The 141111-nt window shown below is 38.0% G+C and overlaps 3 protein-coding genes and 1 pseudogene across 5 annotated transcripts; 1 reads left to right on the plus strand and 3 right to left on the minus strand.

Moving 5' to 3' along the window:
- Positions 1-11079: 11079 nt before the first annotated feature.
- MAPK1IP1L (mitogen-activated protein kinase 1 interacting protein 1 like) lies at positions 11080-24494 on the minus strand (the record flags this gene model as incomplete). Its single annotated transcript, XM_082849890.1, has 4 exons — positions 11080-12780; positions 21700-21843; positions 21944-22225; positions 24489-24494. 4 exons carry the CDS (start codon positions 24492-24494, stop codon positions 12061-12063), a joined length of 1152 nt encoding a protein of 383 aa, XP_082706016.1. The 3' UTR covers positions 11080-12060.
- On the minus strand, positions 23631-42636 carry SOCS4 (suppressor of cytokine signaling 4). Of its 2 annotated transcripts, none has more exons than XM_082832757.1 (2): positions 42404-42636; positions 23631-29966 (listed from the first exon to the last, which is right to left on the minus strand). In XM_082832757.1, the coding sequence occupies exon 2, from the start codon at positions 29872-29874 to the stop codon at positions 28552-28554; it is 1323 nt and encodes a 440-aa protein (XP_082688883.1). In that variant the 5' UTR covers positions 29875-29966; positions 42404-42636; the 3' UTR covers positions 23631-28551. The 2 variants fall into 2 exon arrangements, with proteins under 2 accessions (XP_082688883.1, XP_082688884.1); XM_082832758.1 differs by having other exon boundaries at positions 23631-30259.
- Positions 42637-42829: 193 nt separating this feature from the next.
- On the plus strand, positions 42830-99051 carry WDHD1 (WD repeat and HMG-box DNA binding protein 1). The gene is made up of 26 exons (XM_082836221.1): positions 42830-42865; positions 43098-43190; positions 48665-48776; positions 53207-53358; positions 54032-54143; positions 54319-54369; positions 55349-55444; positions 59116-59208; positions 60037-60143; positions 60362-60503; positions 64459-64669; positions 67000-67187; positions 69046-69230; positions 72299-72540; positions 74670-74807; positions 76432-76588; positions 85672-85786; positions 86624-86755; positions 88811-89034; positions 89119-89237; positions 89428-89484; positions 91955-91998; positions 92425-92595; positions 93219-93349; positions 95069-95207; positions 98092-99051. Exons 2-26 carry the CDS (start codon positions 43114-43116, stop codon positions 98290-98292), a joined length of 3396 nt encoding a protein of 1131 aa, XP_082692347.1. The 5' UTR covers positions 42830-42865; positions 43098-43113; the 3' UTR covers positions 98293-99051.
- Positions 46924-48016, minus strand: LOC309962751 (Krueppel-like factor 17; annotated as a pseudogene). The gene has a single exon. The product of its transcript is annotated as a Krueppel-like factor 17 (transcript).
- Positions 99052-141111: the final 42060 nt, after the last annotated feature.

The raw sequence follows: 141111 nt of genomic DNA on the forward strand, positions 1-141111 counted from the left end.
AAGAAGGAATGGTGTAGCTGTGGGCAGCCATGAAACAAGCTGTGTTCGCAGGTATGCTGCTGACGTCACTGGGAAATAATGCTGGGAAAGCCGTTCCAGGGTGGGGCTAGCTGTTCTCTGGAATGTTGGGAACACATAGTTACACTCAAGCAGCTTCAATCAGCTCCTCCCCAGAGTAGCTGCTTGCCTCGCATCTCTCCGGAAACTTACTCACATAACCATTCCTTAGCCTACCCCAAAGTCAGCTGCTTTCAAACAGAGTATGGATGTGATTAGGAAAATGTGGCCAGGGGCAAACAGGCTGGAGGTGAGGACAGTCTCCCTCTTGTATTAATTTCTCTGAGACAGGACTTTTTCTGAAGTGCCAGATGCCTTGAATCACTAATGGAGATCTGCATCGCAAAGGGGAAAGAATGCGGCTCTGCATTCACAGAGCTGAATTTTACCCCCTGACTCAACGGGATAATGTGATTCAAGCCCTTAGGAGGCTGTAGTGCTCAAAATATGGTAGCCGCTTAACTCTCAGGTGCTGCTTGGGTCTTCTGAGTCATCTGCACCTCCGGCATTTGGAACATCACACCGAATGAAAACGACCTGTTCACTTTTCTCTTTCTTCTGTTAGACTGTTAAAAGTGCCTTCCACGTCCCGTGGTACATTCACATTTGTTGAGTGGTTATGACATCAAGCACTGTGTGCTTTACCTGGATTACTTCATTTAATTCTCAAAACCCTATGGAGTTAGGAATTATTGTTATCCGCCTTTTATAGCTGAGGAAATGGAGGCAGCAAGAGGTTAAGTAACTCACCCAATGTGACATATCTAGTAAGCGGTATATATGGCTGGTCAGGTTCCAGAACCTGTGCTCTTTACACGCTCCTGCACCACTTCATCCTCAGTCTGTGTTTTCCTCATTTTTCTCCACGTATCCTAATATCACCATGGAGCATACCATCCCTATCACCTCCTCCTGTGTGGGAGGGGCTATATTTATTCTGTGATTCTCTTTGTACTAGCCTAACACAATGCCTTATAAAATCGAATGCTTTTAATCGCCTCTCCACTTGTCTCGTGCTGGGTTTAGGTACCAGTTATGCTCTTTCACAGAACATTTCTTGTTGTCATTGTCAGCCTGGATGCTAGACTGAATGGACCACTATGCAGACCCTTTATGTTTTGTGTTCTTAATGACAACCATCTGTCTCCTAAAGCAATTGAGATCTTCAGTTATGAGGACAAAGGAAAAACTGACGCTAGGCACCGCCCTATGATACTGTTACATGTCTCAGGAATCAGTCACACTGAAGCCTGGCCTTTCTACCTTTCTCAAAGGGAGTCTGGGTGAAACTGGGGTTTCCTTTCACTATTAGGTGCTCAGGCCCCATATGCTTTAACAAGTAAATTGTACATACAAAAGAGTATTACATATCTTTGGAGTTAAATAAATAGAACGAATACTCACGTATAGCCCTCACCCCACTCAATAGAACATTATCAGACTCTAACAGGTCCTCCATGTACCCATCCCAGTTGCATCTCCTTCCAACCCTCCCCCTGGTAATGCTAATATGCTTTTCATTATACAGAGTATGGGCTGTTTGAGAGCAATAATTTTCTGATGAGTAAGTCAGATGTGATTCCCAAGTACTTTGTTATGAAAGGTACTAGCAGCAAATGGATATTCAAACTTATTTTGAGGTTTCACTTTCTATTCAATCGGATGTTTTCAGTGAGCTGTTTCCGATTCTAACTTCACAACCACTGCAGCATAATAGTGTACTGAGAACAGATGTGTCACTAAATTGTGGTCAACATGCAAAACTGATTTTTACCACTGTGGGGGACATGTACTTTTATGGCAGTGCTGTCGGAATGCTAAGCTAAGAAGCCGCTGCCTGTGGTAAAGGGCAGGACTCAAACTGCAGGAGGGACGAGGGAGTGTGCTAGCACACCAGCACCGAGGAAACATGGTTTCCAGCAACTCCAAGTACTTCGCCATGCAGCCATGTGAGAGAACTTGATCGTTCTGAGAACTTGGTCGTGGCAGCAGACATTCTACCAATAGCTTGATGAAGACTAGCGTGGCAACCCCTGAAGCACTGAATCCTTACAGGAGATCCCAAGTTCTAGTATTAAAAAATGTGCTTAAATAGCAAAAACTGGAAAACTATTACTACAGCCAACAGATATTTCTGAAATGGTTTAAGTTTTCATCATTTATTTCCTGCCACTAATGGACCCTATGAAATAATAATTTCACTGTCCCCTCCCCTCCACCATTACTGTGAATTAGAAACACTCATGTCAGCCCAGGACTGGAGGAAATGAAATGCAGTTCTACCAGAGATTTAGTGATGTTTGTATGTAGCAGCTAAAGACCCCCAAAATTGGACATGATTTTCAGTGCTACTGAGTTTGTGAGAAGATTAAGTTAGGAAAGAACTTGGAGCTTTAAGGGAAATTGCTTTCAGAATGGGGGGAAAAAACACATTTGAGGCTATGAGGCAAGAACCTTTGGACAGATGCCCAGAAAAGTAGGAAGCCTTATTCCCATCTCCCCTTCTCTATCTAGCTTCTCTGTTTAAAAAAGGCATGGCTTCTTGTTCTAGGACTAGAATGTGCTTTCTTCTCTGGGGATTTTCTGAAGACAATTGTGGCTGCAATTAAGTGACTGGGATATTTTTCTTCACCTTTATAAGATGCAGTATAAGTTGCACCCTAGATAATATATGTGAAGGAAAGGTTAATTCTATGCTAAAACATGTTTAGAATGTTTTTTATCTCAGGAAACAAACATGGAAAATCTTCACTTGCATTCTATTTTGTTATAGTTAAGATAACCCTATAATTTATCCTTAAATCCGGGACACTTTTGAGAATGCAAGGAGGGTACTGTTAATAATTACGCCTGGACAACATAAACCAGAGTTGTCCCAGGCAAACTGGCATGTATGGCCACTTATAAGGCAATCTTTGTGTTTAATAAATATATCATCACATTGTGTAAATTTTAGCCTTCAAGCTTGACAATCTGATTTTTTTAAAAAGCATTAACAGTGATACTATATATTAGATGTGTAATCTTTTAGTTAATGCTAATACACTAAATAGAATCCCTCCAAGAAAGAATGTTCCATTTTTCCCTCCTGGTGCTTTGAGTATTTTGAGCGTTATTATCTGTTTTATAGATAAGGTAAATCAGCACAGGAAGCTAGTCAATTGTACCAAATCACACTGCCAGGCTGAGCTCAAAACTAAAAACTCTGCCCTTGAATCCCTAGCAATTGTGCTGCTCACTGAACCATGAAAAACTGCATTCTAGAATTCGATCAGATTTCTATTACGGACTCGCCAGAGGTGGAGACTTGTTACCACCTTTCAGATAAGACGTCTTGTGAAGTTTGTCAACAGGCTTCTCCTAGTTTACATTAATCTTCTTCATCCCCCTTCTATAAAGAGCCCAAGTACTGAGTCCTGATCGTTCGTCATGTAGTTTGGGCTTTTTTAGTAAAGATTTCTTTGCGCAGTCAAGAAGGGATCCAGGTATTCATTAAGTTTAGTACTTGGGATTTTTCTGTGTTGCAGTAACTAAGCAACAGTTTAGATGTTTTAACTTAGCATGTCCTGCATCGGCAAGTTTAAAAAAAGAACTGTCGAGCCATACTCGGTAGAACCTCCCTTGGACTCTCCCACCCTCTGTACAGTTCCTGTACATCTTGGCTGCTCATCTACTACTAACAGAAACCTCTTTTGTCTCAGCCGCTCTGACAGCCTTGTCCAAGCCTTTCCCACTTTGGGGCAGCTGGATAAGCAGTGTCTTCAATAATCGGTAGGGCTGAAACCAGTGATTTGATCATCCAGGACCTTTTGTAACAATTCTCACATCCATATTTTAACCTACTCTTAATGCTACACCTCTGAATATTATTTGTCTTTGTTTGTGAAAATACAACTCTCCAAGTTAGCAGTTTAAGAACTGTGCTTATTCACCAGACACTAAGGATATATACATTTCAAACAAACACTAGATTTTTAAAGTGAGTATCTAATGAAACTTATTCAGTGACATAAACTGTGTGAAAGGTCGGCTACATAACATTCAATACATGTTAGATGGATTTGACTTTCCAGGTATACAATTTTGGAAGCAGAACTACAGCACTAAGGCAACCATGGTAGGCACGTGTAAGATGGAGAACCTGTTCTTAGGAAAGCAGCATTCTGCAGCAAACTGGAACAGAACAAAGCTTTGTGATCGGTCACACCTAGGATTCTCAGTTCCATAACATACCAGCTATGTGATCTCTACCTCTTAGCTGTAGTTTCATTATCTGTAAAATGAGGATTAAGAACTGTCCTTGTCTTAGAGGTTTGTTGTCTTAATTGGGACAGTGCATTTCAACAGTCAACTAGACTCGTCTTCTCCTAGATTGTGTATATCTCAAATGCAGGGTGTTAAGAGTTCCATGAGCTAAAGTATGTAAAGTGTACAGAAGAGCTATAGTTACTAGCTCCCAGGAAATGAAGCTGGGTAAGAAGTAGGACAATACATGAAGCTCAGTTTAACTTGGCCTCTTTATCTAAAAAGTTAACCAGTTGAGTGTTTTCCTAGTTTTCCCATAGCTTTGGAATCTACTCAGTGGTTAAGGGGACAAGAACAAGTCAGGATGTCTTGTGGAAGAGAAAAGGCAAGGGTCTAGATTGGTAATCAAGGAACTGCATATAAAGGGTACTGGATATCTGAGCAAAATATAATCTAGTGGACAAACCCTGTTTTGATGCCATTGTCATGTAAGGAGACCTTGGGATTTACTTAACCTTTTTTTTTTTTTTTTTTTTTGCGGTACGTGGGCCTCTCACTGTTGTGGTCTCTCCCGCTGCGGAGCACAGGCTCCGGACGCACAGGCTCAGTGGCCATGGCTCACGGGCCCAGCCGCTCCGCGGCATGTGGGATCTTCCCGGACCGGGTCATGAACCCGTGTCCCCTGCGTCGGCAGGTGGACTCTCAACCACTGCACCACCAGGGAAGCCCTACTTAACCTCTTTTAAAGATTTCCTTATCCCTAAAAAAAAAAAAGGCTGTCTTTTAAATCTACCTACCTATCTTTAAGGAATGCTCATCCAATGACCATCTTAAAAAATAAGGCCTAATATAAAACAAGGCAGAGCAAAAACTTATGTTAAATAATCCTCTTTTCTTGTGTGATACTAACACTTTAAGCATAGCTTAGAATTCTAGATGGATGGAGATTCGATTGATTTTAGCTAACCTCAACTAGGAGATGTGGTCATCTACAATAGTTTTTAAGAATTTAAAAGCAGCAAAACTGTGTCCCCTCAAACACCTTATCTGTAAGTGCTATGAACCAAATTGTGCCGCTGCCACCCTAATCCATGTTTAAGTCCTAACCTGCAACATGATGGTATTTGGAGATGGAGCCTTTATGATGGGATTAGTGTCTGTATAAAAGGGGACAACTGAGAGCTTGCTTCTCTCTCCACATGGGAGGAAGCAGTGAGGAGCCGTCTGCAAGCCAGGAAGAGCTCTCATCGAAACTGAGAACTGAACTAGCTAGCACCTTGATGGTGGACTTCCTAGCTTCCAGAACCATAAAAATTTATACTGTTTAAGCCACCCAGTCTATGATATTTTGTTATGGCAGCCCAAACTGCCATACAGTAGAACTGCTCTAGAGAAAGCAGAGAGGAACTAAGCTGAACCTGCTTTGTCTCCTCCTCATTCTGGGAATCCCAGAGAACTGCAAGATACAGTATGAAAAGAAATTGTTTAATGCATCAACATAAAACCTGCCCTCATTGAGAATACTGTTCAAATGCGATAGGAACAAACTCTATGAGAAGGCCCAAATTCTCTTCTGGTATTAGAATTCTATTGCCTTGTCTTATCTAAAATAAATGAGCTTATAGTTAGAATTCTATTTTGCAAAAGGACTGTTGCAAAAGGACTAGTGCTAAGTTTTAAAATGGTGGTAAAAAAAGAACTTGCTTGTGTCAGGTACCCAGGCAAGAATGTGTTGGTCATAGGAATGTCATTTCACGATGGGAAACCCCCAGCCCTGCTCCAGAGTGATCTTATATTTCACTACCTATTTCACAGCTCCACTTTAGGTGGGTACTTTTAGGAGATATATTAAGACATCAAATGCAACTTTAAAAATTTATGTTTTTTTTGTCCAAAGGCAAAAAGCAGAAATCCTTTCCAAAAACAGAATATACCACAAATTATTCACTTGTTTATAGCCCCACTCACAATGGGTTTCAAGAAAGGCTAGCAAACCCCCTGCGGAAAGAAAACAGCAACTATACACCAAGTTTAATAATGTGACCCTTACTACAGGCATAGCAGTATCTTTCATAAAAGAAAGCGGGGTGGTGGCAGCAGGGGCAGATAGGGAAAGTTCCCTGACTTCATGTGTAGATAACTTGGTTACAAAGCAAGACTAGCCTTGAAGGGAGAAAAGGAAATCCTCACAGTGGACAATGTGTTGCTGAAAGATGCTTTGTGGAGGAGGGGTTGTTCCCAGGCAGCCTATTTAAATGCCTTAGTGAATGGCAGATCACATACAGAGGGATGTCTCGGGCTGTTTTTCTTTCTCTCTTTATGACAACAAATTTGCAGTTAATCAAGCTTTGGACTTGCTCTGTGAAGCCCAGAATTGGGCTTAAAGATTAAAATAAATGGAAAAACTGTGAAACCATGAAAATACATTTTAAAAAAAAACTTTTCAGGTGTAATACACAAAAGCAAACAAGTTTATCTTAAAAAATATCAAGTATCACATCCATAGACTATTCCTAATTATAATTACGTCTTAAAGCAACATTTGTCTTTGTTTACAAATACAGCAGCAGGTGATAAAACCTAACATCTCAAACAGATTGCTTACAGTTCATAATACAAACAAATGTGTATGTGTCAAATCACATTTTAGGCAGTTTAACTTAAAATGCATAGACAATTACATACATTAAATTTGTCATTATTAAGTCAATGAAAAAAATCACAATATCAAGAAAAAATACAAAAATATCAAGAAAAAAATGCTTTATAGAACACGCATAAGAAGTCAAGTTTACTTAATGGCAATAAATCAGGATCTACTAATCAGTGACAGGCAGTGAAAGTGCCTTTATCCAGGGGAAAATTACAGGAAAAACATCCCATTACTTTGCACTCTTGATAGTTGCACTGACAAACACTACAGTCTTGAAAGCATTTTCTTACTTTAAAAAAAGGTATGCCCTACTTTGTTCTTTAAATGCTCAAAGGCTAGTCTATAAATTCCACCAGCGGCAATACTAAAATATGTTTGTCCAGGTAAACTAATACTGGATGTACTCATCAATTCTGTAATGCCTCCCCCTAGGCTGTAAGCCTCTGAAAGACAGGCATTCTCTTCGTCTCTGTATCTCTGGCATCTGGCAAAGCACCTGGATCATTGACATCTGAGTGTCTGCTGAATGAATGCAGTTTTCAGATGCTGTCTGTTGCCAGAAGCTTGCATGGCCATTTCTTTAATACTGATTATTTTATTGGCAATTTTTGTTTTACTTGGCAGAATTCTGAAAATAAAACAGTGTCTGTCTTCAATACTAAATATTGCTTTATTAAGATAAAATTAGTCTTCCCTGAAAGCCACCCACCACTTTCTATGCACAGTACAGTGGATCAGTGTGATTCATCTGAAGCAAGCCTTACGCTTTTCAAAAACTTGAACACTTGAAGGTCTGTGCTTAGGTTGAATTTCCAAGGTTTATAAACCAGGCATTTTATAAATCTAGCACTAGATTATTCAGGGTGAGGAAGGAAGACATTGGCACGAATCTTTTGGAAGTGTAGGCAACTGATTGATATGCAAACTAGGCACAGTATTTTAACTGAAACTCTGAGTAGAGCTATGTTGATACGCACAGATAGTTTCAAAAGCTGTACATCTGACCACAACAGGTAGCACTAATAACTGTGAGGTAAAAAAAGCAGGGGAAAAACTGACTTCTTTCCTAGAAAATATTCTAATATCCCATTGTAGTGGTATGACAGACCAAGGCCCAAAATTCACCCCCTTTCTTCTCTGCCCTTTTATTATTCTCTACTGAAAACAATAAATAGTAAAACTGACAAAGAATGAAGGAGGCCCTTGGGTAATTAAAAAAATGTATTGTCTATTCCCAAATAATCAATATATTACTTTACAGAAAACAGGGCTATGGAGTCACAGCTGTAAACAGCCATCTTCAAAAGCATGAAAAACTGTCAGGCCGGGTCCAGTTCAGACAACACAAGGCATTGTAAGCACTCCTTTAAGGAGCCTTCATTCTCAAGGACTGAGTGTGTGAATGAGGACCTAAGGTCTATACTTTAATTTTTCATTGTCATTTTTAGGCTCAAAATTTCAAAATCTAAGATTCTAACTTCAGAGACACTATTTCTCAACACATCTCAACTATCTCCATCAAATTTATCTTAAAATTCCTGCTCTGAAAGTCCAAATGGCAGCATATTCCGTACTTCATATCCCTTTAAGACCAAACATACTTTCTAACAAGCAGTCTCTTCCACAAACCAATCTCAGCCTAGCATAACTTGTTTTAAAAGCAACATTATTCCCTTGTAAAGACAAAAACCTTCTTAGATGCTTTCCTCCATTCCTCCCTTGAAACAACTTCTGCTTTTCTTAACTCCACCCTGAACCTAAAAATACCTTTTGCCCCCAAGTACCCACAAGAATTGAGATGCCCCTCCCTCAAGTTGAGAAATGATGCTTGAAAATTAAAAAGAATGTAAAAGTAAATTCTATTCCCTTTGATTTCAATTCTTATATTTAAAAAAAATTTCCCAAAAATCAGTTGGAAAATCCTCAAAAAGCCAAGTTTAAAACGGCAGTATCATCTAGGACACACTGGGCAGTATGGGTCACCAGCAGTTGATATACTTATAAGGGGTAATAATTCCAAATCTTGTATTCACGGCCCTTTAAATCCTTTAGCATAAGATTTTCTCTGATAGTAACTGGTCTCCACAATAAGAGATTCCCAAACTTGCTACCTATTCTTCTTGTAGTCAAACGTTATCCTCTCTAGTGTTAAATATTTTATCTAAAGCCAGAGTTGTCAACTTATTCCAAGGTAGGACAACCAAAATAACCAAAAGGAGAGATATCTTTGCTGCCATCTCACTTTGCCTTTCATCCCTCCAGAGTTAGCTGACATTATGATATTGATTGATAAGTTAAGCTATGACACCTTCTAAGGCTACTGCCTTATAAACTGAAGGCTACAACAGATTCCAAGAGTGTTGCAGATAGCTGCCACTTGTCCCTGCAAAGAAGTGAAAGAAAGACTGTGCCACTATGAAAGGGCTGTCTAACATTCCCCAGTCTGAAAATATCTAAACAAATTAGTTTCAATTCTGAAAGCCTGAATCTATCATCTACTTAAGGGAGGCCTAAAGACTGAATGTTCCTCTCAAAGGTGACAATCTCGCTTTCTTAAAAGGAGGTAGCTATCAAACCATTAAATTGGCAGCATTTGGCATTCTTGACATTTTAACTGTAAGAGAAATAAACTACTAAATATTTTATTTCTAAGCAAAGGTAAGAGCTCCAGCATAAATCTCTCATATACTGGTCAAGAAAGTCACAATACATTTTAGGAACCTAATGAATACATTCAAAATTTGACAAATAACATGGTCAGTTCTATCCCAAATCTAAAAATCAGATTTAAAGATAAGGTGCCAAAAAGCTATTCTGGAGGTTACAAACACCACTTATTTTTAAGTAACACAGTCACACTGCTTTAAACTCAATTGCAGAGATCTACACTTTATGATTATCCTCAGTGTCACAGCTAGAGAATAATTTTTGAGGATGGCACTCATTCTTCTACCTATTTACCTGTCTTACCTGTCAACAAATACAGAACTGAACTGTCAGCCATAAGCACGTTACAAACAGATCCAGGATAACTATGCAAGAGACGATGACATAGCTTAACCAGACTCTGAAAGACGTAACGTGTTTCGATCACGCTTGTACAAAGAGAACAGTCATGTCTGTATGACTAAGGTTCTCTAAACATAACTTCTGTGTTTGTGATAGACCCCTAGAGTGTGCCAGTTTTCTGCATCAGGATGGAATGAAGGGAAGTGCTCCTTCTAAAGAACCGAGGGGGAGGGGACTACAGGAAGTCTCCTGTAGAAGAGTGTTTTGTAGGACTGCAAATTACTTGTTACTATGAAGCAGTTCCTAGGGTCTCTTCTAGTTTGAGGTTCAAGACAAAGGAGAGAAATATTTCCGTCCTTGAGCTCTTTCCGAAGTAATATGGACACATCATAATCTATTCTACAAGTACAAAGAGATCACCAATTCTCTAAGAATATAATTTACATATACATGTTAGCCTGCATTAAAAAGAAAACAGTTTCCATAAAGGGCAGATTTTAGAGCTGTATGACCCATATGGCTAAAAATAAATCAGGTGGAACTCAAAATGAAGTTTTTACTAAAAGCTCAAGGATAAAAATGAACTCAACATCTGACAATAATTACCAAGTTTTAAAATGTATATCCAAAAGATAACCTCAGAAGGACCAGGTTTATTTATCCTATAGATAGAGCAGCTCAAGATGTTGAGAGGCATCATTTGTTTAAATTATGACAATGTGATTGTTTTCAAAGTGTGTTTATTTAGGGGAAAAAGTGATAAGTATTTAGTTTCATAATTTAAACAAATCGAAAATTTGTTTTAAACAAATTGTATCAAAGAGCTATTCAATATACTTAATTACTTTAACTTTCCATAAAAACCGAATAAAAATCACATTTGAATGATTTACTTTTACATTTTTATCTGATTGTTTCCATCAGATGTACTATACATCCAAGCACAAGAGGCAGATATCTTCTGAGAGATGCAAGAGTTGTTCTTTCATGAATGCCCTCTAAGAATAGTGAAACAGCAATTTGTATATATGCATTCAAGTGCATATATATATATGTACTTCAAAAAGCAAAGCGTCATCTCTTCATCCATTGTTAACTTAATGGTAAGACTGCAATAGAAAAAAGAAAAAGTAAACTTCTAGATTTTGTAAATGGAGTTGATTAACTCCTTGCTGTGGCTTAAAATAAACTTATTGCTTAATAAAGCCAAACAGCTAATCATCTCACTTATTCTGGCATACAATTTACAAAAATAATTTTTTAAGACAATATATAGAAAGCAAAAAGTTACACTAATGAAAAGAAGTTTTAGGGGCACTTTATTAAGGTATTTCTCCTTTACAATTGAGGTGGATGTTTGATTAATCTGGTTGGAGATCTGATTAGTACTTTGTTAAGAATAAATAGATTTTTTCGCCCCTATGGAGCATCTGACTTGGCTCAGTTCATAGGGAAACAGGGTGCTTTTCTATTTGGTCATACGCCCAAGAAAGGGTCCTCAACTGAGATGTCAACCCTACTCCAGCCTGGCTGACAGTGAAGCACACAGCATTACATATAATTGGCAATGCAGAGATTGGTATAATCTTGAGATCAGTACTGTTAAGAATCTAACAAAACCTTGGCTGAGAAACACTATGGACAGTTGCATGAAAGATGGGCAACGTTACACATTCACTGCCCTGGATTCTCTAAAAATCTACCTCTATATCTAGCCAGACTGGCAGAGATTACTTTTAGTGAACTTGTGCTTTGGTGTGATGCTATAAAACAGTACTGAGAAATGTTAAAAAAAAAAAAAAATCCAATGAAACACATCTTTGAGTTTACCTCAAGGATGCTGTTGAGGACACTGCTTACTACATTACAAAGTCTTTGGGGATATTTGGGGAATTTTTCTATTTTTAGTACCAGGAATATTGTTTTCATCCTTTTAAATGCTTTACCTAAGTTTACCTGAAGTTTGAAAGTTATCCTTTTTTAATATACACACACCTTTTTAAAAAAGGTTTAAAAGCTTTCTAATCTTCTATCCGAAACTGGAGACAATCTTTCAGTTGTGCTTATGGGACTATTACTGCATGTTAAATAACAAATTAAACACTCACATGGGGGCCACCGGGCATCGGTGGAGCACCGGAAGGTCCTGAAGGCACTTGAAAAGGATTGTTGGGACTGGGATAGAGTCCTGGTGTGGGATATGATCCTGCAGGGGCAGGATATGGCGCTGGTGGTCCCCAGGCTCCTGGTGGAACAGTGCCCCATGGAACAGGTGGTGCAGCCCCTGGTGCTTGGGGAGGAGGAGGGGCGGGATACGGCCCTGGAGATGGATATGGCATATTAGGGGTAGGATACTGCCCTCCCATTCCTGGTGCCCAAGGTCCAGAAGACATGGATCCCCATGGACCTAAAGGACCAGCTGCAGCTGGATCTGTGGGCGCACCATAGGGTCTTGGAAGCTCTGGAAAGGGCATATTTGGTGTCGGATATGGCCCTGTGGGGCCAGGGCCTGGCACAGTTGGGGCTGGATAAGGACCACCAGGTGGGGGGCATGATGGTCCAGAAGGAGGAAAGGGTGCAGGGGGTCCTGGAGGTGGTCCGGTGGGAGGCACAGAGGGATACATTCCTGTTGGTGCTGGTCCAAAAGGCACAGTGGAGGGTGTTGCACTTGGTGGGAGTCCAGATGGCACAGAAGGTGAAGCACTTGGGTTATTCCAAGGGTTGGAACCTGGCCAGCCTTGAGGAGGTTGGCCGGGTTTTGTATTGCTCACAGCAGAGGTTTTGGCAGGGGAGTGTTCAGGTAGCGCATCTGCCAACTGGAATACAAAACAGGCGTGTCTTACTGACCTTATTCAGGGACAAGCAATGCCAAACATAATTACAAACCCATAAAGGATAGTAAGCTATAGGGTCAGGGATTCTTCAAAAGCCAAGCTGTTCAGTTTTTTAAAAAACAACTCATTTAATACAAAATTTAGGAGTTACCTCAAATAGCAGCTTTACAATGCAAATTCCTCAGAGAAGCTCAAGTTTTCTAAATACAACTGATTAACATAGTGTGATCTCGATCCTGGCTTTACCTCAAACAAGTTATATACCCTCTCTGAGCTTCAGTTTCCTCATTTTCAAAACAACAGTTTAGGGTTAACCTGAGGCCTAAATGAGATAACTCATTTAATGCACTTAACACAGTGCCTGGTATGTAATTTTCAATAAATGTTGGCTATTATTAACACTATCAGGTTAAAAGAGAACAGAAGTAACCCTTTAAAAAATTTTTTACTTAAGGATTCATAAAGAAATAAATACGACAGAATGCATTTTCAAACATAGCTAAGTAAATTAGGGCAAATCATCTATCAAAATCACATGCTAAAAAAACAAAAATAAAAACAAAAACCAAGAATCACAAAATGCATCTCTTTTACATTGGAAGACTTAGGGCCCACAGTTAGGACCATGTCTTTTTTCTAAGAGCCAAAAAACTTATGAAGAGTAAATGCATCAACTTACCGAAAATTCATCAGACATTTTCCTAAAAACAAGACCAAACAAACAAAAAAAAAAAAAAAAAGAAAAAAAAAGAAAGAAGGAATATTTCAAAACCAGTGTTTAATTTCTTATATATTCTTTAAGGAACTATGCATACACTATTTTTACTTAAATGGAATCTTAATCATTTATATAATGATTTTCTTTATATAGGAAAAATTTCCATAATAGTTCATACACCTCTGTAAACTTCATCCCTTTTTACTGGCTGCACGTCATATAAAAGTGATCCATAATTTAGTTTACAGTCTCAAGTTGGTGGCAGTTTAGGTTGTTCACAGTTTGAATTGTTTGAATTGTTTTAAACAATGACACAGTGAACATCTTTAAACACCTATCTTTTCGAGTCTATCACCAGGAAAAAGTACAGAAGTGAAATACATAGTCAACAGGTAAAGTCATCTAAGATCCATCTCAAAAAGCCCATGCCAATTTACACTCTACCTTTTTAAAACTCCTCTTCACCACTGGATGTTATTAAATTTATAAATCATTTTCCATTATAATAGGTTAAAAATTGGCATCTTGTTTTAACTTACATTTCTTTGAATGGAAAGTAGAGCATCATTTAAATTTAATACCACATTTAGACTTCTTTTTCTGTGAATATGCTCATGCCCTTGGACCACTTTTATCAATTTTTATAACTGAAGTATAATTAACTTTCAATAAAATGCATGGATCAGTGTTCAGGTAAACAAGCTCTGACAGTTGCATATGCCCCTGTAACCATCCAAGACAGAACATTTCCTTCACTCCATAGGTTTACTCATGCCACATTCCAATCAATTCCCCTTTACCACTCAGCAATCACTTTCTTAGTTTTCGCTTGTTCCTTGATTTCACATAAATAGAATAACACAGTATGAACTCTATTTTGACTTTGATCATTTTACTACTTAGTAGTACATCTTTTTTTTTAATGCTTTGTAAGACATTAAGGAAATTAGATGTCTGTCATATGAGACAAAAAAAATTCACCTATGCCTTCTAATAGTACTTCTATGGTTTAACTTGTTTAAAATCTTTCTGTTCTTTCAAACAACAATTACTGAATAATCTATCTTATTTCAACAGACTTCACAAGCTACTTTTTAAAAAAAATTTATTTATTATTTATTTATTTTTATTTTTGGCTGCGTTGGGTCTTTGTTGCTGCGCATGGGCTTTTCTCTAGTTGCGGTGAGGGAGAGCTTCTCTTGTTGCAGAGCACAGGCTCCAGAGCGCAGGCTCAGTAGTTGTGGCACACAGGCTTAGTTGCTCCACAGCATGTGGGATCTTCCCGGACCAGGGCTTGAACCCATTTGACAAGCTACCTTTAACACATTATACAGTTGCTATTGACAACAAACACTGTATATACATACATACACACATATATGTAAATATATCATGGAACAGGCACCATGCTAAGTGCTTTAGGTGTATAATCTCGTTTAATAGATGCAGATTCTATTACCACTCCCAGTGTACAGCTGGAGAAAAGGAAGCTTAGCAAGTTACCCTGTTTAAGGTCAGAGCTAGTGACAAGCAGAGAAGAGATTCAAATCCAGGTATCGTCTGACTGCAGAGCCAAGGCTCTTTTTTTTGTTTTTTTAAATAAATTTATTTATTTTACTTATTTATTTTTGGCTGTGTTGGGTCTTCATTGCTGTGCATGGGCTTTCTCTAGCTGTGGTGAGCAGGGGCTACTCTTCTTGGCAGTGTGTGGGCTTCTCTCGTTGCGGAGCACAGGCTCTAGGCACGCAGGCTCAGTAGTTGTGGTGCATAGGCTTGGTTGCTCCGCAGCATGTGGGATCTTCCCGGACCAGGGCTCGAACCTGTGTCCCCTGCATTGGCAGGCAGATTCTTCTTTTTTTTTTTTAAATAAATTTATTTATTTATTTTTGGCTGCATTGGGTCTTCGTTGCTGTGCGCGGGCTTTTCTCTAGTTGCGGCAAGCGGGGGCTACTCTTCATTGCAGTGCACTGGCTTCTCATTGTAGTGGCTTCTCTTGTTGTGGAGCACGGGCTCTATGTGCGTGGGCTTCAGTAGTTGTGGCGCTTGGGCTTAGTTGCTCTGTGGTACGTGGGATCTTCCTGGACCAGGGCTCAAACCCCTGTCCCCTGCATTGGCAGGTGGATTCTTAACCACTGCACCACCAGGGAAGCCCCCAGAGCCAAGGTTCTTAACCACCAAGTCATAGAGCCTCCATCATTTCCCAAAGGTATTGTGAACTCTATTCTTTCCTACTGATCCACACTATAACATCTCATCTTATCAGGGCAGCTTTAAATTTTAAACAAATTTTATGAGCTACTATTACTGTTTATTTCAGATTTTCCTGAATATTTTCATGCTTATTTTTTTCTAGATCATTTTGTAAATAAACAAAACACAACAACACAACAAAAAAACACATTAAATTTACAGATTAATTTAGGGGACATTTCATACATTTAAAGTATAAAATATTCTCATTCAAGAACAAGGTATGTCTTTCTAGTTCCCATCACTGTCATTTATTATCACTCAGTAGTTATTTTTTTTTAAATAAATTTATTTATTTTACTTTTGGCTGCGTTGGGTCTTCATTGCTGCGTGCGGGCTTTCTCTAGTTGCTGGTAGCGGGGGCTACTCTTTGTTGCGGTGCATGGGCTTCTTACTGCGGTGGCTTCTCTTGTTGCAGAGCACGGGCTCTAGGCACGCGGGCTTCAGTAGTTGTGGCACATGGGCTCAGTAGTTGTGGCTCATGGGCTCTAGAGCGCAGGCTCAGTAGTTGTGGCACACAGGCTTTGTTGCTCCGCGGCATGTGGGATTTTCCCGGACCGGGGCTCGAACCCATGTCCCCTGCATTGGCAGGCGGATTCCCAACCACTGCGCCACCAGGGAAGTCCCCACTCAGTAGTTTTTAAAAATCAAGACTCCTACACATTTTTTGAGTTAGATTTCTAAATGGTAAACGTTTTCTTGTGGTTGTAAATTGGTTCTTCCATTATATTTTCTAATTGTTTGTTCATATATGGGAAAGCCTTTCAAATTTTAGTGTTACTTTTGTAAGCAGTGACATTATTGAATTATTTTATCCTGAAAGTCTCTCAGTTGACTCTCTGGAATCTGCAGATAAAGGATTATGCCATTAGCAAAAAATAATTTTACCTTCTCTTTGCAGTATTTACACCTCTTTTCTCTTTGGCCTAAGCTAGGACTTAAACAACAATGAAATATTAAATAAGATAGTGTGAGCACAGTAGTCTTCTTCTCAACTCTCCTGGCAATGCTTCTAATGTTTATATATGACTCATTTTTAGTTTTGAGATTTAAAAAAAATTACAGTAAGGAAGTTTCTATCTATGCCTATTTTGCTAGACTTATTTATTCCTATTTTGCTAGTTAAAAATAAAAAATCCAACACTGAATTTCTTCAGATGATTTTTTTTGGCATCTAATGAGTTGATCTTGCAGTTCTTCTCCTTTGTCCCATCAATCACAATATAGTTACATATATATTGCTTAATATTGAGCCATCCTTGCATTTACAATTTTATTATTTATGATTTGGTTATCATGAGGAATGATAAAGAAAATGAACAGGAAGCCTACTGCTGCAACTGCTATAACCCTGCTCTTAATTCATAATATTAAAAAACACATCATGAATGTATAGCAAATACAATTACCTAGTCATTCCCATGTTAAGGTTTGTTTTATACTAAAATGTCACATCACACAATAGTAAATTCTTAGGTCTAAAGTTTATCCATGCACAAGTTTAAAGTCTACCTAAGACTAACATTCTTTTCAAACAGGGTGAGCCTTTTCGAAACAGAAAATAGTTTTGTATCAAAGTTCACACTAATTCTGGAGCAGAAAACCTAACCAACTAAGCAACTCAATGAATTTCACGTGGTCTTACAGTTTGGGTTTTCAGAATTACTCATCTCCCTCTTAGTTTTTGAAAAACTATCGTTAATTAATCATAGCATTACATTAAAATATATTCCATTAGTTAATAACATCAAACTGATTCACAACTCTGGCTTTCAAAAGTTTAAATTCAAAATCAAATCCTGGAAGACAGAGGAAATAATAACGCCCTGACCAAAGGGATTAGAAATAAGTCACTTCCTGTTCTACAGAACTGCATAGTAAAGTGACCTGCTCTCCATGCCTAGAATAAAGTGTTCATATTAATTGGAAACATTCCAATTTATTACTTGGGGAATACTTTCATCATAAAAAGGTTAAAAAATAGAGTTGGGGGCTTCCCTGTTGGCGCAGTGGTTGGGAGTCCGCCTGCCGATGCAGGGGACGCGGGTTCGTGCCCCCGTCTGGGAGGATCCCACATGCCGCGGAGTGGCTGGGCCCGTGAGCCGTGGCCGCTGGGCCTGCGCGTCCGGAGCCCGTGCTCCGCAGCGGGAGAGGCCATAACAGTGAGAGGCCCGCATACCGCAAAAAAATAAAAAATAGAGTTGGACATCACTATTCCAATATGAGAAGAGTTGCAGAATGTAAAAAAAAAACACCACAAAAACCCCTAGGTTTTCTTATTTCTTTTTTTTTGGCCGTGCCGCGTGGCTTGTGGAATCTTAGCTTCCCCACCAGGGACTGAACCTGGGACCCCAGCCATGAAAGTGTCAAGTCCTAACCAATGGACAGCCAGGGGATTCTCCAAACCCTAGATTTTCTAAAAAACGATTCTCAAACATATGGATTATGCTAATTAAGATGAGGCCAATGCAACCTTGAACTAGGAAAAAAAGTGTAAACTCAAGGAAGATTTTAATTTTCTTTTCAGAATAATCTAAAGCTATCACTTCCAAAACTTTCTGTTAATACTTTATGGCAGTACATGTGTGAAGAATAATCACTGTATTTTTATTTTTTTAAATTTTTGGCTGTGTTGGGTCTTTGTTGCTGCGTGTGGGCTTTCTCTAGTTGTGGCAAGCAGTGGCTACTCTTCATTGCGGTGCACGGGCTTCTCACTGCGGTGGCTTCTCTTGCTACGGACCATGGGTTCTAGGCACGTGGGCTTTAGTAGTTGTGGCACGAGGGCTCAGTAGTTGTGGCTCCCGAGCTCTAGAGTGCAGGCTCAGTAGTTGTGGCGCACGGGTTTAGTTGCTCCGCGGCATGTGGGATCTTCCCAGACCAGGGCTTGAACCCATGTCCCCTGCGTTGGCAGGTGGATTCTAAACCACTGCGCCACCAGGGAAGCCCAATCATTGTATTTTCTGAGGAGCAATTTTAAAACAAGAGTACAAAATTTCTTTCAACATGCACTAGAAAAGTAAAACATTTCTGTAAGCGTATGGCCTTTAGAGTAAAAATGGTAATTCCATCATGGGGAGGTTTAAAAAAAGTTGAACTCCATAAATTACTAGTGACTATTGGAAAAGGAATATTTCAATAGGCCATCAAATTGTAGTGGAGTCATAAACAGTATGGGACTACACAGTTATGAAACATGGACACCAATCCTTTTATCTGAATCTTTTGACAAAGGCAAACTTTTTAACCAGAGACCATCTTCCCATCAGCAAAACAGTTATAATTTCCGACTACTTCACAGATAAGTAAAATATTTAATAATCTACAGTTATAAACAAGTAACACATTTATTAAGAGTCACTAAGGGAAATCAGGATTTTTGCATGGCTTTGTTTAGTATGGAGAGAGGATACAGTAGTGGTAATATATTGTACTGAAAATATAAATTTTGAATGAGCATATAGGGTAAATTTTAGTATTGGCGTTTATCAGATACACTCTAATTTACATTTGGGCAACTCAAGAAATTGGGGATCTGCAAGTTTTTGAACATTTTAAATTACTTAAAAACATGTAATTAAAAAATTTTTTTCCCACAACCTCATGTCAGCCGTATTTTCTACACTCAGATACTTATTGGAACATAAGTGCCAGGTACTGCGTTGGGCCTTGGGGAAATGAATAGTATTGCGTGGAATAAACGCTTAAAGGCGTTCACAGTTTGGCGGAGAACTACCATTTAAACAGCAGGTTACCTGGGGTGAGCGCAGGGCTCTATGGGAGCACCTCAAAAAGCTCCTAAAGGAATCAAGGAAAGGAGTATCAGACAAGGAGTCCCGAGGAGTGGTGCCTTTGCAGTCTGGGAGAACAATGAGGTGAAGAGCTAGATAGGCCCTAGGGAAAGGAGAAGTTTGTGCAAAAGCTGAGAGGGGGACAAGAGATCTGTGGGAAGTGTAAGCCAGCAGTGCCCAACCTTTTCAGCACCAGGGGCCGGTTTCACGGAAAACAAATTTTCCACGGAAGCGGGGGTGGGGGGAGGGGATGGCTCAGGAGCGATGGGGAGCAGCAGATGAAGCTTTGCTCCCTCACCGCAGCTCACCTCCTAACGTGCGGCCTGGTTCCTAACTGGCCACGGACGCGCGGGTCTGTACGGGTCCGCGGCCTCGCGGTTGGGGACCCCTGGTGTAAGCAGTTCCAATTGGTTAGAATGTAGAAAATGGAGGAATATGAAAGCCTTAGCAGAGAGTCTCTAGACCAAGGTTTGAATGTCTCTGAGTCAGCTCACCTGAGTGAACCTGTTACTTCAACTATAAAGAACGGGCCAGTAACAGGAGAGACTAAATGGGACTGGTAAATCAAGTGCCTATAATAAAAGTGCCCGGAAAACAGACACATTATCTTGTCCTCCTCTGTGTATGGGCATATTGCTTATGGTTAAAAAGAGTGAACGCCAATAGTATGACAGACTACGTAACACTGCACTTCACTGGCTGGCTCTGAACAAGCTGAGCTGTGCAAACCCCAGAGGTGAAAGTAGACAGGAGTAGCGTCCACTTCATAGATCTGCTGTGAGACTTACATAATAAACAACTCTCTTGGTCACTGTCTGGCACACAGCGAAAACTCAACAAATGTTAGCTTTTACAAATTGCTACGATAGGTCCACAAACCTTTATCTACAGTTCTCAGTTCAGAAACCTCTAAAAATGAAAGAAATGCTCCCAGGTCTGGCATAAAACTTACTTGGTGGCAAAACCTGACCTGAGGCTATTTTACAGTTTCCATTAATTCTCCCCTATTCGCTGAACAAATATTACTGTTGGATTAGGGGATGCTGCCCCGACTCTGCTGGTGTGATCTCTCATCTTTGCACCTTATTGTCTTTCTAAAATCTAAAGATAAAATCCAAAGATTTCTGAATTCCAAAACACACTGGTCCCAAGGATTTCGGTTAAGGGGTTGTCTCTGGGTCTCCGTTCCTCCTGGAGATAGGAAAAGGACATTCTAGTACACACAGCTCAAGTTTCTGAAACAAACTAATTTTGAATAGGAAGTTCAAGACACCAGTAGCAAGAAAAATGTCTGTTCTCCCTGCCCAAAGAACACTCCTAAACAAAGAACTTCTGAAAGATTTCTGAAGGCTACCTTCCCCTGTAATGAGGCCCATACAACCACCACGTGTACGAGTATTTCTTTAGTAGCAATGCTATAAAAATTTTTTTTTCAGTCAGGTGAGTACGATTCGATGCTCCAACATTAGAATCCTCATTTATTAAAAGCACTACGCTTGGTTTTCAAAAGAAAACGGTCCAAAGCCACCAAGTGCTCCTAAATCCTACAAAAAGGGAGTATTACAGAACTCAACACTTCTCATCGTTTCTGTCATGGGTATTCATCTAAGGTATCTGCTAGCAACTCCTCTAGAAAATAATGACCAAAACGTCACAATGCGAAAAATCTTAAACTAGCGTCACAGACTCCACCAAGAATCTGTTTAGGCCTCCCTCTCCCTTTCATTGGAAATTACTGAGTGGGGGAGGGGGTCAGGGCCAAGGGGCGGGAGGCCGGCAGCCCTAAAGGGCCAAACGAACAAAAGGAGTCCGGGATCAACCGGAGCGAACCGGCCTCCAAGCGGGTCGCGCCTGCCCGGGAAGGGGTGGGGGAGGGGCCAGGCCGCTCCCCGCCCCGCCCCCAGCCAGGCCTGACGTCAAGCGCGGAGAAACCCATCGGGCGCGACGTCACCCGCCTCCGACGCCTTCTCCTTGGGGGGCGAAAGGGCCGACATCCCGCAGCCGGGAGGAAGACGACAGGAAGAAACCCTTAGCCCCCGGCCCCCAAAGAAGCGACTCAGGCATCTCCGTTACTGCGCCCGCGTCCCGCTTGGGCGTGCTCCTTTGCTCCCCTCCACGACCCCGCCAGCGCCGAGGCAGCCTCACCCGGCAAGATCCGAACCCGCAGCAAGGTCTAGAAGCGGCGATGGGTCCGAGGGAACTGATCGCTGAAGAACTGAGCGCAGCCCGACCGACAGCAGCGGCGACGGAGATGGGGGCGGCAGCAGCACCAGCAGCGCGCGGCTCCTCCTGGCGCCGGAACAGGAAGCGCAGAGCTTCGAGCGCGCTGCCCCCGCCCGCGCTCCGCCTCTCCTCTGGTCGGCCGGGCCCGGCCGCGCGCGCCTCCTACAGGGCCCGGGTGGCACTGCGGCCCGCCCGGCCCCGGCGGCGCGGCTGTTCCTTGCGCTCGCTCCCGGGCGGCTGTTTTCTCTCGGTGGGCGGGAGGAAAGAGCCCCGATGTTCCGGAGTTCTGAGCAGTCTGGAGGAAACGCCAGTGGCCGGTGGCGTTCTGGGCACCCTGGCGGAAATTGTTAACTTGTCTCCTGAAGAGAAGGTTGAAGGCAGGTTCTGGATTCCCTACGCTTGCGGTCTTTAGGGCCAGGCCTCGAAGCTGGCTAGGTGTGAATGCAGCCTAACCCCGGGACACGGATCCGTTGGCCAAAATTGGAGAGAGCTAAAAGCAATACAGGAAGGGGAAGACGTTTGCAAATGGCTTGACAAATCGATATTAACTAAAGGAACGGATGTCTTTGCAGATTTTTTTCTGATCAGTATTTCTTCTCCCACAGTTCAGTTTTGAATAAACTACCTACCTACTCTATGTCAGGCCCAAAAGATGATGGATTGACACGTGGCCCCAGCCGTCAGGGAACGTGTGCTAGCTACTAATGAAGATGTCATAATTATGTGGTGTACAAAAAATACACACATAACATACATATATTTTAATGTAAAACTTAAAAATATGCAATATTCTTACAACATTTTACTTCTTTGTTTTCATTTGATGTTAGTGGATCGGTGGGTGGACATTTTATATAAACTTCTTAAACGACTTGTTTGGGCTTACTCCACAGCACACATAATTCTCATTCTGAAAAATGAGCAACAGAGAAACTTCAAATACCTAAGCCTGGGGAAGACATGTTTTTGGTTAGGGGCAGTGGTCTATGGAAAATAATACCACTAGTGTGAACTACCTACCCTGCCCTAATGGGAGGCAGTGAGTCAGCAGTGCCTTGTGGCACGGGAAGCAGTGCCATAGGAAGCCTGAAGCAACAGTAAGTCAGCAAAATAGTGCTATATTTAAGTTTTTGATATTTTGCTCATCATAGGGCCTTTTGTTTTGCATTAATTCTGATTTTTAAATGTTGCACACAAAATTTTCATTACTGAGTTTATGGTCAAAAAAAAAATTTGTGCCCACGTTGTGTCTCATTCTACTCCTGGTCACGTGTATTAGAGTGACCAACAACCTCCAGCTTTTCCCATGTTGCCAGTCAATAACCGAGCATGGCGGGAGTTCTAGAGGTAGGCCATTCCTGTCCCATGTGGGCTCCTACAGGTAACCTGTTGGGAACTACATCCTCGCCTAGCATTTTTAGAACTACATTGCCCACCCTACCCAATGCTTCCTTCAGTTTCTTTCACAGATGTCAGACATGCAGTTTGGTATGATTTCCCCACCTTCTCCTGCTCTCTTCCCCTTTATTCTTTTTGTGTGTGTGTTTATGTGTGTGTAAGCCCAGAGTCTTAACCACTGGACCGCCAGGGAAGTCCCATTCTCATTTATTCTTCACAGGTGTCCATCCCCCTCCAATAAATCTCTTGCACATTTAATCACATCTTGACATGTTTCTGGAAGACCCAAAATGACACAAAAAACTGAAAGGAAAATGTGTAATACAGATTTTTAAATTTCTCATATATAAAGTTGAATGTGCCAGGTAACATACAGTACAATGTTTTTAAAACTACAAAGCTTTTGGATTTTATATATGAAGTTTTAATTAATAAGAAACGAAAATTTATTCAGATCAATTTATTTGAACTCACATCCAAGAAGAAACATTCAACTTCAGGATTAGAAATAAAAATGGGAACACTCTACTTCTTTTTGGGTAAGGGGTGGATACAAGCCTGATAAGAGTACTAATAGCTTTGTGAAGTTACTACTTAAACTCTGTATATTCAAGTATATATCGAGTGCGTACTTGGTTTATACAGAATTTATCCAATTCTAGCAAAGTCAGAATACTTTAAGTAAATCTCCTTGAGTTTTACACCCTCAAGTCTGAAAGCTTAGATTTGATTATAACCATGGCAAAAGTGATTATCTTTACTTCCTGCAAATGTAATCAACTTTTAAAATAACTTAGGCAAACATCAATTTCACACAAACCTTATTAAGGGTAGGAGGAAATTGCAACTGTTCATCTAATTGCAGAGTCTAAACCATAAATTCAAATTGTACCATTATCTTTATTGTCAAATCAAGTCAAGAAAGCCTATTACAGGCTAAAAGAAGTGAATGTGAATCTGCAGGGTCCACTAAGGGAATACGTTGAAAACCTATCATCACGTTAGTACTTAACAGCTGTACAGAAATTATTTTCAAGTATGCTCCAAGGGTCACCTCTTAACTGAAGAATTAACCTTCAGGAAGTCAAGAGACAAGTATTATTATCTATATTTTATGTGCTAGGAAATGAAAGTAAACAAAGATTTAGGATTGAGTAATCTATTCAAAATTAAAAAGTAAATAAAAAAGACCGGCTTTATTTGAAACAGGAGTCATGTGCCTTAAATTCCTTTCCATTGGGTTATATCCATTAGTCTACTATTCTATTTAGTCTACGTTTCTATTTAGAAGCCAAACCATTTCCAAAAGTTACCTCCATTTTGTCTCCAATATCTAATGTGTTAAGAATAGTATAGACAGACTCTTGTAGTGTTGCTCATTTCTAGTAGACCATTAAAAAAGAAAAACCTCTTGTGCTTTCTGTTCTTTAGAAATAAAAATGGATGTAAAACTGATTATGTAAAACTAAGATTGTAAAGATTTTCTTCCAAAGTAGAAACAATAACCTGCTTGACTTAAAATCTTTTATTCATTTGGGCATTAAATTACCTAACACACAATCTATTTTACATTTAAACACTGTTTCCCTTGTGTTATCTCCAGGAATGTTATATAATTAAGTCCACTTCCTGTTAAAGTTGCTCTACCAAAATCAATATATAACCTATTTGACTCTGATTATAGCTAAAAGTGACAAAAAAGACTTTTAATGCAAACTAAGAGTATATTTGTAAGAGTTAGGTCTCAAGGTTTTTGTTTCATAGGAAGGAAGCTCTCTATTACATGGATCTATAAAATGATCCAAACTTCAGACAGACAGGAAGCTGATAACTTGATTTATCTTCCTAATGGCTTTGGCTCATGAATAAATGATAATGGTTTGTGTTTTTCTTATAAAAAGAAATGTAATTTGTGTAATGATATGAGTCCTATTTGCCACATTTGCTCTACTTTTCTAAAAAGGATTTCTAATGACTTAGACATTCTTTATATTATTTACAATAAGAAGTCAAAACTTTTAACTGAAAGCCATTTTTTTGACCACAGTTTGCCATTAGCTGACATTCAGGAAGGAACACAGGTCTGATCACCAAATCAATAAATCTAGCCACAGACTGACTAAAAGCTTCCTTTAATCTTCTTCCTATTAGGTCTTCCTTTAAATTAAACCCTTCCCTCTGTGAATTATTTAAGTGAATGGCATGGTTATAGAAAGATCAGATATGATTCTTCATACAAAAATGCTCAAGGAACCTAAAAAATCCATTCAGCATGTTTCAGGAATTATAGTATGAATCAAGATGCTGTAGCTTAAAAAAGGAGAGGGGGGCTTGGGGGTATTCCTGAAAGCTTCAGAGAGAAATAGAAAAGTCAAGTTTATTTCCTGGTTAGGGCAGGATGATTCCCAAAGCACATTTAAGTGTCTGGTCCAGACTAGCTATTAGTGATCAAGTAGTCCCCTTTCACTATCAAGGCTTTCCCCTGAGGTAATGCCTAAAGTCTTAATTTTAATATTTTATCTTGTTTCTTTTAGCCCCATCCTCTCTCACCAATAAGTGCCACACATTCCCACCATGCTGAATGCTTTCTCAACCCTGCAATTTACACTTTTCAAACGCTCACCATGTCCAACTTAGTTACAAAATTTATTGGGTTGGCCAAAAAGTTCGTTCAGGTTTTTCATATACGGAAAACTCCGAACGAGCTTTTTGGCCAACCTGATACATTTGTATCTCCCCACATTGTTCCTTTCAAAACTTATACTCATTTACTTATACATAATTTCAGTAATTACATTTTTAATGAGTTAAGTTTCTGAATACCGAATGCTCTTCCAAATGTGTCCACAAGTCACTGAGAAAGGGTTAAACCTTTCTAAATTCCAATTCCTTCACGCTTTAAAAAATTTATTATTACTCTTCTTTTTCCTTCATGGTAAACAATTCCTTTCTCAAATCTTACATTTCTACTTTCCCGATTTCTTTTCTGTAGCAAATACCAAAGGAAAAAATACAAACCGTTTCAGCGTAAATGAGTCTCCTTCCTGCTCTCATTTATTAGATCACCTACTTCAAGGCTATATAAATGGCAGTATTTTGAAAATGTTAACAGCTATCAATACCTTGAAGGTGAAAAAATAAGAAAGCCAGAGAAAATATATCACAAGCAACCAGTTTGAATATACGAAAGGCTACTTAGATCTTGATTTTCATATAAATACTAATTTTTACCACTATAAAAGACAATGTAATATTTTTCTTTATAAAATTACCTTTTAACAGAATATTCACTAGCTAGTCATTCCTTAGGTTCTTCTGTATTGATAAAAAGTTATTTTTAAAAGAAAAATATTTAAAACAATATTGTTTCATAGAAACAGAAAGTCTCAATATCAAATTCTGATAAAAAACTATAATTATGGGTAGAGTCTTACCATACTATTAATTTTCTTTCACCAAAGATGGACATTTAGGAAGTGCTATATTGGTAAATAAGATAAGCTTCTCAGTGATCTACAAAAGCGCCACAATAAAGATGAGGTAGTATGAGACTGTCCCACTTTTGTAAAAGGGAAATATCATCTTTAGAAGAGATATTTATCCTGACACTGGTGTTGATATCCCGAGCCTCATCACTGCTAAGAGAGGTGCCATTTTAGTAGCTAACCCTCACTGGAACCAAGACAATCTTGAGATCACTGAGAAAAAAATATGTTAGAAGACAATGGTAACAGATTTTAATTTTGTGATAATTGCTAAAAAGTTATTTTTAAGCAATTATTTTTAAATGCCATCTTTATGTTATCAGCAGAACTGCAGGAAAGGGAAATGCTACTTCAACATAAAAGCAATGATAAACTTAAGAAACATCTATTCTAACGTGGAAATCTGAGTCAAATTTCTTTCAATACAGGTAGAAGCAGCTTCCTACTAGAGCTAAACTAGCATCAAGAAATCAGTTACTATGATATTAAAAATGCCAACTTGTACAAAGGGGTAGACAACTCACCAGAAGGAATAACTGTCTAGGATATTTATTATTCACTGATTCTTTAAAAAAGAAGAGTAGGCTATCTTATCCATCTATCTTATTATATAACATTTCTAAAAATACTTCCCTGTTCTGGGGATGTTAAATTCAAAATATTACGCCTGGTGCCCAGTATTGTTCAGTATGGCATAAGCCACGTAGCTCTCAAAATGTTTCCTTTTTGAAGCCATACTAAAGACATGTTAGTTCTGAAAATAGGAATAATTATCTGGAACCTGAAGATCAAAACCATTATTAAGCTCCCTGAATACTGAGCTCCACGTTTACTTCTTGAATCTTTATTCAAGCTCAATTCAAAATAATGAAAAACTACCTAGTTCTCTTTGGTTACCAATGGAAATTTGTGGCTGTTTATATAAACTGTGGCATCTCTCCAAACTAACAGGCTCAGAGTTTCTAAAACAGAGCTAAGCAGAAGCAACAGTTCATAAGTAAATACAGAAAAACCTTAGTTGCTTTATTACTTTAGTAACTACTAGTTACTAATAGTGTTATCATTATTTTTAAAGCTTCCAGTGAGAAAGGAACAATACTTATGTTCTGAAGATGGTAACTCTTCCTAGTTTGAGAGAAAGATCTACTCAAGGAATAATAAATGACCATGCCACATTATAGAAGAATAAATTCACCCCCAAAATATCATGTCCTCATTTGATTCTTACCAACCTGATTAATCAAATTTAGTAATTCTGCTTTACAGTTAATATTTAAAATTAAAACACATGAAGTTTGATTTTAAGCCATTTTGCTAACCTTTAACATCCCTATTAGTAAATTATAGAAGTTAATTACATTAGTATGGATTGTAAATTACAACACACTCAGCTTTACTGAAGACTTTTAAACCAAATGAAAAGGATGATGGGGAAACTGTATCCTATGTATAGGAATGCCAATGGCATAGGTTAACAAAGCATTTTATATGTAAGAAAGGACAGGATTACTTTTAAAGAAAAGTATGAAATACAGATTATTTAACTGTGTTTGCAATGCCTACCAAACTTCAAATATCCCTGGATCATATGCAAATTACAGTTAAGAAAAGAAAAAAATTAAGTATACAATCTACATGGTAAAAACAAAAACCAAACACCTAGTCAAAAATATCCATTAACTCCTAGTGTGTAACAATTATTAAACAATTATTATTGTTAAACAATTATTGTATCCTAAGAAAAATAAACTGATCTGGAAGTAAAATTTAGGGCATAAGTTTATTTTGGACTTTAACTGCCCCTGTAGAAAAATTCAAAGTGGCATAATAAGAAAAATAAAATATTAAATGAAAATATGTATATAATCACTCCCGTGTTCCTACCCTTTTCCTAGCATTGCTGTTCTGGTGCATCAATCCTGAGTACTCTAACTTTTGATTTATAGTGATATTCTTTCAGATATAATTTCATGGAAGAAGGAATTGGAAGGGCATCAATGCCATCATAAGTTGTACAGTTACAAATAACTGTTCTGCATATATGCTGCAGGGGAAAGGGGAAAGTCCGAATTAAAGGAGTGGATAAAAGTGGTTCAAAGAACATACAGGCACTCGGGTCCTTATAATGCTCTAGGAGCCCAGTTATGTCAGGAGAATGGAAGACACAAGGATCATGTGCATCAAAGCTAAAGTTGTGATTCCACTGTTCAATTCTAGCATGAAGAGAACGACTATAGCGTCTAAAACTAACGGAGAATAAATAGTCTTCCTGTGCTGAATCTCGCAGTAAAAAGGTACCCTCTGGTTTTCCTTCTAGTAGAGCTTCAGCTGCATATTTATCCATAACGCCCCAGTAACATGGATTATTATTGATCTGAAGGAGGTCTGGTACAAGACAGTGGACATAATCAATCTGGGTATGGTACTTAGGAGGTGTTTCCAGTTGCAGGGTTTCTTCATCAATTTCCCATTTGGGTTTGTTTCTTTTCCTGGAACTTGTGCAAAGTGTTATAATTTCATCATCTGAATCCATATCACTATCTTCTATACTGTTATTTGAAGCCAGGTTCATTATAGAGCCAGTCCCAGGACCACCTCTACCCGAAGAATCGTTATTGGTTATGACACAGGGCTGAACACTGGTATGTGAGAAGCAGTTGACCTCTTCCATGTTTCTTCGTTGTTTTAGTTGACCATCCCTCAACTCAGTCTGAGACAAGTCTGTGCTTACCCATTCATCTGATTTGGGACTTATAGGAGCAGTGTGTCGTTTAATAAAATGCCACCTAAAGGCTAAATCTGATCGAGGTGGGAAAGGACACTTATCTAACATGAGTTCACTGATATGAATTTTTCTTTTAGACGGAAGCCCTGAAGAGTGCCGACTACTACAATTCTTTATTGGAAAACACTGCCCCACAGCATCTTGCAGCTTCTGTTTAAGAGATCGGCCTAAAAATCTATGCCCACAGGAATGATCTAAATCCAACTCGATAGATGAACAGCTGTGCTTCCTTTCTTGGCTCCTTAAAGGAACTTCAGTTTTCTCTATAGCACTCACTGTTTCAGCATCTGAACAACTTTCACTCTTTTTTGACCAAGATAACTTCTTTCCACTCCATACATAACCATCCTTTCTGTCAGCACTTCGACTCCGACTAGTTTTGGGCCTTACATCTACATTTTTACTATTACTTTCACTATTTTCTGCCATTTTAACAAACTGTCCACAAATTCCAGTGTTATAAATACTGCTCTTTCAGTTTTTCCGGTAGAATGTTTCTTCTGGGCACTTTCTGGATATATCTAAGGAAGAAAAAGATCATTAATCGTTTGTCATTAACATTGTATAGATTATATATCAAACCCCAATTATACATAAGATGAAAAGATGAAAAAGGATAATTAATACATTAAAAACAAACTATTAGAAATGTTGGAAGGCAGTTCCAAGATATTTTGTTCCCACTTAAATAAACTACTTTACCTTATGCTAATAATTCCATAGTGACATGGAGTCAAGAATCTGAGTTCCTTTCCCACAGCTAGTTTCGATGTGAATCAAAAAAGCTAAGCATCCTCTCAGCCAAAATATATGTCTGAAATATGAACAATTTCCAGTTTTGAGGTACATCTTATGCCCATCTCTCCTCCCCTTATTTTTTAATTTCACAGCAGACCAGGAAATTCTTTGTTAAGAGATGAGAAACCTATGAGCTGGTGTTTGATGACCACTACCCTCCTTCTCTCTGTTTTCTTTCCTATTGATTGAAAATATGAACAGTTTTAAGTTACAAAAGCTGTTAAGAATTTATTAAATAAATAATCATCACTGAATAGTAGGAATGTCAGGCAAGAATTCCCAACGCAATTTTTGTCAACTCATTTAAATATCTGGTCAACTTCACTATCAGTCTAGGCAGTTTGTAGAAAATTTGGAATTGGATAAAAATTTGTTATTTTATACACACATACACTTCCTTATATTCTTTTTTTTTTCTTTTTTTTTTGCGGTACGCGGGCCTCTTACCGCTGTGGCTTCTCCCGCTGCAGAGCACAGGCTCCGAACGCGCAGGCTCACCGGCCATGGCTCACGGGCCTAGACGCTCCGCGGCATGTGGGATCCTCCCGGACCGGGGCACGAACCCACGTCCCCTGCATCGGCAGGCGGACTCTCAACCACTGCGCCACCAGGAAAGCCCTATTCTTCTTGATAATTTCAAAAAACAAGAAGATAAAGTTCTATAGGGCAATGCCTTTCCTATGAAATTGGCTAGCTATACTAGAATTTATAATGTAAATAAAGTTTTGTTAAGACTAATAGTAATGATTGGTCATAGGTAGAAACTACTTAACTATTCTTAGATGGAAAAAGATTTAAGCCCAGAATTGGGGGGAGGGATTCTATAATCTCAAATATTTTACAAATGAAAGTTGAATTTTGAGACTGAGAAAATCAGTTGTACTCAACATTCTGATCATGATTAAGCTTCTGATTATATCAGAGGAACATTAACAATCCCAACAGTCAAGTAAATGTTTAGAACTATGTGAATCTATTTTCATGGCAGTAGGGTTTGAAACAAGCATCTGCAGAGGCAAATATAATTGGGAAGTGCTTAAAAGTGTGAACTAATGACACAGGCTTGCCATATAAAGTACCCCATTACTAAACAATGAATAGCATCGGGTGATTATACTTATTATTTTGATTTAGTGAGCTCACTGGTACGTAATAATTTAAAATCCACAGGGAAAAAATATTTGAAAATCTAAATTTTAAAGAAACATCATCACTTAGTATACCAAAATTATATTCAACAGCATGCTTTGGTTGTTCATTGACTAAATTCCACTGAACAAAAATAAACAGGCAGAAGCTACAAAGTAGGCTGAAGTATATGAAGAGTCAGTGATCAGAAGAGACACTAGTTACTAACAGCTTACACTTAACAACTTACACTTACACTTAAAATTAAAAAGGAGCCCCAAGCAGATATTTTTTTGTTAACACTACATACTTTCAACTTTTTTATTCAGCATAATAATGTGAAAAGTTATCATGTAAGGTTTAAAATACCTTGTGTTTTTATTTACTTTAAAAATACGGAAGTAGCAGATTATTAACTCTATGATCAACTTTACTCCACTGGGTGTGAGCATCTTCATCTTCCTTTATTTCTGTATCAAAGCTAAGTCTGTACCTCTGCTCGCTCTCTCTTTTTTAAAAACATCTTTACTGGAATGTAATTGCTTTACAGTGGTGTGTTAGTTTCTGCTGTATAACAAAGTGAATCAGCTATACATATACATATATTCCCATGTATCCTCCCTCTTGCGTCTCCCTCCACCCTCCCTATCCCACCCCGTACCTCTGCTCTTGATGACATTCCCACCTTTACCAGGGCCTGCTTCCATTGCTAGCTCTTAACTTCTCTCTGCCTTCAAAAACAACCAAGTCTCCTATAAACTGTTTCAGTGATTCCAATGCTTCCTTTAGTTATAATTGCTGCATTCCATATTAAATTTCTTAATGAGTAGTATAACTTGATTTCCTCTCAAAAAGAAAATAGTTTTGTTTTTCTCTAATTATAAAAGAAATAATGATCCAGTTTAAAATAGCTATGTGAAAATCTTTTTGCTCCATCTTTCTCTCAGAAGTCAGCCCAAAACAAGGGAAAATGAGAAATAAAAACAAACCTCATCTTCAATGAAACTAGCAGATATCCATAACCTGAGTGACAAAATACAAGGACAGAAAATGAACAGAGGAGCAATGACTGACTCAGCAGTGGAGAGGAAGGTGACACCAGGCACAAAGGCAACGTTGATGAGAAGCAAGCCAACAGAGCAGGCAAAGTCCAGGACACCCAGAGGTACGAGGTGCTACAGAAAGTATGGATGGAGAACAGGGCAGAAAATGGGTAGGTAGGTTGAAAATTTGCATATGTGCAGTTAGATGTCTCTGGTTGTTACTCTCATACTTAGAGGAGATGGAAAATTTATCAATATTATTTGGAGAAGCTGAACCAGAGAGGCTCAGGACTTTGGATACTAGGCATGGTGAGGATAGATGGGAGGCTTGGGACTAAAATCAGAAAGAAAATTCCCTGCTTCCTTCTTCCATCCAGCTTCTAGAACTCCAGCAGCCAAACTTACACCTCCTAATAGGAAACTGGAAGATACTACGCTGGAGAAACAGAATGGCCAAAGAGAAAAGACCTATAGATGCTGATAACTGGAAATCCTCCAATAAGAAGCTGGAGGGCCACCCAAGCATGCTGTGAAGCTCATCCATCCATAAGCCCAGCCTACTTACACAGTGCTTTCAGGCAGCACTGCTGTGCTTCATTTACTCTAGAATACGGCATGTCACCAGACTTTTGAGGAAAGCCTCTAAAATAAACAAGCGAATAAAACAAAGAACTTGGAGAAAAAAGTAACCATGAAAGCAGCAGGTAATAAAATAGATCTCTTCCAAGTTCAAAGAATATATTATACCAATGAATAAAATGAGGTAGGGACAATCAGAGAATAAGAAAAATTTGGAAATTAAAACCATGATTGCAGGAAAAGAAATATTTAGTAGGAAAGTTGGAGGTAAGCTGAGGAAATAATAGGAAAGAGGAAAAAAATGGTTAACTAGACAGAGAAGATAAGAAAATTAGAGGATCAATACAGACTTCACAGAAAATACCAAAATGGAGAGGGAAATTATAAAAGAAAATATATTAGAAAATTTCCCAGAACTGAAGGACATGAGTCTCCATACAGAAGGAGCACAATGAGTGCCCCGCACAAGGGAAAATACACACCAAGTTACATTATTCTAAAATGTTAGAACCCTAGAGATAAAGAGGTGATACCGAAGTCTTCCTACCTTATAGACAACAATACTCAGAGTATTGTATGCTTATAAATCTGTTAAAGAGAGTAGACCTCATGTTAAGTGTTCAATCAATCGATTTATGTATGTAACCCAGCCAAAAAAAAAAGGCTTCCTGAGGGAAAAAAGTCACAAAGGACTGTAAATAAAATAGCATCTGTTTTCTCAACAGTAACAGTGGAAGCTAGAGGATAGTTTCCAACCTTGAAGATAACCAGCCTAACAATCAATCAAATAGGATAAAATAAAGAAATTTTCAGACATGAAAGTAACAACAATTTTACCTCATATTGGAGGATGTGCTCTTCTAAAATAAGAGTGTAAACCTAAAACAAATGGCATAACATAGGAAACAAGGTATTTAACATATGAGAAAGGAAATGTGAATTCCTGGGATGCTTAAGAAGGGAAGTTTCCAGACAACAGGGTGTTTGGCGCTGCTGGAGAGCAACTAGTTCGTATAACCACATAAGGACGTAAGGCTCTTTGTGTAATAAGAGAATAGAAAGAGAGTAAGGAGGCTAAAAGAGAGGTAAATCCTCATCTATCAGAAGAGGAACTCAACCAATAATGTCTAATAATTGATGCATCAAGAGAGAAGTATAAGCATATGATTTAGAAATGTGAAGATAAATACCAGAAAGACAAATTATGAAAGTAGAAGCCTTTGAGATGGGTAGGAGAGGAATGCGGCATTACTTAGCTTAGCTAAGCTTTTCAGCTTAATTTAACTTGAACCTATGTACACATATCATTTTGATGACCATAAATAAAAATAACAGTACTTTATACTCACTGTGAAAAATTCAAACTTCAAGTTATGAAGAAAAAAGTAAAAACTATCCATAATCCTACCACCCAGCAGTAACCATTATAACATTTTCAGTATCTCTATACATGTACATGACAAGGATGCAGTTCCATAGCACAATGACGGCAGACATTAGAAATATGGTTTGAGCCCAGTTTATTTTGTACTAGCCATATGACCTTGAAAGCTCAGTTTCTTCATCTGTAAAATGGAGATACTGATGCTATCTATTTCATTAGGCTGGTGGGAATTAAATGAAATAATGTATGTGAAGTATATACCTAGCTCAGATTCTAAATGTACCAAGTATAAAATAAAGTTTAACATATTTTTTCTTTTTTAAAAAAAGAAACAGATATTACACATGTTTTATTATAGCGCCCAAGCCAGTTTTATAGACATGGTTCATAAAGGAAAAAAATCACAGAAATACCTCTGTCTCTAGCCCATGCTAACTATAAAGTTTATGAGCAAATATAATTTTCAGGATGATAACTAATGTTTCAAAATGAAAAAGGATCAGTACACTAAATACAGCTGAAACTCAACAGACCATGAAGCTATAGAACAATTTGACATTTTCCCTCAGAGAACTGATTTCCAGCCTTACTCTATACAAGTTTACATGCTAACATAACAGATTTACTTTAGCAAGGCTTACCAACTTGTACATAATAGGTAGCAATCCATCAAGTATCTCTGGATTTTAGGTTAATTGTTCTTACATATGCTAATGCTGCAGGGATCCATAAAATAAAGCAAAAAATGCCATTGCCCTAGATGAATTTTCCACACATTTACCTATACTTAAAAGAGTTAATGCATAGAAAATCTTCTTTTGACTGGTTATCTTTTTGTATCTAAGAACTACAGCCTTATATAAATTTTACATAGCATTCTTGTGATAGAAAACTGAGTTCATGCTTCAGAAGTCCCACTTTTATAAATTGTTATGGTAAAAAATATATTTGGTGGGGCTCCCCTGGTGGCGCGGTGGTTGGGAGTCCGCCTGCCGATGCGGGGAATCCGGGTTTGTGCCCTGGTCCGGGAGGGTCCCGCATGCCGCGGAGTGGCTGGGCCCGTGAACCATGGCCACTGAGCCTGCGCGTCCGGAGCCTGTGCTCCGCAGCGGGAGAGGCTACAACAGTGAGAGGCCCGCGTACCGCAAAAAAAAAAAAAAAAATATATATATATGGTAAAATATACCATATCACTATATGGGCCAGAATGTCACTTAATGTTGTAATCTTCAAAGTAGGAAGAAAATTTAACTTCTATTTATACTTGCCTAAAAATTAGAAAACTTAAAATTTATGAATATTGAATATATGATTGACAATGTTCCCATCACTCATTGTGAGATGGTTATTTGTCTGATGAGGTGCTATTCCTGAGGGAAGAGTGGGAGCTCCAGAAAGCTAAGGACTTGATGGCAACCCTCTCCATCTCTTTGTGCCCTTTTAGTGCACCGCAACTGATTCCATGTTGCTGGAATACATTTGTGGATTATATTATCCTAGGTAAGAGAATCTTTACAATACTTTGTAAATAGACATGATCACGGAAATTTTATAACACACGAGGTTTGCCAGTTATTTCAGGGCAAAGTACTTAAGTTGCTGAAATTTTAATTCAAGTTATGTATTTTTCTTTTACAAAATGACAAGTGTTCTAAGTTTGATGACCTTTATTGGGATAATAAGTGGCTCTGAGAAGCTACTTAGCAGATACATTAAGAAAAAAGGCAAAACAAAACATTTAACTGGTCTCTTCATGGTTCAGGTAACTTAAAAAAAAAACTTATGCTATGGTGAGATCTTTTTAGAAAAAAAGATATTCAGAATTTCCTTCACTATCACATGATTTTATTACAATAATGATAAAAATGCATCATGCATATAACTCTCGCATCTTTACACTTTAAACAGATGGCAAAAGATCTTCTAATCTCTTCCAAAAGTTGCATTAAATCAAAATTCATAAAATTAAAAAAATTCAGTCACATTTCTCTCAATAAAAATAACATTATTCATTTTTTAAACATCTTTATTGGCGTATAATTGCTTTACAATGTGTTAACATTACTTTTAGTGAAAAAATTTTTTTATTTTTAAAGACTAAAAATGAGTTTTAAAAAAGTGCTTTTGGTGTCTTGCCTATACATGTAAAATCTGAATGTTAAAAAAAAAGTGTAAGGTTCTGAATCTGAATGAGTCCTTTCAAATACCCTATCATTAATAGTTGGAATTTTATACAAACTTCATAGAAATGAAGTAGAAGATGAGATACAAAATGGAAAAAAAGTGACTTTAATACCAACTTTATGTAGTATAGAAATCAACGATGATACTTTGAAAAGTGTTCACAAATCAACAATCTTTGTTGGTAACTGCAAAGAAGCTTTTTTTTTTTTTTAAAGAAGGTGAAAGAATCACTTGGGAGAAAGTGCTTTGACTCTTGATTCAATAATTAATTTTTTATGAAGGCATCTAAGTTACAATGCCCTGGGGAATACACAGTGACCTTTTTTTTAATTGTTATTTCTTAATGAGCAAGAGGCGAACGTCTAAAGCAAGTTTATTTAAACCATTTTCAAAAAATCAAGTTCTCAGATTCACTAGCCATTTGATCCCAGGTTCTATAATCAATTGCACTGAACAGTGATAAACGAATTAATACCCAATGTGACCCTTCTTTGCTAACAACAGATTTAAATAACATTTAGTTAGTACTCTTGAATAAGGTTGGGAAGGTGATTTTAATTCAAATTCCTTGAAAACTTTTTTAAAAGCCAGTAATTAAAGGGTTAAACTTCATTCATCTAGAAACTTCATTGTATCTCTATGATGTTGGATAACAGAGCATTATTGTACATATTAATCATTCATTGAACTACTGTGTCTACAATGCTGATGTCTACCTAAGGCCAGAATTCATGTAAATATTAAATTTGATGTTATAAAGAATAATTTACTATACTACAAAGAATTCACAAATAACTTATTATTCTGGTAGTTATTTAACCCTGGGAACTACCTTATCAAATCTATGATTCCAAAGTTTACCTGCCATTATGTATCCCCAAAACTCCTTGAATGCATTCTGATCACAGTCCATGTTATCTGAATTGGATTCTGTGGGTTAGAGCCCTTGATGTTTGATCATAGCCTAATATTTGAGTTGGATTCTATGGGAACACTTAAGAGTCCATGAATGGAATATACTGGATAGTACAAGAGAGGTAAATTCCTTGGAATGTTAATTAAAAAAACATAAAAAAGGGTTTGTTCAAATGAGAAACATCTCTGAAGTATAAAGTGTTTTTTTCTCATTACGAAAGCAATACAGGTTCATTTTCCAGTAAATATTTTAAAATATCTCCTTTTTCATGCTACCAAGCCATGGCTCATGGGACTTAACTAGATTTATTTGGGAAAACACACACACACACACACACACACACACACACACACATACACACACTGATTAGCACCACTACACTCTTCCTTCCCTTCTCCAAACTTTCTCCACTTACTTTCCTAATTATATTTTGCTTAAGTCAGTGTCCCCCAATCTGAACTCCTGTGTACACTAGTGCTAAAAGATGTTAATATACACATGTTCTAGAGAAACAGAGGTTTCCTTATTAAACAAGTTTGGGAATCACGTCCCCCCTGAAAGATTACAAGGCACCTTCAGCAAAAGGTTCCAAGAGGTCCTTCAGTTAAGAAACCTGCTTAAGCCACAGTTTCCTTTATTTAACTCATCATAGAGCCGTTTTGTGGAAGAAACTGTGGGAGAAACATTAACTTGGGCTAACATTAAAATAAGTGTACATTCCCTGAGCATGCTAGCTAAAGATTAAGAGAAATGTCCAGGACCTGTCACTGAAGAGGGTTAATTTAGTGTGAAGAGGGAACAGAAAACTAAGAGCTGGCACTATAAACTTCTAAAAGTGCAAGAACCAGGACTTCCCTGGTAGCACAGTGGTTAAGAATCCATCTGCCAATGCACGGGACACGGGTTCGAGCCCTGGTCCGGGAAGATCCCATCTGCCGCAGAGCAACTAAGCCCATGTACCACAACTACTGAACCTGCACTCTAGAGCCCATGAGCCACAACTACTGAAGCCCGCCCGCCTAGAGCCTGTGCTCCGCAACAAGAGAAGCCACCGCAATGAGAAGGCCATGCACCACAATGAAGAGTAGCCCCCGCTCGCCGCAACTAGAGAAAGCCTGTGCACAGCAATGAAGACACAACGCAGCCAAAAATAAAAATAAAATAAATAAATTTATTTAAAAAAATTTTTTTAAAAATTAAAAGCGCAAGAACCTTAACAGAATCTTAGAAACCAGAATATTTAAGATATTCAATTGTGACTCTTAGAGAATAAATTGGATTGTACAGATGTACTTCTTCCTTTCAATTTGTAATTTTTTAATTATAAAAATAATATATGCTCATTATAAAATATATGGAGCATTCAGAAAAGTTCAAAAAGGAGGAAAAAAAACTGTAATTCAATTACCTAGAGGCAATCAATTTAGACATTTTGGCCAATTTCCTTGTAGTCTTTCTTCCTATGAGTACAATTTAGTCTAAAGAGGAAATTTTTAAGTTATAAAGATCTATAAAAAATTAACAATCTAGTTTTTCACTATACCATATTTAAAAATGAAGCATGGTGCAGATGAAACAACAGCATGAGTTGCTAAATCATCAAACATGATCTAAAATTTAGACTTTGTCACTTACTAGCTATCTCTCCTGACTTTTAGAATCTCATTTAGCTTCAGTGTTCACATTGTTAAATTTGGATACTGTCAGCTGCCCCATGTTTTTACTGCCAGGATTAAAATCTATGAAAACAGCATACATTGAGCTTAATGAGAATACATACTACGTCTGTAATACGTTGTCTTCTCAGAACCTTCCATGTAGAATAAGCTAATTTCTAAAAATGAGAGATGGGAAAGTGGCAAAATTAAGGAAAAAGAATGAAAGGAAACAAAGGCTACATATAAGGCTAGAAAATCCAGACAAAAACATCTCAAAAACCTGAGGCTGAGGATGCTTTGGCATTTCTGAGATATCATAAGGTACTTTCTATTACTCCTGATACTAAACATGCTCTTTTAAAAAGTGTTTTTAAGCTTTAAATTCTTGAAAAGTAGTATGGGTGTAAATAACCAAACTTAATTATAAAAAGTTTGTAATTTCTTACAAGCTAACTTAGTAAATAAACAGGTTTCAACAGTAATAGTAGGCAAAGTTTTTTTTTTTAAAAAACGATCATAGATTATTCTTTTCATTGCTTTATGATAACTACGTATGCTTACATTTAAGCTTGGGTAACAAGTTTTACCTACAAACTAGTATAATGTTATTCTAGAATTAAATAAAATTGTTTTCATGTTCTGATAAAACTAAATTCTAAGTTTTATGGCAACAGTTATGACTTGGAGAGGCAGTATGGTAGACTACTTGGATCAGAAGTTAATAGACCTGGGTCCTATTTCTAGTTCAGACAGTTGGTTAGGTGTGTGACCTTGGACAACTCACAACCTTTCTGAGCCTTGGTTTTTTTCATTCATAAAACAATGATTATATCTGTCTTGCCGTAGTAAGGATCCACTGCCACTGTAACAACACAAGAGTCAAATATTAGCTGTCTTTGGCCAGCGGAACTGGGTAGGTTGAGAGTTGGACTTTCCTGTATTCCCTTTTATACCTTAGAAAGTTTATACATGCACAAGTATTATTTACCCCCAAAATAAATTAAATAGGCTGGTAAGATTCAGGACACTTTCAGAGATATAAAAATCTTCAGATTTCTAAACTGCCTTCAATTTTTTTTTTCAATACTCTGTTCTCAGTTTTATTATTACTCTCTTCTTCTAGCCTTATGTTTCATAGGATTAATAATTTTTACATCAAATATCAATACATATTTTATTAAAAAGGAATTTAAAAAACTCCTCTCATAAGGCAATACTGATATGCCTCCTGGATAAACTAAGATTATATGACATTTATAGATAATACTGCCACAAGTAGAACGGTAATATATTCATGCTTTCTCACCCTATTGTCCTTGAGAACAACAATATTTGTGAGCCTAAGGGTACTATGAATGGTCACAACAGAGAAATGGTAACTAACCTTCACTGCAATCGAAGCTGCGACCTTGGCATGATTTTCAGTGAGTTCATTCAGCTATCCACTCCTATGAGACATGCACCTGACACCCACATTGGTGACGGACAGCTACACTGGTTTCTTTTTAAAAGCTATATTATCTTAAATAACCAGGCAATTTAAGATTTAAGTTACACATTTCATTACCACACTATTGTCTTGTACATATTATTTGAATGTCTGTTTCCCTCACCAAGATTGTGAATTCACTGAGGACTTTAAAATTTGTCTTTTTAAAATCTGACTGAAATAGAAATGGACATGTGAAAACATACTGGCAAAAGCAAGAATACATCTTTTAACAGTTGAAAAAATTTAATGGATAATGATTCAAACAACTCCACTTTAAATGAAACCGTTAAATGCCCACCCAAAGTACCCCATTAATAACACAAGACAATTTTATACATCCATGAGTATCTTCTATATATGGAAGAAGGTGTCATCTTCATTTTAGAGATGAGGAATCTGACATTCAGTAAAAGTAAAGAAGTATATTCAAGGTCACACGAGTAACTGTCAGAGTCAAAATTAAAATCTAGGATTGTTCAACTCTAAGGCCCAAGCTCTTTCCATACATGTGAAATTTGTAAAAAAACAAACAAACAAACAAAAAAACAAAACAAAAAACCCTATGAATCAAATGTGTTCATTGCTAAAGCAGAGTGAAAGGAGAGAAGCGCAAACACCATTCATAGTTTTGAAGTCACATGGTGTTAACATATTTTATAGTTACGGCATTTTATAGCTATAAATCTTGTTCCAAATTGGCAGATTCTTCTTATGCTGAGCTCTGAAAAGCACTACACTGAAATCTCACGATGATTTATTTGATGTATTATCGGACTTCTTCTTGAACCCCAGTCTATCCAGTGATATTGGATTTAAAAAAAATTAGAAATCAGTCTATCTAAACAACGAATGCTATCCAAATAAAATTAAGTCACTCGGAAAGAATCATCTCAGGTATCTTTTGCTCTTGTGGGAAATCAAGGATAGGTTGGTTATTTTTCCACAAATCCCAAGTTCTTTTTCAGCCAACCACTCTTCCTCTTCATTCACGTACCAAACCTCAGTGTCTAGCAAGCCTATTTGGAGCCCTAGTACTCAAAGCAACACCTTTCACAATGCCACCACGGTAAGAACTATACCACCGTTTGTCTAAATCTGTTTGCAAGTTTTCCCAATGGAACTAGACTGAAAAACAATGGGGAAAACTCTACAACAGAAAAACGTTTCTCTTATGTCATAAACAAGTTCCGATTGAGACTAGAAGGTGGGTAGCACGAAAAATATCATTGTGAAGGTTTTCATCAGAGACAGGTCTCCCAACATGGAGAACGTGAAGACCCAAGCAAAGCATAAACTTAATGGCCAAGACCTTAGCAAAGATTGTAAGGATCGAATGAAGTATTCAACAATATACTTTAGTTCTAGCTCTTCTTTTACATCTAAATATGCACTTCAGTGAACTTTAGGTGGGGTTTGAATAGGGAAACCCGAATTACTTTCTTCTTAAGGGATATATGTAAAATGTCCTATAGAATAAGCATTAATGTACATGCCAGACCTCCAGGAACCATGAACTGAGATTAAGTCTTCCTTTCTTTACCGGTATAGAAATGACAAGATGAAGGCACCAAGGATGCCAAGATTAAAGGCTTGAGAAGGGTCTCAGCTTCCTTTTCTCGAAAGAACATGCCCAAACATCTCGTTCTCTAGCCGGGTCCCAAGGAGGGGCTGGACCCGTACGGGGACCCGGATATGGCTGCCTGCGAGGAGCGCCCGGAAAGTAGAAGCAGACCCCGCTGGGCAAGGCCAAGCAGCAACCACCCTTCCCCCACTCACCTCTCGGAGCGCAGTTTAACTGGGGCTGTCCGAGTAACTGCCGCCATCACCACCGCCATCACTCTGGGTGCTCGCTAAGCTGGAGAAGGGAGACCCAACCACTCCGGCACCTCATGTAGGTCCTCTAAGACTGATGCCTGCCTGCAAGCCCCCACCCTTCGGTGCGGGGTTCTCATCTCAGACGTCGCAGTCACCGCCCCCACCTGCTTCGCCGGCGCTGCCGCCACTTCCGTGTTCGGGTCCCTCCCTTTCTTCCTCACTCCCCCAGCAACCGGCTTTTTCCCTGCCGGCGGGCGCGCAGCTGACGCCACCGCCCAGCGACCTGGGTCGGGACCGCGCCGGGCGTGGGCGGGCCGGCGCAGGCGCAGTGTGGGAGTAGCCGAGCGCGGGAAGCTCCATGCACCCGTGCTGCTCCTCCACCGGTGCTGCTCCTTGTCGCCTTTCCTCAGTCGCGGAGCTTCGGTGAGTGCTCCCTCCCGCTGCCCGCGTGCGTGCGGCCCAACGAAGAGAAGCGTGTCCTCTTCCCGGCTTAGTGTCGGACAGACCCATCCCTATTCCCCGTTTGTGCCCCTCGGGTGGGGGAAAAGGGGCTGCCGAGGGCGTGTCCCGCAGGAGACTAACCTCCCTTCTTCCTGTTCAGCCCCCGGCTTTCCTGTCCTTTAAAATAATACTGACTTTTATAAAACATTTTCAGATAGGTAAAGGAAAAAATGCCTGCTACACAGAAGCCGATGAGATATGGGCACACAGAGGGACACACAGATGTCTGTTTTGATGATTCTGGGAGGTAAGGTACTTTGAGAAACAAAAAGAACCTTTCAGGTGTGAATGTTAGAAGTTATTCTTGTATGTCATGTAAGCAGTTCTGCCTAAAATTACTCATCCAGATAGAAATAAGGTTGATATCTAAAACGGCACATAAATATTCTTAGATTTACTGTTTAATTCGGACCAGCATGGCAGTTTTAGTATATCAAGAAAGCCAACGAGTGTGAAATCTTACTTCCAGAGGAGTTGGAATGATATGAGCTTTCCCCCACATTTCCCCTTTGTTCACTTCCTTTCTGCATCTCACATTATCAGTTATTTTGTCAGAACGGTAGCTGCCTGCTTGTCAAATTTAGTGGCCCATTCTAACTTTTTGGTATTTTATCCTCCCTTGCCTTTTGTGATGCTCTTTTCTTTTTAAAATTGTTTTTAACTTTCTGACAGCTTTTTTTTTCTAATTTATTTCCTCTGCTTGATTCCTAAATGGTGATATTTTCTCAGGGTTATTCTAGTCCCTGTTGGAGGGGTATAATCAATAAACAATCTGTGCGAGGAATATAAAAGAGTTTTATTTGAGCCAAACTGAGGACTATAGCCCAGGAGACACAGATTAAAGAAGCATTTGAATTGCATTCTGTCGGACTACAAAATGGGGGAGGCTTATAACAGCACAGACTGCAAAATTACATGTTGTTTGTGAGAATTATAATTGGAGTTGCAAGAAGTAAGGGTGCTTGTTAAGTAAGGATTAGGGTCCAATATGGTTGCCTAGTTATAAGGGGAGACCTTGAGACCATAAGGTTGCAGTTGGCAGCTGCTCTCAGATATTGTTTTGAGAACAGCTGGTGGTATCCTTGAGTATGATACAGTTAAGAAAATTCAAGTTCTCAGTAATGTAGGAACGTGTCTAAAACCGTATCCACAATGGCCACCCAGCTCCATTATTGAATGCCTGAACTGTAGTTACTCCTTTTTGATTTTTTTTTTTTTTTTTTTGCGGTACGTGGGCCTCTCACTGTTGTGGCCTCTCCCGTTGCGGAGCTCCGGACACACAGGCTCAGCGGCCATGGCTCACGGGCCCAGCCGCTCCGCGGCATGTGGGATCTTCCTGGACCGGGGCACGGACCCGTGTCCCCTGCATCGGCAGGCGGACTCTCAACCACTGCGCCACCAGGGAAGCCCTGTGGTTACTTTTATTCCTACAGTAAATGACAAAACATTGTAGGAAGAATGTTCAGACTACTCCAAAAGCCCTTCAAAGGACTTCTTAACTCTAATTCTTCCATATGTTTCTCATTAATTCCGCTATTATTTCATTGTAATTTCCCACTGGCGTCTCCAGCTGGCACCTGTAACATCTCCCTCGGTGCACCTAGCTGATACACCAAATAGCCAGTAGTGACGGGGATATGAAATGCTCCTCCCATCACCACTGGAGACGGAAAGAAATTGCTCTTTCTAGCGGCTCATGTCTGACTCCAGTTTTTTATCAGTTAACACCTATTGTCCTTGAAAGGAGGTGTTATGTTACATCAGGAAAGGGTTGGAAAGGAAGAGATGGGTTATCACTGGTTGTCTTTCAGATTTACCTACATGTTGAGGTGAGAACACTATTCATTGCACATGTTATACTACCAAACAAGATCATGACAGAAGCTGGAAGTGCAAAGAAGTCTGTCAAACTCACCAATTTTGATGCAACTAATACTAATGTGTTTTTAAGTGAAAAATCAGGACGAATGCCAAACCAGCTGGATGCATAAATCAGGAATGTCCTGGGCAAACTGAGACTTATAGTCCTCTTATTTATTTCTTATAGAACCGAGACCAAGGTCCTTACTCTGGCCTTAAGGTCATCTTAAATAGGATGACCCCAATCTACTTTTTTTCCCCTCAATTTCCTGGCCTGCCTGCTCCATGTAAACTCCCCTATGCTTTACTAACTTCATATTTTGGTTCATGTAGTTTTGTCTGTTTGGAACTGTCCTTTTTACCAATCTCAGCATATCCAGTCCTACCCGTCCTTTAATTTCCCAATGTAAATACTTTTCTTATGAACCCTTCTGATTTTCCAAGTGGGAATTAATTTTTGTCTTCTGAACATCCATAATTTTTTATATGACTTCTCTTTGCCATTTACCTTTTTAAAATTATTATTTATTTATTTAGGCTGCACCAGGTCTTCACGCAGGACCTTTGTTGTGGCATGTGGGCTCTTAGTTGCAACCTGCAGGTTTCTTAATTGTGGCCTGTGGGTTTCTTAGTTGCAGCATGCGAACTCTTTAGTTGCGGCATGCATGCGGGATCTAGTTCCCTGACCAGGGATTGAACCTGGGGCCCCTGCATTGGGAGCATGGAGTCTTACCCAGTGGACCATCAGGGAAGTCGCACCATTTACCTTTTTTTTTTTTTTTTTTTGTGGTACACGGGCCTCTCCCGTTGCAGAGCACAGGCTCTGGACGCGCAGGCTCAGCAGCCATGGCTCACGGTCCCAGCCGCTCCGCGGCATGTGGGATCCTTCTGGACCGGGGCACAAACCCGTGTCCCCTGCATCGGCAGGCGGACTCTCAACCACTGCGCCACCAGGGAAGCCCCCCCTTTTTTTTTTTAAATGTGAAAATCTCGTTTTGTGTGTGTATGTGTGCTTTCTAATGACATTAGCTTATTTTCTTTTTTTTTTTACATCTTTATTGGAGTATAATTGCTTTACAATGGTGTGTTAGTTTCTGCTTTATAACAAAGTGAATCAGTTATACATATGTTTCCATATCTCTTCCCTCTTGCGTCTCCCTCCCTCCCACCTTTTTTTTTTTTTTTTAAGTACCAATGTTTTATTTGGGTGATGCAAATACAGAGCATTGAGAGTGAGACAAGGGACTCGACTCAAGGAAGAATGGGAGGCAATGCCAGGTGATAGATTGAGTCTGCTTCATGACAAGCCTGGAAGAGGCACAGAAGGTGTGTCCACTGGCTACTTGGGAGGTCTCCCCACTGGGAGAAATGGTGTCTTGCACCAGTTCAGGGAAGGGAGGGAAGAAGAGGGAATTTATCGTCCTGGATTTCTCCCATCTCCCATTAGTTAAATATTACCCCAGGAGCACTAACTCTTCCACATTCCTGGGTTGCTAGTGGGTATTTGAGGTGCCAGATCCCATGTCCAGTGGGGGCATTCCATCCAAGTCTGGAAATGATGGGAGGAGGCAAACTCTGGGCATGAGGCTGGTGAGTGCCGGAGAGAATCTGATTTTGTACATAAGATGTATTCACAACAGTCCAATACTGTTTTTCTTTTACCAGAAGAGGGAACCTGACATAATGATCAAAGACCTTTCCCAAAGTCACATGGCTAGTAAGTGGTAAATTCAGGATTTGAACATAGTCTGTCTCTGGAAACTGTCAAAGACCAAGATAAGGAACTTGGATTTTATGTAGCAGGCAAAGGAGAGTGGCTAAAGGGTTTCAAGCTGGGAGTGACATAAGATAAAGAGCTTTTTATAAAGCTCCCAATCTCTACTTTGCTCCATCTTCCCATGTGGCTGAACTTGGCACAAAAGTAGGTGGCCCCAGAGATGTGAGGACACCCAAGACAGTTTTTGAGGAGCCCCGACTAGGTCCAGAGCTCATATGGGCTTCCACACTGTCTCATAATCTTTCTGTCTTCATCAAAGCCTACACCTACCAAAGAGACTAGCTGGTCAGAGGCAGGCAGGATCTGAGCAGAGAAGCCAAAATGAGGGGAAGAGCAGATTGACCTAAAGACCAGAAGCAGGAGGACCAGCCATACGTCCACTGTCAGCCGGTGGGTCTGGGGATGTTGGCACCCGCATATGAGTCCTTTGGTGTTGCCTGAGATGGTCAGATCTCATGAATTGTCGGCCGCACTGGTCACATTTACGTCGTCGGTATTTGGTGTGTATCCGAGTATGTCTTCTAAGTTCATTGGAACGGAAGAAGGACCAAGTGCAGTCTTCTCACATGCATTTATAGGGCCTTTCACCTGTGTGTTTGCGTTGGTGACTCACGAGGTGCGAGTGCTCAGTATAAGCTTTTTCACAGTTCTCATAGTCGCAGCGGTAAGGCCTTGAAACTGGGGGTCTTCTCCTGGGAGCCCTTTCTTGGGCCCCGGAGTACTGCTCTGCTCTCTGTGGAGCAGGTAAGGGCTGCCTAGGTAGGAAGGGGTCTTCCTGGGAGACTGGCTGTCTCACAAGAGAGCCCTGGGATTCCAAAGCCAGCAATAATGGGGATCCAGCTGGGGGCATCGCAAAGTTGTGCGGTTTCTAGGAGGCAACATCTGATCCAAAGAGGGGAGCATTGCCGGGGCCTCAGTGGAAGGCATGGTTGGATCCAATAATGTTTTAGGTGTTAAAGGGCCTCTGTTAAGAAGTTACTGTTGGGAGGCCAGAATAAGGCATTGTTCACATTCTGATGTGGGACATCATTGGGATTCCACTGGCAGGTGAGAACTGGTGGCCCATTGGGGGGCATCCTTAGATTCCCACCAAAGGTCAGGGCCACCCCTGGAATACTGGGCTCTCCTAAAGGCATCACCTGGGGCCCCTTGAAAATCATCATTCCTGGCTGGGTAGGAGACATTCCCTGAGTGTAAATCATCTGGGAAGGAGTGAAAGTCACTTGAGGGCAGTAGCTCACACCGTAGTCAGGCAGCGACATACTGAAGTGTGGCTCCATTTCACTGGCATTCTGCCTGGGTGCCTCAGCAGAGACCAAGGGGATCCTCTCCAGCTCTGTGCACTGAGGAACATGTTGAATGCCTGATGGGCCATGATTCCAAGAGGTGTGCACTCCACTGCTTCTGGAAGATGAAGACACGTCCAAGATGGACATTGACTTCCCAGTATCCTGAGTGGGAATGCTGTGGGCAGGTCTCTGAACTGGTGCAGAGCCGCGTGCCACTGGCTTAGGCCCTTGGCTCCCTGCTCCATCTTAACCTGGGATCAGTTGCACATCGAGACTCCACCATTTACCATTTTATTTTTGTATTTTATTTGCTTTTGTATGTGCCCAGAGAGGACACATACCGAATAAAGAAAAGCACTCAGAAAACAATTTGGGAGTTGACAGATAGCCATTTGAATAATCGCCTTTGGATAATTGAGCTCTTCCATTCATCCATTTATTCATTCAACATTTATCAAAGCTTCTATTTGTTAGAGACTACTTTGTGCTAGAGACACAATGGTAAGCAAAGTAGACCTGGTCCCTGTTGTTACAGAGATTACATTCATTTTTCTTACATTGTTACAAATATATAAGGAATTTTATGCCAAGGAGAAACTGTAGAAAGCATAAATTTACCTTTCATTTTACAGAATAGGAGGTTAACAGTCCTTGTTATTGAGGTTTATGTATGTAAAATGAGGAAACATATTGGCTAATACTTTGATTTTATTAGAAAAGAGATAAAGTAGCATTCCAAAAAAATTAATAAGCCTAAAACTGGGTGACTTTTTAACGAGTGTGTTTCCTTCACAGTTGTATTGTAACTTGTGGAAGTGATGGTGATGTGAGGATTTGGGAAGACTTGGATGATGACGATCCTAAGTCCATTAATGTTGGAGAAAAAGCATATTCATGTGCTTTGAAGGTATTAAAACAATTACAGCAACTGATATGAAATGTTACTGCCATGTGATGTTTTATACATGGATGAAAAATACTTTTATAGAAGTTTTGAATATAGATAAACTTTTTCATTTCTCTTATGAAATAATAATATTTAAAAATGTGTAATAATGCCATAATTTGCCCAAAACTTTTACAGGTAAAAGCTGAATGGTTTATTAAAGGTGATTAGTGGATAGTAATGATGAGACAATTAAAATATATGCAGGAAATTATACTTTATCTTTTAAGAGATTTAAATGTATCTTTTTTTTTCTTTGAAGGAAAACTTAGTGCAGTTTCAAATTTTTAGCTCACTAATTCAGATAATGAGGAATTGTACTGGAAAAAAGGACTGTTTCATTAACTTTTTCAAGATATATACTTATTTCACATTTCTAATGTTTTATGTAAAGTAAATATAGGAATGAGATGTACTTGGAGAATGGAGATATGTTTTCAGAAGGACTTTGCAAACTAAGTATCTAACCTTTTTATTTGTGATGAATTTTAAGTTGAGTATATTGTATTTGGATAGGAAAAAAAAATCTTTCTACAGAATTCATATTTTTTTCAAACCCAGACTCATTAAGGTAGATGAGATGGTCTTTAGATACTTTAGGTGCTTTTTAAAAAATGGTCATGTATAATGGAAAATGTATTCCTAGGAGAAAAAATATAAATGACTAATTTAATGTACATTAAATATGAGCTAAATCTCACTAATAAGCAAAGAAATGCAAATTAAACAATTGGATTTTTTTTCCTGTAAGATTGACAAGGATGAAAAATATTCCTGATCCCAGTCATAGTGAGGGCTTGGAGAAGTATTTATAAAGGAAAAACAACTGTTTTCCTGTGTTTCTCCTTTACTCTCACACTGCCATGCTCACAACACTTCTGACACCAGATATATGGGTTTTTCCCCATATCAATAAGTTCTTTGCAATACTGGGTGTCCTACAATTCAGTTCAATTTTGAGATTAACTGGAGTTAGCTCAGACCTCACAGGTTAAGGTCTCAGTCCCACAAGACTGTCCCCCACTTCAGACACCAGTCACGAGTATTAGGTCCCCAGATGACCTACAACTTCTGTTCAGCTTGGCTGCAAATGGGGATTTCCATGACCCCCTCCTTGGATAAGATCATTTGCTAGAACAGCTCACAGAAATCAGGGAAATAAGTTTACCAGTTTATTACATAATAAAGGATACAGATGAACAGCCAGATGAAGAGAACATGGGGTGAGGTCTGGAGAATGGAGATGTGGAGTTGGGGTGCACCACCAACCTGGAAGCTCCTTGAACCCCATGTTATTGGGATTTTTATGGAGGCTCATCACATGGGCATGACTAATTATTAACTTCATTTCCAGCCCCTCTCCCCTTCCTGGATGATAGGGGTGTGGGACTGAAAGTTCCAAGCTTCTGATCATGACTTGATCTTTCTGGTGACCAGCCACCATCCTGAAGCTATCCAGGAGCCCACCAAGACGCACCTCATTAGAACAAAAGACATTCCTATCACCCGGAAAGTTCCAAGGGATTTGGGAGCTTTGTGTCAGGAATCAGTCAAAGACCAAAGTTTGGAACAAAAGATGCTCCTGGTGCTCTTATCACTTAGGACAGTTCAAGGGTTTTAGGAACTCTGTGCCAGGAACTGAGGGTAGAGACCAATATATATTTTCTGTTTCACAGTATTTTCACACAACAGTTGCTGGAAGTATAACTGATGAACTTTTTTTGGAATAAATTGATAATGGTGTATCACAGTTAGAATGCACACAGTCATTTCTGGCTATTTACCCTAAGGAAGTACACACATTCATTTCTGTGGACAAGAATATTAGTAAAACCATTGTTTATAATAGCAAAAGAAACAATTGAAGTGTCCCTGAATAGAGAATACATTTTATAAATTTTGGTAGTCATATAATGTAATACTATGCAGCCACTAAAAAAATGCGAGAGTGCTGTATACCTTCATTTGGAAAGATGTTTACAATTAATTGAAAAAATGAAAAATAGAGTTTCATAACAGTCTGTTATAGAATAGTCTTATGTTTGTTAAAATAAAGGATTTAAGTACACAAATATTTATAATTTGCATATCTATAGAATAAAGTTAAAAAGACTTAACCCCAACATGTTAATGGAAATTGCTTCACAAGAGTAGGGAAACTCATTGTCTGCTCAGGACAGTTTCGTGGTTTTTTTCCTACAATAAGTATGTACTGCTTTTGTATATGAAAAAGACTTTAAAGAAGAAAAAAATGAAAGTGGGCTTATGGTAGTTTCCTAGGGCTACGGTAACAGGTACCTGGACTTAGGATTTAGACATGTCTTTTAGGGGCCACTATTCTACTGACTACAAGGCTCATATTCAGTGCTAAAATGTTTGGCTTTAGGAATGGAGTTTATAATTCTTCAATGAAATGATGTTACCAAATAGCCATGCAAAGTTGACAATTTCATTTAAAGCATAATTGCTTATAAATACGTACTTTATGGATTCAGTGCTATAGGGAAGTACAATTAGGTGCTTTATTTGAGAACAAAGCAGAAAATAAATCACCCTCCAAAATAGTGAAACTGGGATATATCAACATATTTGTAGGTAGTAATAGTTAACACTTGCATAGTATTTTACGTTGTCTTTAACAAAGGTAAGGAGAGGTATGTGGAATTATCTCCATTTTATTCTTGGGAAAATCAAAGCTCAGAGGAAAGTCAAATGACATAGTTAGGAACACAGTGGGCCCAAGTCATCCTGTGCTGGGTTCCATTCCTCCCTATCCACCAGGGAGAAGAATAGTCTGACCAGATCCAGACCACAGCTCTGATCCTTTGCATGGTTTCTTTTTTTTAAATTTTTACTAGTTGACACCGTATACTGGTAGTGATTTGGTTTCCCAGTAGATTTGTTTGAAAATGACTTCAAAGCAAGGCCTTTATTCAGGTCTCCCAGGTGAGTTAGTGCTGTTATATACTTTAACATTTTCACATGAATAGAGGGCTAGTTAAAGTTTTGTTAAAGAATTACCAAGATTATTTACTAGAGCTAACTGAGGATGCTTAGTCAGTATTCTACGAAGAAATCTGTCTGTGAAGTAAAGCACAGCCAAGGTTGCAAAATTTCTGTACATGCACACAAATAAATAGTTGGTGTTTCTGCAGTTTTGCCAAAGAACACTTAGCAGTATCAGTGTTGTGTTGAGTTGGTTATAGCATTTTGTTGATTCTCTTCTGGTTTTCACATTTAAATTATTGTTAGCTTAACTTCAACATTATGAATTTAGTTTATTATGGATTTAATTATATACAGTGGTTGCAATGTAGGCATAAACAGTATTTTTCACCAGTTTTCCAGTAATTGAACTTGAAGGTATTTATCACAGTTCAAATTTGAATCATCTGTACTGTTATTTGAACAAATGTACACATTTCCCCAAATGTTGCTATATAGTAACATGTCATTGTATTACCAGGTTCTTTTCCCATTAGAATGGGAGCAGATGCTGTAGATAAGCTAAGGGTCCTAAGTGCACGCAAATACGGCTGAGACCTATTGCTATAGGGTAAAGTATGTTCATTAACAAACTTGAGTAGTTTGTTTCTTTTGGTAGTTATTTAACATAAATTAATAAATTGACCATATGATATATCGAATTGTGTATGAGGTTGATAGACTATGATTTAGTCCATCAGGACTTAATTCCTCCTGGGTAAGTAATAAAATTAAGGTGGTAGGGCAGATCCCGGACCTTTTATGATTCTTAGCTAAAAGCTGTGCAAAACAACGGTGTTTGCAGATCATTTTCGGATCCTAAAACTTTCTATTTAGTGTTTTTAAAACACTAAATAAACACTGCGCTTCCACTGCAGGGGGCACAGGTTCGATCCCTGGTTGGGGAACTAAGATTCCGCATGCCCTGCAGTGCGGCCAAAAAAAAAAAAAAAAAACAGGAGCCGTGGATTCATGGATTCACATTTAGACTTTACCCTACTCTGAAAACACATCTAATGATTGTTTTCTGGAAACACAGGGCAATACTAATTGTGTCCATTGTGCTCTTCCCTCATTGAAATTAGCTATGTTTTCTTGTTCTGAGTCTCCTTCTTATGACATTTGGGAATCCACAAAAACACTATTTAAATATTTTTCTTGCCAGAAGTACAAGAGAAATCAGAGGCTAAAAGTTTGGCTGATGAAGAGGGAATTAAATTTTCTAAAGGCAGCAAGTAAATTTTTCTTGCTAATAGCCATTTCAGAAAAATTATATATTGATTATTTTTCTCTTGACATGAACTACATTTATAAGTTTTTTTTGTTTTTTACCGGATTTTTAACTATGGAGAGACTCCCAATTAATTAACTAATTTTTGCCAATGTTTCTTTCATTTTTCTTTTAGAATGGGAAATTGGTCACTGCAGCATCTAACAATACTGTTCAAGTGCACACGTTTCCTGAAGGAGTTCCAGATGGTATATTGACTCGCTTCACCACAAATGCAAACCATGTGGTCTTTAATGGGGATGGTGCAAAAATTGCTGCTGGATCTAGGTAAGACTCTTTGATATCAGAAAATGAAATAAAATTAGAACAAAATGGCCTCATTCATTGGATTCAGGGTAACATTTTCAGGACTCTGTACCTTCTTTGTTGTTGTTATTTAATTATTACATTCAAGTCTTCTTTCTGGTAAAGGTTTTTGATGACAAACTTGTGCTTCTTTGTGAATTGAGGTATATTGCTTTGCTGACAGCCTGCTCAGTAAATGCTGGAAAAGACTGGGGAAAGATGATAGTTGGATACAAAATTTTAAAAATTATTTTTGGTACAACCTAGACTGTACAATCAGGATTTTTGTTGTTTTTCTTGTTGCTTATTTGTCATAGGAAAAAAATGTAATTGATGAATTGCTGAGTTTTGGAGTAAAAGGCATAATGCTTTTAAAAATGGTTGTGGCTGTAATTAGATTAGCAAATAATAGAAGCTTAAGATCTAACTAAGGAAGCCACTTTCTAAAAGTATTTATATTTTAACATATGAGAAATCTTGAGCTATGTTTTTAGCATCTTTATAGACCAAAACTAAAAGGTAATATGGGTGCCAACTTTCACATGTTGCTATAAAGAAATTATGGCATTTACTCATTACTTTGAAATATTTGGGTCATAGCTTTTGAGAGTCTTTTGTATTGACATTTATTGATGTATGTTACATTTGTTCTTAGTGATTTTCTAGTCAAAGTTGTGGATGTGGCGGATTGCAGCCAACAGAAAACATTTCGAGGACACGATGCCCCTGTTTTAAGTCTTTCCTTTGACCCTAAGGACATCTTTCTGGTAATCATTTTTTTCCCTCTCTTTTTGCATTTTTTGCGAATATGTTTAAAACTGTGAAAGAATTAGCAGAAAGTTTCACGCAATTGTTAAAAGCCTCTTTAATTTATCAGTTGAACCAGTCTCCATATAGTATTATGGCTGTAACTATAGAGAAATCTATTGTTTTATTCTGCAGGCATCAGCTAGTTGTGATGGATCTGTCAAGGTGTGGCAAATTTCAGATCAGGTAAGCTCATCAATTTGAATTTAAAGCTTTTTGCCTACTTCCATCATATATTGGACGTTACATAATGTATTATTGGACCAAATTAATAATTCTTCATAGTTTGTTTCTTTTGAGTAGCATTAAATACTGGTTTTGTGATCAACTTCCCCAACAATCTAAGCAAAAGTAAATATGTTGAAGACTAATTGATTCTGTATCTAATCATAAAGGGAAATTCAATCATTATATATTTATAAGCTAACTACCATATGTTGGTCCCCAGATGTTGGGGATACGAAAGTAAGGCATGGGCCACACTTGATTTGGAGAGTCACATAACTTACTCTGACCCAGCCTGGTAATAGCTTTAAAGGAGGTATGGAGAAAATGCTTTCTGGATTGGCAGAGGGAACAATGAATTCTTCCTGAGGCAATCAGAGAAGGCTTGGCATTTCTAGGAATGATGTAGCTGATGAGGAAAACATCCCTCACAGATATGCTTCAGCTCATAGCCACAGTTTCTTCCCTCACTTTTGAACTATTTAAAAGGATTGACTTTGACACCTTAACATTTCGTAGTAGATCTCTCAAGTTTATTTTCATAGTTACTTTAAGATTTTAATGTATTGGTGTTTTTTTTGTTTGTGTACGTTTATTCGGTGAGTATACTGTTTGCTTATTCTACATAGGAAATACTCCTATTTGAGTTAATTATTTAAGACTTGTACTCTTTATAACTGTGAAAAACATAAAGTAACTTAGGTAAATCAAATATTATCATTAGGTTAAAGTGAATTAAGTTGCTTTTTTCCGAGCTATCAGTTTGAAGAAACCACTTATTAAATGTACTCAGTGCTGCATATCTTTTTTTGGGAGAATTTTCATAAGGGGAAATAAATTTTCTTTTTTTTCTTTTGGCATTTTATTTTTCATTTTTATTTATTTAAAAAGATTAATTTTCAGTCACAAGACTTACATTTTCTTTTTTTTTTTAAATCAGACATGTGCTATCAGTTGGCCACTGCTGCAAAAATGCAATGATGTGATAAATGCAAAATCAATCTGCAGACTTGCTTGGCAGCCAAAAAGTGGGAAGGTGAGTGACTCTTATTTTGTTTTTTGTTTTGTTTTGGTTTTAAAATATTTATTTATTTACCTCTTTGGTTGTGCTGGGTCTTAGTTGCAGCACACAGGCTCCTTAGTTGTGGCATGCGAACTCTTCAGTTGTGGCATGCATGTGGGATCTAGTTCCCTGACCAGGGATGGAACCTGGGCCCCCTGCATTGGGAGCACAGAGGCTTAACCACTGCACCACCGGGGAAGTCCCTTATTTTGTTTTAATTATATGTTCCAGTCCTTGTTATCTTTGAATGTAAGAATAGTTTTTTTAATTGTAACTATTTCATTTAGATTATAAATTTTAGAGCTCCAAGCAAATTAATTATTGAAATGCTATAAGAAACATTTCAACTTTTTAAAGGTTCTTTTTTGAAGAGTACATTTGGTAGGAATGAATTGATTTTAACTTTTTCTTTACATTCATGTTTTTTTGTTTTTTTGTGTTTTTTTTTGTGGTACATGGGCCTCTCACCATTGTGGCCTCTTCCGTTGCGGAGCACAGGCTCCGGACGTGCAGGCTCAGTGGCCATGGCTCACGGGCCCAGCCGCTCCACGGCATGTGGGATCTTCCCGGACCGGGGCATGAACCCGTGTCCCCTGCATCAGCAGGCGGACTCTCAACCACCGTGCCGCCAGGGAAGCCCTACATTCATGTTTAATGGGGCAACTTTGGAAACAGTCTTGTTATATCAACTCTTACTACTAGTGTTTAACATTTTGGAGGTACTAGCTGATACAGTTAGACAATAGAAAGATATGAGAGGTTTGAAAGAAGGGAAGGAGAATGCTCATTATTTGCAAAGGAAATGCTTATATATGAGGAAATCCCAAGAAAATCAACTGGGGGAAAAGTATTACTAATAAGAAAATTCAGTAAGGTAGTTGGAAGCAAAATTAATATACGAAACCTATAGTCCTATATACAAACAGTAGCCATTTAGAAAACATGGTCAGAGAAAATAATGCACTAACTGTGAAATCAAAAAAGATTTTAAAATTTAAAAAAAAGATAAAATAACTAGGAATAAACTTACCAAAAAATGTGAAAGAGCTATGTAAAGAAAATTTAAACATGTTACAAAGAAGAGTAAAAGAAGACTTAAATAGAAAATATGTATCCCATTCTTTTTCATTATTTATTTATTTATTTATTGAGGTATAGATGATTTACAATGTTATATTAGTTTCAGGTGTACAGCATAGTGATTCAAAATTTTTATAGATAATATTCCATTTAAAGTTATTATAAAATATTGGCTATATTCCCTGTGCTATATAATATATCCAAAAGGATATGCTAAAAAGCTTATTTATTTTATACATAATAGTTTGTATCTCTTAATCCCCCACCCCTGTTTTGCCCTACCCCCTCCCCTCTTCCCACTGGTAACCACTAGTTTGTTCTTTATATTTCTGAGTCTGTTTCTGTTTTGTTATATTTATTCATTTTATTTACTTATTTTTATTTTATTTTTTAGATTCCGCATGTAAGTGATAGCATACAGTATTTGTCTTTCTCTCTCTGACTTATCTCACTAACCATAATACCCTCTAGGTTCATTCAAGTTGTTGCAAATGGCAACATTTAGAAAAACACATAGAAAAATATATCCTATTCTTAGAAATGAATTTTTGTTATAAAGATGTCAGTTCTTCACTGAATTATCTATAGTTTTGAAGCATTCAATATAAAATATCAGTAAGATGTTGGGGGGGACCAAATAGAACTGATTCTAAAGCCATATGGAAAAGCAAAAATCTTGAAAAACAAAAGTGGTAAAGTCTAATTCAATCAGATATAACATTATAATGCTATGGGAATTAAATGTGTGATACTAATTCATGAATAGACAGATGTCTATTAAACAGAGAGATAGATCCAGTATATATGGGAATTTAGTGTATTATAAAGGTGGAGAAAAGGAGATTTAATAAATGTACTGGCAAAGGGCATGAATACCAGGAGGTGAGAATTACTGAGAACCATCTTGGAGACTTCCTATCACATGGTGAATCTCATTGTATAGGTATTTGCTGTATCATCTTTTTAACTTCTCTGCATATGTGAAAATTTCCAGAAAAAATTTATAAACTCAACAATATGAAAAGTAAAAAAATAAATATTTCAGTGTCAAAGGACAAATGATAAACTGAGAAAAAGTTTGAAACAATATGACAGAGCTAATTTCCTTAATATTCAAAGAGTTCTTATAAATCAATAAGATCCCAGTAAAAAGATGAACAAGGACATGAGCAGACAGTGTACAGAAAAAGATACACAAATGGCTTTTAACATATGAAAATACATGCAACCTTTCATACTAAAAGAAATACAAATTGAAATATGATTTTCTATTTTTCATTTGTCAGATGGTCAAAGATCAGAAGTTTGATATATACTGTGTGGAAGAGGATGTGGCAGTTTTTATTAGAATGAATGACCAGTAGTACTAGTTCTAGGCATATATTCTATAAACATATTTATTCATATGCACTACAGAGTATGTATAATGAAAATGTTGTATCATTGTTTATAGTAGCAAAAGGTTGTAAACATCCTGAATGTTCATTAATAGAGAACTGGTTAAATAAACTGTGGAATTTATTCCTGAAAATGGAATACTCTGCAACTGTTAGAATGAGGTATATCTGTGTGTCTTCACATGGAATAATCAGTCTTTAGATATATTAAAAACATCAAGCTGTAGAGCAGTAGGTATAGATAGTAGATAGAATGCTACTGTTTAATTGTGTGTCTACTTGTGTATAAGTACATATGCATTCTTATATGGTCTATGCTTATGTTTTTTGCCTTTGGGAAGTAGAAATAGGATTTAGGGATTGGAGGGAGACTTTCTTTTCAATGTATGACCTTTTGTGTCATGTAAACTTTTAAGGGTACATTCTGCACTAAAGTGATAGTTGGGAAATCCAGTATGTATTTCTTCTTTGCTTATGAAACAATCTAATTAATTAAAAAAATTTAAACATAATTTTACTATTCATAAATAATACATTTTTCTTCGTTTTTTGATAAGCATGGAAAGAATATGTCAGTTTTATTTTTTCTACTAATCTGTTTTTTGGAAGTATATGTAAGAAGGTAAGTTTCCTTTTCCAAAGATATTCAAAGTATTTTGGCTCTGTTTCTCTCCTGCCAGCAAATAAGATGAATTTTTAGATCCAAAGGGCTTATATTCCTTAAGAAATAGTGTTAAAAATATTAGTGACTATAAGTTCTCTGTCTTTCAGTGCAAGCAATAATGATCATCTCCCATTCTTTTTTTTTTTTTTGTGGTACGCGGGCCTCTCACTGTTGTAGCCTTTCCCATCGCGGAGCACAGGCTCAGCGGCCAAGGCTCACGGGCCCAGCCGCTCCGTGGCATGTGGGATCTTCCCAGACCGGGGCACGAATCCGTGTCCCCTGCATCGGCAGGCGGACTCTCAACCACTGCGCCACCAGGGAAGCCCCATCACCCATTCTTTATCAAAATTTTAAGTAGCTTTCTGAGTTTTGTTAGTTGCCAATTAAAATACAAATTTGCTTTTATGTTTTTTAGTCTTATTTAGATGAATTTTCTGCTTTTTTTCCTCTTTAAACTTAATTTAGTGTAAACTTTTGTTTAAATCATTTATCTTTCCTAATAGTTACTAGCAGTTCCTGTGGAAAAATCTGTTAAGCTATATAGAAGAGAAACTTGGAGTAATCAATTTGATCTTTCAGATAATTTCATCTCTCAGGTAGGTTTTGTAAGTGATACTTTCAGTAGGCTAATGGGAATAGTTAATGCATACTTTTCTTTAATACAATTACAGCTAAATATTGTTGGAAATGGAGAACAACTCCGGACTGCTGTGCATGTGTCCACCTTTTACCCCTCAGCCTTTCTTCACTTAGTGAATAACTAGTAGATAAGTCTTTGCTAGGTCCTATCTGACCTTTCTCCTTTGTGAAATTTGGTAAGAAAAATCTTTTAATTTGTAAGAAGTCAAATTTAACCCTAGCATAGTATTAGAATAGGTAATTCTCACATTATTAGTAATATTTATTGTTAATGAGTGTCACTGAGACTTGTGACTATGGACACTGGAGTTTTAGAGCAGGAAAGGTTGTTAGTCTGTGTTTCTTTCTCTCTCTCTCTCCCTCCCCCCGCCCCCTTCTCTCATATATACCCATTTTGCAGTTAGGAAACAGAGGCCCAGTAGGTCAGCAATGGCTTAGTACGATTCACTTCACTTCCTAGTTCTCTTCATCTTGATGGTGACTGCTAAGAGGATAACTTGTGTTGTCTTTCTTTCTAGGATAAAAACATTTTTTAGCTTTTGCTTTTAAAATTGTGCTAGTGTAATTTTCTTGTGATAAAGTAAAAGCTGCTATTACTTTGATTGTTGAATATTATTGAAAAAGAAAGTTAAAAAGTAAGCAAACTTTGTCTTGCTGTTTATGTATCAGATTTAATTAGAAATTGCATACAATAAGGGTTATAAAAATTTGAATTTGGTAATAAAATGAGTTTTTAGTTTTAAATTATATGAAATTATTATTTATTTATTGTTTTTCTTTACTAGACCCTAAATATAGTAACCTGGTCTCCTTGTGGACAATATTTAGCTGCAGGGAGTATTAATGGTTTAATTATAGTTTGGAATGTGGAAACCAAAGATTGCATGGAAAGGTATGATTCAGTAAATCTTTTGTCTCTTTTTTGCTTATTTCTATTAGATGTTTGTTTTTTTAATTATTAAACATTTCACATCTGCAATCATTAGATTGTTAAAATGCAGACATATAGCTATGTTTATCAAAACTTTTTCTAACTAAAATTTACCTAAAGAAATGTATAGCTTATATTTTTCTTGACATTGTTTTAAGAATTCACTTTTTAATTTTTAGGGTGAAACATGAGAAAGGTTATGCAATTTGTGGCCTGTCATGGCATCCTACTTGTGGTCAAATAGCTTATACTGATGCAGAAGGAAATCTGGGAGTCCTGGAGAATGTTTGTGATCCCAGTGGAAAGATGTCAAGCAGTAAGGTAATAAGTAATAGGGTAGAACAGTTTCTTCAAAGTCTTTCTGTGGTCATATGAATTTGGGAAATACCACAAACTACATTACTTTCTTTGAAAATTATAATTTATGTTATTAGATGTTCAGTAATGCTCTATCACAAAGAACGTTTAAACTTGTTTAACCTAATGTTTCCCAAATACGTTTTACTAAGGAACTTCTTTCCCTCCATATAATATCCATTAATATTTCATGGCTTTCCAAGGAATACCTTTGTGAAAAACTGTAATTTTTTAGTATCCTGGTGTTCTGGGTGTTTTTAGTTAAATAAATGTTTTATAGATGAAAATTAGTTAATAACTGTAACTTAGTTTAGCCTAAGTTTTTCTGTCATGAATTCCCTTAACTCTTAGAGCTAACTATATACTTCTTATGCTTAGCTGCACAGCCTGACTGAACTGCTTTAAACAGGCTGCCTTGTTTTATATTTCCTTGTTTTTGTTCATTATTTCCCCTGAGGTGCCACTTAGCTTGCCTGAGTCCCCAAAGATTCAGATCCAGGGACACTGGGTACAATTGAGTGGTGTTGGGTGAAGGAGGAATACTGTACTGAAAAGGATTAAATGAAAATGTATATACTTGAACGTTGAAATTCCCAGCTCACTTTTCATACTTGGCTCCCAGAGTGTTGTCAGCCAGTCTTATGTTTTTCAGGCAGGAGACTGGAAGATCTTTGGGGAATCCGTGTAAGAAAAAACCAAAACAGAGAAATTCTTTATTTTATTTTATTTTTATTGAAGTATAGTGATTCATAATTTTTAAAGGATGTACTCCATTTATAGTTATTATAAAATATTGGCTGTATTCCCTGTTGTACATTATCTTTGTAGCTTATTTTATACAGTATAGCTTGTGCCTTTTAATCCCCTACCCATATATTGCCCCTCTCCCCACCCCTCTCCCCACTAGTTTGTTCTCTGTATCTGTGAGTCTGTTTCTTTTCATTATACTCACTAGTTTGTTATATTTTTTATATTCCACATGTAAGTGATATCATATAGTATTTGTCTTTCTCTGTTTGACTTATTTCTCTTAGCATAATACCTTAAGCTCCAAGTCCATCCATGTTGTTGCAAATGGCAAAATTTCATTCTTTTTTTATGGCTGAGTAGTATTCCAATATCTATCTATCTGTCTATCTATATTGCATCTTCTTTATCCATTCAGCTGTTGATAGACACTTAGGTTGGTTCTATAACTTGACAACTGTAAATAATGCTGCTATGAACATTGGGGTGCATGTATCTTTTCCAGCTAGTGTATTTGGTTTTTTTCGGATGTACACCCAGGAGTGGAATTGATGGGTCATATGGTAGTTCCATTTTTAGTTTTTTGAGAACCCTCCATACTGTTTTCCACAGTGGCTACACCAATTTACATTCCCACCAACAGTGTAGGAGGGTTCCCTTTTCTCTACATCCTTGCCAATATTTGTTATTTGTGTTCCTTTTGATAATAGCCAGTCTGACAGGTGTGAGTTGATATCTCATTGTGGTTTTGATTTGCATTTCCCTGATGATTAGCAATGTTGAGTATCTTTTTGTGTGCCTGTTGGCCATCTGCATTTCCTCTTTGCAAAAATGTCTATTCAGCTTTTCTGCCTTTTTTTTTTTTTTTTTTTTTTGCGGTACACGGGCCTCTCACTGTTGTGGCCTCTCCCGTTGCGGAGCACAGGCTCTGGACGCGCAGGCCCAGCAGCCATGGCTCACGGGCCCAGCCGCTCCGCGGCATGTGGGATCTTCCCGGACCGGGGCACGAACCCGTGTCCCCTGCATCGGCAGGCGGACTCTCAGGAGGGCCACCAGGGAAGCCCTCTCCCCATTTTTTAATTGAGTTTTTTTTTGATGTTGAGTTGTATGAGCTCTTTATGTATTTCGGATATTAACCCCTTATCGGTCATATCATTTGCAAATATTTTCTCCTATTCAGTAAGTTGTCCTTTTGTTTTGTCAAAGGTTTTCTTTGCTATGCAAAAGCTTTTTGGTTTAATTAGGTTTCATTTATTTATTTTTGCTTTTATTTCCTTTGCTTTAGGGTTCAGCTATGAATAGCATTTACATGGTCATAATAAATCTAAATACTGTAAGTTGATCCAAGCAAAATGAGAATATATCTATATTGGGTGGACAGGAGTAGGAGAATGGTGTATATGCATACAAGGGAAGTAGTGGTGGTTGAAAAATGGCACCAAATCCTCATCTTTCTTAACAGAAAGAAGGTAGTAACATCTATTAAATAGGTAATTAAAACTGAAAAATCAAAAAATTTCACTGGAATATGATTTACAAGTGTGGAGGAAAGTATCAAAAGAAACAATTGAGAGCAGAGAAGTAAGTCGGAGGTTGTGCAGAGGATTGTTTTCATTTTTATATTAAATCTTATAACACTGACTAATTTATATGCATGTCTAACGTTGATAAAAAAGAAAATTAAATTGAGAAACAATTTTTAGTTCAACAACAATGTCCTGTTGTATAGCACAGGGAACTATATTCAGTAACCTGTGATAAACCATAATGGGAAAGGATATGAAAAAGAATACATATACATATAAGTGAATCAACAGAAATTAATACAACACTGTAAATCAATTGCGCGTCTGGAGCCTGTGCTCCGCAATGGGAGAGGCCACAGCAGTGAGAGGCCTGCGTACTGCCAAAAAAAAAAATTTTAAAAATATTAGTTTAAAGGTCACCTCTTATAAAACCTTAACCCTTCTATCCAGAATTGCCCACTCTCTCCTTTTTGCTTTTACTCCTCATAGTACATGTTTCTGTTACAACACCTCTCACCGTAAGTTAAAACCCTCATTTTTGATAAGAAAGTCCGAAAAAAGTTCGTGCAGGCTCAGCGGCCATGGCTCACGGGCCCAGCCACTCCGCGGCATGTGGGCACAAATCCGGGGCACAAATCCGGGTCCCCTGCATCGGCAGGCAGGCTCTCAACCACTGCGCCACCAGGGAAGCCCCCTCCCGAAAAAAGTTTTTGACCAACTTGAGTACATAAGCTTTTAGGACTATGGATAAAATAGTTAAATATCTTCTTATAGCATTTATCAATAGTTATTAATTTAATTATTCAAATCATTTGTTTAAACATATGAATTTAGAAGTATTTTTTCTGTTCTCTCATTTCTTTAAATGTCAACTTTCCAGAACACAGTTATATGCACTTCCATCTAAAAGATTTGTGATATAGTCCCTTTTGAATCCATTAATAGTGTTCTCATTAGACTTTTATACCCACCTATAAGTTTCCATTGACTTAACATTGTACAGTTTTTATTCATTCTGTAGGAATGATTGTGATCCTTACAATGTATCTGCTTACTATTCACTTTTTAAAGTGATCTCAAAAATTGTTTACAGTGACATTCAGTACTTGCAATGATATGTTCATGTTCCTAGGAATCAATGATTAATGTTGGATTTATTTGCCACTTTTGTTTTTCTTTTGGTTCTATTTGTTTACTTCTATAAGCATCAAAAAATACCCCAAAGACAAGCTTTAACTGAGATCATTTAAAGTAAACATCTTACCTAAGCAGTATCTTGTTCAAAATAAAAGTAAATGAGAGAATATCTTATAATGAGAGACTTTGTAAGTACTCATAGGTGACTTCTTTTCTGGAGAATGATTGTGAGGAATAAAATTTTGCTTTATATTTGTGTATACACATGTATTTCTTTACATGTCTGTCTTATACTTCCACCTTATCCGTAGACTATAGGCATTTAAGTAAGGACTAGGTCTTATATAAATATAATACAATCCTCATAAACATATTTGTTAATTATTTTTACCAAGGCCCTTGCTTACTTGGTAGAGTTTATAGGTGCATATTAAAAGATTGCCTTTTGAGTAATTGTGTTTATTTAAGTAGTTCACTAATACTTTCTAATTTGTGTTAATTTGTTCAAGGTATCTAGCAGAGTAGAAAAGGATTATAATGATCTTTTTGATGGAGAAGATACAAGTAGTGCTGGTGATTTTCTAAATGACAATGCAGTCGAAACCCGCTCTTTTTCAAAACGGATTATAAATGATGAGGAAGATGATGATGACCTCATGCTGGCTTCAGGTCGTCCTAGACAGCGAAGTCATATCCTAGAAGATGATGAAAACTCAGTTGGTATGAATTGACTTTGTGAATGTGGTGATCCATCTTACTGATCAATATTTTCAATATTTTATTAAAACTATTATTTAAAGTCAGTACTGTATTGGTAGAATGTAGCTATAGCATTAAATACGTATGTTGAAAAAGGTTTCAAAACAATGATCTAAGCTTCTGCTTTAGCAAACTAGAAGAAGAGGAAATTAAACCCCAAGCGAGCAAAAGGAAGGAAATGATAAAGAACAGAATTCAATGAAATTGACAACCAAAAGCTATAGAAAAGTCAGTAAAACCGAAAGCTTATTCTTTGAAAAGATCAATAAAACTGGTAAATCTCTATCCTGATTGATCAAGAAAGAAAGACACAAATGACTAATGTAAGAAATGAAAGGGGTATCATCACCGTGTATCCCATAGACCTTCACTATCCAATATGATAGCCACTAGCCACTTATGGCTTTTGAGCACTTAAAATGTGGCTAGTTCAAATTGAGGTGTGTTTTAAGTATAAAATGCAACCAGATTTTGAAGACAGTACAAAAAAGAGAATGTAAAATATCTTGGTCGTTTTTTACATTGAGTACATGTTGAAATTATATTTTAAATGCAGTATATTACAATTAATTACACCTGTTTCTTTTTACTATTTATGGCTACTAGAAAATTTTAAGTTACATATGTAACTCATATTATATTTCTGTTAAGATAGCACTGCTATTAATAACAAAAGTTTAATAGGTGAATATTATGAACAACTTTGTGTCCATAAATTCAACAACTTAGATAAAATAGATAAATTCTTTGAAAGACACAAACTACCAAGCTAACTCAAGAAATAGGTAACCTGGCCACAACTAAAAGATCCTGCGTGCTGCAACTAAAGATCCCACACGTGGCAACTAAGACCCGGTGCAGCCAATTAAATAAATAAATAAATATTAAAAATTTTTAAACAAAAAGAAATAGGTAACCTGAATAGTTTGGTATCTGTTAAAGATACTGGGATTGTAATGAAAAACCTTTAAATAAAGTGACTGTTACAACTTATATGCTAAAATTAACACATTTGAACATTACCAAGTGAAATGCCAGTGTACAGTGGTAAGTTGTGCTGCATTTAAAGCATATAGGGTTTATAGGATAGCACTCCTCAAATGTTTGGTTTCAGGAGCTCATTACATTCCTAAAATTTTTTGAGGACCCCAAAGAAAATTGTTTGTGGAGTTATATTTATTGTTATTTACTATGTTAGAAATTAAAACTGAGAAATTTTAAAAATATTCATTTTAAAGTAACATTAATAAACATTATATGAAAATAACATTTTTTATGAAAATAAAACAACTCTAGAAAAATGATATTATTTTACCATTTTGCAGATCTTAGCATAGAAGACAGCTGGATTCTTTCATGTGCTTCAGGATTCAGTCTACTGCCATATATTTGTTTTTGTTTGAAGTATGTGAAAAAATTTAGCCTCACACAATATGTAGTTTGAAAAAGCAGAAGTATTTTAATAGCCTGTTGAAAGAATTGCGGATATTCTTCTTCGATGTTGCACCAAAACGCAACAAATGATAATTTCTTAAAGATTACTTGCAATGTGGAATCTGAAAACTTTTCGGTGAACTTTTCAACTCTATTATTACATTAAAATCCATTGGTCTAACTTGAATGGATCTTTTACCATGTTTGATTTTTTCACATATGCATTGTTAATTTGGAAAATACTGTTTCCTGAGCTTTGCAGACCTTCCTAATATTGACACGTTATCCAGAATAATATTTGTTAGTATCATCGCCAATCTCATCAGAAGTTTTTAAATATTACAAAGCAGTCAAGCTCATGGTGGCAGATACACGTTTTTCACTATTCTGATTTTCACTTGAAAACTCCAGTTTTAAACCTACAACCCCTGCATTGGAAGCACTGAGTCTTAACCACTGGACCACCAGGGAAATCCCCCATCACAATTCTTTATGCACACTTCTCATTTTAACACAGAGAACATTTTTTAAAAATCTATGCAAAGATCAAGATTTAATAAAATTAACAATATACTGACTAATTAACAATATACTGACAATATTAATTAATTAACAATATACTGACTACTAATACAGATTGGTGCCACTGCTTTGATTCATGCTAAGGTACCAGCAGTTTTACCCTCCATTGCTTTTGAATGATCACTGCAGATGTTAACACAGTGAAAGAGGCAAATAGTATTAAAATGTTAGTATTACTAAATATGAATGGACAAGGTTATTAGATTTCGTAATGCTTTTCTTTTTCAAGGTAATAGGTATTTATGATTCTCTAATTATAATCCTTTGTTTTCTAGATGTTACAATGATAAAAACTGGTTCTGGTTTTCTCAAAGAAGAGGAGGAGGATGATCAGGCAGGCAGCATTCACAATCTACCAGTTGTAACATCCCAAAGGCCATTTTATGATGGTCCTATGCCAACGCCCCGGCAAAAGCCATTCCAGTCAGGTTCTACACCCTTGCATCTCACTCACAGATTCATGGTAAGCCTTTCATCTACATGTAACTTTAAAATAGTTTTATCTCACTTTTAAGCATTTTATCTCACTGTAGTTAATTTTGTGTGGTAAAAATATTTGTTAAAAACCTTGGTTAACTGGCCTGGAACACTTTGATTGATTATAATTTTGTGCTTGATTTATTTTATGGTTAACTCACAGTTTTAATCTTATTTCAACCTTATTATTGAATGTTGTGTTAAATAAAATTCTGCTTTGCAAAATGACATATAATGAACGTAATAAATGTGACTGTATATCTTGTAGTACCTCTTGGCTATACTTCCAAACTTTACTTCTCATATTAGTTTTTATATAGGAGATTGTACTGATTCCAGCACACTAGTTAGAAGGTGTTTTTTAGAAAGCAACCACTGGTATGGTATACTATTAGAAGGTGATAAGTGCTATGAAAAAAAAAGCTATCTGCCTCTTTTCCCCATGCCAATGGAATATATTCTCCAGAAGCACAGAGATTTTTCTGTTTTGTTTACTGATAGCACTTAGAACAAGGTATGGCACAATAGGCATTCAATATATATTTATGGATGAATGACTATATTAACTTTTTGTCTTAAGTTTGAGAGCTAAAAAAGTTTAATATTTTTATTTGTTGATTATTTGAGGTTTTCCACTGAGGACTTTGACAGTTGTCCTTCTTAAATTGTATGGTCCTGGCATAAATTTGTAGATAAATATTAAAGGTGATGTTTTATTAAAAAAAATAACAACAACCTTTTTATTGCCATCAGTAATCATCATCAAGTAATAGATCTTAATTTTTCTAATATTGTCAAATACTTTATAGTTGTATTTGTGGTAGGGGAAAGGAAACACTAGGGCCTACCCTGCGTAGTGTGAGCCTGTAGTGTACATGAGTGGAAGACAAGTTTTCCAAATGGTATCAATTTATGCTGCCTTTTTTTTTTTTAATTCCTGTTTTGTGTGTGTGTGTTTAATTATTTTTATTTAGTTTTGGCTGTGTTGGGTCTTCGCTGCTGCGAGCAGGCTTTCTCTAGATGCAGCGAGCGGGGGCTACTCTTTTGTTGCAATGCACGGACTTCTCACTGCGGTGGCTTCTCTTGTTGCAGAGCACAGGCTCTAGGCATGCGGGCTCAGTAGTTGCAGCACATGAGCCCTAGAGCATGTGGGCTTCGGTAGTTGCCACGCGTGGGCTCAGTAGTTGCAGTGCACAGGCTTTAGGGCTCATGGGCTTCAGTAGTTGTGGCACGTGGGCTCAGTAGTTGTGGCTTGCGGGCTCTAGAATGCAGGCTCAGTAGTTGTGGCACACGGACTTAGTTGCTCCATGGCACGTGGGATCTTCCCAGACCAGGGATCGAACCCGTGTCCCCTGCATTGGCAGGCGGATTCTTAACCACTGAGCCACGAGGGAAGTCCTATGCTGCCTTAAAATGTATATATTTATGCCATAACTATAAACCAGTTAGTTGGACCAAAAGAAATATGCAGCCATATTTGTAAGTAAATACATTTTTGAAATGTTTTGTTTGATGAATTTAATGGTTCAGTTGTCCAAAGGTGAATTGTAAAGTATTTTTTATGACAGTAATATAATTTTTTAAAATATTAGGTAAAATATTCCATTTGCTAGTAAATAAGTATATATGTACCTTCTTCTCATGAGGAAGAGAATAATTAGTAATTGTTGCTCCGATGTTACTACTGTTACCTAAAACTATTTAGAGGTAAGTAAGCTGTGGTTGCTCCCATAACTTAATCCCTGATACAGACTACATTATTTGTTAATTTGTACTATTTTAGTCTGTTGATTCTAAGAACTTTACTCTTTCTCAGACTTGTATTTAACCTTACATGTTTGTAGGTGTGGAACTCTATTGGAATTATTCGCTGCTATAATGATGAGCAAGACAATGCCATAGATGTGGAGTTCCATGATACCTCCATACACCATGCAACACACTTAGCAAACACTTTGAATTATACAGTAGCGGATCTTTCCCATGAAGCTGTTTTGTTGGCATGTGAAAGCACTGATGAACTAGCAAGGTAAATTCAAGATTATTAGGAAGAATTTGTTACCGTTGAACTGTTGTACTAAAATGTTGAAATTCAGTACAAAAAGTTTGTAAGACAAAAAACAAAATTATGTCTTTTATAGTATGGAATTTCAGAAGGAAGAGTTTAGTACAAATAGCAGCACACCCGTAATACCTCAGAACATATGTCTGTTTTTGCTTATTTGTCCCCTTCTTACATAAGAGTAATAAACGGATTAATTGTAAACAAGCAAGCTTAAGTAGTACAGAATTTTTAGAAAATGAAAATTCCCCCCAGAATTCTACTCTCAGATATAACTACTGTTAACAATTAACAGTTAATCTAATCCCAGCCTTGGACAATACTACTGATGTGGGTTTTGTCACTATAGATTAGATTTGAAACTTCTCTTTAAAAAAAAAAAAGGAAAAACACACTAAAAATGTTATTAGTACTATTTGTCATTTTGACTTTTTAACTTGAAAACCTTTAACTTAGATATATTGGTTGCTAGGTAGGTAGGTAGATATAGAGACAAGAAAATTATGATGGAAAAGCAGTGGATGCAGAATCTGTATTTTTTTTAAAGAAGAAAAAATATTTTATTCAGCTTTGTTATTTCAGCCAGTTTGCCCTGTTAATTTTTTCAGCTGATCATAGTGCTTATACACTTGATCATAGATTTTACTAACTCCCAGGTGATTTGAAATTAAAATCCTTCTGACTGGATACGTTAGTTCCTCGCTGCTCAAATTATGGTCCACAAACTAGGGGCGTGGGTCACGTGGGAGCATGTTGAAAACACAGAATCACAGACCCAAACCCAGACCTTCTGAGTCAGAATCTGCATTTTAACAAGATCCTCAGATGATAGAGTATGCATTAAAGCCTGAGAAACACCAAATTGGGTCATTTTAATATTTTAATTGGTTTCCTAATTTACACATTGTAAAATCAACTCAATACTTTATTATTGAATTAAATCAGTTTACTAAAATAATCACTGTTGACTCAGTGTCTCTAACTCAGAATATCTTACATAATTAGAACATTTATTTCCATGGCAATTTTTTTAAATTGAAGTATAGTTGTTTTACAATGTTATGTTAGTTTCTGCTGTATAGCAAAGTGATTTAGCTATACATATGTATACATTCTTCTTTATATTCTTTTCCATTATGGTTTATCACAGGATATTGAATATAGTTTCCTGTGCTATACAGTTGGACCTCAGTGTTTATCCAATTCTGTGTATAATAGTTTGCATCTACTAACCCCAGACTCCCAATCCATCCCCTCACATCCCCCTTCCCCCTTGGCTCCATGTGCAATTTTGATTTCAGATTGTTAAGATTGTTATGGTTTCCTGATTGATCATTGTTCTTCTCTTTGTTTTCCTAGATATATTATTTCAGAGTCATATACAATGTTATCCTTTTATTTATTTAATTTTATTTTTTAAATATTTTATTGAAGTGTAGTTGATTTACAATATTATGTTAATTACTGCTGTACAACTAAGTGATTCAGTTATATATATTCTTTTTCATATTCTTTTCCATTATGGTTTATCACTGGATATTGAATATAGGTTCCTCTGCTATACAGTAGACCTTGTTGTTTATCCATCCTATATATTCTAGTTTGCATCTGTTAATCCCAAACTCCCAATCCTTCCCTCCCCCACCCACCCTCCCGCTTGGCAACCACAAGTCCGTTCTCTGTGTCTGTGAGTCTGTTTCTGTTTCTTGGATATGTTCATTTGTGTTGTATTTTAGATTCCACATATAAGTGATATCATATGATATTTGTCTTTCTCTTTCTGATTTACTTCAATTAACATGATAATATCTAGGTCCACCCCCCCCCCACCCTTTTTTTTTTTCCCGGCTGAGCTGCATGGCTTGGGGGATCTTAGTTCCCTGACCAGGGATTGACCCGCATCCTCAGTAGTGAAAACGCGGAATCTTAACCACTGGACCGCTAGGGAATTCCCATCCCCCTTTATTTTATTTTTATTTATTTATTTATTTTGGCTGCACTGGATCTTCGTTGCGGCATGTGGGATCTTTTAGTTGCAGCACGCGGACTTCTTAGTTGTGGCATGTATGCCGGATCTAGTTACCTAACCAGGGGTGGAACCCAAGCCCCCTGCTTTGGGAGCGCGGAGTCTTACCCACTGGACCACCAAGGAAGTCCCTCATCTCTCTTTATTTTAAATTTGAATTTTAAATTACTGTTTAGGAAGTCAGTACTGCCTCTGATTCTAAATACTATGGTATCTACGTTTTGAAGCTTAAGTTTCATAATAACTTGCATGTATGTAAATATGCAAAGAAAAAAGACTGGAAACACAAATCAGATGGTTAGCAGTGGTTGGTAATCTTGCTGGTGGGATTATGATTTTTTTTTTTCTTTTTCTCTTTGTTCTCCCATATTGAATTTTCTTTTTTGCAAAGAGAGGACTTGTGCCTAACATTTTTTTTTTTTTTTTTTGCCTAACATTTTGATGCTTCCTTCCTTTTTAAAAATTTGGTTGTGATTTTTGTGTGTATTTGCAGCCTAGGATCACACTCTGCTGATTTTATCCTGCTTTTTTTCATTTAACAATATATTGTGAGCATTTTCCTGTATCTTTAAATATTCTTCAGTAACATGACTATTAATGGTTTTAACATAGTTCATTTTTTTTTTTTTTTTTTTTTTGCGGTACACCGGCCTCTCACTGTTGGGGCCTCTCCCGTTGCGGAGCACAGGCTCCGGACGCGCAGGCTCAGCGGCCATGGCTCACGGGCCCAGCCGCTCCGCGGCATGTGGGACCCTCCCGGACCGGGGCACGAACCCGTGTCCCCTGCATCGGCAGGCGGACTCTCAACCAGTGCGCCAGCAGGGAAGCCCTAACATAGTTCATTTTAAGGATATTTCATAATTACTTTCTTAAAGCCATTTTTGTATTATTTGTGTGTAATAGAAAAATAAACTATTTGATTGTTACTGGGTGTAATGATTAGTTATATATATGTATAAAATATCAAATGTGAAAGTTTGATTGTTTCTGTCTTGTTTTAATTTTTTAGCAAGCTTCATTGCCTGCACTTTAGTTCATGGGATTCAAGCAAAGAGTGGATAGTAGACATGCCTCAGAATGAAAATATTGAAGCCATATGTCTTGGTCAGGGATGGGCTGCTGCTGCCACTAGCGCCTTGCTCCTTCGCTTGTTTACCATTGGAGGTGTTCAGAAAGAGGTCTTCAGTCTCCCTGGGCCTGTTGTGTCAGTGGCAGGACATGGAGAACAGCTTGTCATTGTTTATCACAGAGGTAGATTTTTTTCTACTATTTTATAGTTTTACCATGACCTGAAGTAAAATGGAAATTACTTAAGCTTTTTTTCTCTCTGTTTTGGATTGTATCTCCTTTTGCATTTATTTTAGTATTTGAATCAGTATAATCTTTGTACAGAATTTTGTTGTATTCACTAATAGCAATGAAAATGAAAACATTTTATTTATAGAAAAACTGTACTATAGAAAGAATTCTAAGGTAGAGTTTGGTTAATTGCTTCCATGTCTATATCTTATAAGAATTATCAGAGTTTAAATGCCTCAAAAAATAAACTAACTCCTTGTGTGAAGGACCAAAGCAACTTCGAATGTGACTTAAAAAGTTGTTGCCTCCTTTTCCTCACTTCATATTCTGTCCTCAGTCCCCATCGCTGTGCTAAGGCTGGTTTTATTAAGGTTAGCGATGATCTTTTTATGCTTATTTATTTAAATAATTCCACCAGAAATACTTTCTTCTCTTGGCTTCTGTGATGTCACTCGCCGATTTTTTTTTCCTTAGGAGCTGATAACTCTTTCAGCTCCTTTGCTGGCTCCTATTCCTGTGCCCCCCTCTTACCTGGAGTACTCCAGGGCGCAGTCACAGCCCCCTTCTCTTCCTTTCACTAGGTCAGGAGCTATTAGTCTTTCGACTGCTTAGCCCTAGTGAGAAATATATTCTATGTTGCTATTCTATACATACCTGCAGATATAACTAGAATGAAAGTCTCATGGACAATATTTACTTTTTGATTGCATTTTTCTTTAAATTCTGGTTGTAACTCTGGATTGATTTCATGACTCACAGGTCAAAAAATGCAGTTTGAGAAACTACTTTGGGATATCTCATTAACACCCATGGCTTTAATACATCTATATGTTCATGACTTCTAAATTAATATCACCAGCCCTACCCCCTCCTTGTGTCTCCAGACTTACATATCCAATTGCCGACTTGAAATCTCTATGTAGAGTTTTGATATTTATCTCATACTTAACTTGGTCACAATAAAGCCTCTGGGCTTTCTTTTTCCCTCCAAACTTGCTTCTTAGTTTTTCCATTTCAGTAAACGGCATGCTATCAATCTAGCTACTCAAGCCAGAAATGTTAAGAGTTATCCTTTCTTTCCCTCACATCCCCACATTTCTGACTTTGTCAGCAAAGTCATTATCATGTCAGTTCACACAACGCATTGCACATCTGTCTCTTTTTATCTCCACTAAAACCCCAGTGCAACCCAGACATCATCTCTTGGACTGTTGGAATAACCTCCTAACTAGCTTTTCAGCTTCAATTCTTGCCTGCCACAATCCATTCTCCACATAGCAACCTAGGTGATTTCTTAAAAACAAATCCAATCACTTCCCTCTTCTGCTCAGAATCCTCTGATGTCTTCCTATTGCTTTAGAATAAAAATCAAACTTGTTATCCCAGGTGGCAAGGTTCTACATGATCTGACCTTTGCCTGCCTCTTCAACCTCATCTCTTACCACTTTTTTTCTTGTTACTGGTTCTGGCCCTACTGGCTTCTTTGTGTTCTTCAAACTCACCAAGCTTGTTCCCAACTTAGGTCCTTTTCATTAGCTTTTCCCTGTCTACTGTAGTGCCCCTCCCCCTATCATTTGGATGGCTGACTCCAACTTGCAAATCGTATCTCGGTTTAAATTTCACTTTCTCAAAAGGCCACTTTTGTCTGTCCAATCTAAAGTAGCCACTCAGTCTGACACTCTGTATCACATTAGTATTTTCATCTTTGATCATGACACTTAGTATTTTCTTTCTTTTTATATTAGTTTTTCCTCTCCTACCTGAATATGAGTTTCATGAGAACGCTGACTTTGTCTTGTTTACCATTGTAGCCTCAGTACCTGGTACAAAGTAAGCTCTCTTTAAATACTTCTTGAGTGAATGAATTACCACTTATAAACACTTTATATAAATAGTCCATGTAACATACTATTCTGCTTCTAATCCCTGAATGGTGCCTCAGGTAAGTGGATTATCTATAAGAAGTACTGCTAATTTAGGAATTTATCACAAAATAAAATTCAATTCAGAGAAAATAATTTAAACTACATCATAGCTAAAAAACCTTTGATACCTGATTTATATTTACATTTTCTCACTAGGTACAGGATTTGATGGGGATCAGTGCCTTGGAGTTCAACTGCTGGAGCTGGGCAAAAAGAAAAAACAAATTTTCCATGGTGATCCTCTTCCTCTTACAAGGAAATCCTACCTTGTATGGCTTGGCTTTTCAGCTGAAGGCAAGATAAATTCATTTATATTAAAGTCATTTCTCAAGAAGAAAATTGCTTCATTATTTATTCCTAATTAATTTGCTTAAAGATAAATTGTCTATATTTTATGTTTAAATTTATTTATTTTAATATATTGGCAGAGCTGGAAACTGGAATTTCCAGGCGAGGTAGCCACTGTTTTATGTACAAGATCTCTTCATCAGAATTCTGATTAGAAAACTTACAAAGAGAGAAATAAATTTTTCTGAAAGTTTATTAGCTAGCAAATAGGAGATACAAATCAGTGTTCAAGTTTTGGCTTTTTTAGCAGATTCTACGTGAAAATCAGGAATTTTCTACTGATTTCCACTATAGTAACCACTAAACCACATGTGGCTATATATAGAGCACTTGAAAAGTGGCTAATTTGAGTTGAGATGTGCTATAACTATAAAATACTCTACAAGTTTTGAAGGCTTAGTATGAAATTAAAAAAATGTAAAAATTTTCAGTAATTCTTTTATATTGATTACATGTTAAAATGATAATATTTTGGATATATTGGATTTAATAAAATATATTATTAACTTCACTTTTTTTCCCCTTTTGTCATGTGGCAGGAGGAAATTAAAAATTACATTTGTGGCCCACATGATATTTCTGTTGAACAGTGTGCTGTTGTAGACTCACTTAACAGTGGGTTATGACATGATTTGAAGGACACTGAGGAGTACCTTATTTTAAGGCACTTGTTAACCCTGTCTTCTGGCTTAAATATTTCTATTATTGGAGATTCATGCTCTTTAATTACATCATTGGAAACTCCAGTTTGTCTTTAAAAAAACCCAACCATTTCTGGATGTGTTTTCTATTGGGATATTAATTAGTCACTATGCTTTAATAATGTGACCATTAATAACTTCCATTCATATAGCTTTATATTTTTCTCCCAGTTACCAATCAGATCTAGACCCTGAGGAAACGGCTGTTTGCAGAGTAAGAGGGGTGTGAAGTCACAGATAAAAAAAGGATAATTAGGGAATTTGCCATGTACTTCCTGAAATGGGAGCAGAGTAGGTGGGAAACAGGGATGCTTACTTGTTTCTTAGGTAAGTCTAGGAGCAGAACAGTGGGGAACTGTTGGGGAACAGAACAGTGACAAGGCCGAGAGAGGGGGGAGGAAGAAGAGTACTAAAGACAGATTTCTCTGCATCATCACCTTGCATTAGGTTCTCCTCATTTTTCCAAGTCTGTCTTGACCAAGGAAACTTCAGACTCAATTTTAACTTCTTTACTGAAATTGGCTTTGAAAAACTGCTGTATTCCAGCAGGTGGCATAGTTTTCTCTGAATTGATCAGGGTTTTTTTTCCTCTTTTTTTTGGATAAATTTTAGTCACATCACATGCAATTTTTTTTTCCTTTGATTCAGTTAGGTCTTACTCTATGTGGTTAGTGAAATTTTATGGGAAATAATCTTGGATTATTTGCCTTTTGGGTTTTGGGAGGATTTTTTTTGTTTGGGTTTTTTTGTTTGTTTTTTGTTTTGCTTTTGAATTGAAAGTTGATTGATTGGTGTGTGTATTTGAAAAAGATTATTTAACAAATATGTAGCTATGTTTCCAAGTGATTTGTTTTTCTGTTGGTATATAGGTACCCCATTTTACGTGGATTCAGAAGGCATTGTTCGAATGCTTAACAGAGGACTTGGTCATACATGGACTCCTGTATGTAACACAAGAGAACACTGCAAAGGAAAATCTGATCACTACTGGGTGGTTGGTATCCATGAAAATCCCCAGCAACTGAGGTGGGCTATTAGAAAATGCTTAGTTGACTCTTTTTAAAAAGTACTTTGAAATTCTTTATTATGCTTATCTTTAAAGGTATTTTTAAAATCTTTAACCTTAGCTCATTTACTTGCGTTCCATATTCACTAAATTAGGAATTTGTTTACATTCACTTTGAAGTTTTCAACCAGTTGCTTGACTTGGAACCTATTGAGCAAAATAGAAACTAAGGGAATTCCCTGGAGGTCCAGTGGTTAGGACTCTGCGCTTCCACTGCAGGGGGCATGGTTTTAATCCCTGGTCGGAGAACTAAGATCCTGCAAGCCGAGCTGCATGGCCTAAAAAAAAGAAAAGAAAACAATTTTATTAGTGTGACTAGCATTATTTCAGCCAGATAGGGAGGGGAGTTTGGGGTAAACATCACATTTCATCTTTTATTATAGCCTTTTATTTTAAACTTTGATTTAGAATTGAATATATAATTTAGTTGCTTTTTGAGATTTTTAGCTTAATTATTGTTAAAGGGGAGTGGGCTAGTAGAAATTTAGTAGTTGACTGCAAGTGTAGAATTCTCAGTACATATAGTCTCTATTCAGTATTGTGTTGAGTATTTACCTCTTTTTTGACACCAGATATCTTCTTGGTCTATAAGACTGTCAGTGACATTGGACAGATACTTGGTGAACAAAGAAGTCTCTGCTTTCATGGAGCTTATAGTCTGATTGGGGAGACAGATAACAGAAACAACTAAATATTAATTACTATTAGAATAAATACTACCCATTAATCTGAGCAGACCCATGATAAAGAATAACAGAAGAGCATTTTCTAGATAGTATGGTCATAGAAGACTCGTTTTTTTTTAATAAATTTATGTATTTATGTATTTATTTTTGGCTGCATTGGGTCTTCGTTGCTGCGTACGAGCTTTCTCTAGTTGTAGTAAGTGGGGGCTACACTTCGCTATGGTGCACAGGCTCTAGGCTTGCGGGCTCAGTAGCTGTGGCACATGGCTCAGTAGTTGTGGCTTGCGGGCTCTAGAGCGCAGGCTTAGTAGTTATAGTGCACGGGCTTAGTTGCTCCGCAGCATGTGAGATCTTCCTGGACCAGGGCTCGAACCCGTGTTCCCTGAATTGGCAGGTGGATTCTTAACCACTGCGCCACCAGGGAAGTCCCAGTCATAGAAGACTCTTAATGGAGGTAGTATTTAGAATGAGACCTGGTGGCCAAGGGGGTCTGTTATGGAAGAATGGATTGAAAAGCAATCCATGAAGAGTAAACAGCATGTACAAAGGCTGTGAGTTCAGAAAGAACTTGGTGTGTTTGAGGAATTAAAAGGATGTAAACATGGCTGGAGTACAAAGAAGCAAGAGGTAGCAGGGAATATAAATCCAAGTTGGTATCAGTAAGTTAGACATAGGCTGCATTATAGGCCATGATAGAGAAGTTTGGATTTTCTTTGAAGTATAACAAGAAGTCATTCAAGTGTTTTATCCAGGGGAATGATATAATCTGATTTATACTATAAAAAGAAAAATGTATGTGGTAAATGGATTGGCAAGGGTAGGACTGGAAGCAGGGAGACCAATTTTTCAACCAGGGGTTTTTCCACTCTTCTAGGGATGTTTAGAAATGTGGGGTATTGTTTTTAGTTGTCACAAGGATTAGGACTTACTCTGTCATTCGGAGTAGGCTGGAACTAGTGTGGGGAAGTGGAAATGAAGAGAAGCAGATTCAAGATAGAAACAGGATTTGCTGGTAGTTTGGGGGTTGGGAATGAGAGAAGAATCAATGACACCTACATTTCTAGTTAAAGCTACTAGATAAAGAGTTGTACCATTTATAGAAATAAGGAAGATAAAAATGAATACTCTCTTGGGTGTGTTAAGCCTGCACAATATCCAAAGGAAGATATCAAGAAGGTATTGGGGGCTTCCCTGGTGAAGCAGTGGTTAAGAATCCGCCTGCCAATGCAGGAGACATGGGTTTGGGCCCTAGTCTGGGAAGATCCCACGTGCCACAGAGCAACTAAGGCCGTGCACCACAACTACTGAGCCTGCTCTCTAGAGCCCGCCAGCTACAACTATTGAGCCTGCATGCCACAACTACTGAAGCCCACGCACCTAGAGCCCGTGCTCCGCAACAAGAGAAGCCTCCGCAATGAGAAGCCTGCGCACCACAACAAAGAGTAGCCCCCGCTCACCGCAACCAGAGAAAAGCCTGCTCGTAGCAACGAAGACCCAAAATGACCAAAAATAAATTAATTAATTTAAAAAAAGAAAAGAAAGAGAAAATGCTTAAGTTTAAAAAGAAAAAAAAAGGAAGGTATTGGAATATATGATTCAAACTCAGAAATTTTGGCTGGTTATATACATTTGGGAATCATTAGATTATAGAAGGTATATAAAGTTATAGTAATAAATGAGAAGAAAGAGACAAAAGGTATCAGTCCAACCCCAAAGAAATTCCAGCATTTAGAGGTCAGTTATTGGAGTAGAAGCTTTTGAATGAGAAAAAGGAAGATTAACTAAGCAATTAAGAGAAAAATCTCCTGAAGAGGGTCATGTCATAGAAACTATAAGTGGAGACTATTTCAAGAAGCAATAATCAGAAAGTGAAATTAAAATGGCTTTCAAATATATGAAAAGATGATTGATGTCACTTGAAGTAAGATTAAACACAAATGAGAACTAAAAAGAGATTTCTCTATTTACCAATTAAATTAGAAAAATCTGAAAATTTGATAACACTCTTAGCTGGTGAGGCTGTGGGGAAATAACCACGTTTATGTATTGCTGATGGGTGTGTAAGTTGGTCACAATCCCTGTGGAAGGCAATTTGTCAAGAACTACCAGAATTAGAAATGCATATGCCCTTTGACCCAGTGAATCTGTCTTTAGGATTTATCCTTCTGAAAAACTGGTATTTGCTATTTGAAGTATAATCCATGGAAAAGAACACATATAATAAATGTTGGCAAGGGTGTGGAGAAAAGGGAACCCACATATACTGTTGTTGGGAATGTAAATTGGTACAGCCACTGTGGAGAACAGTATGGAAGTTTCTTAAAAAGCTAAAAATAAACCCAGAAATGACCCAGAAATTCCACTGCTGGGTATATATCTGAAGAAAACCAAAAACACTAAGTGGACAAGGTTCATGCATCCCCGTGTTCGTAGCAGCGTTATTTACAGTTGTCAAGTTATGGAAGCAACCTAAGTGTCCATCAGCTGCTGAATGGATAAAGAAGATGTGGTATAGATACATGATTTTTTTTTTTTGCGGTACGCGGGCCTCTCACTGTTGTGGCTTTTCCCGTTGCGGAGCACAGGCTCCGGACGCGCAGGCTCAGCGGCCATGGCTCACAGGCCCAGCCGCTCCGCGGCATGTGGGATCTTGCCGGACCAGGGCACGAACCTGTGTCCCCTGCATCGGCAGGTGGACTCTCAACCATTGCGCCACCAGGGAGGCCCTATATGATTTTTTTAAAGATGTTTTATCAGGTGTAATGAGAGGGAAGAAGATAGGTGCAAATGCAGATAGATTTAGTGGATGAAAGGTGGCAGGAATTCTTGTCTGATGCCTTCTGTTTTGGTGGCAGATTTTGAAGCAAGATAGAGGGTATTTTTGAAGGCATTGGTTGGCAGTGTGGATGTTTGAGAAGACATAGTCTTCTTAAAGAATACGAAATTGAGCTTAGTAGAAAATCATAGAGGAATTGCTGGTTATTTTTTCTGTATGTCGTGTGTTTTCAAAGTCTCCAGATAGTCCATTATTGACATATTTAGTATCAGAAGGAATTCATTAAACTTTTAAAAAATTCTAATTAAGTTTTGGCTGCGTTGGGTCTCTGTTGCTGCACACGGGCTTTTCTCTAGTTGAGGCAAGCAGGGGCTACTCTTCGTTGCACTTCACAGGGTTCTCATTGTGGTGGCTTCTCTTGTTGCAGAACACAGGCTCTAGGCACTCGGGCTTCAGTAGTTGTGGCTCGCGGGCTCTAGAGCACAGGCTCAGCAGTTGTGGTGCACGGGCTTAGTTGCTCTGCAGCATGTGGGATCTTCCAGGACCAGGGCTCAAACCCGTGTCCCCTGTATTGGCAGGCAGATTCTTAACCACTGCACCACCGAGGAAGTCCCTAGTTAACTGTTTCTAACAGTTCTTAGAGTGTAGGTTGTTCTCAGGGATATTTTTACATGTCTGTTTCCAGGAATCAAGTTTTTAGTAACTTGAATGAAAGAATTCATATTTTATCTTAATCAGAGGTTTAGTTTTTAACCTAGAAGGATTTTTACTGTTCCATCTAATGTTTATTCAAGTAAGATGATTCATTTTGTTTGTTAATATTATTATCTTAAGGAAGTACATGAAGTTATTCATTTGCAATGAATAATTTTGGTTTTTCATTTAATGTTAAAACTATTTTATCAAGTTCAGTTTTTACACCCCCTAATAATTTGTGCAGCTGGCTTTTTTTTCTTACTTGCTTTATAGTTAAGATCTGTGAAGAGTTTTAACTCTCATTAAAAGACATGATAATTACAGCTGGTAACATTTAACTTAAATTCAACATGGGAGGGCTTCCCTGGTGGCTCAGTGGTTAAGAATCCGCCTGCCAGTGCAGGGGACGTGGGTTCAAGCCATGGCCCGGGAAGATCCCACATGCCACGGAGCAACTAAGCCCATGTGCCACAGCTACTGAGCCTCCACTCTGAAGCCCGTGAGCCACAACTACTGAAGCCTGCACGCCTAGAGCCCGTGCTCTGCAGCAGGAGAAGCCACCGCAATGGGAAGCCCGTGCACCACAACAAAGAGTAGCCCCTGCTCACCACAACTAGAGAAAGCCCGCGTGCGGTAACGAAGACCCAACGCAGCCAAAAATAAATTAATTAATTAATTAAAAAAATTTTCAACATGGGATAAAAAAAATAATGGACTCTAAATTACAGTTTTTAGACTTGGAAGGATTTTAGAAATTGTCTAGGCCAGTGGCTCCTGACATTTTTAAGCATAAGAGTCCTTTTATATGTCAAAGCATTTCATGAACTACAGATGATAGCAGCTTGTACAGTGAGTATCAGTTGATAGAGAAAATCCATAATAGCAGGAAGTTTCTATAGACCTAAAGATTATATTTGAACCTAAATTTGTATTATAAGTTACATCATGTACATGCATGTGAAAATTCTAGTACATAGAGTGGAAACTCTTTTATTCATTCTGCAGACAGTTCATGGTGCCCTTGTGAATGCATGGTCATTTTGCAATAGCTCAGCAGCCCTACAGGGATTAAAAAATGAGAACCACCAGTTTCTTTTGGTCTAGTTCCTGTGCTCTGCCTTTACTCCTGGTCCTTTTCCCCAATTTTTACAGGTGAGAAAACTAAAGCCCAAAAAGATTAAGTAACTTGGGATCACACAGCTAGTTAGTAGCAAAAAAGTTCCTATATTTTCTCTTGAAATACAGGAACAGTGGAAGTTGAGTTGATAAATAGATTGAAAGAATAAACTTATCCCTTAAGGACTGGCTTATTCTAGGGGAATAATTGAATTACTGAGGGGAATCTCATACAGCTGACATTTGAAACACTGAGAAGATAATGCTGAAAAATATATGTACTTGTATATACTGTGATAAATTGATCAGAATGTTTTTCATTTTTTCCTGGCTTTATTCTGGAAGAATCAACTTGAATAAGAATGTTTTTCAAAGATTGGAAGTTACATTTCTCAGTATGGCCTACTGCGCTTCTCATACCAGCTTTCCTTACATTTAGTCACACGTAGAGGATGATTAATTTCCTTTCTATTGTTAGAGAGGTCCGTGAAAGCCCAGGGAAGAAAACTGTACAACCATCTTTAGTAGCCTGCTACTGTGTTTAATGAGACTTAATTATCCTTGCTATCAAGAAATTTATTCTTGGGCTTCCCTGGTGGCACAGTGGTTGAGAGTCCGCCTGCTGATGCAGGGGACACGGGTTCATGCCCCGGTCTGGGAAGATCCCACATGCCGCGGAGCAGCTAGGCCCATGAGCCATGGCCGCTGAGCCTGCGCGTCCGGAGCCTGTGCTCCGCACCGGGAGAGGCCACAACAGTGAGAGGCCCGTGTACCGAAAAAAAAAAAAGAAATTCATTCTTATATTTATTTAAATCTCACACTTCCGTTTGCTCTCAGTGTTCGTGGTAAAGATAGCAAACCACTTGCTCCTCTGGAAAGGCAGCATTTCATAATGGTCCAGTGCTGGAGCCTGCTGCAGCATCCTAGCTGAAATGCTCACTGTGTAGCCCTGGCCATGACATTTAGACTCTCTGTGCCTCTGTTTCCTCATTTCTAAAATCAGGATGAAGCTAGTACCCATCTCACAGAACTACTGTGAAGATGAAGTGATGTAGGAGTACTTAGAACAGTGCCTGGCCCTTAGTGAGTGTTCATTGAATGTCAGTTGTTAATAACAACAGTAGTTTTCTTACCGTCACTACTTTAAGGCATTTAGCCTTGTATTTCATGGTTAATGATTATCTGTTTCTATAATCTTTCCATTTAAAATACATTTTCTAACCCAGATTCAGCAGTATTTATGCTTTCTTTCTGGTGAGGAAATACATTTTGTTAAAAATGATTTTTTAAAATTCATTTGAATCAGTACAAAACACCTGCCTTTAATTACTGATGTGTAGCATATCTGATTTCCTACCTCTGTTTGAAATGAACTTCAGTTTAGCAGAAATTGTCTTTATGGTTTCCTCTGAAGATTTTTTTTATTGTCACCACTGGTTAATACATAACTGAGAGTTTACTAATTTTCGTGCCACAATCTAATTTGCTTTCTACAAACATCAATATTCCTTTTCTCTTTAGTTTAGTTTTGTTTTTTACCTTATTCTGCTTTATTTTTTGATATTAGAACATATTTATTTAACGATATTTTATGCAGGCACTTCATATCAGGCATTCTCTTTGGTTTTTAAAAACTCTTAAGAGTTATTTAATGCACTTGAAAACAGACTTTTTTTTGCAAGTTATGTTCATTTAACAAGCATTTGCTAAAAGTACTGACTACATGTCCTATGCAACATGAAGATAAATTGGGCCAGCAGCCTGGAAGAGTTGGCTGGTAAAATCATTATCTACTCCTGAGTCAGTGCTCTAAAAGAGTTAAATCCCCTCGAACGCTGAAAAGAGTCCCATGCAACACAGACGACAAGCAAAACTCACTAACTCTTAGAAACTTATTCTGGACATTGGCCCCCGTTTTCTCCAGTTTGATATTTTTCAGCTCTTTAATATAAGAGAACAAATTTTGTGATTTGTTTGGAAAGGAATTGAAGTAATTTTGTCTCCTTAGTAAACTGTGGTTTATTTTTTCACATTTTATCCTCCAAATGGTTTAGCCACAGTTTCCAGGAAACTCATTCATTGTAGGCAGAACCCATCAAATTAGCAGTCAAATGAGTTTGTTTTTTCCTCTTCTTCCATGAAAGAGATATCTAACAGAGAAAAAAGGTCATTTTACTTCAAGTCTTTAGAGCTAAGAAAAGGATAAGAAATGTGAATTGGTGCTCTGCTTTGATGTAAATGTGGCTTTAAAAAAGCTATTAGTAAAATCCTTATCAATTTTTCTTTATGATAATTGCTTACTATGACTAAATAAAGTATTCGAGTTGTAAAATGTTTTTAAACAGAGTCTAAGTCACTTTATAGAAAAAAGAATGTTAAGGCAATTAAGATTATTCCCAATGTTCCTCCTAGTTTTGTTAATGTACATATATGCATATGTAATTGCACTCGTCCTTTCTGAATGCACATGTTCTGTCTTCCGTTTTGCATGACTAAAATGGTTTTGTGAATAGGTGCATAACAGAATTACTACAAGAGGTTTTTCAAATGCTCAGTATTCACATTGCCACCTCATACTATGTGGTGAAAACCACTGATTTATGTGAAATCATAAAAGGGGAGGAGGTAGAAAGAAATGAGGATTTATGTTAAAAAATATTGTAACTCTAAAAACATGTTTGTTTTTATTATATTTTCGCAAAAAGAAGGAAAGGGAGTATTTAAATCTTACTAGAAAGGGAGCCTATGTAATATTCCTGGGTAATGCCACTTATTTATTTTTTAACTATTCTAGTGGACATTTGATAATATTAGAAGATATTTATGAAAAAAATTTTAAACCTAAGGGCCTAATTTCTACTTAGTATTTTCCTTCAAGAAAGTCATAACTTAAAGCCCTGATTAAAAGGCTGTATTACCGGATGGCTGTTAGTAAGCATTGAACAAGGGTGTATGTTTTTTAAATGACTTTATGAAAATTAGAAAATTTGTCTATAGTACTTAGAGTATGCAATTATGTTTTTCTTATAAATAATTTGGAGTAAATACATTAAAAGAGTATTCTCACTCTTTTAAATCACTCTGATGAATGGATACTTTTTAATTCATAAATTGCATTAGTACTCAATCCTGATGGGCATATATGAGTGCCTTACATATTCTAGTCAGAAAAGTCCTTGCCAAGGGAACTATTACCGCATAAGGCAACCCTTCATTTAGCAGAGCAGATGTACAGTATAACCTTTTTATAATGATAATGGATTTTCTGCTTCACTCTCACCAATATCTAATAATAAACACTTATTGGACATTTCACCCTCTTTTTCTCTTATATGACACTTTCTACCAACAGTACCAATATTTCCAAACTGAAGAATGAAAGTGAATATGCTTTATCAGCATTTTATCTTAGGGCGATCTGTTTTGTAACATGGATCCCATGACAAGTGTTTACGGCACAATTTCTGTGTTTTGGAAGTGGGCATTTTGCTAAGGAAAATCTGAAAAGAGCTGATTTCACTTTTAGTGATTGTTAATTTAATAAAGCTGATGTGAGGAGGGATTTTTGAAGTCCTTGAAGTACGTGGAGGGATAATTTTGATACTTAATCAGGCCTAAAGTACTTTTTTAAAAGAGGAATCTTGTATATTATTAAGCCAGCTATTGGAATATTATTATTCCAAATTATTAATTTTGGAAAATTTATAATGTAGCAGTTTTTATGATATTTTGGAAAGTTTTTATGGTGAGACTGTTTCTTTCCTGACAGGTGTATTCCTTGCAAAGGTTCTCGATTTCCTCCCACCCTTCCACGCCCTGCTGTAGCTGTATTACCCTTTAAGCTTCCTTACTGTCAGACTGCCACAGAGAAAGGACAAATGGAGGTATGCACAAATCTTACCTTGACACAGACATTTAAAATTATTCTGATGACCAGTGTTGAGTATTCATTACTTTATAATTAAAGAAATAGCAGTAGCTTTGAGGGAGGAGGGCTGCTTCCAGGGACTTTATCTAAGAGGTAAATGGGTGTGACTGTCAGGGCCTCCCTAGGGTAAGGCGCTCACTCTCGGGCTTGGACAAGTGCCTAAGAGGACAATGCCTTCATGAATTTTGTACCCTTAGGTGCCAGGCTTGCCTCACCTTACTCCTAGCCCTGCGTCATCAAAAGTCATTCGATATCTTGCAGTTAGTTATTCTAAACAAGAAACAAATCAGCTTATAAAAATCTAGTTTACCAAGTTCTCTGAGCATCAACTATGATAGCTAGGAAACTTTAAAATGCTATATACAGTTGACCCTTGAAGAACATGGGTTTGAACTGTGTGGGTCCATTTATACATGGGTTTTTTTCAGTAGTAAATACTACAGTACAGCACCATGCAAGATTGGTTGAATCTGAGGATGCCGAACCTCAGATATGGAGGAACCGCATATACATGGAGGGCTGACTATAAGTTATATGCAGATTTTCAACTACACAGAGGGTAGGCACCTCTACCTGCTGCATTGTTCAAGGGTCACTGTATTTCCCTTTTTTTTTTTTTAAGGATAGAAGATAAAGTCAAGCCATAATATCACATTAGAATTGTAAAATAAGCTGTAGAAAGGAATATTTCAAAAAATATTTTATTCAGAAACTGGTGTCATATGATAAATGTTTAACACTTGCGTGGTATTCAGCTGATAGTTGGCTCTAAGCAGTTTTTCCACTTTTGCAGGAACAGTACTGGCGTTCAGTTATGTTTCACAACCACCTTGATTATTTAGCTAAAAATGGTTATGAATATGAAGAGAGCACTAAAAATCAAGCAATAAAAGAACAACAGGAACTTTTAATGAAAATGCTTGCGGTGAGTAAAATAAGTATAGTGGGGAAGAAAAGTTAATTTTTTTTCTCTAGGTTGAATTTCTTAATGGTATGTGAATGAGCACCAGGTTCCACAACCTAGAATTCCTAAGTTGTATCTGGTGGTGTTTTTCTCCCTTAAAAGTTCTGTTTCCCAGTTCACGTTGCAGATAAAATATTTACGACATTGCCCTGTATCTAAGATCATAGGAAGAAATAAACTCTTCTGGTGCTACCTCCCTGTTTTGTTTTTGCCGACTGGTCTGTGTTTTAATAGGCCCTGTAGGTGATTCAGATGCTTATTAATAAAGTTGGAGGACTGGCCCTAGCTCCTGCTCTTATCACGTGCAGCAAATAAAGTTTGAGTGTAGACTTTTAGGTCTGCAGGCTGAGCAGTCTTAAGAACTTTGATCAGGCTTTTAGACATGCCTGCCTTTTGTTATCCTCTTAGGTAAAAGTTTGTCTGTAGCCAGTGACCAGGTTTGGTCCCCTGGATATTTACATACATTTATCTTTAGAGATAAAAAACTTTTTGAAACATAAGATTCATAAGTTTGTGTCCTCATTCCAGGTTGGCTTATGAGGAAGAGTATAATGTAATTTCTTCTGTGCTCTTCTTGCACTAGACTGTAAACACCTTGAGGGCAGTGACCATGTCCTGTTCACTAATGTATGCCAGGCACTGATGTAGTGTCTGATACATAGTGCACCTCAGTATTTCCTAAGAGAGTAAATGGCCCAGACTTTCCATTTTAAAGTTGAGGAAAAAAACTTCTGAGGGCAAAGTGATATCTGAGACCACAGCATATTGTAACTTGTCTCCAAAAGGTGATATTCACTACTGTCACCTCTATGCAACACTGCCTTGCATTTAGTATTAAAGAAATTTAATTAGTTTACTATAGAGTAAGTTTTGTTCCATTCACAAAGTCCCATTTGTACACCAACATGAACTAGTAACCTTTTTATTTTCTACAACATATGTAAGGAAACATGTTTGATTTATTTACCATTTAGCCTTAGAGGAGCTTTTCTGCTGGGGTGCAGTGTTCCTCAGCAGGGTGCTAGTTGCATCCTGTTAGTTCTTTAGCATTCCTGCCCCCAGGCAAATGCGCATAGTTCCACCTAATTACTGGGAAAACCATACTACTTTCATTTCCAAATGCCCTCTGAGGCAGAGTACTACCCTGATTGAGAAGTACTGCTTACAGATAAGTGATTCTGGAAAACTTGAGAAGGACATGCAGGTAAATATCTAAAGCATCTATGCTGATGAATCAGACTTGACATGTCTAAGTAACAAAGTAATACTTCTGTGAATTATGAGACCTTTAGTAGTCTTCAAAATATTAGTTTTCCTCACATTGTACTTCAGTTGCCTCACTTTGAGTCGTCAAAATTCATACCAAAAGAAAAAGTCATGATAAATGAATGTTTTTCATTTTATATTGTAAGTATAAAAAATAGAGCAAGAAAAAGGAGGTTGTTTGCTAATTTGGAAGTTGTATAACTGTTTCTGGTAGTTAGAGATCATAGACAATCATACTTAAAAAGCTAATGGGTAAATCTATTTGCCCACCCACATTCGCTTAGTAGCATTTGTGTGCCAATTCTAGGCAAAGTAATAACAAATCATTTACAATTTATTCTTTCTTTCAATTTGCTACCCTGTTTTGTGAGTGCAGGTGGTGGAATGGGCAGGAAAGCAAATTTAGGAGAACCATTTTTGAATTTTTAAATAAATCTCTTACTCTCCTTGCAATCAATAACTTGAAATGATATGTCATATTTCATTGTTGATTGTGAAATGCACCAGTATTTTACTTATTTAAGTCACTAAGACAGAAAGAAATGCTTCCATTTAAACTGACTCACCATCAATTGTAAGATGGTTCTCAACTTCAGAGACAGATGTTAAAATGTGTAAAAATGTGCCTCTTAGAATCAGGGATACAATATCTAGAAAACTTTTCTCAGTTCTACTAGTAGTATCATTCTTTTATTTTTAAAAAGTTTTACTCAACATAATTTGACTTTTTTCCCCCTTTTTTTCCTTTAGCTTTCTTGTAAACTGGAGCGGGAATTTCGTTGTGTGGAACTTGCTGATCTAATGACTCAAAATGCTGTGAATTTAGCCATTAAATATGCTTCTCGTTCTCGGAGATTAATATTGGCCCAGAGACTTAGTGAACTGGCTGTAGAGAAAGCAGCAGAATCGACAGCCACCCAAGCTGAAGAAGAGGAAGAAGAAGAAGAGGATTTCAAAAAAAAGTTGAATGCTGGGTAAGAAATGTTTGAGTTTTACCATCCTGAATATTGACTTGGTCTTTTTATAGCCCTTTATTGAATAATATCATTGTCTTTTAGTTACAGTAATACTCCTACAGAGTGGAGTCAGCCAAGGCTCAGAAATCAAGCTGAAGAAGATTCAGAAGATACTGGAGAAGCTGATGATATAGAAGAAAAGCCAGAAATACATAAACATGGTAAGGTAACATCTTTAAGGCAGTTTAAAGATGAGATGTGTCATGTGTGTGACTTCTCCCCTTTTACTTGGCTGAGGGAAATTGAATACCCATCCTTTTTCAAGACGTCTTTCCTGTCTGATTGTTGATTACAGAAGATGACTTTATCTTCCCATTTACATTGTATTGTTTTATCTTAATTATTCTGTAGGAGAAAACCCGTTTTTCAAAAGTGTAAATTCCTCTGATATGCCAGCTATTAAGTCAGGTAAGAAAATTTGGGTTTTGTAATATCGAGAAAATTTTGAAGTAGTCTTTACAGTGATACATCTACTCAAATACACCTTACCCTTCAGGGCCTGTTTTGTTGTTGTTGTTTTTAATCAGAAATGTTTGTGAAACAGTGGTCATTTAACAAATACTTATTAAATGCCTATTTTGTGTCTAGTATTTGCCTGGGGTGGGGGGCTACAGTGGTCAAGTAGACATGCATGTTTGATCCCTGCATAAACATTATAGTACCAGCTGGCTTTTAAAAGTATACATATATATATATATATATATATATATATATGTTTGATTTTAATATACTTTTACATGTGTACAGATTATTAAAAGAGCATATAACAGGTGGCTGTAATCTAGTCAGTGGTGGGGGATGGTTTGGGACCCCAAGGAAGGCCTCATGGAATGTTTATTTATTTTATTTTATTTATTTATTTATTTGTGGTACGCGGGCCTCTCACTGTTGTGGCCTCTGCCGTTGCGGAGCACAGGCTCTGGACGCGCAGGCTCAGCGGCCATGGCTCACGGGCCCAGCCGCTCTGCGGCATGTGGGATCTTCCTGGACCGGGGCACGAACCCGTGTCCCCTGCATCGGCAGGCCGACTCTCAACCACTGCGCCACCAGGGAAGCCCTGTTTTACTTTTTAAATTTATTTTTGGCTGCACTGGGTCTTCATTGCTGTACATGGGCTTTCTCTAGTTGCGGCGAGCGGGGGCTGCTCTTCCTTGTGGTGCGCGGGCTTCTTATTGCGGTGGCTTCTCTTGTGGAGCACAGGCTCTAGGCCCGCGGGCTTCAGTAGATGTGGCACACGGGCTTAGTAGTTGTGGCGCAGGGGCTTAGTTGCTCTGCAGCATGTGGGATCTTCCCAGACCAGGGCTGTAACCCGTGTCCCCTGCATTGGCAGGCAGATTCTTAACCACTGCGCCACCAGGGAAGCTGCCACATGGAATGTTTAAAGCAGAGATCTAAAGGATGAATGAGTCAGCCAGGCAAAGGTGGGTGGGAGCAGAAGCAGAAGAAAAGCATGTGGGCTTAAGGAGCAGCATGTGTGAAGACTATAAGAGAGGCTTGAAGAGCACAGAGAGCAAAGAGAAAGTGGTGCTGAATGGTTTTGGAGCAATGAGCAGGAGCCAAACCTTGCAGATCCATGTAGGCCATGGTAGGATTTGGACCTTTATTCTGAGGTTGCTGGGAGGCTGTTGTAGGTTTCAATGAGGGGCAGAGTATGGCACACTGTGAAGAGGAGGACTGCGTATAAGGAGACTTCTGAGGTAGTCCCAAGTGAGATTGAATAGACTGGGGTGGTGGTGATTGCTGGTAGAAAGCATGGGGGGGACTGAAGAGGTGTTTCTGAAGATGATAGAGAGAGGATGGAAGTTCAGGGTGTGAAGAATAACTGTCAGTTTCTGGCTTGAGTACTTGAGTGAATGATGGTGCCATTTACTGAGTCAGGAAACACTACGAAAACGTGGGTTTAGATAGGAGGACGATGAATTACTATTGGCTGTTCAGGAAAGTAGGATCTCTGGGATGGAGATATAAAGTGAAAACTGTTGACATAAGTATAGCAGTTTAAACCATGGGTATGGGTGAGTGAGCACTGGGGGAGGATCAAAGTGAGGAGAAAAATGAGGTTAGTTAGGCCTAGAGAGGAGGACGACGAACCATCCAAAGAAAGTGAGGAAGGAGGTAAGCCAGGGAATGCAGTATCTCAGAAGTCAAAGGGGAGATAGTATCAAGAAGAAAGGAACACTCCGCTATGTGGAATGCTGTTGAGAGGTCACACAAGGTGATGGCTGGAAAAGATCCACCAGTTTTGGCTGCATAGGGTTTACTGAGTTCTTAGCAAGAGCAGATTCTGCAGGGTAGTAGGGCTGGAAGCCATGTATTGGATGGAGGAGCATGTGAATAGTGAGGAAATGGGAATAGCTGTGTAGACAACTCTTGAGAAATTTGGCTGCTTAGGGGAGGTGAGGGAAAATTATGTGGGGGGCGAGAAGGGGAAGTGGCAGAGAGCGTGTTTGGTTTTTGTTTCTTTAAGTTGGGAAACTTGAGCCAATAAAGAAGGAAAAGTCAAAGATGACACGTGTAGCCATTGATAACACAGGTTTCTTGAAAAGCAGGAGTGGGTGGGATCTAGAGCATTTGTAGAGGAATTATTAACTAGCTAAAATAAGGCACCATTCTTCCCTGGTAACAGGAGAAAAGAAGAGATCTCTACATATTGTATCTGTCTATTTCATAGTGGCAAATTGGGATAGTTCCCATCATCTAATAGCTTTTATTTTGTCTTAGAAATAGGAAGGAGGTCATATATAGTTATTAATAGTTTTAAAGTTGCAAAGTACATTAGTTTCATATAATACAAATTAAAATATTCCATAATTCTTATAGAAGTCATAAGTCTTCTGAGTTTTACCACTATTAAGTGAGGGTTTCTTTCTTATGAAAGGTGCAGTTACCTCTAGCAACCAAGGACGAATAAACCCCTTCAAGGTAAACTCTTTCCAGTGATGTTTTCTATTATTTAAATACATTTCCATACAGAGAAATATTTCCAAACTACCAGACGACCCTCCCCAGACTTAAGAGGCATTAAAGACTGCAACAGATTAAATTTTAAAATATTTAAATAAGTAAATATTTTAAAATAAAGAGGAAAGCAGCACTAGTTCCTGCTTGGACCAGGAGTTACATTTTCTACTTATCTTCTGAGAACCTACAGTTTTGAAGGTTTTCAAAACTTGGGGATGTGGTATTTGGGAATATGCGCATCAGTCTTAATTTGGATTATACCAAATATATTCATTTCCGAAGGTGAGACTACAATACAAACTTAACAGAAATTTAAAGGAAAAATAAATCTCTTGGCATTTTTTTTCTTCTTTAAACATTAAATGCTAATATTAGTTTGCTTTGTAGGTATCAGGCAATTCCAAAGAGCCATCCATTTCAGTGAACTCAGTACGTTCAACTAATATTTTAGACAATATGAACAAATCATCCAAGAAATCTACTGCACTTAATCGAGCTACAAATCATGAAAAGTCTCCAGTTATAAAGCCTCTGGTTCCAAAACCAAAGTCTAAGCAGGTATGATTTCCCCTGCCCCCATCTGCAGTACACAACTCATAGTCTGTTTGTCTTACTTTAGTTTTGTTCACTCTTTCGGGTATGAGACAGGAGGCTCCAGTTGTTTATAAGTGATTGTCTACTGAGGGCAATGGTTCTCAATTCTGGTTTTGCATCAGAATCACTTTTTAAAAATATGTAGACCCAGGACAGGGACTCATGCATCTATCTGTATTTTTTTTCATTTTCCAAATGGTTCTGATGCATGTCCCTATTTAATGACAGCTGGTTTAGTACCTAGTCCTAATCTTTCCTTGTTTTGTATTCTGATTTTGCCTCCCAGATTGTGTCCCAGTTTTGATATTTTATCACAGATTTGTCATCAGTAAAATAGACCTATCATTTGTAATTTCCATTTCATATAATTTTATTCATCTAGAATACATGAAATTTGAGGTACAGTTTTTTGGGGTTTTGTGTGTGTGTTTATACATGTTTATTTTCAACAGAGAACCTCTCGGGACTTTACATGTTGGTGTAAGAATTCTAAATAATTATATTTCTCCACAGTTTTCAAAATTTGCTTGTAACATATAAAATCATACTAGATTTTGTTGCGGTATTCATTATGTTTGTTTTTACAGGCATCTGCAGCATCCTTTTTCCGGAAAAGAACTTCCCAAGCTGATAGGACTGAGGAAGTAAAAGAAGAAAATCCTAAAAATCCATCATCTGAAACCCCAGCTATGTGTCCTCAAAACACTGAAAACCAAAGGTCAGTACATAGAGGAATTTAGTGGTCTCAAGATGTAGTATTCCAGTAAAAGGCATACAGAAGTAGCAATACAAAATTATGTGGCCCTATTATTCATTCATGTAAATAATACATTGGCACAGGTAGTAGGCATTCTGAACACGTGTAACTTTAGGGAAGCCACAAATATTGATTAATGTCTATTTATATTACTTATTAAAGTATGCTTTGATAAACTGCATACATGTTTTAAATTGTGGATACGTTTTGCTGGGACACTATATTTTATAGTTAGTTCATTTTTTCATTTGTTTGTTTTTAAATCGTTAGTATAGTTACATGGGAGAAACACAGTCAAAAGATAGAAAGAGATTTGTGATGAAGAGTAAATCTTTTCCCTACCCACCCAGTTTCCCCTCCACAAATAGTCACGGCACAAGTTTCTTATATAGCCTTCTGGAAATATCCTATGCATGTACACTTAGATTTATCTGTTTTTTTTTTAGTTTTACAGAAATGGTAGTATACTCATTGTTCTGTGCCTTATTTTTTTCATTTAATAGCTTTTGCAGATGATTTCTTATTACTACATGAAGAGTTTCTTTAATCGTTTTACTTCCATTGAATGGCTATACCATAATTTATTTAGTTCTCTACTGGTGGACAAAAGGTAGTTGCTGGTCTTTTGCTAGTACAAATAGTAGTACAGTGAATAACTTTATATGAATATTATATACCTATAGCTGTAAGATGGATTCCTGTATGGTTCAAGCTAATGTACAATTGTAATTTCGATAGATATTGCAAAATTGTTCTGCATGGATGTTGTATTATTTTATACACCCCCAGCAATATGAGAGTTCCTATTTGTCCATATCCTGTTTGTCCACCAACTCCTTGTTACCAAATTTCTTGATCTCTTGTATGCTAGATTTATTTAAAATACATCAGCTAAATTGAAAAAGTCACCGTTTCATTTTTAGTGTTATGTATCTCATTTAACCAATATCTGATGTTAACCAATTTAATTTGAAGGGATAGCTGTGGTTTTTATTTTTTCCTATTTTGTTCTGAATTTAATTTAGATATTAAACAGTGAAATTTTTATTTAAGAAGATTCCATTTTTTATACTATCAACAGGCTATACAGAAAAAAAGTGCTCAGTAAATATTGTTTGCATTAAATCTTCACTTGTGACCTAAAGACAGTTTGTGTCAGAATTGAAATCTAATGAAACTGACAAGTATGCTGTGTCCATGCTTTACATAATAATGGTACAAGAAAGGACCCACACTCTCAGGTCAGCTGTGAGGGCAGGGGTGAGGAGCTTGAGAGAAGTCATGACGATTTCCAATAGCTGGTTTGGGAAATGGAGAAAGGCTACCAAAGATACATGGAAGGGTTATATTGGGCTAGAGGGGCGAAGTAGGATTGGAGACCTTGAGCCTGTCAACATTCATAAAAGAGTTGAAAGTTCAGAGTTTTGCTGCACTTGGAAAATACAAATGTGAGTAATCCCTTTGAATTGATCTTATAAAGGATTTTTTCAGCTCATTATTCCTGCAGTCTCTAGGCAGTTTTAAGTAATATGTAATTATGAATATTAACAAGTGTAATTAACTGTGTCTCTCTTACTTTATATATAGGTATGCTAATGGTTAATCACTAACCTGAAAAATCATGAAGCACTTTTAAGACTGTCTTAATTATAAAATTTTTTTACATAACTGCTATTTTAGGCCAAAGACCGGGTTCCAGATGTGGCTGGAAGAAAACAGATGTAATATTTTGTCTGACAATCCTGACTTTTCAGATGAAGCAGACATAATTAAAGAAGGAATGGTTCGATTTAGAGTATTGTCAACTGAAGAAAGGAAGGTAAGTAAGGATAATTGTATTGAGAATGAGACTTTAGTGAATTCCCGGGGGTTTTTTTTGTTTTTTTTTTTAATTGGGGTATAGTTGTTTTACAATGTTGTGTTAGTTTCTACTGTACAGCGAAGTGGAGTTCCCTGTGCTATACAGCAGATTCTTACTCGTTATCTGTTTTATACATATTAGTGTATATATATCAATCCCAATCTCCCAATTCATCCCCCCGCCCTCACTTTCCCCACTTGCTGTCCATACATTTGTTCTCTACATCTGTGTCTCTATTTCTGCCTTGCACACCAGTTCATCTGTACCATTTTTCCAGGTTCCACATATATGCATTAATATACGATATTTATTCTTCTCTTTCTGACTTACTTCACTCTGTATGACAATCTCTAGGTCCATCCACGTCTCTATAAATAACCCAATTTCATTCGTTTTTATGGTTGAGTAATATTCCATTGTATATAAGTACCACATCTTCTTTATCCATTCCTCTGTTGATGGACATTTAGGTTGCTTCCATGACCTGGCTATTGTAAATAGTGCTGCAGTGAACATTGGGGTGCATGTGTCTTTTTGAATTAGAGTTTTCTCTGGGTATATGCCCAGTAGTGGGATTGCTGGATCATATGGTAATTCTGTATTTAGTATTTAAGGAACCTCCATACTGTTCTCCATAGTGGCTGTATCAATTTACATTCCCACCAGCAGTGCAAGAGTGTTCCCTTTTCTCCACACCCTCTCCAGCATTTGTTGTTTGTAGATTTTCTGATGATGCCCATTCTAACTGGTGTGAAGTGATACCTCATTGTAGTTCTGATTTGCATTACTCTAATAATTAGTGATGTTGAGCAGCTTTTCATGTGCTTCTTGGCCATCTGTATGTCTTCTTTGGAGAAATGTCTATTTAGGTCTTCTGCCCATTTTTTGATTGGGTTGTTTGTTTTTTTGATATTGAGTTGCATGAGCTGTTTATATATTTTGGAGATTAATCCTTTGATTGTCCGTTGATTCATTTGCAAATATTTTCTCCCATTCTGAGGATTGTCTTTTTGTCTTGTTTATAGTTTCCTTTGCTGTGCAAAAGCTTTTAAGATTCATTAGGTCCCATTTGTAAGGATAATTGTACTGAGATGGGGACTTCAGTGAATTCCCAGGTTTTAAAAATTCTTAAAGAAAGTGCCTTTTTCTGTTTTTAGAAATTGAATACATGCTGATAAACTCTTGGTGGAGAGGAAATACAACAAGCAAAATGTCAGCTTTGAACCTATGGATATGTAATAATTATTATTTAGTGCTGATGGTTAATTTTTTGGCAGATGTACTGCTTACATCTGTATAAGTTTCTGCATATTGTAAGTTAGGGGAATACCCCAAGAAAAAGTGCATTACTTATCAAAAGCAAAAAAGATTAATAAGTAAAAATGAAATTAATTCACATTTTTGGACTACTACTCTAAAGTCCTTGTAAGCAGAATTTCTTAAACTGCTGTTTACTTACACATTGAATACTAAATGAGAATACTGCTTTGGGGGGGGAAATCTGGTGTTCTGTTCATGTGGAAATTAGGACAGGTGGCTTGTACCTATTGCTCCTCATGTCAGTTTCTGCCATGTGAAAGAAGGCTAAGAGCAGCTTTCTTTTGCAAGGGGAAGGATTGTGTGTGTTGTATCAATAAATCTCAGACTTCCCTTCCCTAGGAATGACTGCGTGCAGCATGGGCACCTTGTGACATAGTTACTTACCTTGATAAGCTGGTTTTTACGAATAAAACTAATGCAAAATTAGGAAGCTAGAAACTGGTCTTACCACCTCTAGCCTCCTTTAGAATCTCATTAGCATCTTTGTATTTCTCATTTTTTATAAGTATTTATAAAAGGATAAAAATTGTAAAGATTTCGATAAAATGACATCTGAATGAATAAGACCTTATTAGGAAAAGAGGAAGAGATTTGGCAAAAGTTGTGATTGTGTTCTTGAATACTTAAAAATGTAATCAATATTTTTAGTGTAAACCTTAAACATTTCTTAAATCCAGTCTGTTAATGTGAAAAATACTACAGGTCAAATGGTCCCATTTCAACAACAATGACTAGGAAGGAAAATAAAGTAGGAGGAGGAGGAATTGTTATAGATTAAAAGAGGTTTAAGAGGTAAATGAAATGAGTGAAGCTTGTTAGGTTCTTGCTTAGTGAGTAGAAACCAATCCCAAAAGAGTGTATACTGTATATAACGTTCCTGATATGACAAAGTGATGGGGATGAAGAACAGAGAACTGATTGCCAGGGGTTAGGGCCTGGGAGAGGAGTGGGGTGGGGCAACATGTGGGATCCTCATGCTTATGGAACTACTGTTCTGTTTCCTGAATGTGGTGGTAAATACACAGCCTACAATAGAATTATACACACACACACAAACAAGTAGAAATAAAAAAGGGGATTTTATCAATGTCAATATCCTAGTTGTAATAGCGCACTACAGTTTTGCAAGATGCAACCATTGAGGGAAACTGAGTAAAGGGAACACGGTGGCTTTCTGTATTATTTCCTACAACTGCATGGAAATCTATAATAATGTTAAAAGGTTTTCTTTCTAAAAAAGTACCTGCAGTTATAGTGTTTTGCACTTAATATGCTTAAATACAAGCAGAGTTTAGATTGAAATATTATAGAGGTAGAATGTAAATTTTTTAACGTGCCCTGCAATTAAGTAATAAAAGATTTGTTTAAAAAAAAAAGAACCCTTAATGATTAGTTTAACAATTCAAATGCTAATTATGCTGCTTTACATAAAGGAATGTTGCCTGCAAAAGCAACGAAATCTCGTCCTTCCTATTTCTTTGTTAGTGCCTAAAAACTTTTCTCCTGCAATATTTTTATAAAGGCATGGGCTGCCAAGGCCAAAGGAGGAACTGCAAGTGATGGAGCTGAAGAAAAGAAACGGAAACGTGTGGTCGATGATAGTCACGAAACTGAAAACCAGAAAGAAAAAACGAAGGAGAATCTGAATTTGCCTAAAAAGCAAAAACCTTTAGATCTTTCTACAAATCAGAAACTGTCAGCTTTTGCATTTAATCAGGAATAGAGTAAGGAAGTGTACTTAGGAAAGTAATGGATTTTTTACTCATCTTTGATGAATCTAGACCTTTTAAAAAAAATCTTTAGGAAACTCTTTATATATTTTTAAAAGAGTTTAAAGACTGCTATTTGTCTTTATAAGATACTGTAGTAATTATATTGGTGTAGGTAGCAGGGCATCTGTAAAAACTATCATCTCTTCAGATTGCTCTGCCGCCAAATGGAGGGCCATTCAGAAGCATTGTGGTCATGGTCACTGACTGGAGGCCACTGTCATGTCCCATTGGAAGCTGATTTGTTTTTGTTTCTTACCTTAAAAATCATCAAAGCCAAGGTCTTAAAACCTCTGAACATTGAAGTACCTTGTAGGGTTTTCCTTGTTTGGTTCATGTCATGTACTGGGAAGTACTACAAAAGTCCTCTTCCCAAGTGTGCTACCATAGACCGCTCTCTATGTCTATACTGGCCCCAGGGGACCATGTTTTTTTTTTTTTAGTATGGGCCCTAAACATGTAAATAATTTTGTAGATGAGACCTTTTGTTTGTTTTGGCAGTTTCTTCATATATTACCTTTAATTATTTGTGTAGCCTTTTTTTTTTAAATAAAATTTTCACATTTCCATATTTAGCTTGATATGGTCTTCACATTGTATTTCCATGAAATGGAAGTATTTCTAGAAAGTATATTTTATATTTATTACCGTAATTTCTACCACCCCCCATCCTATTACACAGTATACACACAGAAGAGAATTGAAGATACTGTTTTGATAGCATTACAGCCCGGCGCGTAATGTGCTCCTTGTAAGCTGCTCTGGTTATCAGCATCAGCAGTGCTTTTCTGAGCAAGTCTTTGAAGCCTTGGTAAGAGAGTGGTTGAAGAGTAATGGAAAGTGTTTAACTCCTCTTTTATTTTGAACAAACAAGATTTAATTAAGTAGTTCATACATTTTTTGGTTAGTATTCTAAGCAGAACTTAATACAAATGCAGCCACTTAATGAGGGCAAAGTACAAGGGGTGAGGTTGGGGTAGAGGGATAGTAGTAAAATAAAATCAGGTGGCTCAAAATCTAGGGTAGTTTATAGGTTGGAAGGAACAAAATATGTTGAAAATTTAGATGTATAGGAGCCAAAGGATATTCCTTGTCTCATGATGATTAAGGTTGCGAAGGAATACATTTCTGATTTTTTAGTTAGTACCTGGTATTGAGAAACATTGTAGCATAGAGGTTAGGAGCACAGATTTCAAAGCCGGACTACCTGGGCTCAAAGGACCACTGCAATACTACCAGCTAAATAACCTTGGGTAAGTTCTAGCCTTTGTCCACTCATCTGTAAAATGGGTATATTAATAGTAACTACTTTAGAGGGTTGTTATGAGAATTAAATGAGGTAAAAGCACTTACCTGGCACATAGTAATGTTTTATATACATATCAGCTATTGTTACTATGCTGTTGGCTGGTTCATCTTGCTTTGTCATTAGGTTTGATTCTGAATTAATTATGTATGAATTAATTTTGATTTCAAGATCCTGAAGTAAAAGTTTATTTATATTACTTTGGAAAGCATGTTTATAGACATGTATTTTGTTTTTACTTCCTCAACTTGCTTATTACCACAGTGTATAATACTTAAGGATATAATCCTTGAGTGTTATATTTCAGATCCATAGGAACCTGATAACACCAAGGATTTTCAAAAGGTTTTTTCTTTCTTTTGTTCCTTTGACCACGCCGTGCGGCATGCAGGATCTTAGTTCCCCGACCAGGGATCGAACCCATACCCCCTGGAGTGGAAGTGTGGAGTCTTAACCACTGGACCACCAGGGAAGTCCCTGCAAAAGGGTTTTTAATCTCCTACTTTTGTTTGGTTGAAGGAAGGTTTTTGTATTGACCTGGTTTAACTTACAAATCAGAACTTTGAAACCAAGAAATATCATACTTATTCCTTTTCTATATAATATTAAACTTCTTTTAAGAAAAAAAAATCTTTGGGACTTCCCTGGTGGTCCAGTGGGCAAGACTGCACACTCCCAATGCAGGGGGCCTGAGTTCAATCCCTGGTTGGGGAACTGGATCCCACATGCTGCAACTAAGAGTTCACATGCTGCAACTAAAATCTGACGCAGCCAAATAAATAAATATTAAAAAAAAAATTTCCCCCAAAGTACCCTTTTTAGCCTTCCCCCCCGGCCAAATCTAGGATCAATCAAGAATGTTGAATTGGGACTTCCCTGGTGGTTCAGTGGTTAAGAATCCGCCTGCCAATGAAGGGGGCACATGTTCGAGCCCTGCTCTGGGAAGATCCACATGCCATGGAGTAACTAAGCCCTTGCACCACAACTACTGAGCCTGCACTCTAGAACCCATGAGCCACAACTACTGAGCCCGTGTGCTACAGCTACTGAAGCCCGTGTGCCTAGAGCCAGTGCTCCGCAGCAAGAGAAGCCACTGCAGTGAGAAGCCCGTGCACTGCATCAAAGAGTAGCCCCCACTCACCACAGCTAGAGAAAGCCTGCATGCAGCAACAAAGACCCAACAATGAAGACCCAATGCAGCCAAAAATAAACAAACAAAATATTTTTTTAAAAAAGAATATTGAATTGTATTTAATTATTAGAAATATATACTTTTTAATACAAGAAAGAGTGAGGAAGAACATCATCCCTAATCCTAATATCCAGAGATAACCACTGTTAACATTTTAGTGTATGTCGTTAGGCGTTTTTCTGTATATGTGTTTTTTGTTTTTTGTTACATAGGTGTGCAGTTCAAATTCATGCTGAGTAGAGGCGTAAAGGAAAAAACAAAACAACTCAAGCCTGCAGTTTAAAGTGTGGCCTTTTGCTTGTAGTGTTCCTGTAATTGACACCAATTTCTACCTACTCTGCAGCTGTGTCATAAAGGGCAAAAACGTATGGAGTAGAAAGTAAACATAATGGAATCAGAAAGCCAAAAGTTGGTTCTTTGAAAGACTGATAAATTAGAAAAATATCTGACAAGATTAATCATGATACAAAGAGAAAAGCATGAATAAGTAATATTAGGAATGAAAAGGAAATTATTAACTACAAAAACAGTACAGATTTTTTAAAGGTACGAGGCTTATGATGGTCAGTTTTATGTGTCAACTGGCTAGGCTACAGATGTTATTCAGTCAAACACTAACCTATGTGTTGCTGTGAAGGTATTTTATAGATTGTTTTAAAGTTCATAATCAGTTGACTTTAAGAGATTATCCTAGATAGTCTGCGTGGTCCCAACTCAATCAGTTGAAAGGCCTTAAGAGCAGAACTGATACTTCCCTGAGGGAGAAGAAGATACCACACCTGTAGATCGCAGCTTCCACTCAGGCCTTGAGATTTTTCAGCCTGCCTTTCCTGAAGGTCTCCCCTATGGTTTGGGATTTCAGACCTGCCTTCCAGCCTCCATAATCATGTGAGTCAATTTCTTGCAATAAATCAATATATATATTCCTACCGGTTCTGTTTCTCCAGTTGAACACTGACTAATTCGAGACTTTTAAACAGCTTTCTGACAGTAAGTTGGGAAATTCTGATGAAATGAACAAGTTTCTACAAAAAAGACTAAAATACTTAGGAATAAATTTAACGAGTGCAAAACTTATTCTTTGAACTATAAAACATTGTTGAAAGACATACAAGAAGACCCAAATAAATGGAAAGATCCTGTGTTTAGGGAGCAGAAGACTTACTGGTGTTAAGATGGCAATACCCCCCAAAGTGATCTACAGATTCAATGCTATCCTATCAAAACCCCAGCTGGCTTCTTTGTAGAAAATGACAAGCTAATCCAAATGTTCATATAGAAAATCAAGGGACTTGGAATAGCCAAAATAATATTGAAAAAGAACAAGTTAGAGGATTCATACTTCCCAATTTAAAAACTACAAAGCTATATTAATCAAGACAGTGTGGTACTGGCATGAGAACAGACCTACAGATCAATGGAATGGAGAGTCCAGGAATAAACTCTCACACTTAGAGTCAGTTGAATTTTGACAAGGTGCCAGGGCAAGTAAATGGGGAGAGGATAGTCTTTTCCACAAACGGTGCTGGGACAACTGGAAACATGCAAAAGAATGAAGTTGGACCCCTCTCTCACACCATATAAAAAAATCCCAGCTGTATCAAGACATAAATGTAAACTAAAACTACAAGTCTTAGAAGAAAACATAGGTGTAAATCTTTGTGACCTTGGACTAAGTAATGGTTTCTTAGATATAGCACCAGGAGCACAAGCAAAATAGATGAAGTCAACATCATCAAAATTAAAAATGTTTGTACTTCAAAGAACACCATCAAGAACATGCAAAAAACAAGCCACAGAAAGGGAAAAGTTTTTTGGAAATCATATATCTGATAAGGAACTTGTAACTAAAATGTATCAACAACTCTTAAAATATATCGACATTTCTCCAAAAGACAATATACAAATGGCCAATCCGCACGTGAAAAGATACTCAAGATCCTTAGGCATCAGGAAAATGCAAATCAAATCACAAAGAGATACAACTTCATATCCACTGAGTTGGCTATAATGAAAAAGATGGACAATACCAAGTGTTGGTGAGGATGTGGAGAAATTGGAACCCTCAGACTTTACTGGTAGGATGTAAAATGGTGGTTTGGCAGTTCTTCAAAAGGTTAAACACAGAGTTATCAAATGACCCAGCATTTCCACAACTAGGTATAAACCCAAGAGTAATAAAAACATGTCCACACAAAAACTTGTACATGATTGTTCAGAGCACCGTTAATCTATAATAGCCAAAAAGTTAAAACAACCCAAATGTCCATCAAGTGATGAATGGATAAACAAAAGTGGTATGTCCATACAATGGAATATTATTTGTTAATAAAAAGAAATGAAGTACTGATACATGTTACAACATGGACAAACCATGAAAACATGCTAAGTGAAAGAAGCCAGTCACAAAAGATGATATTTTATATGACTTCATTTCTATGAAATGTCCAGACTAGGCAAATCTATAGAGACAGAAAGTAGATTGGTAGTTGCCTTGGGCTGGAGGTTAAGAGGAAAGGGTGGGTGGCTGACTGCTGATCGGTACAGGGTTTCTTTTTGGAGTGACAAAAATATTCCGGAATTGGATAGTGGCAGTGATTGCACAACTCTAAATTTACTAAAAACCACTGAATTGTACACTTTAAGCGGGTAAACATATGGTATGTGAATTATGTCTCTATAAAGTTGTTATTAAAAAAACTGAATCAAGGTACAAACTTCCAGTTGCAAAATAAATGAGTCATGGGTATGAAATGTACAGTGTGAAGAATATTGTCAATAATTATGTAATATCTTTGATGATAGATCATAACTAGATTTATGTGATCATTTTGAAATGTATAAAAATATCAAATCACCACATTGTGTTAATGGGAACCAACAAAGTATTGTAGGTCAATTATACTTCAAAACAAACAAACTTATAGACAAAGAGATCAGATTTGTGGTTACCAGAGGCAGGGGTGGAAGGGAGGGGAATTGGATGAAGACAGTCAAAAGGTACAAACTTCTAGCTGTAAGATACAAATAAGTACTAGGGATGTAAAGTACAACATGATATATATAATTAACACATTGCTATATGTTATATCAATATATGGAAGTTAAGAGAGTAAATCCTGAGTTCTCATCACAAGAAAAATATTTAATTTCTTTAATTTTTTATCTATATGAGATGATGGATATCCATTGAACTTATTGTGATAATTACTTCGTGTTGTAAGTCAAATCATTGGGTTTTTTTGTTTTAATTTATATTTTTATTTTTGGCTGGTTGGGTCTTAGTTGCTGCAACGCAAGGTTTCTCTAGTTGCAGTGAGTGGGGGCTACTCTTCATTGCAAGTGCGCAGGCTTCTCATTGTGATTGCTTCTCTTGTTGCGGAGCACAGGCTCTAGGTGCACGGGCTGCAGTAGTTGTGGCACACAGGCTCAGAGTTGTGGCTCGCGGGCTCTAGAGTGCAGGCTCAGTAGTTGTGGCTCACGGGCTTAGTTGGTCCACGGCATGTGGGATCTTCCTGGACCAGGACTCGAATCCATGTCCCCCGCGTTGGCAGGCGGATTCTTATCCACTGCGCCACCAGGGAAGTCCAAAATCATTATGTTTTACACCTTAAACGTATACACTACTGTACATCAGTTATGTCTCAGTAAAACTGGAAGAAAAAAACTGACTCAGAGAAATAGAAAATCAGAATAGTCTATAACCAATTTTAAAAATTAGTCTATATTTAAAATTCTGGATGAAGAGTCAAGTTCTGTCACAGTCAAGTAAAAGTTACAATCTTCTACAAATTATCTAGTATAGCAGCTGTCACAACCTTGATGTTGAAACCTGACAAGGTTAGTTTTAAGAAGGAAAATTTTAAACCAATCTCACTCATGAACATAGAAGAAAACTCCTAAGTAAAAATTTTAGTAGACCAGATCCAACATTGTATTAAAAAAGATACTATTTAGTTACCCCATTGACTTAATCACAAGAATACAACATTGGTCTAACATTAGAAAGTCAGTTAATGTTGATTAAAGAACAAAAAGTGTCTTGCATAAAGCATGTATCTTGTTTAAAGGGATTTGTGCATTCTGGTTTTTTCTGACACTGTATGGAATTAACTTTGTATGTTACTGAACCATTTCACCCAAGGGCTCATAAACACATTAATGTATTTTTATAATGAGGGTAATAATATAAGCATAAATTTAAACTACTGCCAAACTTTTTTAAAAAGAGAAGAATGCTATTGTTCTTTTAGTTGTAAATTGTATTTCATTTAATAGACCTCTGTCTGCTGTTTTCTCCGGGTATATTTTTCTGTCGGATTGTATGTGTCTCTATTATATCAATAATTGTAGATGCTTGTTGATCTCACCAAGAGACCCAGGTTTTCAAGGTCAAGAGCTGTGTTGGTGGGGTGATTGGCATAGTCGATACAGTGTAATCTTTGGAACTTGGTAGGCTTAGGGTTTATATACTGCCTCTACCACTGGAGCTATGTGGCTCTGGGAACAACTTAATCTCTCTAACTCCTATGGTCCTTGTAATAAAAATGACAGCAATTTTTTGCTCAGACCTCCTTCTCAGAGAACCATCCCAGGATAGTCACATATCACTTGCTGTCACTTCCGCAGGCCACACTGCACCAGAATTGCATGACTGACCCCAGTATTCAGTGATCCCATCTCTCTCCCTGATATTTGGAATTTGGACACAGAAGCGGAATTCTTTAATCTGAGGAACTGAGCTGCACAGGGATGTAGAGGCAAGTGTCATAACAACAGCAGGGGAAAGCTAAAGTTGTGGGAGAGCAGAGAAACAAGTGAGCAGAAGAAATACATCTAGTGAAAGTGGAAAAGTGAGGAAAAAATTAAAAACAAACAAAAATTGTCAGGTCAGCATTATCTCAGCTGCTTTTGTGGCCCTGATAACAAAAGTCCTAGAGAAAAGAAGATGAAGAGTGGCACTCCAATTCTTCAAGAATAGCGTGGAGCATATCAGTGGCAAATAAAGTGTTCACCGAAGGTTGGAAACTGGCCCCCACAAAGAGTGTTCCTCTCTGAAAACAGCTGGATTGGAATTGATATAGATGGGTTTTCTAAAGAGGGAGGAGTATTAATGTGCTTCAGTGAGATAGAGACTCTTCATGACATCATTTCTCCCTCAAATGTTATAGCAGCTGATTAAAAATAGTAGCTGGGCATATCTAGAATATATAAAGAACTCATAAACTCAGCATTAAAAACAAAACATATAATCCAATTAGAAATTAGGAAAACACACATTTCACTAAGAGGGTATACAAAAGGCAAACACATGAAAAGATCAAGAGCATTAATTATTAGAGAAGTGCAAATTGAAACTACAGTGAGATTTCACTGTACACCTATCAGAACAGCTAAAATGAAATATAATGATAACACCAAATACAAGTAAAGATGCAGAGAAACTGGATCACTCATGTTGCTGGTGGGTACGTAAAATGGTACAGCCACTCTAGAACACAGTTTGGCAGTTCCTTTCAAAACTAAAAGGGACTTACTGTATAACCAGCAATTGCCCTCTTAAGCACTTATCCCCGAGAAATGAAAACTTATTTTCACACAGGAACTTGTGCATGATTGTTCATAGCAGGGTTTGTTTGTTTTTTTTTTTTTTGGGTTCGCGGGCCTCTCACTGTTGTGGCCTCTCCCGTTGCGGAGCACAGGCTCCGGATGCGCAGGCCCAGCGGCCATGGCTCACGGGCCCAGCCACTCCGCGGCATGTGGGATCTTCCCAGACCGGGGCACGAACCCGTGTCCCCTGCATCAGCAGGCGGACTCTCAACCACTGCGCCACCAGGGAAGCCCGCAGCTTTATTTTTAAAAGCACCAAACTGGCAACTACCCAAATGTCCCTCAATGACTAAATAGTTAATCTATAGTACATTCATACCATGCTACTCAGCAATGAAAAGGAACACACTATTGATGAAAGCAACAATTTGGAATAACCTCAAGAAAATTAAGCTGAGTGAAAGAAGGCCAATCTCAAAAGGATGTTTTGATTCCATTCCACTGCATGATTCCATTTATATAACATTCATGAAATAATAGAGAGATGGAAAATATATTAGTGGTTGCCAGAGTTAAAGATGGGGAAAGGAGGGATGTGGCTATACAGGGATGAGTAAGAGCAAGTCTTGTGGTGATGGTATAATTGAGTATCTTGATCATGGTGGTGGTTTCACAAGGATTTACACGTGATAAAATTACATAGAGGTACACACAAGTAACTCTACTGGTAAAATCTGAATAAGTTGTACAGATTATTTCAGTGTCAATTTCTTGGTTTTGATATTATACTATCGTTCTGTAAGATATTAACACTGGGAGGGGATATCTGAGGATATCCTACAACTGGAAATGAAAAACCCTAATGAGGCATTTGTAGCTAATGGAAGAGAATTTATATTCCTGACCCCCAACAGGGTTATAAGCTCTTTAAGAGCAGACCTGGGTTTCCTTGTATTGTCAGAACCTGGCACAGTGCCTCTCCTAAACAAGATAATCAGTATGTTTCTCTTGTCAACACTGATAAAGGATTTTGAGCTCACAACTGAGAAATCTGAATGTTCTTTGTCAATATACCAAGAAAAATATTCATTATATTTTTGAAGTCATTTTATGATTAATTTGCAGAAGAATAAAGGGATAGTAAGAAGAAAACTTTATTAGGAATGTCCACAAGAATTAAAACATACCAAACCTCTTCAACTTAAACACTGGTGCACAACCAATAAAAAAGATGAAAGAATATCATCATACATCATTTTGACAAAACAAGACAGTCCAAGTTCTTGTCACAAAATATTGCATGATGACATACTTCCTGTCAAATGACTAACTGGATGAAAATACCACATTGCTTTTGTGTCCTTAGGAATATATAGGTCACATTAATTCTTGAGTCTGAGAACAATTCATCTACGATAACTTGATCTGAAAACTCATAACCTGAGATTCCATTTATATGACCAATTCCACCATCATTAATAGAGTCTAGGGTGCTGCTATTTGTCTCCTTTCATTTATCTTCTGATTCATCTAATAACTTTGAAACATCTTCCCTTGTCAGTTTCCTTTTTTTTGCCACTATGGATGGCAAATGAAAAATTCTGAATTCTCAACTTGTTCTATGAAATCTTAAAGCAAACTATAAAGATAATCCCTCCAGTCTTCTTTTTTTCCTTCTTGAAAATGAGACAATACTTTGGGCATTATAATAAGAAAACTGCAATATAGCATTTTTGTAGACATTGCATCATCCTTTTAGGTGATTCCATCATTTTTCCATTTTCTTATAATTTAATTCCTTTTTTAAATATAGCTGGGAAAAATTGAAGTGTATGATAAAAGAATTTCTTAGGGCTTCCCTGGTGGCACAGTGGTTAAGAATCTGCCTGCCAACGCAGGGGACACGGGTTCAAGCCCTGGTTCAGGAAGATCCCACATGCCGCGGAGCAACTAAGCCCGTGTGCCACAACTACTGATCCTGCACTCTAGAGCCCGTGTGCCACAACTACTGAAGCCCACATACCTAGAGCCCGTGCTCCGCAACAAGAGAAGCCACCGCAAGGGGAAGCCTGAGCATCTCAGCAAAGAGTAGCCCCTGCTCACCACAACTAGAGAAAGTCCGCGCACAGCAGTGAAGACCCAACACAGCCAAAAATAAATAAATAAATAAATTTATTTTTTAAAAAAAGGAATTTCCTAAGTGATGAAATAGCAAAACCTGAACTAAGAAAACTGAGATCAGTAAAATCCCCTAACGTATCTTAGATTTATAAAAGCGTCAGTGGCCCATATGGTAATCACCAGGATAGAATGAATTTTATTCTGTTTTTTAAAATTAAATTTTCCCTTTGTTTTTTGGAAGACCTCTAAGAAAGGAAAAGTCAAAAGATTACTCCTTACAAATAGTTAGAACTGCTCCAAAAGGAAATTTAAAAACTAATATCAGGTTCAATGGAGCCTGATGGTATTCCACGGGTTAATGATGAATTACATCATTAACATATGAACAAGTTCCCTACATATGAACGAGTTCCGTTCCTAGAGCATGTTTGTAAGTCCAATTTGTTCATAAGTCCAACAAAGTTAGCCTAGGTACCCAACTAACACAATCGGCTAATTTGCTTTGGATAACAAGGCTACAGAGACGCTGTTGGTTGCCTACCTAACAGCCTTTCCCTCTTTTTACTTAGTGTAATGGCACCCTCATTTTGTTTTGTAACAGCAACAATTGATGTAAGCCATTCTTTGCCAGCAGCTGGTCTTTGGGTGGCTGTGTTTTTGTTTTTGTTTTTTTTTTTTAACATCTTTATTGGGGTATAATTGCTTTACAATGGTGTGTTAGTTTCTGCTTTATAACAAAGTGAATCAGTCATACATAAACTTATGTTCCCATATGTCTTCCCTCTTGGGTGGCTGTGTTTTAACCAAAGAAATAAGGAGAAATCTCCTGGGGTGGGTGGCGGTGGGGAGCTTCTTAGAAAGTCTTCCTCGCTGACAAAGAGGAGGAGGCGGTTTCATTTTCCCTGCTGTGTTTGAACACTTGATGCTCAGAACACTTGATGGGACGCTCAGAGCGACAGCAGCCATCTGTGTCTGGAAGGGCGGGCACTGACAACATGCTGAGAATGACTAACGAGGAAGTCGGGGAGAGCCTGGGTCCTTGATAACACTCTTGAGTCTCCCATCCATGCCTACAATGCCACCTCCAGGACTCTGGTTAAGCGAAACAATGTGTCTGAATTGTTTAAGCAGGTGGTTCTCAACCTTGGCTGCACTTGAGAATCCCTCTCAAGGCCCAAGTCATACCCCAGACCAATGAAATCAGATTTCACCATGTAGGAGTCAGGTTTCCCAGGTGATTCCAATGTGCAGCCAATTTTGAGAACCACCAGTCCAGGCCACTTTTAGTTGGGTATTCCATTTTTGGCAGGAAAAAAAATATCCTTCATGATACAGTTTCTGATTGCAAACATTTATTTCAGCCAGATAAAACTCAGATTCCCCAAATGGTGAAAAGATCAGAACCAGTTTGTTTTCTCATCAGTTTTGGTTCATCCATCTGTGAAACATTCATAACATTGCAGTTAATTTCCACAAAGACTTGGATGACTGGCTGGGACAAATGTACAGTAGCAGTCGTGATGCTAAAAATACAAATACACCCAGAACAACAAAGAAACATGGCTTTGCACAACTCTGCTAAGCTGTTCCATTCCCTTTGTCTTTATTGTAATTTCCAGTTTGCTTTTTTTAATGCTGATATCTTCTGGCAAAATGGTGGCCACCAGTCTTACAGGCAGCAATGTCTCTGAGTTTTTCAGGTGTAAAGTAATCAACTGAAACCAGGTCCCCCTAAAAACGAGCTCCCCTAAAGAGTTTATGGTTAACCTCTCTGTACAAAATTTTATTCCCTGTCTTGTCCCCTCTGACCTCAGTCCTGTGCATACTGAAGACTAATCAACCAGAGTCAGAGGACTAAAATTGCTGTTGTCAATAACATCGTTAATGTGCTAAAGTTGCTGTTGTCAATTACTTATCACTAACATACAGGTTGTTTTCTCTAGGGCAGGATGAGCTAACAGATCACCCGGCCATTGGACCCTCAGACCAGAGACTCATAAACTGTAGGCATCCAGACTCTTGAAACTACGATTAAGAAATGTCACAGGGACTTCCCTGGGGGTCCAGTGGTTAAGACTCTATGCTTCCAATGCAGGGGGTGCCGGTTCGATCCCTGGTTGGGGAACTGGGATCCCACATGCCACTTGGTGCAGCCAAATAAATAAAAATGTCACAAGACAGAGAAAGACAAATATCATATGATAGCACTTATATGTGGAATCTTAAAAAATGATACAAATGAACTTATTTACAAAAATGAAATAGACTCAACAGACATAGAAAAATAACCTCTGGTTACCAAAGGGGATAGAAGGAGGGTGGGATAAATTAGGAGTTTGGGATTAGCATATACACACTACTGTAATATAAAATAGGTAAACAACAAGGACCTACTGTATAGCACAGGGTACTATACTCACTATCTTGTAATAACCTATAATAGAAAAGAATCTGAAAAAGAATATATACATGTATAACTGAATCACTTTGCTGTACACTTGAAACTGACACATTGTAAATTAACTATACTTCAATTTTTTAAAAAATGAAAGAATGGAAATGTCACAAGATGATACTTAATCCCAGTTTCTTTGTTCTTCCCATTTAAAAACCCCCTAACTCAAAGACCAGGTGGCAATGGATCTGAGGCTTGTCTCCCACTCCCTTGCTTGGCGCCCTGCAGTAAGCCCTTACTTTGCTGCAAACACCTGCGTCTGCCCACAGGCACACAAGCCCTTGCTCAGTTAGGCAACCAAAGGGCATCAGGAGACTCTCACATGAGGAGCTCTTCCATCAAGATCATAAACATCTATCATCCCCTCTCACATCTGTGTTCTTACTGAGATAACAGCTATAAAACACAACCAAGCCAACAAAAAACAAAAACAGGGCATAGCAACACTTTCTGTTACTCTAGTGTTTTAAGACCTGTGTCTGAAAACTGTCAAACTGCTTGCTGAATTACTGACCATGCAAAATTGCTTTCCCTTTGCCTCCAGAGATCCCACAAAACAATGGAAAAGAAATGAATATAGAAAGTAAATAAATCCACAAAATTGATGATGAATGAAAGGGATGAGGGACATCCATGAATGAGAGAATTCAGTAAATTTAGGAGGACAAAAAGTGAGGGATGCGCAATGAAGCAAGGCAGGGAAATTATAACCTAGGCCAGCTCTTTTCTTAACTGGCCTACTAATCACCAAGAGAGCTCATTAAAATGCAGATTATGGTTCAAAAAGTCTAGGGTGGGGCATGAGGTTCTGCATCTCTAAAAAGCTCCCAGGTGATGCCCCTGAGGCTGTTCTGGTCCGGGACCGCCTGTTGAGTAAGTAACAAGGGAGAATATGTAAGGAGGGGCTATGGCCCAGAAGGGCACAGCCTGCCCTGTGGACCGTGAGAGAAGCTTCCGATCAGGGCAGGAGTGAGGCGTGGCGCTGGAGCCAAGGAGATTAAGTCTGTATTTCAAGGGTTGAGAACCCATTACCATAGGGTCCAGACAGGTAAAGGGAAGAAAGCTAGTACAGTTGCACCCTAGGCCATTGCTGTAGAATTTGAGCCCAGAGTTACCCAATCTTACAATTTTCAGTAGAAGACAGAAATCTAGAATTTGTGTGAAGTCTCCTGAATTTGTTTCATTTTTGGCAACTAATTAAAATGGAAGGCTATTCTAAAGAAAGTGAGCAAATTTCCTAGGGAGAACCAGAGCAGTGAGTTCTGGTATTCCGAAGGCAGAGGTGGGGGGCTGAGGGGGAGGCGGAGGGTAAGGGAGTGGTGTTCCTGATGCTCACAAAGACTGAGAAGGAAAGAATAAGCCAGAGACAAAACACAGATGCCAAGACAATGACTGATCAGCTAGTAGCCAGGAGTTGGAAAATCACAAAGATACGAGTCAGGGATTTGGTGGAGGTAAAAGGTAGAATCCCACTTCAGTTTGACGCAGGGAACTTCTCCACTAAGTGACCGGCGGTCATGATCCCACCCTGCGGAGAAGGACTCCTAGCATGCTACTTGGTCACATCGTCATGGAAATGTAAGTTATTAGCTTTCCACCTTGTAAGGTGAACTCATAGACAAATTATGGACGTTTGAATGGTGCTTCTAGAACAGAATGATAATGTTATATATTGACAATGTAAAAGTAAAGGTACAGCCTTTAAGTGAAGGGAAGAGGGTAAGGAATTAGAATGCTAATATCCTCTGCTTACTAAGCAGGTCATTTCACTTTCCTTGGTGACTGGAGCCAAAGTTGAGACTTAAGTATGTTGATTGAAGATACAGAGGTGACTAGAGCAAGAACTAAGAACAATGATATCACTAAGAGAGAGAGGGATTAAATGGGCTAAATTCTTGTTTTTCATGTTGGGAACTTAAAACTAAATGTCCAAAGTTGATTAGTAAGAAATAGCAGTAGAAGCATATTGTTTTGAGATGTGTGGGTTTGGGAAAAACCCAGAGCAAAAAGTGTTGCTTAAAATATGCCTCTGGGGGCTTCCCTGGTGGCACAGTGGTTGAGAGTCTGCCTGCCGATGCAGGGAACGCGGGTTCGTGCCCCGGTCTGGGAAGATCCCACATGCCGCAGAGCGGCTGGGCCCGTGAGCCATGGCCGCTGAGCCTGCGCGTCCGGAGCCTGTAAAAGGCATTTCAGAATCTTTGAAAAGTAGCTTTCAATAAATTCCAAATGTGGGCTCCAAATTACAAAATTGTGTTTGGGATAGCATCTAGATATTTGAAGGCTAAAGAGAAATAACAGGTCCTGTGCTTTGCAGGAAAACATTAAGATCTGCTTGATAGCTGAGAGGGACAGGACGGGCAGGCTTGGTGGGAGGCACTGAGCTGACCAGTGCAGAGCCCCAAGGTGCCGCTGTGCTGTGGTCTGTGATTCTGCCAGAGACAGAGCTGGCAGGGGCTGAGGAAGGCAAGCTTGACACTGCTGGGTCAGGAGATAACATTCTCCACTGACTGTACAACTTACATTCCTTTAGCTGCCCCCTACACATTGGGCAAGATCGTAACCTAATTGGACATCTGTTAGGAAAAGTCCAACTGTTCCTTTTCCGTTTATTTTGATGGGAAATGAATCCTGTTTAAAACATACATTTATCAATAGCATTTATTGATTGCTTAGCATATGAGAGGCACTGATCTCACATCTTCTTGAGCTGGGGTCTCTTATTCCCATTTTACAGATAAAGAGGCTGAGTTTAGAAGCTAAATAACTTACACAAGGTCACATTGTTTGTACTTTAGATTTTGATGTAAGTACAGAATAAGCAAAACTACCTTACAAGTAAACAGTAATTTACTTATCAATACAAATTGAAGACCCTGCTGTACAGTGAAGTGAATCAGCTATACGTATACATATATCCCCTCTTTTTTGTATTTCCTTCACATTTAGGTCACCACAGAACGTTGAGTAGAGTTCCCTGTGCTATACAGCAGGTTCTCATTAGTTATCTGTTTTATACATAGTAGTGTACATATGGCTCTCAGTCCCGATCTCCCAATTCATCACACCCCCTTTTTCCCCCTTGGTGTCCATACATTTGTTCTCCCTTTTTTTTTTAATTTATTAATTTATTTATTTTTGGCTGCTTTGGGTCTTCGTTGCTGCACACGGGCTTTCTCTAGTTGCGGCGAGCTGGGGCTACTCTTCATTGCAGTGCACGTGCTTCTCATTGCGGTGGCTTCTCTTGTTGCGGAGCACGGCCTCTAGGCATGTGGGTTTCAGTAGTTGTGACACGCAGGCTCAGTAGTTGTGGCGCATGGGCTTAGTTGTTCCGTGGCATGTGGGATCTTCCTGGACCAGGGCTTGAACCTGTGTCCCCTGCGTTGGCAGGTGGATTCTTAATCACTGCACCACCAGGGAAGCCCCATACGTTTGTCTCTTAAAGTGATTGTCCTTGAGCGATAGTCAGTGATGAAGTACTCTATCGTTAATAGATTTTATCAAATTAACTGGGTAGTAAGCCAGTTTTTTTAAAAAGTAGCTATGAAAGTTTTGTTGTAACATGGAAAAATTAATATAGTGGTAAAAGAAAAAAGTAGGTTGCCAATGGAATATAAAAATACAAAATAAAACCACCATTTGTACATAGGAAAACTATTAAAAAGAAATATAGCAAATTGATAACATGGTGGTGAGATTAGGGAATATTTTAATCCTATCAAAAATAATTGTCATCATTTTTCAAATTAAAAAACCTATACATCATTATTAAAAATATGATATGTTTGCTTAGCAATCACAAAAACCTATTTGATGAATATCAAAGTAAAAGTCTTGCCTGCAGGGATTCAAACAACATAAAATTTTTTTTAAAAATCAGACTTGGAAGGATAAACAGAATTTAAAGTGAAGAATATTTACACTTAAAACATGGAAAATTCATACACTGTTTGCTAAATGGTTTAGCAATAACTTGACTGTTACTTTGCTTTAAACGTATTTGCCAGCCTGCTCCCAGTGGAAAGAAAGAGAAAATGTCAGGGTAGACCCTTGTTCAGGAAAATCAGATTATTTCCTGGGTCTCTTCTGATCATCAGCAATAGTTGTTGAGGATTCACTGAGGGTACTCCTTTTGCTTCTGGTCAGAAAACCCTAGGAATAAATCTGTTCTGCTCTGTTTGCATGGCACAAAAATACCCACCCAGCTGCTTTCAAAGAGACTGTGGTGGCCTCAGCTGATGGCTCTTTGCTCAGTGTTGTAAAATCCCAAGAGAAAGACGGTGTATAAACATAACCTTTGCTCAGTTTCCCTGTAGCCAACATAATTCTAATATTTATGGAAGGTTGCAAGGAGCCGCTTGATGCAGGAGCCAGGTGACCATAATGACAGAGAAAATTCACCTGAATTGGCTCAAGATGTGTGTTGCCGGGAAACTATGTCCAGGGGCAAATAATCGTATTGATTCCCAGGAAATGATGACACTAAGTAAGTGAATAGACAGGTGCAGCCACACAAACACCCTTTAGGCTTTTTTTTTCTTTGAAAGACGAAAGCCTTGGTCTCATTTTGTTTTAAAGCTGAAGGAAGATTTTGAGGACAAAGAGGCATAAGGAATGATCATTTACTATAATCATCATCATAATTATTACTTATGGTACTTTTGCAAGGTCCTTTGCATACATTATTTCTAATTCTCAAAACAACTTTTCCCTTTTTGAAAATGAAAATGAGGAGATTTTCCCTTTTTGAAAGTGCAGCCCAGAGAGATTATTTCCCCAAGGTCACACAGTAAAGGGCAGAATTAGGATGTGGAATCCAGGTCTGTCAGACATCAGCCTGGACTATTTTTACCATACCTGCCAAATGGTCATTTCCTTGTGGTCAGAGGAAAATATTAAAATAAAAGAAACTAGGGCTTCCCTGGTGGCACAGTGGTTAAGAATCTGCCTGCCAATGCAAGGGACACGGGTTTCAGCCCTGGCCCAGGAAGATCCCACATGCCGCGGAGCAACTAAGCCCGTGCGCCACAACTACTGAGCCTGTGCTCTAGAGCCCGCGAGCCACAGCTACTGAGCCCATGTGACACAACTACTGAAGCCCGCACGCCTGGAGCCCGTGCTCCGCAACAAGAGAAGCCAAGACAATGAGAAGCCCGCGCACCGCAACGAAGAGTAGTCCCCACGCACCGCAGCTAGAGAAAGCCCACACTCAGCAAGGAAGACCCAACACAGCCAAAAATAAAAAATAACATAAATAAATTAATTAATTAAAAAAAAAAAAGAAACTACTTTGTGGGCCCAAAAGGATGTTGAATATGGCTTTAAATTTTGTTTATGGAAATGAGTTGGATGTATGTTTGCCAGTGAAAATTTTTTCTGATGTTTTCCTGATAATACAAGACGAAAATATTTTGGGTCCCAATTAGATTTCAAGTGTGTAGAGGGTAGGATCACATCTCTCTTGTGTCCATGATGCCTATTGCAAAATGGGAGCAGATGGAAATAGCAACGCCTCCAAGGTTGAAGTCAGCTATGTGTCACTTGCTAGCTGCATGACCTTGGGGGGTCCCTTACATCATCTGAGTTCCATCTACATATAAGGATAACAGTACCCATGTTGCAGAGGTGTGTAAGGGATCTGAATTTTACTTCACAATCCTGGAGGCAGAAATCATGTTGTTTGGGGCTTCCCTGGTGGCACAGTGGTTAAGAATCCGCCTGCCAATGCAGGGGACACAGGTCCGAGCCCTGGTCCGGGAAGATCCCACATGCTGCGGAGCAACTAAGCCCGTGTGCCACAACTACTGAGCCTGCGTGCCACAAGTACTGAAGCCCGTGTGCCTAGAGCCCATGCTTTGCAACAAGAGAAGCCACTGCAATGAGAAGCCTGCACATGGCAATGAAGAGTAGGCCCCGCTCGCCGCAACTAGAGAAAGCCCCCGCGCATCAACAAAGACCCAACACTGCCAAAAATAAATAACTAAAATGAATAAATTTATAAAAAAGAAAAAAGAAATCACGTTGTTTTCTAAATCAAATTTAACCTGACTTCAGCCCCTATGTCAAGGTGGGGCACTCTTTTCTTGGAGGACTACACCAGAATGGGGTGTTGAGGTGGGTGTTTGAGGGGGTATGGAAAATAAAGAAAGGTCTTTATTACTCAGTCCACCTGCTTGCTGCTGAGATGCTTGCCATCTAAACTGTCTGAATCCCCGTAAGAGAGGCAGCTCCATGCCTCCTCGGAAGCTCAGATCCCACTCTGCCTCACTGCTGCCTCCAGGGCCACGGCTCGTGGTGGCCGGTCTTTGGGTGGCCGGAAATAGCACTGTTCAGGAGTGGGCCTAGAGCTTCTACCACCCGGAGAGATTCCCCCCAAACTCCTCCTCCTTCATCCAGGGAAGAGTTTCCCAACACATGTGGGTCTGTTACTACCACATCATAACATGATTTCAGAGGTACACTGAGACAGAACATTTCTTTTTTCTTTTTTCTTTTTTGGACGCACCACACGGCATGTGGGATCTTAGCTCTCCGACCAGGGATGGAACCCGTGCCCCCTGCAATGGAAGGGCGGAGTCAACCACTGGACCACAAGGGAAGTCCTGAGACACAAGCAATTTTTATTTTAAGGGTTATATATTTACTTAAAGTGTATTAACAACTTGAGTTCATATATTAAGCCCATGATATATGTAGCTTCCTTTAAAAATAACTTTAAGTAAAAATGTGAGTCAATATTGAGTACATAATAATAGTACCACCAGTAATAGCAGATATTGCAAAAATCTTACAGGGCTCTGGGGATGCCTGGGATGTGGGAAGCATTTGTCTAGGCACAGAGCTGTTTGATAGAAATATGTGAGCCACAAATGCAAGTCACCTATACAATTTAAATTTTTCTAGTTAGCCACATTAAAAAAGAAATAGGTGACATTAATTTTAATAATATATTTCATTCAACCTAGTATATCCAAAATATTATCATTTCAACATGTAATCAATATAAAAATTATTGATGAGATAGTTTACATTTTTTAATACTAAATTTTGAAACCCAGTATGTATTTTACACTTATAGCATTTGTTTCTTATTCAGACTAACGATATTTCAGGTGCTCAAGAGTGATATTGGCTAGTAGCTACTGCACTGCACAGCACAGGTTGAGGGGAAGTGAGGTTACATGCTGCCACTTAAGTTTCCAAATCCCACAGTGGTTGTCACCAAACATTTTTGCTCAGGTACCTCCAAAAGAATTTTAGAAATCTATGTGTCCGTCTACCTTTTCCCTGCCTCACACATACACTGTTAGACTGATTACTAAAAGTTTTATAAGATTGTAGTTGTAAAGGATATATTTGCAGTGTATTTTATTTTATTTTTTATTTTTACTTCATTGAAGTATAGTTGATTTACAATGTGTTAATTTCTGCTGTACAGCAAAGTGTTTCAGTTATATATATATTCTTTTTCATATTCTTTTCCATTACGGTTTATCACAGGATATTGAATATAGTTCCCTGTACTATACAGTAGGACCTTGTTTATCCATCCTATATATACTAGTTTGCATCTGCTAATCCCAAACTCCCAATGCTTCCCTAGCCCTCCCCCCTCCCCCTTGGCAACCACAGTCTGTTCTATATGTCTGTGAGTCTGTTTCTTTTTCATAGATATGTTCACTTGTGTCATATTTTAGATTCCACATATAAGTGATATTATGTGGTATTTGTCTTTCTCTTTCTGACTTACTTCATTTAGTATGATAATCTCTAGTTTCATCCATGTTGCTGCAAATGGCATTATTTCATTCTTTTTTATGGCTGAGTAGTATTCCATTGTATATATGTACCACTTCTTCTTTATCCATTCATCTGTCGATGGACATTTAGGTTGTTTCCAAGTCTTTTCTTTTTTTTTCCCCAAGTCTTGGCTATTGTGAATAGTGCTGCTATGAACACAGCAGTGCATGTATCTTTTTGAATTATAGTTTTGTCTGGATATATGCTCAGGAGTGGGATTGCTGGATCATATAGTAATTCTATTTTTAGTTTTCTGAGGAACCTCCATACTGTTTTCCACAGTGGCTGCACCAACTTACATTCCCACCAACAGTGTAGGAGGGTTCCCTTTTCTCCACACCCTCTCTAGAGTTTATTGTTTGTAGACTTTTTAATGATGGCCATTCTGACTGGTATGAGATGGAACCTCATTGTTGTTTTGATTTGCATTTCTCTAATAATTAGGGATGATGAGCATCTTTTCATGTGCCTATTGGCCACCTGTATGTCTTCTTTGGAGATGTGGTGTATTTTAAACACGAACTTTAAAACAAAACCAGAACAGCATTCTGAGAGTAGCCAATGGAATGTAAATACATAGTAGTTTGTTACCACCATCCAGTTAAACAAATTATTGAATAAGTTCTTCTTGTTCTTCATTTTTCTCCTTAAATTTACATTTCCATTTCTCTTCCCTCTACTGAACTTTATTCAACATTCTTTTTTGAAAGTCTCTTGTTGATTGCCCTTGTCAAGCCTCTGCAAAAAGAATTTGTGTATAATTTTTTAAATAAATTTATTTATTTTTGGCTGAGTTGGGTCTTTGTTGCTGTGTGCGGGCTTTCTCTAGTTGAGGCGAGCGGGGGCTACTCTTCATTGCAGTGCATGGGCTTCTCATTGTGGTGGCTCCTCTTGTTGCAGAGCACGGGCTCTAGGCACGTGGGCTTCAGTAGTTGCAGCACGTGGGCTCAGTAGTTGTGGCACACGGGCTTAGTTGCTCCGTGGCATGCGGGATCTTCCTGGACCAGGGCTCAAACCCATGTCCCCTGCATTGACAGGCAGATTCTTAACCACTGCACCACCAGGGAAGTCCCTTATTGATGTATAGTTGATATACAATATTGTATTAGTTTCAGTTGTACAACATAGTGATTCAAAAATTTTATAGATTATATTCCACTTAAAGTTACTATAAAATATTGGGTTGGCCAAAAATTCCTTTGGTTTTTAAGTAAAAATAAAAGACACATTTTTCATTTTCACCAAGAGCTTTATTGAACAACGTATTCACTGTTTGTTCCATTATCTTCTGCAATTTTTCTGGCAACTTCATAATTCCATCTTCCCAAAACTTTTTATCCTTTTTTTTTTTTTTTTTCGGTACGCGGGCCTCTCACTGTTGTGGCCTCTCCTGTTGCGGAGCACAGGCTCCGGACGCGCAGGCTCAGCGGCCATGGCTCACGGGCCTAGCTGCTCCGCGGCACGTGGGATCTTCCCGGACCGGGGCACAAACCCGTGTCCCCTGCATCGGCAGGTGGACTTTCAACCACTGCGCCACCAGGGAAGCCCAAACTTTTTATCTTTTTGAGCAAAGAACTGTCCCAGGTACCTTTTACAGTCTTCCAAGTAATTTACATTTTTTCCATTAAGAGAATTTTGTAAAGACCGAAATAAATGCATATCCAAAGGTGCAATGTCTGGTGAATAGGGCAGATGAATCAGAAGGACCCAGCCAAGCTGTAACAGTTTTTGCCTGGTCATCAAAGAAACATGCAGCCTTGCATTATCCTGATGGAAGATTGTGCGTTTTCTGTTGACTATTCCGGACACTTTTTGTTGAGTGCTGCTTTCAGTTGGTCTAACTGGGAGCAGTACTTGTTGGAACTAATCATTTGGTTTTGTGGAAGGAGCTCATAATAGAGGACTCCCTTCCAATCCCACCATATACACAACATCACCTTCTTTTGGTGTGGTTGGTGGTGGTTCATTTCACTTGCTGCACGATCTCTTCTCTTCCACATTATTGTGCGGTATCCACTTTTCATTACCCGTCACAATTTGTTTTAAAAACGGAACGTTTTCGTTACTTTTTAAGTAGAGAATCGCATGAGGAAATATGGTCAAGAAGGTTTTTTTCACTTAACTTATGTGGAACCCAACCATCAAAGCGATTAACATAACCAAGCTGGAAAAATGATATTCAATGCTTGATTTGGATATTTTGAGTATGTCGGCTATCTCCCACGTGGTATAACGTTGATTGTTCTCAATTAATGTCTCGATTTGATTGCTACCAGCTTCAATTGGTCTACCCGACCGTGGAGCATCGTCCAGTGAGAAATCTCTAGCATGAAACTTCTCAAACCACTTTTGACACGTTCGATCAGTCACAGCACCTTCTCCATAGACTGTACAAATCTTTTTTAGCGTTTCAGTTGTGTTTTTACCTTTCTTGAAATAATAAAGCACAATATGCCGAAAATGTTGCTTTTTTTCTTCCATCTTTAATAGTAAAATAGCTACACAAAGATTCACCAACTTTGATAATTTTTTTTTAATGCACGCTGATGTGACAGCTGTCACAATACAATCTAACAAAATTGTTTCAAATGAAGTTACAGACAACTAAGCGCTACTAGGGCCATCTTATGGAAAAAGCTGAACGAACTTTTTGGCCAGCCCAATATTATAAAGTATTGTCTATAGAATCCCTGTGCTGTACAATATATCCTTGTAGCTTACTTGTTTTATACATAGTAGTTTGTACCTCTTAGTCCCCTACCCCTATTTTGCCCCTACCCCATTCCCTCTCGCACTGGTAACCACTAGTGTGTTCTCTATATATTGGAGTCTGTTTCTATTTTGTTATATTCGTTTGTTTGATTTTTTAGATTCCACATAAAAGTGATAACATACAGTATTTGTCTTTCTCTGTCTGACTTATTTCAGTAAGCATAATATGCTCCAAGTCCATCCATGTTGTTGCAAATGGCAAAATTTCATTCTTTTTTTATGACTGAGTAGTATTCCTATATATATATGTATATATATATATATATATATATATATATACACATATATATAGGAACATATATTCCTATATATATATGTGATATATATATATATCACATCTTTACCCATTCATCTATTGATGTACATTTAAGTTGCTTCCATATGTTGGCTATTGATACTCATCATCATCATCCTGCTATGAACATTGGGGTGCATGAATCTTTTTGAACTAGTGTTTTTATTTTCTTTGGATATATACCCAGGAATGGAATTGCTGGATTATATGGTAGTTCTATTTTTAGTTTTTTGAGGAACCTCCATATTGTTTTCCATAGTGTCTGCACCAATTTACATTCCCACCAACAGTGTACAATGGTTCGCTTTTTTCTACATCCTCGCCAACATTTGTTATTTGTGTTCTTTTTGATGAGAGCCATTCTGACAGCTTTGAAATAATATCTCATTGTGTTTCTTTTTTTCAAGTAAACTTTTTATTTGAGTGTAACATACATAAAGAAATGTACACAAATCATGGGTGTCAAAAAGTAAGTACACCTATATAGTTTGCTCACAGATAAAGAAATAAAACATGACTAGCACCCAGAAATACCTCTCAGGGTCCTGTCCCAGTCACTGGGGTCTCCAAAGGGGATCTCACTGTGGTTTTGATTTGCTTTACCCTGATGATTAGTGATGTTGAGTATCTTTTCATGTGCTTGTCGGCCATATGTATGTTTTCTTTGGAAAAATGTCTATTCAGGTCTTCTGCCCATTTTTTAATTGGGTTGTTTGGTTTTCTGATATTGAGTTGTATGAGTTGTTTATATGTTTTGGATATTAACCCCTTATTGGTCATATCATTTGCAAAGATTGCTCCCATTTGGTAGGTTGTCTTTTTGTTTTGTCAATGGTTTCCTTTACTGTTCAAAAGCTTTTGGGTTTGATTAGCTCCCATTTGTTTATTTTTGCTTTTGTTTCCTTTGCCTTAGGAGACAGGCCCCCAAAATATTACTATGACTTATGTCAAAGATTGTTTAACCTATGTTTTCTCCTAGGAGTTTTTTGGTTTCTGGTCTTCCACTTAGGCCTTTAATCAATTTTGAGTTTATTTTTGTATGTGGTGTTAGAGAATGTTCTAATTTTATTCTTTCACACATAGCTGTCCAGTCTTCCCAGCACTACTTATTGAAGAGACTGTCTTTTCTCCGTTGTATATTCTTGCCTCTTTTGTTGTAGATTTATTGGCCATAAGTACATGGGTTTATTTCTTTTCCATTGATTTATGTATCTGTTTTGTGTCAGTACTGTACCATTTTGATTACTGTATCTTTGTAATATCGTCTGAAGTCAGGGAGTATGATACCTCTAGCTCTGTTCTTCTTTCTCAAGGTAGCTTTGGTGAGTGAATGATTTTTAATATTAAAGGTAAGCTGGTAAGAAACTAGAATTTGATTTTCTTTCTGTTAAGAGGACAGAGTTTTCTTAGAATATTGATCTGCTTTTGATAACAGATTATAAAGTTTTTTTTTTACTTTTTAAGTAATGTGTTGTAACTTTCTGTATTTGCCTTTGAAACCTTTTATTGTCACTTTGATTACATGAATAAATATTGTTTCGCAGTGACCTATGATCCTATTTGACCAAGTGTTTAAACAAATTTTGATATCTTTGACAAACTTTCTGCAATTAAATTCTAAATGAAGTCCTTTTGACCTCTAGCTAACTTTGGGATGTTTCAGAGGGCCCTGAAACATCTCAAAAGAGCAATATTAAATTAATTAGTTTTATTTAGTATGTTAAATTACATGGGAAGCATTGTCAAAGGGTGTTGGTAAACCTTCTTAGGTTATATTATGTGGATAAACATTATTAATATAAATGTTCTAGAAATTATATGAAATTTCTGAAATTCAGATATGTCCTGATATAATATTACCCATCACAATTCTAGTTATTATCTTAAAATATTGTATATTGCAGAAATAACCAAATTTCTTTGTCAACTGCATTGTGATTAGATCTTTAACCATGCCATTTTTGTTATTTATAAACAGTTATTGTTTTACTCTGATGCTTTTGCAAAAAAGCTTCATCTTCAAGAAGATTCATAGAATGGACTTTTTGACATATATAGTTTTCTGATAACTTTCAGATCATACCACTGAATTGGGCAAGAAATTACAGAACACTAATGAAAAACTTGATGGCTCCATAAAACTGCTAAAAGAAGACCAAGATCAACAAAAATTAATCACATGGAACTGAATAAACTGATGAATATGATTATAATTTTTATGACTCTTTGTCTGAAATACTAAATTTTTGTTCTCCAAATATAAAGAAACCTTTCCTTTTATACTATGACTAACAGCAATTTAGTAAATGATGCATTTGTAAGCAGAGTTCAAACATTTATCCCTACCTGATTCCTCCAGAATTTGGAAACTCTTAGTGAATATTCTTATTCTCATGGCAATATAGTTATTTACATAAGTTCATTAAGAATCTGTCTTCTTTATTATAATAGGACACATTTGGGAAAGTTGGTTATATTACCAAGGCTTTGACTGGAATGTTGTATTTGAGAAAGACATGCATAGACTCAGATATGACTGGATGGCTTTAAGGAACTAAGGTTGACTTTATGAAGCCATAAAGCCCCTTGGAAAAAGAGCCTGGTACCTTGCTTACAGGGTTCCCAGCAGCCTTACCAGGTGAGTAAGGGAGGCCACTTCCCAGCAGATGCAGGAACCTCAGGATCTTTGGGGGACCTTAAGAAGAGAGGAATTGACCCAAATCTATAAGTATTACAGACAAGTCTGATGGCATGTTCTTGGCATGGTCTCCTGGTCTCGAGAGACATGTAAAAGTTCAATCTGGGGATTCCTTATGAAACGTGCACGCAAAGCAGATTCAAAAGAACCTCTATGGTCAATTGCTTTTCTTGCTGGACTTATGTAAATAAGCAGGCCAAGTTTAATGAGACTAAACTTATTTTGCAAACAAATTTGTCTTCATTTGGCTATCTTTGATAGAACTCAGGGTGATTTTAGAGAGAAAAAATTGTGTTTCAGCAGAAACTATATTAGACACTTGTGGATATTAGATTCTAGTTGTTAATCATCTTTGAGGTTTTCTTTTTTTTTTAACATCTTTATTGGGGTATAATTGCTTTACAATGTCTGTTAGTTTCTGCTTTATAACAAAGTGAATCAGTTATACATATACATATGTTCCCATATCTCTTCCCTCTTGCGTCTCCCTCCCTCCCACCCTCCCTATCCCACCCCTCCAGGCAGTCACAAAGCACCGAGCTGATCTCCCTGTACCATGCGGCTGCTTCCCACTAGCTATCTACCTTACGTTTGTTAGTGTATATATGTCCATGCCTCTCTCTCGCCCTGTCACAGCTCATCCTTCCCCCTCCCCATATCCTCAAGTCCATTCTCCAGTAGGTCTGTGTCTTTATTCCTGTCTTACTCCTAGGTTTTTCATGACATTTTTTCCCCTTAAATTCCATATATATGTGCTAGCATACGGTATTTGTCTTTCTCTTTCTGACTTACTTCACTCTGTATGACAGACTCTAGGTCTATCCACCTCATTACAAATAGCTCAATTTCGTTTCTTTTTATGGCTGAGTAATAGTCCATTGTATATATGTGCGACATCTTCTTTATCCATTCATCGGACGATGGGCACTTAGGTTGTTTCTGTCTCCGGGCTACTGTAAATACAGCTGCAATGAACATTTTGGTACATGACTCTTTTTGAATTTTGGTTTTCTCAGGGTATATGCCCAGTAGTGGGATTGCTGGGTCATATGGTAATTCTATTTTTAATTTTTTAAGGAACCTCCATACTGTTCTCCATAGTGGCTGTATCAGTTTACATTCCCACCACAGTGCAAGAGGGTTCCCTTTTCTCCACACCCTCTCCAGCATTTATTGTTTATAGATTTTCTGATGATGCCCATTCTAACCTGTGTGAGGTGATACATCATTGTAGTTTTGATTTGCATTTCTCTAATAATAAGTGATGCTGAGCAGCTTTTCATGTGCTTCTTGGCCATCTGTATGTCTTCTTTGGAGAAATGTCTATTTAGGTCTTCTGCCCATTTTTGGATTGGGTTTTTTTTTGTTATTGAGCTGCTTGTAAATTTTGGAGATTAATCCTTTGTCAGTTGCTTCATTTGCAAATATTTTCTCCCTTTCTGAGGGTTGTCTTTTCGTCTTGGTTATGGTTTCCTTTGCTGTGCAAAAGCTTTTAAGTTTCATTAGGTCCCATTTGTTTATTTTTATTTCCATTTCTCTAGAAGGTGGGTCAAAAAGTATCTTGCTGTGATTTATGTCATAGAGTGTTCTGCCTATGTTTTCCTCTAAGAGTTTGATAACTTCTGGCCTTACATTTAGGTCTTTAATCCATTTTGAGCTTATTTTTGTGTATGGTGTTAGGGAGTGATCTAATCTCATACTTTTACATGTACCTGTCCAGTTTTCCCAGCACCACTTATTGCAGAGGCTGTCCTTTCTCCACTGTACATTCCTGCCACCTTTATCAAAGATAAGGTGTCCATATGTGCATGGGTTTATCTCTGGGCTTGCTATCCTGTTCAATTGATCTATCTTTCTGTTTTTGTGTCAGTACCCTACTGTCTTCATTACTGTACCTTTATCGTATAGTCTGAAGTCAGGGAGCCTGATTCTTCCAGCTCCGTTTTTCGTTCTCAAGATTGCTTTGGCTATTCGGGGTCTTCTGTGTTTCCATACAAATTGTGAAATTTTTTTGTTCTAGTTCTGTGAAAAATGCCAGTGGTAGTTTGATAGGGATTGCATTGAATCTATAGATTGCTTTGGGTAGTAGAGTCATTTTCACAATGTTGATTCTTCCAATCCAAGAACATGGTATATCTCTCCATCTATTTGTATCATCTTTAATTTCTTTCATCAGTGTCTTATAATTTTCTGCATACACGTCTTTTGTCTCCTTAGGTAGGTTTATTCCTAGATATTTTAGTCTTTTTGTTGCAATGGTAAATGGGAGTGTTTTCTTGATTTCACTTTCAGATTTTTCATCATTAGTATATAGGAATGCCAGAGATTTCTGTGCATTAATTTTGTATCCTGCTACTTTACCAAATTCATTGATTAGCTCTAGTAGTTTTCTGGTAGCATCTTTAGGATTCTCTATGTATAGTATCATGTCATCTGTAAAGAGTGACAGCTTTACTTCTTCTTTTCTGATTTGGATTCCTTTTATTTCCTTTTCTTCTCTGATTGCTGTGGCTAAAACTTCCAAAACTATGTTAAATAAGAGTGGTGAGACTGGGCAACCTTGTCTCCTTCCTGATCTTAGAGGAAGTGCTCAGTTTTTCACCATTGAGGATGATGTTGGCTGTGGGCTTGTCATATATGGCCTTTATTATGTTGAGGAAACTTCCCTCTATGCCTACTTTCTGAAGGGTTTTTATCATAAATGGGTGCTGAATTTTGTCAAAAGCTTTCTCTGCATCCATTGAGATGATCACATGGTTTTTCTCCTTCAATTTGTTAATATGGTTTATCACATTGATTGTTTTGCATATATTGAAGGATCCTTGCATTCCTGGAATAAACCCCACGTGATCATGGTGTATGATCCTTTTAATGTGCTGTTGGATTCTGTTTGCTAGTATTTTCTTGAGGATTTTTGCATCTATGTTCATCAGTGATATTGGCCTGTAGTTTTCTTTATTTGTGACATCCTTGTCTGGTTTTGGTATCAAGGTGATGGTGGCCTCGTAGAAGGAATTTGGGAGTGTTCCTCCCTCTGCTATATTTTGGAAGAGTTTGAGAAGGATAGGTGTTAGCTCTTCTCTAAATGTTTGATGGAATTCGCCTGTGAAGCCATCTGGTCCTCGGTTTTTGTTTGCTGGAAGATTTTTAATCACAGTTTCAATTTCAGTGCTTGTGATTGGTCTGTTCATATTTTCTATATCTTCCTGATTCAGTCTTGGCAGGTTGTGCATTTCTAAGAATTTGTCCGTTTCTTCCAGATTGTCCATTTTATTGGCATAGAGTTGCTTGTAGTAATCTCTCATGATCTTTTTAATTTCTGCAGTGTGAGTTGTTACTTCTCCGTTTTCATTTCTAATTCTATTGATTTGGGTCTTCTCCCTTTTTTTCTTGATGAGTCTGGCTAATGGTTTATCAATTTTGTTTATCTTCTCAAAGAACCAGCTTTTAGTTTTATTGATCTTTGCTATTGTTTCCTTCATTTCTTTTTCATTTATTTCTGATCTGATTTTTATGATTTCTTTCCTTCTGCTAACGTTGGGGGTTTTTTGTTCTTCTTTCTCTAATTGCTTGAGGTGCAAGGTTAGGTTGTTTATTCGAGATATTTCCTGCTTCTTAAGGTGGGCTTGTATTGCTATAAACTTCCCTCTTAGAACTGCTTTTGCTGTATCCCATAGGTTTTGGGTTGTTGTGTCTCCATTGTCATTTGTTTCTAGGTATTTTTTTTATTTCCTCTTTGATTTCTTCAGTGATCACTTTGTTATTAAGTAGTGTATTGTTTAGCCTCCATGTGTTTGTATTTTTTACAGATCTTTTCCTGTAATTGACAGCTAGTCTCATGGCATTGTGGTCGGAAAAGATACTTGATAGAATTTCAATTTTCTTAAATTTACCAAGGCTTGATTTGTGACCCATGATATGATCTATCCTGGAGAATGTTCCATGAGCACTTGAGAAAAATGTGTATTCTGTTGTTTTTGGATGGAGTGTCCTATAAATATCAATTAAGTCCATCTTGTTTAATGTATCACTTAAAGCTTGTGTTTCCTTATTTATTTTCATTTTGGATGATCTGTCCATTGGTGAAAGTGGGGTGTTAAAGTCCCCTACTATGAATGTGTTACTGTCGATTTCCCCTTTTATGGCTGTTAGTATTTGCCTTATGTATTGAGGTGCTCCTATGTTGGGTGCATAAATATTTACAATTGTTATATCTTCTTCTTGGATCGATCCCTTGATCATTATGTAGTGTCCTTCTTTGTCTCTTCTAATAGTCTTTATTTTAAAGTCTATTTTGTCTGATATGAGAATTGCTACTCCAGCTTTCTTTTGGTTTCCATTTGCATGGAATATCTTTTTCCATCCCCTTACTTTCAGTCTGTATGTGTCTCTAGGTCTGAAGTGGGTCTCTTGTAGACAGTTTATATATGGGACTTGTTTTTGTATCCATTCAGCTAATCTGTGTCTTTTGGTGGGAGCTTTTAGTCCATTTACATTTAAGGTAATTATCGATATGTATGTTCCTATTCCCATTTTCTTAATTGTTTTGGGTTCGTTATTATAGGTCTTTTCCTTCTTTTGTGTTTCTTGTCTAGAGAAGTTCCTTTAGCATTTGTTGTAAAGCTGGTTTGGTGTTGCTGAACTCTCAGCTTTTGCTTGTCTGTAAAGGTTTTAGTTTCTCCATGAAATCTGAATGAGATCCTTGCTGAGTAGAGTAATCTTGGTTGCAGGTTTTTCTCCTTCATCACTTTCAGTATGTTCTGCCACTCCCTTCTGGCTTGCAGAGTTTCTGCTGAGAGATCAGCTGTTAACCTTATGGGGATTCCCTTGTGTTACTTGTTGTTTTTCCCTTGCTGCTTTTAATATGCTTTCTTTATATTTAATTTTTGACAGTTTCATTAATATGTGTCTTGGCGTATTTCTCCTTGGATTTATCCTGTATGGGACTCTCTGTGCTTCCTGGACTCGATTAACTATTTCCTTTCCCATATTAGGGAAGTTTTCAACTATAATCTCTTCAAATATTTTCTCAGTCCCTTTCTTTTTCTCTTCTTCTTCTGGAACCCCTATAATTCGAATGTTGGTGTGTTTAATGTTGTCCCAGAGGTCTCTGAGACTGTCCTCAGTTCTTTTCATTCTTTTTTCTTTATTCTGCTCTGCAGTAGTTATTTCCACTATTTTATCTTCCAGGTCACTTATTCGTTCTTCTGCCTAAGTTATTCTGCTATTGATCTCATCTAGAGTATTTTTAATTTCATTTATTGTGTTGTTCATCGTTGCTTGTTTCATCTTTATTTCTTCTAGGTCCTTGTTAAATGTTTCTTGCATTTTGTCCATTCTATTTCCAAGATTTTGGATCATCTTTACTATCATTATTCTGAATTCTTTTTCAGGTAGACTGCCTATTTCCTCTTCATTTGTTCAGTCTGGTGCATTTTTATCTTGCTCCTTCATCTGCTGAGTGTTTCTCTGTCTTCTCATTTTGCTTATCTTACTGTGTTTGGGGTCTACTTTTTGCAGGCTGCGGGTTTGTAGTTCCCTTTGTTTTTCATGTCTGTCTCCAGCGGCTAAGGTTGGTTCAGTGGGTTGTGTAGGCTTCCTGGTGGAGGAGACTAGTGCCTGAGTTCTGGTGGATGAGGCTGGATCTTGTCTTTCTGTTGGGCAGGTTCACGTCTGGTGGTGTGTTTTGGGGTGTCTGTGGACTTATTATGATTTTAGGCAGCCTCTCTGCTAATGAGTGGGGTTGTGTTCCTGTTTTGCTAGTTGTTTGGCATCGGTTGTCCAGCACTGTAGCTTGCTGGTCGTTGAGTGAAGCTGGGTGCTGGTGTTAAGATGGAGGTCTCTGGGAGAATTTCGCCATTTGATATTATGTGGAGCTGAGAGGTCTCTTGTTGACCAGTGTCCTGAAGTTGGCTCTCCCACCTCAGAGGGAGAGCCCTGACTCCTGGCTGGAGGACCAAGAGCCTTTCGTCCACACGGCTCAGAATAAAAGGGAGAAAAAGTGGAGAGAATTAGTAGAAGTAGAAAGAAAGAAAGGAAGGAAGGAAGAAAGAAGAAAAGAAGGCAAGAAGGAAAGAAAGGAGGGAGGGAGGGAGGAAGGAAGGAAGGAAGGAAGGAAGGAGGGAAGGAAGGAAAAAAGAGAGAAAGAAAGAAGATACAGTAAAATAAAATAAAGTATAATAAAGTTATTGAATTAAAAATTAATTATTTAGGAAAAAAAGGGACGGCTAGAACCTTAGGACAAATGGTGGATGCAAAGCTATACAGACAAAATCTTACACAGAAGCATACACATACACCCTCACAAAAAGAGGTAAAGGGGAAAACATCATAAATCTTGCTCTCAAAGTCCACCTCCTCAATTTGGGATGATTCGTTGTCTATTCATGTATTCCACAGATGCAGGGTACATCAAGTTGATTGTGGAGCTTTAATCCGCTGCTTCTGAGGCTGCTGGGGAAGATTTCCCTTTCTCTTCTTTGTTCTCATAGCTCCCAGGGGCTCAGCTTTGGATTTGGCCCCGCCTCTGCGTGTACGTCACAGGAGGGCGTCTGTTCTTCGCTCAGACAGGACGGCGTTAAAGGAGCCGCTGATTCGGGGGCTCTGGCTCGGTCAGGCTGGGGGGAGGGAGGGGCACGGAGTGCGGGGCGAGCCTGCGGCGGCAGAGGCCGGCGTGACGTTGCAGCAGCCTGAGGCGTGCCATGCATTCTCCCGGGGGGAGTTGTCCCTGGATCCCAGGACCCTGGCAGTGGCGGGCTGCACAGGCTCCCCGGAAGGGGGGGTGTGGATAGTGACCTGTGCTCACACACAGGCTTTTTGGTGGCGGCAGCAGCAGCCTTAGCGTCTCATGCTCGTCTCTGGGGTCCGCGCTTTTATCCGTGGCTCGCGCCCGTCTCTGGAGCTCCTTTAAGCAGCACTCTTAATCCCATCTCCTTGCGCACCAGGAAACAAAGAGGCAAGAAAAAGTCTCTTGCCTCTTCGGCAGCTCCACACTTTTCCCGGACTTCCTCCCGGCTAGCCGTGGTGCGCTAACCTCCTGCAGGCTGTGTTCACGCTGCCAATCCCAGTCCTCTCCCGGCACTCCAACTGAAGCCCGAGCCTCAGCTCCCCGTCCCGCCCGCCCCGGCGGGTGAGCAGACAAACCTCTCGGGCTGGTGAGTCCCGGTCGGCCCTGTTCCTCTGTGCGGGAATCTCGCCGCTTTGCCCTCCGCACCCCTGTTGCTGTGCTCTCCTCCACGGCTTCGAAGCTTTCCCCCTGCGCCACCCGCAGTCTCCGCCCACGAAGGGGCTTCCTAGTGTGTGGAAACCTTTCCTCCTTCACAGCTCTCTCCCACTAGTGCAGGTCCCATCCCTATCCTTTTGTCTCTGTTTATTCTTTTTTCTTTTGCCCTATCCAGGTACGTGGGGCTTTTCTTGCCTTTTGGGAGGTCTGAGGTCTTCTGCCAGTGTTCAGTAGGTGTTCTGTAGGAGTTTGTTCCACGTGTAGATGTACTTCTGATGTATCTGTGGGGAGGAAGGTGATCTCCTGTCTTACTCTTCCGCCATCTTCCTGGAAGCCAAGAAATATTTAAACAAAAAAATTTTTAAAAAATATATGTAGTAGAGGAAAAATATTAGTTTGAGTTACTACAATATTCTTATTTTTTTTTGGTTGGAGCATAGTTGATTTACAAACGGAATTCCTTCTAGGGAGGAAAATTACCTACAATAAGCAAAATATCTTTTGGGAGTAGAAACTACATGTTCATCAGCACTGAGCTAGGCTGAGGTCTGGAGTGGTAAACTGACTAATTCACAGGATAAATGGACAGGAACGAGATGGTTCAGGTGGTAGGCAAACAGAGCTAAACTTGAGAAGAGGGGAAGTGGTAGGAGAGGGATCCAGCATCTGGAGGGAGATGTGAGCCCGAGTGGGATTGAAGAGGAATATGGCCAAAGGCTGTCTGCTATTATCTACAATGATGTCTGCATATTTTGTACTATGTCAGAAAATTCTTACTCAATAGCAGTTGTGGGTATATGACTGTTAATACACTAAAGTTATCACTAAAAATTTGACTTGTTACTTATAACTGTTGTGTTTAGGATTAACTTCATATAACCCAACCCCCTAAATAGCAATGGTTATAAATACACAAAAGATTAGTTTCCTCTCTTGTAAAAGTTCTGAGGTAGGCAGTTCAGGACTCCTGTGGTTGCTCCACAATTATCAGGGACCAGATTCCTTTTATCTTTCTGATCTGCCACCATTAGTGCACTCATTTTGAAAGATGCCTCATGGTCCAAGATGTCTGTGGCAGTGCTAGTCATCACCTCTGAGTTCCAGGAAAACAAAGAGGAAATGGCAAAAGAGCTTGCCCAGCTGTCTGTCCCTTTTTTTTTAATAGACAGCCAATATATTATTTTAAAAGATATATTTCTATTCACTTACTAATCAGTCTCCTTGAATTTGACTTTTTTTATTTTAATTTTTTAAACATCTTTATTGGAGTATAATTGCTTTACAGTGGTGCGTTAGTTTCTGCATTATAACAAAGTGAATCAGCTATACATATACATATATCCCCATATCTCCTCCCTCTTGCGTCTCCTTCCCACCCTCCCTATCCCACCCCTCTAGGTGGTCACAAAGCACCAAGCTGATCTCCCTGTGCTATGTGGCTGCTTCCCACTAGCTATCTATTTCACATTTGGTAGTGTATATATGTCCATGACACTCTCTCACTTTGTCCCAGCTTACCTTTCCCCCTCCCCAGGTCATCAAGTCCATTCTCTACATCTGCATCTTTATTCCTCTCCTGCCCCTAGGTTCTTCAGAACCATCTTTTCTTTTATTTATTTTTTTTAGATTCCATATATATGTGTTACCATATGGTATTTGTTTTTCTCTTTCTGACTTACTTCACTCTGTATGACAGACTCTAGGTCCATCCACCTCACTACAAATAACTCAGTTTCATTTCTTTTTATGGCTGAGTAATATTCCATTGTATATATGTGTCACATCTTCTTTATCCATTCATCTGTCGATGGACAGCAACTTAGGTTGCTTCCATGTCCTGGCTATTGTAAATAGAGCTGCAATGAACATTGTGGTACATGACTCTTTTTGAATTATGGTTTTCTCAGGGTATATGCCCAGTAGTGGGATTGCTGGGTCATATGGTAGTTCTATTTTTAGTTTTTTATGGAACCTCCATGCTGTTCTCCATAGTGTCTGTATCAGTTTACATTCCCACCAACACTGCAAGAGGGTTCCCTTTTCTCCACACCCTCTCCAGCATTTATTGTTTGTAGATTTTTTGATGATGGCCATTCTGACTGGTGTGAGGTGATACCTCATTGTAGTTTAGATTTGCATTTCTGTAATGATTAATGATGTTGAGCATTCTTTCATGTGTTTGTTGGCAATTTGTATATCTTCTTTGGAGAAATGTCTATTTAGCTCTTCTGCCCATTTTTGGATTGGGTTGTTTGTTTTTTTGATATTGAGCTGCATGAGCTGCTTGTAAATTTTGAAGATTAATCCTTTGTCAGTTGCTTCATTTGCAAATATTTTCTCCCATTCTGAGGGTTGTATTTTCATCTTGTTTATGGTTTCCTTTGCTGTGCAAAAGCTTTTAAGTTTCATTAGATCCCATTTGTTTATTTCTGTTTTTATTTCCATTTCTCTAGGAGGTGGGTCAAAAAGGATCTTGCTCTGATTTATGTCATAGAGTGTTCGCCGATGTTTTCCTCTAAGAATTTTACAGTGTCTGGCCTTACATTTAGGTCTTTAATCCATTTTGAGTTTATTTTTGTGTATGGTGTTAGGGCGTGTTCTAATTTCATTCTTTTACATGTAGCTGTCCAGTTTTCCCAAAACCACTTATTGAAGAGGCTGTCTTTTCTCCATTGTATATTCTTGCCTCCTTTATCAAAAATAAGGTGACCATATGTGCGTGGGTTTATCTCTGGCCTTTCTATCCTGTTCCATTGATCTATATTTCTGTTTTTGTGCCAATACCCTACTATCTTGCTTGCTGTAGCTTTGTAGTATAGTCTGAAGTCCGGGAGCCTGATTCTTCCAGCTCTGTTTTTCTTTCTCAAGATTCCTTTGGCTATTCGGGGTCTTTTTTGTTTCCATACAAATTGTGAAATTTTTTGTTCTAGTTCTGTGAAAAATGTCATTGGTAGTTTGATAGGGATTGCATTGAATATGTAGATTGCTTTGGGTAGTATAGTCTTTTTCACGATGTTGATTCTTCCAATCCAAGAACATGGTATATCTCTCCATCTGTTTGTATCATCTTTAATTTCTTTCATCAGTGTCTTATACTTTTCTGCATACACGTCTCTTGTCCCCTTAGGTAGGTTTATTCCTAGGTATTTTATTCTTTTTGTTGCAATGGTAAATGGGCATGTTTCCTTAATTTCTCTTTTAGATTTTTCATCATTAGTGTATAGGAATGCAAGAGATTTCTGTGCATTAATTTTGTATCCTGCTGCTTTACCAAATTCATTGATTAGCTCTAGTAGTTTTCTGGTAGCATCTATAGGATTCTCTATGTATAGTATCATGTCATCTGCAAACAGTGACAGCTTTACTTCTTCTTTTCCGATTTGGATTCCTTTTATTTCTTTTTATTCTCTGATTGTTGTGGCTAAAACTTCCAAAACTATGTTGAATAATAGTGGTGAGAATGGACATCCTTGTCTTGTTCCTGATCTTAGTGGAAATGGTTTCAGTTTTTCACCCTTGAGAACGATGTTGGCTGTGGGTTTGTCATATATGGCCTTTATTATGTTGAGGTAAGTTCGCTCTATGCCTACTTTTTGCAGGGTTTTTATCATAAATGGGTGTTAAATTTTGTCAAAAGTTTTTCTGCATCTATTGAGATGATCATATGGTTTTTATCCTTCAGTTTGTTAATATGGTGTATCACATTGATTGTTTTGCATATATTGAAGGATCCTTGCATTCCTGGGATAAACCCAACTTGATCATGGTGTATGATCCTTTTAATGTGCTGTTGGATTCCGTTTGCTAGTATTTTGTTGAGGATTTTTGCATCTATGTTCATCAGTGATATTGGCCTATAGTTTTCTTTCTTTGTGACATCTTTGTCTGGTTTTGGTATCAGGGTGATGGTGGCTAATAGAATGAGGTTGGGGGTGTCCCTCTCTCTGCTATATTTTGGAAGAGTTTGAGAAGGATAGGTGTTAGCTCTTCTCTAAATGTTTGATATAATTCTCCTGTGAAGCCATTTGGTCCTGGTCTTTAGTTAGTTGGAAGATTTTTAATCACAGTCTCAATTTCAGTGCTTGTGATTGGTCTATTTACATTTTCTCTTTCTTCCTCGTTCAGTCTCGAAAGCTTGTGCTTTTCTAATAATTTGTCCATTTCTTCCAGGTTGTCCATTTTATTGGCATAGAGTTGCTTGTAGTAATCTCTCATGATCTTTTGTATTTCTGCAGTGTCAGTTGTTACTTCTCCTTTCTCATTTCTCATTCTATTGATTTGAGTCTTATCCCTTTTTTTCTTGATGAGTCTGGCTAATGGTTTATCAATCTTGTTTATCTTCTCAAAGAACTAGCTTTTAGTTTTATTGATCTTTGCTATTGTTCCCTTCATCTCTTTTTCATTTATTTCTGATCTGATATTTATGATTTCTTTCCTTCTGCTAACTTTGGAGGTTTTCTGTTCTTCCCTCTCTAATTGCATTGGGTGTAAGGTTAGGTTGTTTATTTGAGATGTTTCTTGTTTCTTGAGGTAGGATTGTATTGCTGTAAACTTCCCTCTTAGGACTGCTTTGGCTGCATCCCATAGCTTTTGTGTCCTCGTGTTTTCATTGTTATTTTTTTCTAGGTATTTTTTAATTTCCTCTTTGATTTCCTTAGTGATCTCTTGGTTATTTAGTAGTGTATTTTTTAGCCTCCATCTGTTTGTAATTGTTTTACAGATTTTTTCCTCTAATTGATATCAAGTCTCATAACATTGTGGTCAGAAAAGATACTTGATAAGATTTCTATTTTCTTAAATTTACCAAGGCTTGATTTGAGACCCAAGGTATGATCTATCCTGGAGAATGTTCCATGAGCACTTGAGAAGAAAGTGTATTCTGTTATTTTTGGATGGAATGTCTTATAAATATCAATTAAGTCTATCTTGTTTAATGTATCATTTAAAGCTTGTGTTTCCTTATTTATTTTCATTTTGGATGATCTGTTCATTGGTGAAAGTGGGGTGTTAAAGTCCTCTACTATGATTGTCTTAATGTCTATTTCCCCTTTTATGGCTGTTAGCATTTGCCTTATGTATTGAGGTTCTCCTATGTTGGATGCATAAATATTTACAATTATTATATCTTCTTGGATTGATCCCTTGATGATTACGTAGTCTCCTTTTTTGTCTTTTGTAATAGTCTTTATTTTAAAGTCTATTTTGTCTGATATGAGAATTGCTACTCCATCATTCTTTTGATTTCCATTTGCATGGAATATCTTTGCCCATCCCCTCACTTTCAGTCTGTATGTGTCCCTAGGTCTGAAGTGGGTGTCTTGTAGACAGTATATACATGGGTTTTGTTTTTGTATCCATTCAGCCAGTCTATGTCTTTTGGTTTGAGCATTTAATCCATTTACATTTAAGATAGTTATTGATATGTATGTTCCTATTACCATTTACTTAATTGTTTTGGGTTTGTTATTCAGTCTTTTCCTTCTCTTTTGTTTCCTGCCTAGAGAAGTTCTTTTAGCATTTGTTGTAAAGCTGGTTTGGTGGCACTGAATTCTCTTAGCTTTTGCTTTTCTGTAAAGGTTTTAATTTCTCCGTTGAATCTGAATGAGATACTTGCTGGGTAGAGTAATCTTGGTTGTAGGTTTTTCCCTTTCATCACTATAAATATGTCCTGCCACTCCCTTCTGGCTTGCAGAGTTTCTGCTGAAAGATCAGGTGTTAACATTATGGGGATTCCCTTGTATATTATTTGTTGTTTTTCCCTTGCCGCTTTTAATATTTTTTCTTTGTATTTAATTTTTGACAGTTTGATTAATATGTGTCTTGGCATATTTCTCCTTGGATTTATCCTGTACTGTCTGGTACTCTCTGTGCTTCCTGGACTTGATTAACTATTTCCTTTCCCATATTAGGGAAGTTTTCAACTATAATCTCTTCAAATATTTTCTCAGTCCCTTTCTTTTTCTCTTCTTCTTCTCTTTTTCTCTTCTTCTTCTGGGACCCCTATAATTAGAATGTTGGTGTGTTTAATGTTGTCCCAGAAGTCTCTGAGACTGTCCTTAATTCTTTTCATTCTTTTTTCTTTATTCTGCTCTGTGGTAGTTATTTCCAATATTTTATCTTCCAGGTCACTTATCCATTCTCCTGCCTCAGTTATTCTGCATTGATTCCTTCTAGAGGATTTTTAATTTCATTTATTGTGTTGCTCATCATTATTCGCTTACTCTGTAGTTCTTCTAGGTCCTTGTTAAACGTTTCTTGCATTTTCTCCATTCTATTCCCAAGATTTTGGATCATCTTTACTATCATTACTCTGAATTCTTTTTCAGGTAGACTGCCTATTTCCTCTTCATTTGTTTGGTCTGGTGGTTTTTTGCCTTGCTCCTTCATCTGCTGTGTGTTTCTCTGTCTTCTCATTTTGCTTAACCTACTGTATTTGGGGTCTCCTTTTCACAGGCTGAAGGTTTGTCGTTCCCGTTGTTTTCGGTGTCTGCCCCCAGTGGCTAAGGTTGGTTCAATGGGTTGTGTAGGCTTCCTGGTGGAGGGGACTGGTGCCTGTGTTCTGGTGGATGAGGCTGGATCTTGTCTTTCTGGTTGGCAGGACCGCATCCGTTGGTGTGTTTTGGGGTGTCTGTGACCTTATTATGATTTTAGGCAGCCTGTCTGCTAATGGGTGGGGTTGTGTTCGTGTCTTACTAGTTGTTTGGCATAGGATGTCCAGTACTCTAGCTTGCTGGTCGTTGAGTGGAGCTGGGTCTTAGTGTTGAGATGAAATCTCTGGGAGAACATTTGATATTACGTGGAGTTGGGAGGTGTCTCGTGGACCAATGTCCTGAACTTGGCTCTCCCATCTCAGAGGCACAGGCCTGACACCCAGCCAGAGCACCAAGACCCTGTCAGACACACGGCTGCTAGTGTTGAAGTGTCTCCTGCAGAGGCAGGTGTTGGCTGTAGCTCACCATGGGGACAAGGACACTCTGTCTGTCCCTTTTAATCAGTTTTCCCACCCATCCAACAACTTCTGTTTGCATTTCTTTAGCCAGAACTACTAGAACTTGTTTCTGTGTGGGAGAAAGATTCAGATAAAAATTTCATAAAAGATAAGAAATCATGAATAATGAGCATCCTTTTCCTGGATTTGTTTTATACTGATCTTCTGTTCAGATTAAAGTTCCATTAAAAAGGAAGGATTGGGCTTCCCTAGTGGCACAGTGGTTGAGAGTCCGCCTGCTGATACAGGGGACGTGTGTTTGTGCCCTGGACCAGGAAGATCCCTCATGCCATGGAGTGGCTGGGCCTGTGAGTCATGGCCACTGAGCCTGTGCGTCCGGAGCCTGCACTCTGCAGTGGGAGAGGCCACAACAGTGAGAGGCCCACGTACCGCAAAAAAAAAAAAAAAAAAAGGAATAATTAAGTGGATTAAGTGGTAAGAGGCAACTACTCAGCAACTTCCCTGCTTGATGAACATCTAATCATTTTTAAGATGCAGATGAAATGTCCCCTTCTCTATTAAGCCCTTTCCTAAATCACCCAGTACCTTAAATTACTTCTTCTTCTGCATTCCCAAAATATTTCACACTTACCTCTTCAACTGAATGTACTATACTGTATTATAATTAGATTTATACATTTGTTTCCTTTAGTAGATGAAAACTTTCTGATCCAACTACTCTTTGTACTTCTCCAACACCTAACATTATGCTTGACACATACTGGACAACAAATGACACATGAGAATGAAAATAGAAAGGTAGCAGTAGATAAAAACTGAGAAGCTCTGAGAAAAGAAATAGCATAACATATTTAAAGTGTGACCAACTATCCTGGTTTGATCAGGAATCAGGGGTTTTCTGTGATTCCAGGCTTTCAGTGCCTTTTTTTTTTTTAAACATCTTTATTAGAATATAGTTGCTTTACAATGTTGTGTTAGTTTCTGCTGTATAACAAAGTGAATCAGCTATATGTATACATATTTCCCCATATCCCCTCCCTCTTGCATCTCCCTCCCACCCTCCCTATCCCACCCCTCTAGGTGGTCACAAAGCACCGAGCTGATCTCCTGGGAAGATCCCAGGCAAACTGGGATGGTTGTCACCTAACACTAGAACCTGGTTGTCAACTCTAGAGATTCAAACCCTGAATCAAGCAAGAAAAAACAAAGTCAAAGAGAGTGGCAAGATCATTTCTCCAATCGTGGTAAACGGAGTCCTTGACAGCTACAGAAAGGAATCTGGAGGCTTTGAGACTATAAGTCATCAGGAAGGGGTCTGATTACAGGAAAGATTCAGGGTTGTTTTTATTCAAATGTGGGATTTTCCCTATTCAACCCAGAGTTATACAACAGTGATGGATGTCAATTAAAGATTGCTGAGTCAGGTAAATCATGCAGGATACTAACATGATATGATTGACATTTTCATTTCTTTAGGTCTGGCTCTGATTGTATACCTCAGTTGCATTAATTAGAATTAATTAATAGGCTCTGCTGCCAATAATAGCGGTCCAAAATACCAGTGACTTCAGAATTCCCTCACGGTCCAGTGGTTAGGACTCGGTGCTTTCACTGCCATGGCCAGGGTTCAATCCCTGGTCTGGGAACTAGGAGCCCACATGCCGTGCAGTGTGGCCAAAAGCAAAAAACAACAAAAAAGCAAACAAAACCAACCCCCCCCCAAAACCCCAAAATACCAGTGGCTTAAACAACAGAGGAGTTTATTTCTCTCTTGAGTATATGACTGGATTAATAAGGTGGCTTTGCTCTGTAATGTTACCAAAGCTCCAGGCTCCATCCATCTGGTTGTTCCACCATCTCTAGGAGACTGCTCTTTCTACATGGTCCATTATGTTCCCATTCCAGGGCATTAGAAATGAGATGCAACCTGCGAGGTGTATACATCCCCTCCGTTCACATCCCGCTGACCAGCACTCTGTGGCCTCATCTAAGTGTGAGAGTGGATGGAAGTGTCGTTATTCAGAGTGGCCATGTGCCCAGGTTAATAATAGGATCTGTTACTTTAGAAGAAGGGGAGCAGGGATACAGGAATATCTAGAATTCTCTGCCACACTAGTCAACATAGTACCAGCAAATGATTATGCCTCACTGTTATAATAAACACAAACATTACGATTTTGCTTTTCAAAAAGCATCAAGTGTAAACATTAATCATCCCTACAGAGAACCTGCCTCCAGCGGACTATGAGGTCTGAACCCAGGAATCACCTCCTCACAGGTGAGAAGAAGAAATACACAGCCTGGCAAAGCAAAGACTTTAAACACTCAAACTCACAGGGTGATAGCAACTGTCACAGAAGCCCAAAGCCTGGAGTGAGGAGGAGGATGAAGAATGAAGAAAAATATACTAAAGCAA

Source organism: Leucopleurus acutus (genome assembly GCF_964270905.1).
Source record: "Leucopleurus acutus genome assembly, chromosome: 1".
NCBI classification, from domain to species: Eukaryota; Metazoa; Chordata; class Mammalia; order Artiodactyla; family Delphinidae; genus Leucopleurus; species Leucopleurus acutus.

What these genes read in the sequence shown, in the direction of transcription:
- SOCS4 (XM_082832757.1), bottom strand. Translation starts at nt 29,874, where the DNA reads ATGGCAGAAAATAGTGAAAGTAATAGTAAAAATGTAGATGTAAGGCCC.
- WDHD1 (XM_082836221.1), top strand. Translation starts at nt 43,114, where the DNA reads ATGCCTGCTACACAGAAGCCGATGAGATATGGGCACACAGAGGGACAC. An exon ending in ATCTCACTCACAGATTCATG is followed by an intron (nt 67,188 to 69,045) that starts GTAAGCCTTTCA and finishes ACATGTTTGTAG; the next exon opens with GTGTGGAACTCTATTGGAAT. An exon ending in AAAAAAAAGTTGAATGCTGG is followed by an intron (nt 89,035 to 89,118) that starts GTAAGAAATGTT and finishes ATTGTCTTTTAG; the next exon opens with TTACAGTAATACTCCTACAG.